Below are 144179 nucleotides of genomic sequence, written 5' to 3'. Positions count from 1 at the left end.
AAATACAAGTCTTACACGGAAAGTTGATTTTAAAAGGTATGAAACGTAAACACATACATGGATGTGCCTGTAATATCTGCTATTCAGCACTAGCGAGTTAGGAGCCCAAGGCCAGCTCATGAAAGTCAATACCTGCTCTCCAAATTTCCCAGCACATGTCTTGGGGAGAATCATTCAAAGATTTTAACCCCCCACTCCTCCATCACTACAAGACCGTCATTTTCACTTAACAACTTCCCAGTTCATCTGGGGATTGACTTAATAATCCCCAGACTTTGAAAAAGCATCTGCATTGGATTAGAAAACCTGATATGGAGTCCAATGAAGTCAGCTGAGTCTTCCTGCAGATGATGAGAAATCATAGTTATTGTAAACAACAGTTAACCTCACAATGTACATGGTAGCCTGTAATCTAAAGTGCATATGAGTATCATGGATTATCTAGGGTTTTTTTATTAATACGTAGACATATATAATATGCATTTGGCTAATGTTATTCATACTGCTGAAAATCAGTGCCAGATATTGTGTCACCTCTACAGTTTTGTACACAGTGATAATAGCAAGTTTACAAGGGATCTTGAAAGAAGCTAATATAAAGTCAGCTTGAAACGGAATCCTGTCTCATTTGGCAAAACCAAAGCAATTCAAGAGTAATTGTATTAGAACACAAACTCAGACAAAGCTTTCCAAGGAGATTAAACCATACCAACCAATGCAACAGGATTTAACAAACAGGCAAAGAGCATCAAAGACCTTGGAGAGAAGAAATCTCCTGTGCTGGAAAGGAAATTAAATGCTTCTAGTACATTTTCAAGTGTATATCCCATCTGTTTTAGCATTTGAAGTGACAAGACTCTACAACATCTGTTATAAGACAAATTGCAGCCTAATGGCCTTGCTGCCATAACGGTTTGGTCTTTTGGAATTGATACTCAAGTTCACCTTTTTTTAAAGGAAAAGCCATTATTTATCATAAAGATCATCTATTTCCAAAAGCAGGAGAACCTCTGTTGGTTTAAAATTTTTGAACAATGAATAAATGCTGAGCCAAGACAATCTTGTGCATTTGTTTAATAGGCTGTCTCTCTTTGCAAACTATTGAATCAGACCGTGAACATGTGAGATTTTTTTCCTGAAGTTTGGACAGTCTTTGGATATAAGCCCTCTAGGGAGAAGAAAAAAAAAAAAAAAAAAAGGCATCAGATTGTTGTAGAGGTAATTTGGTCAGAATGAATTTTTCTTCCTGAGTGAACATTGAGCCATTACCCAGGAAGGTGTCAGGATGAACATTATCTCATTATGTGCTGTCTTTCAGGCAATGGTCATTTAAGGAGGCAATGGTCATTTAAGGTAAACAATATCACCAAAAAAAATCTATAACTGTAATATAAATTGCATAAGGTGCTCCCAGCATGAACCACGAGGCTTGGCCAAATTCCGCTTCCGGCAATTACTCTGTGTCAGTCTAATAACTCTTCTGCTCCTCCTGCCCAGCCCCCGCAGCTTCAAAGAAAACACAGTTTTCCTCTTTGTGTCAGTTGGCATCGAACTGATCCTTACTACAGGTTTGCTACCTGAAACTGCAAAGGGATCCTGTGGCAAAAAGGGCAGCAGCTGCTGCCCTGGTCCAAGGGCGCCCACGGGGCTGTGGCCCCTCCAGGTGACAGGCAGACCTTGCTTACCACACAGGCAGGCTTACAGGGGAGGAAACACAACCCTCGAGCACCCAAATGAACTCATGCCTGGATACCGAGGGAAAAGGGAGTTGCAACATAAATGAAAATATCCCACAGTCACTGTTCTGCAGTACTTCCCAAGAAATAATTTGCATTATCTGCTTGCACAAATGACTTTTTTTCCTTTAAAGAGTGTAAAGGCAGCTGTACTCACCAGACAAGGTAATGCACATGCTTCATGTCTAAAGTGCAAAAGAGGTCAAAGCATTGCTCACCACCCCATGAATAAGAACACAAAAGGGCATTGTAAATTCCAAGGCAGAGAACAAAAAAGGGAGGCAGGCAGGTGAAACCGTAGAAATATTACACGTATTAAGTTTAATACCCAGATGAGAATTAAGTTACTACAGTGCCTTTCACAAACTGCTACTTTTTATGTTGCAAATAACTTCTCCATGATAGATGCAAATAAATTAATGCTGTCATTAATCTTTCCATTTATATCTTTCTCACTCCTTATGTCTGCTTTCATCATTGCACTTACCATACTTAAGTATATGTTAAAGAGACTGTCATTTTCCCTTCTGTAACTACTATTTCTTCAAACAAGCACTACTGGATTCTAAAGCAGAAAACGTTGATTTCTGAAGATTATCTTTTGTTCCTCATCAAAGTTGGGGAATATTCTAGGTGAAGACATCCCACTGAAATTCCTATCTAAGTTAAGAACATTGAATAAATATGTGATTAGGGCCCCCTTAAATATGCTTTTATTTTAGATTATTAGGCAAAAGGGTACGAGCAGTCTATGTAAAATACATCTCAGTATAATTTTTTTTTCATTAAATCTTTCATAATGAAATTGTAGAACTCCAATTAGTTACACTGACAAATTTTAGAGTATGCCTGTGACTAAGGACAACTCGTATGTTGTCTGCAAAGGTTACATGTCTGAGACATGATCCTATTGAGAAAGGCTGCACTGAAGAGATAAGTGGTATCATTTTAAGGAATAACTCAATCATCCAAAATTGTGAAGGCACAAAAGCACAAGGCAGGGGATATCCCAGATGCTCTGCAGCCCTCAGCATAGTGCGAACTGTGATGAACAGGAATTCTCACTTCACCCTTCATGCTTTCCTGCATTCAATGCCACTGGACACCACAGCTCTGCACTACCATCAAGTCAGTAGTGCACAAACAGGCTACAGCTCAGCATGCTGCAAAAACCCCACACCAAACCCACTAAAAAAATAGAAAAAAAGGAATAAAAGGGGGAAAGAAAAGAAGAAAAAAAAGGCAGGGTTGCATCTCAAATGCAGAGTCACTGTTCAACTGTGGAATTGCCCAGCCTCCTATACCACGCTTCTGGTATCATTACTTATCTTGCACAAACAATCTAAGCAGTAAAAGAAGTAGAATTAGGATTGTTTCCAGAATTATTATTTAATCACTGTTCAACCCTATTTTAACCACTTTGGGAAAAGCTTTCCTAAAGCTACTGAAGAAGAAGTGTTCTTCCAACACATGCCTGTGACATTACTGGTCGCCATCATCCAAAACTCCCACAAGTCTTGTTAGATGCCAAAGGAAATTAAATGCCCTCAGACTCAGATCAGCAAGTACCTCCTTAATTTCCTTCCAAAGTCCCCAGTTTCTAGTAAAATGATGAGTACCCAACATTTTCCATTGGAGGAGAGAATTATAATGATAACTAATAATGATGGGGGAGTATTCACCTCTTTGTGCCTTTCACTCCCAGCGCCTACAGCTCCTGTGCAGCACTTCAGCACTGAAGTTGCATAAATGTCTCTACCTACCTAGAACAACTTGTGACTTACAACTGCATTTCCCAGGGTAAAACCTACACTGTTTCCAAAACCCCAACCCTGAAGAAACATCCTATGCCACATGAAAAGATAGAGAAGCAATTTATGTAAAACAGTATCTCTCAGAAGAGCCCTTACATGCAAAGTGCTTGGGATCCCCTCGACTCCAGGCTCTACTCAGGATTATGCTACCTTTCAGTTTACTCATTTCAGAAGCACTGGAGTGAGTTTTAGAATCCTCAAATTGATTTACATTATTTTTGTACCCAGAAGATTTGCAAAGGCTCTTGATTTTTAACAAGTTTGCAACTACCTAAACTTTAGAAATTACGGCAAGTTTATTTAACAAACTTTTTACCAGAGCCAAATTTAACTGGATTCCTACTCTCGGACAATAAGGGAAGAGCATTATAATGAATGGAGCACACAGAAGGCAAATGCTCATGACAATCTTCTATGCACAGCATCAGGAAAAGAATCCTGTAAGACCCTTTTGATTAACAGTTGTAGGGAACCTGCAGCACCACTGTTGCTTCACAGTTTGTGGTAGTACACGAAGTGAAGTTACTCATGCTGCATACGTCAGATACCCAAACTGCTCTGCAAGACTGATTTACTGTTCCTTCTCTGAATTGTATTTATTTGCACTGTTTACAGAGGCAGAAAGGTATTTTTCTTCCCCGCCTCCACTGCACTGATTTCTTGCCCTGCCACCCCTCATGAACAAAATAAATTTCAGCTCTTCTCAAAACAATCTTTTGGTATACAAACTGAGGTGGCACAAACACAGGAAGGAAGGAAGGAAGGATTAGTTGCATAAAAAGCAAGACAAAAAGTTAATTGCCCTTTCATGTCAATACCCATATTGGCAAAACAAAGTCTCATTTTATATTTGAGCACCACGTGCAAGCAAGTCTTCTGACACATACAGTAGCAAGCTCCCTAATGCAAAGGATAAAGATAAGGCTTATGCAGACAAGTTTACCAGCTCTGGGGAAAGGAACTAAAACTTTCAGTGTATGGTCATTAAAATTTTTGAAATCTAGGTCCATATTTTCAGCTGCAGCCTGTGGTTGTATGCTGACAGAGGGAAAAAACAACACATTCATATGCACAAATGCAAATTCGGCACGAACACAGCTGGGCCCATGAATAAAATTTACATGCACAAATTTAGAAACGGGTTTGAGTCCAGATGAATGATTTGATCGTAAGAGCTTTAAATAAGCGTTTATGTAAGCAAAGATTGGAGCCGGCAGCTATTAGAGAAGTGTATTAGCTGAAATAAATTACCAGAGAAAACAGAGCTCTCTTGGATAGCACCGGCAGCTCTTCTTCCCTTCTCCTTTCCCTGCCAGTTTTTGCGAACACATTTGAAGGGATGGTAGGGGGTTTGCAAGGATCTCTTGCACAAAGCCAAGCCCGAGTGCTGCGGTGGTCCCGGGGAAGAGGCAGCAGGGCGCTCAGAGCACCGCTGTTGCTCGGGTTTGGTAAACTTTCCAACATCTCAGCCCGGACAGAGGGACGGGTGCTCGCTCCTGCTCTACACTTTGCCAAAGCAAACAGCTCAACTCTCTGCGATGACATTTTTTCACAAGAACAAATTTGCATCCCAGCAGTGTGCGGCGGGGTGAGAAGCGGGCTTGCTCCGCACCCATAGGTACGCGCCTCACAACGCAAAGCTGCAGCAAAGCGCCTCACTGGCATCACACAGGCACCATAAGGGCTCACAGCATTTGCATTCAAGCATATTTCAGCCATCAACCTGGAACACTGGGGGCAACTCAAACCTGTAGAAGCAACGAATGAAAGGCTGGCTCCCTTGCCTGCTCCTTAGACGGCATATTGGGGATTCCTAGGGTTAGGTTAAATGCTCAGTTTCTTTAAAAACATGTCACAAGGAAAGCATGGAGTTTGTGAGGCTGTGGAGGGACACTGACTTTGTTCTGCAGTATCTCAAGTGGCAGGATAAAACACTACTTTCTGTAATTGCTTTTTCTTTTGACTAATAAAGAGATGTATCACTAAATTTCCCTACACACCCCAAAGTTAATGAAAAAATATTTGGCTACAACATCAGTGTCAAGCAGGGTCACTATCACTGACCAAGGAGGATGCCAAATCCCTGGAAACCCTGGGGAAAGATCCCAGTACAAGAAGCAACCTGGAACATCCTAGATAAGAGAGGTTCCCCTGCACAAAACCCACTCAACCTCACAGTCTTAGGCACGTCATACGTACCACTTGCAGCAGGCTGAAGCGCTTTAAGGCAGCTTCCTATAGTGCCTTTTCTGCATGTACAGCCTGTCTAGGGCAAGAATAACTGGGAATCCCAGCACACAGGCTCTGCTCAGGTGGTGGCTGTGGCCTCTGTGACTGCAAAGGTTGACCGTAACATCTCTGCCAGAGCTGTGCATCAGCTATAAAAGGATCAATAGTCCTGAGAAGGAACGTATCCCACCACCTGGTAGCCACATCGAGACTGTGCATCCCACTTGGCGGGTCGGATGCGCTCTTCACCAGCCATCGCCTCTCCTCCCAGCACCTCCACTCAGTTACACCCAGACACTCGTCCTGCTCCAGCGTGAATATTTCTCTTCTCCCCTAGGAGCAAAGCTCCTTCAACATGTGCCGTCTGCTGTGCCAGCGAGACCTGGCATAGCAGCAGGGTACAAAAGAACATCCCTGACACTCTATGCATATTCATGATTTATGAATATTCATTAAATTAGCATCTTTATGACTGGGCCACCAGATTCACAACTGGCGTCTCTGGAAAGGGGTTATTGTATTTTAATTAAATACCAGACAATTACTAAACAGTTATATTCGCTGGGATTTAACTGATATGAAAGGGATAGGTACCGAGCTACAAACGTTAAGAGCGACTCTTCCTCCACACACATTTAATGCTAATGAAAGTCATGTGTAAGCATTGAAAAGGAAAAAAAAAAATCCTCTATATGAGAAACCAAAATAGCTTCAGATTATCTTTTTAATAGATTCATACTGTGTGGGAACCTTCAGCATTTCCCTGGTGCCTAAGCAGACCAGAATAGCAAAGTAGTTATTATATCTGTCTTCAGTGAAGAGACCACATGTTCACAGATATTTGTACAGCACCTAGCGCAACAGGGCTCTGATCCCTGCATCTGGTATTGCTGTAGTATTTAAATAGCAATAATAATGATATAAAGAAATCTTTGTTGATATCATGAGAGAACAATCTAATCTAGTTATCAGATTATAGCTCATTAAATGCCACACAGAAAAGGCTATCAACACTTCTACACATTTACTGGCCTAAAAAGAATTTTAAGCCATTAATTGCTTCCATAACGTGGGGTGAATTTTCAGCATGGTGCCTGGAAAATTAGGCACGCAGGCTGTGTAATTGTTAATGGGAATTGTGACCCAATTTTCACGCCTGGCACTGAAAGTTTGCCCCTTGCAAAATATTTACATAATTTGCTAGTAGATTTGCCATATCTTTTGCATGTTAATTTTACTTCAGTGACAATTCCTTGAAAAAGTACCACCACCAGTGTATAGTACCACCACCAGTATATTAAGAGTAGCTTGACATTTATATAGAACTTCCTCTGAGTTATCTCAGGCTACAACTTGCAAATCATTACATGCTGAATCTTCAAGGATACGTCTTTAACCAGAATATTCATTGCAGGGCACAGCCCTTGCCTGTCAGGGAAGGGAATTGATGACCACTTGGTCAGGCTCTATTCCATTTGAGCTCTCATTCTGCAGCACAGTGGATGCTTTGTAGCCCTCACACCTGACCCCAGAGCTTTTAACATCACCAGATTCACTTGCAATTGCCACATTTGATGTTTCAGTGCAAAATCTACCATATTTTCTTCCCTATAACAGACATAAGAGTCAGGATTTTACATCTCTAGACCCTCAGCACTTCTCCAAGCTGCCACGAACTGTCTGTGGCAGGGAGGTGGGATCACGTTAAAGGTTCACAATTTCACACAGCTGCGTCTTTGCCTGGGAGCGTGATGATATTTTGCAGGCAGCTTAAGATTTTGAGTACCAGCATCGGTCCTCTTAGCAGCACTCGCTGGTTGTTTGGGTGGCCAGGAGAGTACCCATGCTGTGGGGAAGATAGGGACATTTTGTGTCATCCTCCCTTTCCAGACAGACATCCTTTCTTTTGCTCCAGAGGGAAAGTAGCAGCATGCAGAAGCACATCAAGCCATTTTCAGCTGCTCTGTAGCACTGACACCAGAGCGACTATGAAACAGCAATGAGCTGGAAAAGCATTCTGGGTATAGAGATGCAAATGAGCACACTAAGCCCTTTCCCAAAGGACATTACACAGGGACCTTTCATAACATAAGGTTTCACTCAAACACTTCAGGGCCCAGTTTCAAAAGGCTTGCTCAGGTAGAGCTCCCATATGTCCAGATGCAAGAGATGCACAGGTGTCCCAAATTTCACCTGCAGATCCTGTGGCCCCTTCTCTGGACACAAGCAGCAAGGCATGCTATGTCTTTTCCTAATTGAACGTATCTGATTCCCACTTCAAAACTACAGATTTATGAGTGAAGTTGCAACTAAATAGTATTTCTGATTCAGCTAAGTAAAGGCAGGAATGAATGCATGCAGGGCTGCAGATAAGACTGTGCTTTCCCTAACTTTGGCTAAAACTAACAGTGGTCCTCATGGAAACACAGGCCAGAGTCTTCCCTTTGCTAAACCCCTTCTACTGCAGCTTCTTCTCCTCCTGCATTACTGCACTTTGTCCCAAGGAAAAGTAAACCCTGCAGTAAGTTGAGGCAGAGCATCGTCATCTGAGAGTGAATCATTTAGCCAATCTTTCTGCTCAAACAGGTAGAAGCTTTCTCCAAACAACTTATCCTGCATACTGCTTGCAGCTCCTGAGAATGCTTATCCATACAGTGGTTTTAAGTGAATTTATTTGCATATTGGATGTATTGCCGAACAGCAGGTGAATCAGAGCATATTTTTCAAAATAGCTAGAAGCATATATTTATTAAATATTACCAAGACTCCACCTGAATGAAATGGGAGTGTGCATCATGCAACAGAAATGCAGTTCATGCACAGGCTTGGGTGTGCACATGATCAAATTGGAAAGCAATATATATCCTTGGGAAAAGATTCTGCTTCCCTAAACAGAGTATCTACCGTTAACAATTATTTTTTCCTAGTGTTACCCACACAAGAGAAAGATGGTGCCAACTAGAACCTGATTTCCAAACTGATGGGTAGAGGAGGAAAAAAAAGGAAGTGCTACTATGTGCTAAGACAAGCCTGGGTATCATGGCTCCTAAGAGAAAGTAGTAAAGCAGGACACTTGATAGAGCTGATTGTCAAGCTGGGAATTAATTGGGATTTTTTTTTTTTTTTTTTTTAGCCAGTTGTAGCGGATCAGATCTGCTTGACTTCAGCAGAGCACAATCCAGCCCAGCTATATCTATGATATAAAGTCTTTATAATTTCTTATCAAATACTCTTTTCAGATATTCTTTTCCAGTGTCTTTAGGAGTCTAAAGTTCCTTCTTAAACTTGATCTAGCCTTTTAGGAATAGCATTGCCTTCCAATGACACAACTCCTAGGTGTGCCTAAATCACTTAAAAATGAGAGTACAGCACCTCTGTAAATACTGCCCTCTGTTCAGAGATGAATTAGTGGTTCAGCCCAGGCCTGGGAAAGAGAATTTTTTTTTTTTTTTTTTTTTTAAATTATGATGTTCCTTCTATGGCCTTGGGAAAGTCATTAGTCTGTCTCCCTGCCTCGGTTTCTTCATCAGTGAAACAATTATGTATGAATTCCACAAGCTGTTCTCAGGATTTGACAGTATTCATTAGACTGAATAAAAATGAATGCCCTCAAGTGTCAACCAGTTTTATTTAGTCAACAGATAAAACCAAGAGACCGCACTAGGCCCGCTACTCTGCTGCATCCCATCCCCTCAGAGCACCTCTACTCCTTCAGCCATTGCCTTGTCCTCCCACAAGGTCTCCCTGCCCTTGACCTACAACATAAAAAAATCCATTCTTTTTCTCCTCCCACTTTAAAAATCCCTCCAAGTAGGGTTTTTCCCCCTGGATATTTTCCCTGTTCAAGACTCCTACTCGCGTACGGTTGTTCTGGGTCTTGTCTTACTTCACTCGCAAGCTGCTCAGGGCAGGAAATGGGCCTTACCTACAGTCTGTATCACACATGATATTCCCTTTGGAGTCAGCATAAAGCTAAACATACGCGATATAAGCCTTTGTTGGACCAGGGCCTACGCTTATAAACTGCTGCGTAAGCCTGTGTTGCCACAGCATAGAACTGTTGAGCAAATAAAATATTACAAAATATTTTTTGTTTTAAAAATGGACCTGCCGCTCCATTCACACTGCTCCTCCGAGTTTCAGGCAAGAGCAATATTAGATACAAAGCTTCCAGATAGAAGGACTGCAATGGGAAAAACGCTAGCAATTATTCAAAGCAAATGTAATTTTCACACTGCCGCTATTTAAAACACTTAGAGGAGAAAACAGTTCATCACACTTGGAAAAAAAAAGAAAAAAAGCGCAATATCTTTTTTCCGCCTCCTCCCCCGCACCTCACACCCCCCCTTTTAACTTTTACTTGAAGTGTTTGAGGATCAAGAGATCTTCCCTGTTCATCGTGAAATAAATCTGACATCACACTCAGAGCTTTTCAGCACTTATCCTGATTAGCCAGATAGTAAGATGTTCTGCAATGGGATCTGGCTGGATTAGCTGTTTTCCTGTTCTCCCTGTGTGCTACATGCTGCCCTGTGGTGCCTTTTGTTGGTCAGGGACGTCAAGAGCCCTGTTCTCCAGTCCCCGAAGTGAAGCTTTACCAGGTGAAGTTATCACGGTTGCTTTCCATGACAGAGAATGGAGGAATCCATTCACCAGCTATTAAAATTTTCATTTCCATAACAAAACCTGAACACTCAACACGCTAAAGTTGGATGCAAAATATGCTTTAGTAGTAGCAAGTGATTTTCTGGGGACATTAGTGAACCACTATATGATAAACCAGTCTAGCTGGTGGGGACATATAAGGTGTGAAAAATATCTGGATTGTTTAATCAGATTCAGCCAGATTGCTTAGTGGGAGCCAGCTCTGCCATGTGGCACTGACTCTAAATGTAGATATGGCCCACAGACCTACAATGCATGCTGACTTTAAACGGCCCTGTAGTCCAATGACATACACCCACACAACTCAAAGCATTCTGAAGTAAAAAACAAGGTAAAAAAAGTAAAAGAAAAGGAAAAAAAAAAAAAACCCTACTTGCACAACTAATTTCACTCATCCCTGGAGCATAAGATCACATGCATTTTACCTTATTTGAAAGTTTTCAGGGTCTTACATATTTGTTCAAGCCAGGTCCCAAAGGAAGCACAAACAGAAGAAAAGCACCATTCCAAGGCTCTGTCTGTACATAATGCTCCTGTCAAATCTACCCCAGAACCTGGAATTTACCTTTCCTATCACACACACCTACACCTGGCATACCTCAATCTCAGGAAAACGGTTTTAAATCACATCCTTTTTTACATCAAGCACAATTATTCTTAATTCATCTTCCTTTAAATAACAAATAAAACACAGTACCCACAAACAGATTAAATGTGTGCTTTAGGAAGTCACGTTGTCTTCCTTCCAGAGAAAAAAAAAAGTAAAATTGCACAATCTAACAGTTGCACTTCCCAGTGAGTGTCTGTAAGTGCTCTGGATGCTGCACTGACAAGGGGAAATGAGGGTTGAACCTAAAGACAAAGAGGAGAAAAGGGACTGAAACATCTGAAACAGCTTTCAGACACATATTTATAACAAATGCCCAGTGGTTGGGAAGAATCTGCGCATACAGAAAAACTCACGTTTCCTTGTCAGTGCATTGTTTCCCCACACCAGCTCTGCCAGGGGCAGAGGACCTTTCCCTGGCTCAGTTTTCAGCAATGCCAAGCTCGCTCCTTCCTTGTGCAAGACTTTAAACAACAGATATTGTCCCAAAATATCAGTGTAAAACACATCTCTTTGCTTTCAATAGCAGGATCAGGTTTAAGCATTTTTCCAAAACTGACATTCTAATTCATCCAATTATTAAACTAGGTGCCATCCCACAGACCTTGCATTCAAGAGTCAGATCACACTGCAAGAGTGACCTTTTGCAGCCTCAAAAATCTGTGAACATTAAACCTTAGGCTGCCACCTATTCATGGCAACCTTAGAGCCACAGACAATGGGAAAAGAATTTTAGGATTGTAGTAAGATACCTCAGCTGAGACACCTACAGTAACCACCTTCCTTTGAGGCATCCTAGAAATCTCACATTTTGAATTCAGCAACTTCTAGATTAAGTAGAAGCAGCTGCAGCTATTCTGCTCACAGACATTAGGGCTTTTTACACACATGTAAAAATAGACACCTAGCATCATATTCACATGTGTGATCAAACTATCGAGTTAGTTGGTTGATTTATTCCTGCTCAGTTGCTATTCCTACAGCCTTCAAAAATGGGCTCAAATGCATTTTTTTTTCTTGCTGAAAGACGTGTGGGGGACTGTGGGATGCAGTAGATAAGACAATGGAGTACAAAGCCAAAGGATGAAAGACCCAGTTTTTTGGAAGGTTTAGAAACAAGTGCAGGACTGCACACAATTCTTCATGAAGGCACAAAATTACTAAATTAAGATGCATAAATTGCTAAAAAAAAGAATATGTAAGGTTAAAATTAATCAGAAATTGAAGAAAATCTAAAGAGCAACAAAACTGTGCTACTGTTGCCCCTGTTTTGAGACAGCATTTTTAAAAAGAAGTTTATTCAATCTCTCCACTGACTTGTCTCCAGAGTTTAGGAGTTTGCTAGGTCGATGCTTGGTCAGGCTATAACGCTTCATGGTTCTTGACACAGCTCTGAAATAGAAGCTTTTACTCTGGAGACAGCAAACAGCATGGAACAGAAGTGGCAGGAATTCGTATTTCTGTACCATAGGCATTCATTTCTCTATAGTGCTCTGTTTTGCAAATAGTTCAAGATTTTGAAGCTTCAATAAGCCAGTGCCTGGGGTAAGGAAAGAGATGCACATAGGTGGATTTTAATTCTGAGGCTAATTTGATCTCTAATATTTTAATCTCCTCATATTTGCACCAACCTGAAGTTCTGTTTCCAGATTCTGTATTAAAATACAAGCTTAACCTGAAACCAAAATGCATTACTTCCCAAAACCTTCCCCTTCTTGCATACACCCTACAGTTGAATATCCCAGGAAAGTTTCAGAAAAATATTGTTGGGCCTTTTTGAGTCATACAAGATGACAAGCACTCTTTTTGGTGCATTTACTCTTTCGGTATTTTTGTGTTTCTGTTTTGTTTGTAAAACAGTGTGGTGCAACCACAACAGGCAACATTGCAGGAAGAAGGGACTGAGCCTCACATGCCTTGTGTTGGCAGGCAGGGAAAGGGACAGAGAGAGACCACTGGTGTCCATGAAAGCATCAGAAATAGAAGAAAAGGTAGGATGGAAATGTAGGTTTTGGAAATTCTTCCAATTCTTTGAGCAAGAGACATCAAAAAATAACCCTGAACCATTACCCATGCCAGGAGATCAAGGAAAGATCTGGGAAACGCATGAGAGAGATGGACCTGACTGCCAAATGCTACAGAAGGTTCCTGCAGCCTCCATCTCCATCACCTGAGTGACAGACTAGCAGGGATAGCCAGGACTATTTTTAGCTAACAAGAAACGGGAAGCTGATAATGTGTTAATCACAGCACAAATCACGGATGCATACACCAGTTCCAAGGTGTCATGCATATGACGAATGCAAGCACAGGGGGAAGTGGAAGGAATCCGTACCCTGCTGTGAGGAGCCTCAATAATAAATGAGAGGAATTGGAAGTGCCTGTGGATGCCAGTTTGGAAATATCAGAGTATAAGTGCTATGTAAGTACCTTGCATAATTACAGTAGTACTTGTCACGTGTACTTCTGGGGTGCAAACTGGGGGGACCCATCTCTTCCACCGGTGCTGCTGCGCATCACACATCAGCCAACAGTTCACTTGTAGGGCAGCCAGAAATATTGAACACACACCTGCTTTACTGTGCAAATATTGGGGCCTTTTCCGGCTACCATCACAGGCTTTCTGTGAATGGCAGCAGGTGAGCCACTAATTTAATTGAGATCAGGTGTACACATCACAGACTAAAGAAATATCTTCCATTCCAACATGCTTTTAACAGACTTACCCAGAGACAGGGGTGAGGGAAAGCGCCAGATGCGTTATTCTGTGCAACAGATAAAAGACTGAGCCTTAAGACATGGACTTATTAAAAACTGCACCCTTCACCTAGGAATCCAATAGGATTGATTGTAAAATCACAATGACTGTCCAGTTACAGTGGAATTATCCATATATAATACCGTAGGGAAAAACATATCTTTCACACTTCCTGTCTCCAGTGTCCCAGCTTTAATATACCACTGAAATTTGTCAGCGCTCCCCTTCAGCATATTGCATCCCCTGTGACGGAGTGTTCATTTTGGATTTTCCTAAGGTCTTTGTTCTCCAGAAGGTAAGATACATTTTAGATGAGCATCACTTTATTTAATAAGTATTAAATAAATTTTGGAAAGATGTCTCCATGCAAAAAAAAGAACTTTTTCCTAACTTGTAGAATACTCACCTTTTTCCACTCTGGGATGGAGTAGCTGAAAGAGAATTCTCTCTCTGGACACAGAAATGTTGCCTCTTTCCCAGTTCCATTTTCTCAGTTGTTGAGTGATTATCAATTATGTAACAGTGACATTTTGTAAAGTGTCATCTGTGGGTGGTAGTGAATTGGAAGTAAGATAATGTCTTCCACAGAAATGAACTTGTCAAGACTGGTCATTAGTTGGGTTTTGGGACCATGAGAAATGCAGAAGTAGGGATAACAATACTTCCTTTTTTTGCCCACCTCTAGAAAATAAAACAAAGATGATTATTTAAAAGCCTCTGAACCCATTAGCAAAATATTCTAGAGCATGGTATAAAAAAAGTCTTGTTGCTAATATATCAGCAATTAATTTTATATGTTATTCTCCAATAGACAGTGAACAGTTCAGTTCTGTACTGGAGTGTCCCAAGCTGCCAGCAAGTTTCAAATCCCTATTTTAACTCTTACCCAGCAAAGAACTGCACCAGAGTATCTTAAACGCCGAGTTTATGGCTTAGTTACTGAGCTGTCCAGTCTTCACTGACAAAAGGGAAAAGAAATAAAGATGTGATCTCTGTCTTTGTTTCGTTCCTTCCTCAACTCTTTCTTCCATAAATTCCTGAAAATTATTATTTTCAACTTTCCATTGGCATGAAGAGCTATTTCGAAAAACTCCACATCTCACAAATGTTTGACACTCAGCCCTGTAAGTGTCAGACAACTTCAGTCTAGAAAAGCAGTGCCACTTTTAAACCATTGGAACGACTTACAACTGCAACGGTTGATATTTCCTTGAAAGATGTGCTCCAACGTCATCACGACTCCTCAACTGGTACCGGTAGCATACTAGACTAATGCAGAATATAATTATTACAGTGACACCCAACAGCTTGTGCCACACAGAAATTCAGATTAGCTGATCACCCTTTCCCAAAAAAGATTTTGCATATGTGCTATTCATGACTGAATGAGCAGAATTCTTTCCTGTTGTATGAAGCAATTATATAGATTTAGCTGAACACTTAACCATATGATGGTGGCATACGCAAAACATCTACTGTATGAACCTGCTGTTGGAGGAGATAAAGCACCTTTGGATAATAATCTCATAGGACAACACAAAAGGTATTCTAATAATAAGCTGTTATGTTTCAGTTCTGCATCTATTCAAATTACTTGACCATAAGCTCTAAGCAAGGCCAAAATTTATTTCTTCAGTTAAAACTTCCTTTCCTTTACAAGACTTGGAACATTCAAAAAGAAGATTTAAAAAAAAAAAAAAAAGTAACAACCAACATCACCCCCCACCCCCAGTTCACACTGTAATGCCAAATTGAGCTTAGGAGTCACACAAAAAAAAAAAAAAAAAAAAAAAAAAAAAAAAAAATCGTGTCTGTTTTGTCTTTAAGTAACGAGCTGCTGTCTCTCTATTGTAGCCAAGATTGACACTTTACCATTTCCCACAACAGTCTCTCTATTCTCATTATTTTATCTGTTGTAATTGCTCACCCATTTCTGCTTTATATCATCCTGACTTTACACAATATTCCAGCTACCTACAACTCATTATTCTCAAGAAATCTTCCCCTATGAAGAGTTTGCATAAGAAATTCCTACGTGGCATTTCATGCACCTTGATAAAGCCTATTCACATTTCTGACACCAGAGATTGCTCTTCAGTTAAAATCTATTATTGTCACATTACAAGCCTCTCCCATCTGAGAGCTCAGAATACTCTAAAACAAATCCCCCAGCTACATAAGGAAGTATTATGATTTTTTCTTCCATCTGTGCAAAGAGGGTATCTTCACCATCACCCTACTCCTGCAATGAGCTCCATTTGAATAGGAGCCTCTGTTAGAGTCAGAAAGGCACAGAAGCAGTGTTTGTTCAGAGGATTACCCATAAAGCACCTATTCCAGGATCAAGGCCAGTGTCTTTTTCAAAAACTTTCCCATGGTGATATATCAAATCAGAGGCAGGATAAGAAACAGAACTAGCATCTCCTGACCCCTGCTGCTGGGCTCTAAATGCAGGAGGCTACCTTTCCTCTTTTGAAGCAATTCATCACTTCTGCAATGCAATGCCTGTGTAAGGCTGTGTTATATAACAAACTTGCATCATAAAGTTAAATTGTCATTGGGCAAAATTTACAGAAGATTTTCATTTTGAGTTCATGCTTAAAAATAATATAAATTATCTTGCCTCAAACTCTCTACATTTTCTGATAAATAAATTTGGCAATCATGATAGAATTGCGGAACAGAAATAAAGAATTCATTCCTTAAGCTGATTACTTTTCTGGGAAAGCATGTGTGCCAGACAGTTTAAGAACTTCAGTGTTTAGTTTATAAAACATTATTGGCTCATCTCTATCATCTTTGTCAAAGACATCTACAATTTATAGCTTACCACAGGTTACCCAGCTGGTCCAAGTTGTTTTGTCTTTTATTAAAAATAAATAAAATAAATAAAAAAAAAAAACACCACCTCTGAACTTTTACACTCCTGTGTGTTTTAGCTGTGAGTCCTAAATGGAGTCTCCCATGAATAATTCAAGTTCCTCAGTTTCTTATTTTAGCATCAAAACTGTAGCAATACGTGACTAAAGGAAGTCTCGCCAAGATACTATGGAGCTCTAAATCAATGCAAAAATGAGATTAAAGATAGATATTTCTATTACAACAATGAATAAAAATATTGTTATGTAGCTTGTTGAAACAGCCTTTTAAACAGTAGTGCTTTATTTAAAAGCAGTAGGAAAAGAAAAAAAAAGCCAGTTTAACCTATAATTAAGTAGGTAAACTATGAAGAAGGCTACAGCCAATTTTGGAATGCTACTTATTTGGAAGAGTTCCAGTATCAGCAATGGTGAAAGGATATAAAAGGTGATGACTATATTTGTATTACGTAGCAATGATTTTTTTTAAGAATGGTATCAAGAGACAAACAACAGGTTTTTTCCTCATTACATCATTCTCCAGATTGTACCAGTTTAGCAAGTTTAGTCTGAGGAGGAAATGATTCAGATTTCATCACTGCAGCCTAATTCAGCTTTTGTTACTTGTTTGAAAGAAGAAGAAAAAGCATACATGCAATTTCTAACCACATCAATTGAGTTAAAAGGTGACTAATAAAAGGTCCTGAACCTGTTGCTCTTATGGTTAAAGGAAATTTTGCCTCACCTTCATTGGTGCAAGACTAAGTCCCTATATGATGTAGATTTCATATAAATTTTTAACCTATTTGGGACCTCCTGTTACAGTAGAATATTAAAATATTTTAAGCAATATTTTCCAGCCTAAGAAAATTAATGGGATTCTAGACAATAAATATAACCTGTCCAGCAGCAACGCAAATCAGTATAAGCCTTGCACCAGTAGGCATTGTGCTTCACCATTGTAGGAGAAAACCCAGTGTTGTTCTGCAGAAGCTCCTGTGTAAGATCTAGGTGCAAAGCAGAAATACTGCAGAGATCCATGTGTAAACATTGCTGCCCACCTTCCCCACCTCACTACTTTAAAGAAAGCACTCACCACATTTGCGTCAGCTGGGAACTGCTGCTACCTCCCTCTTTCCCCACACATTCTGCAGACCACTAGCATGTTAAGTAACACAGGAGCTAAATCAAACTTGATACTTTCTTCTGATGAAATGAACCCTCAAATCCAATTCTTTGCTTTCCCTCACCTAACTGACCTTGGAGCTGAGAAAACAATACGTGTCTTTTGAAACACGTTTTGAAGCATTTTTCATGGTACTTAAAAAGATTTTATTCCCTTTATTTTAAGGCAGAGTTTTCTCAACTACTACATTTAACTGATAACGTTTTTGCATCACTCTGTCACTCTACTTTGCCTTTATGCACTCAAGGTAATTTAGAAGAGTTCTGATACTTGTTCGGGTATCATCACTCTGTGACTAAAATGCTACATGCCTCATAACACTGAGTGAACCACTTAAATTCATTAAAATGTGCTGCTTTGAAAAACATATATACAATATCAAGAAATTGCTTCCATAAACTAGATCTTCTTGCAGCTTTGATTACTCTGTATGGGAGCAGATAAAATATCCTTTTGTTTATCTGTCTTGGACCAACTTTTTGTACCCCTCTTTTACCTAGTAGTGCCCAGTACATAAGAAAGCAGGTTTATATGCAAAGACTCAGGTTATGATTATGTCCGTATACAGTGCAGTGTTTTATGTTCCTTCTAAACCTTTCCTCTTATTAAGATTTGTAGAAGACCATCAAGCACAATTTTGCTTTCCAACTTCTCCAGTCATGCCTCGTTTTCACTTACTTTAACTTAACCTCACATGCCACTGACTTCACATAATATATTGCCACATCCCTTTTCCCCCTTAATTCCATTAAACTTTGTATCCCACCCTCTATTGTAATTCTTTGCTTCATCCACATCTTTGGCAGATGTCTCCGATTTGCAAGTTCTTCATTTCCCATCAGTTTCTCGAGATTAATTATTATCCTGATTTTTTTTTCTGTATGCCCTGAAGTAGGTTCTATTTTGATTGATGCTTTACCCAGCTGTCCTGCACTCTCTTCTCTTCCTCAAGACATCTACAAACACCTAACCAAGTTTATCTTCTCTCTGCTCTGCCACACCTGCTTAGCTACACTTTGGAGCATCTCTGATTACCTTGCCCTCCCTGCACAACATAACACTGGGAAACATCCAGAGAAAACTATCATAAAGAGACCTTCTGTTGAAGCACTCAGAAGTTAACTCAAAAACTCTCTCCTACACCAATTTCAACACACATCATGACCAAAGGTTTTTTCTCACCTATTATCAATTACTTTGTACCCAACCAAAAGTCACCAAGCTGTTTTGAGGTCACCACATATCCAGCTGTAACTACCTAGCTGATGATCAAATCTCTCATTCCTTTGTAATTACAGTGTCTGTGATGACCTTAATACCACATGATCATTCTTCTAACCAGACAAGTCCCTTCATTCCACCTTACAGACACCCAGGATCAAGATGATAAGCAGTGAAGTGTTCCCTTTTACCATGTCTCAGTCTCAGATTACTGGAAAAGCTTTTAAAAGGCTGTGCAGAACTCTCAAACAGTGTGCTATGGCAAGCCTACCAAAACATTGGCTAGAAAGGTTATGACTGCTCTTTATAGAGGGATCAGAGATAAGCATCATGGAGGAAGAAGAGTTATTTAGTCAAATGAAAAACTGGGACATGAGAACTGGGTATGAACTTGTCATGAGTTAATGTTGAAGCTGTGAATTGAAGGTAACTACCCACCAGTGGTAGCCCATCACTACAAGGCACAAGGTAAGACTAATTTTTTTTTCTTTGCGTTTGTTAAATAGATATGGTTATCTCTAAAACAGGAAACCAAATTCAGAGATGCAATAGATATCTCTTCTAGTCCTTCAGTCATATTCTTTGTAAGACAAAAGAAGGGACTTTCAGTATATTACAGAATATCCCTTGCTGTATGTACACACAACCCTTCACTGATTACCCAGCATTATATACTGAATATACTTTCTCCTCATTAGTCTTTCTAGAATGCTTACTCCCTCTGGCATAGCTACTGCCCCTTTCTTTGCACATGAGAGCATTAAGTGGCTAAGAGTTTAATTTAGCCACATCCAAATTTATTTTATTTGATCCCTCTAGCAAGCATAGTTCAGATGGCTTCGTTCAAGTAACATCCTCTGAAGTCAATCAAGGAACTCCAATGCAAGAAGCAATTTTGAGGTCAATGTTTCCCAACAGGCAAGAAAGAAATATCTAGACTGTGAAGTCAGTAAGACAATGGAAACACTTAAGTAAGGCCTTTACTTAAATACTTCTCATTTTTGAAGCTGTAACTACTGAAACCCACATAGAAATTTCTGCTTTGTTTGGTTGTGCATTTTAAAAAGAAACAAAGCTTTTCTTCCTTTAAGAGGTCGGGCCAGGATCAAGCTTAATAGGGCACAGACCATATATCAAAGAGTTCAGTATATTTTTGAAGTGGAATTAAATCATATTTCTTAGGTTAAATGTAGCTCATCATAAGAGCTGAAGTCATCTCAGACATCAGAGATCTGCAGGCTATTGAGCTTCTGTTATTAAATATTTTTTTCCATTTCAGCTGACTAGTGCCTAAAGGCTGATTGCACAGAATAGTTATAACTTGTTGGGGAAAGAAGGGGTAAACTTTGTCTTCTCCCCAGTTGGATTAATGAACTCACTATATATTACATATTTATGGGCATTATCTACGGACAGACAACATGAATCTAAAAAATGGCCAGTAAAAAATTCTAGAAGATTTGAAGGAAGCTTACATGAGTCAAAACACAGAAATTTGATCATTATTTTAGACTTTGAATATATACTGCCTACATACAGAAAGTACTATCAGCTTTTCCTTTATATAAATCTATTTTTAATAGGTACTGCTCCCTGCCCCAAATTTAGTAAGACAGGACATCACATGTAAAAAAAATCAGCCTTCCTTCAATAAAAAATAATTACAGTTGTAGTATTTGGCTTTCTAATGTAATTAAAAGCTAATTTAATTTAAAGGATACTTTGATTTCCCTTGTTGCATTTTTATACTGCAACCTGAATGTCACATAATTAATTTAAAAGGGACAATTAAAGTCTAACTAGCTTGCAATATTTTTTCTTTTATAGACTCCAAGTGCAAATCTAGCAATTAAACTGATAACTGTGGATAGCAACTGATCACTTGAACTATGCAGTATTCAGCAAGGGTAATTTTATGCATCTAGGTGAAGAGCTGCCCAACAGTCAAACACAAAAAAAGGTAAAAACCCACAAAATTGTATTTAAAAAGGATTGAATAGTTACTTCTCTTTTAGATCGGCAAGATGCAGAGTAAAACAAAGTGACTGTGTTTTCATTCAGTCTTTAAATGATGCCCCACTAGAAGCATTACATAACCAGTCACAAAGTTTTTGCCTTTAGATCACACACTTAAAGTGTCTCATCAAAATTGCATCTTGAAGGAAAGAAAATCACGACTTATTAAATATAAATATATGATGTTAAAAACTGCTTTTAGTGTGGTTATGTAATATTTATTGTTCTGTGGCTAAGGTCATATAAAGATCACATGTGACAGGTGATGTATTTTTATTGCTCTCTTTATGTTAAATGCCTTTCTACTAAGCTAATTTAAATGTTCTTGTCTCCTTGTTCTGGAAAGTATTTAAATCATGAAGTTCATAGGCACTGTTATACTCCAAATAATTCAGAAGCCAAACCTGAACTATTTCAGAAGTTATCTTTTAGCGATACCATAGTTTGGGTTCAGGTAGCAGAACTATGTTCTTGTTTCATGTACCAGACTACTATGAAACTGTCACGTTTACTCAGTTCTAGCAGGTCCTGACAGGATTTCACATTTGCACTGAGACCCACCAAAACTGCTATTTCCAAGGCTGTATTTACCCATATTGGAAAGCCACTACCCAATGTGATGTGATACCCAAATTATTGTTCAAGAGAGAGTAGGGCAGTGCAGTAGGTCAGTACAAGGTACAACTCCTTGCCTGCTCCTGGTTCTACTACCTGGCCACGCATGACCCTCTCTTTCAACGCCATGACCATTCATCAGCGAGTTTAATTACCCCAGCTGACACTCGAGGAGAGCTCTGCTCGTTCACAGAGCAGGTAAGACAGAAACATGCTGTGAAAGCACAACAAACTCCCCAACCCTGCACCACTAATGAGCTTCAACCCTGACCTAAAAGCAGCAGCAAATATTGAACTCCAGGTCTGTACAGCCACGGCCTCTGGGGCTGCAAGGAACAACCGTTTGTGACAGGGATTTGTAATTACCATTTCTGACCATTGTAGTAGAGGACTTCATAGGATAACAAAAGCTACTTGCTTTATTCTTTGCCAGGAATATTTTCTTGCATCACTAGAGAACAAGTACCAGCTTTTATAAAAGAGAGGATACCTTTGTTCATATCCAACCAAGTGATTTCTATTTTCAGGGCAGACAAGCCACTCCTTTGATAACACCTTCGCGTGGCCAGTACAAATGACTGTGCACCTATATTTGCAAAGTGCTGCCTCTGTTTTGATAAATTAAACATAGTCCAGAGTACTTTTATGTATTCTAAATGAAGAGAGGAACAGATCTTCCTTCCTTTGAAGTTGTGGCTAGCTTCCAAGTTACTTCAAAAGGGGAAAAGTTTGGGTACTTGTTCAGAGTTAACAAAGGTGTAACAGTGGAATTTAGCTTAAGGTGTAGGAAAACATTCCCATTAATTAGCAAGATAAGAATATGCCATGTTCAAACCCAAGCCACTCCACTGCTTTTGAAAGAAGACAAAATTAGGCTAGCCCCACTGATGCATTTGCTGCAGAAGAGTTTTGTGGTCCTACATCAGAGTTTGGGACTGTAATTCAGTGAGGTCAAAGCTGTTTTCATCATGATAGACCAGTATGACTTGAAATACTCTTTCATAAGTGTCCAAGGTACCAGTTACTTATACGCATCAGTAATTATTGTATTGTACAGTATCACACACTGAAAACTCAGTCAAAAAATGTAAATGGGCTGTAAGTGTCAATGCAAATTCTCCCGTTCTGAGAATGTGCAATATGCAAGCATGGGTTATTTATTAATTTTTGTCACCACTGATTGATATCTTGATTAATTGCCAGAAGGCATTGGACCAGGTGTTAACTATGTGCAGATTGGATGCAGTGTTCTGTGAACTTCACGCTGTATTAAAGGCACAGACATGCCCAGTTGGAGCAATAAGCCTTTGTTTGCTTTGGCAGGGCTTGCAGCTCCCCGGGGCCAATGCCATAAAGAGGTTTCTGTTAGAAGCCGCAGTGCTCATTGTAGAAAAATTGCCCCTCAAAAAATTAGCATGGTACAATGAAGGATGCATAATGTTACGCAAATGACAGCTGCTTAGCTGAAACAATAGCTAGGAGATGGCATTTGCCAGGGTGCACATCTCATGTAAATTAACTTACTAACTGTTTCAGGAAAAATAAAAGAAGTGAAGCCTGAACCTGTACGACCACTTCATGGATCCATCCTGAGGGCACAGAAGAACTGCAAACTCCCACTAATATCAAAGAAAGTTGGACGGGGCCCTCAGCCTCTGCCCCTCAGATGCTGCCAGGAGCCAAGCAGGCACGGGCTGCCAGAAGCAAAGTTTGCCTTGTCAGGGCAGAACAAAGCCCTGGAATCTGCTTTACAGGTGGAAACCCCGAGTCATTTCCCCCAAAGCAGCAAATCCGCAGCTGCTGAGCCAGCACCGAAGGGAGACCACCAGAGCCCCTGTCCGCAGCAAAGAGCAGAGCCCAGGCTGGAGGTGCACGTGGGCTTCTCTGCTTCGCTCACCTTGGGCAACCAGAGCCCCCCTACGGCTGCAGCTCTAATCTCTAACCCCAGGGATGGGTGGAATTTCCCCTGATTTACAGCAACGGGGGAAAAGGCCCAGTGGAGCCAAAATGCTTCAAGGGGGAGCAGAATCAGTGCCTGGGCCTTTGTGTCCTCTGCGCAGCAGAAGGGACATTGTCCTTGTTCAACCGATTAGAAATACTAATCATTGACATCAAAATCTAGCCTTGGAGTGCAGGCTAAACCAGGAAAGGCTACGCAGCACAAAAACAGAAACAGCATTAGGGGAAAGGAAAAAAAAAAAAAAAAAAAGAAGGAAAAAAAAGAAAAAAATCGTAGTTGCAATCTGCTCTGGGTTGAGTTGCATTAGTTTTTGCATCTTTAAATCAAGGAAAGGCCTTGGTTTATTCTGAGCATGTTGGTGGGAAATAAATTCACATGAATGTATGGCATAATATGAGGGAATAGAAACAGAACAGAATAGAAAGATGCATGATTTAACCCCAGAATTCTGGGCCGTAAAGAAAATATGTTGAAAGCCAAGAGTAAAGTAACCAATCATTTGTCATTTCTAAGGGAAGAGAACAATCACTTAATATATGGGAGCTGGAAGGGGGAAGGAGGAGAGCACTGAGCACTGGTTTGATTTACATAGGAGTTTCCCTTCATAGTGCAAGGATTAACACAGACCCTACTCAAAAGGCGGGAGGGCTCTAAAAGCAAACAAGGTGGTGTTTGGGATTTTTTTTTCCCTTTTTTTTTTTTTCTTTTTTTCTCCTTCAGAGAGGGCCCCGTGATACTGCAACTGTTGCTCATCACATTAGCAGTGTGGGAACAGGAAAAAACCCATACCAAGGAAGGGGGAGAGGGGAGGAGGGCTCCGGGCATGGGGGAGGGGGACATCAGTTGACAGCAAAGCGAAGCAATTAAAACCTAAAATAAGAGGTGGTTGTGAAATGGTCTTTGCATTAGGACTCAGCCAACAAAAATGTTTACTTTGTAACAGAACTACTATGGTCTGAATGATAAATCAAGTCCAAGTAATTACTCATCACCTATTTGGGGATGGAAAAAAGCGATGACGCCAGGGAGGCAGGGCTCAGCCCAGCCGAGCCCCAACAGCCACGCTGGGAATTAATGCCGCTGCTACTGCTGGAACTGGGGAATTGCACTTGCATTATGGAGATCCTCAGGTCTCACCCCAACCCTCCAAACCACATCCAGTTGGGAACAACAGGAAGCCAGCATGGCTGGATCAGGGTAATAAAGCCTATTCCAAAGGCCATGTCTGGCATTATGATCTCCAAATGTTAAGGTGAGTCTTCCAAACAATACTGATATTGAAGGACAACACATTTTCTGTGGAACTGCTCTTAAACAGCCCATAGACCACGCTTCGTGCAATATAAAAACAAAATTCAACTTGTTAAACTAACACACAAGCTGTGACATAGAAGCTATGATTAAGCACAACAGCAGATTCTTTAAGTTCTTAATAATAAGATGCCATTGTAAAAATGTTACACTTAGGGGACTAAAAGATTTTAAAACCAAACAGAATAACCACAAACCCCTCAAATTTGTTGACACAGTGAAAATTAGCAGTAAGCATATACAGATCTGGAGACAAAGAGATACGTGCTACGAAAACTCCTTTGGACAATTTCAGCCATAGGTTGCCATACCAACAAGCTTAAAACAAGGGATCTGATCTAACTCCATTGTGGATTTAAGTCTGCTAATATGTACCAGCCTATAACCTGGTCCTGTATTACCAAAAAAGCCAACTAATTTTATGTAATTTATACTATTATTCTTGTCAACAGGCTAGATTATTTTTATAGTAATAAAACATTGGTAAAGGATATGTTTCTACATTCATAGGTGCAACAAACAAATCCTTTAGAGTGTCCTAGGACTAACATATAAGAGCAGACCAGCCTCATGGTACAGCCATAACATGAGGATTGGGCATAGGAATACCAGAATCGTCCAACACAACCCTTCACAACGGGACAGCCATGACATTTAATCTCACTCATAGTCTTTTTTTACAGCATCTTAAAAGTTGGGTTGGTTGTCCTTTTAGAAAGGTTTTCCAGAACTTCACAGTTTCGTCTATGAATAGAAATCTTTCATTTAATCTTAACCATATTCATGACCAACCTAATGTTTTGCTTTGCTACCAACACTGTTCCTTGGATTAACTTTTCCCCTCCTCCCCTTTATTATTTACCCATGTGACTTGCTTATACACAGCAATTATTTCCCTTCTATGCTTTCGTTTTGCTGAAAGAGACAAACATTTTTCAGCTTCACCCATAAAATAGACTCCATTTTCCCAGTCCTCTATGCTAACCTTTCTTTGAAGCTGCTCCAGTAAACCACTCTCTGTTGAATATGGGTGACTAAAAGTTACATCTTATTTTGTGTATACAAAGCCTTATTTACAAGCATTAAGAGCTCATACCTCCACTATAAATAGTTGCCTGCACTCTGTTTGCCTTTTTCATGGCTGGATCACAAGGTAGCTCACAATGATCCTCTGTACAACTGCTATGCCCTGCAGTAGTTGTTGTACACCCTGAATGTGTAAATATTACTACTTCTATACTCAGTTTCTGGCTGATAAACTTACATTTTACAACAAGAACTAATGCTGGTGTTCTCAAAGTCATGACAACCATACAACATGAAATTCCTGATGATTTAAAACCCAGCCTGCCCCAGATATCACAGTACTTTGTGCAGCTTTGCTCCCAACATTGTTGACAGCAATGTATTTTTTCTCTCTTTTTTGCCCTACAATCCTTTAAATTGAATATTATTCATCACCCTGGAACCAATAATAAGGTTTTCTTCCCATCACAACTTTTACAATACCTGCCTCACAATACCAAATCCTACTTTCTCCTCAACTAATAGTTTCCTATGGAACACTTCACTCACTAAATGCTTCATTGAAAAACAAATAAATGCGATCTAGCACAGTTGGCTTGCCTATAAGATCAGCAATCACATCAAAGGATACTATAGGATTAGTCTGGCAAGATTGTCTTTTGTTAAAAGTACATTACATTTTTTATCACATTCTCCACTATCTTGTTTGATAATACTTCCTCTCAGAATTTGTTCCAAAAAGTTGCATACTGCTCAGGCCAGACTAACAAGTTTGTAGTTGCCTGGATAATTTTTCCACATTTCCTTAATGTCTATGGATAATACATTTGGTATTCCACAGTCACATCATCATCTTGACAAATGCTTTAAAAATCCTCACTGGTGGAATTCCACTGCACACTGCCAGATTTTTTAAATATTTTTTTTTAGACTATCTCCTGCCTGCATCTTGAGTGCCTTAAGTTCTTCAGTCATAATTTCACCTCAATCTGCCAGTTTTCACTATACATACTCATTCTCATTGGAAGTCTTGATTTTACCTTCACACTTCAAAGTATGATATTTATTTAATAACTAGAGGCAAAGAGTCATCTTACTTATTGGGAGACTACTAAATTTTTGATTGCATCATTGCTGAGCAACATCACTTCCTCCTTCCTTGTTCTCTTTCATTTGTACAACTAAAGAAAGTTCTACTATTTAACTTCCTTTGCAAGGATACAGGTCAACTTGACCTCTGGCACCTCTGAAAGTAGTACAGAGGCTCCAAAAAGCTTTTAGCAATCTGTTTTATTCATCTATGTGTTGACTGAGCTGCAGAACTTTCAGGTTTGGCAGGACATGTGGAAGAAAAAAGGATTTATAATACACTGCAAAATCAGAAAGATACTAGCACTCTCAAATTGCACATCTATTCTGTAAAATAAAGATGACAATTTTTGCATCTAAAATGACATTAAAAAATCTAATGAAAATTGAGTATAAAAGGATTCAGTACTGAAATAATCTGAGTAGAGCCAAGACCTAAATTATCATTATAACCTTATTTTCTCTCTTGAAATCATGCTTTGACAGCATGCACATATGCTCCCAAGCACTGTAAGCTTGCAGGAAGGAAAGTAATCTGTGAGGGAGGTAGCTTAAGGTCAGCTCCCTTAATGTACAACACTCATGATTATACTGTTGCTCAGGGAATACAAGGTAAATTTATACTCAGGACTGCAGGTCATTTTTGCTTGTAAAACTTAAGAGGGAAAGGGTGATAGGAGTTACTCCATCCCACCTACTTCTTCTCTCATTTTCAGTAAAATTAATTTGAAACAATCAAATTTCAGCTTTATTGTATCACTGAATAAATACCTTGAATGATAGTTGAAGTGATTTTGGAGAATTTGGAGCTGACTATTAAAACTAACTGCACTAATTCCTCACCTTATACAACTCACTGTCAAGTTCCTGATATACTGCAGCATCTGATGTCTTCTGGTAAAGTGCTGGATGGGTAATTTATCCTGCCCTAGCTTAACCAGAGTCAAGTCTTAGAGAAAAGACGCTTCATAAAGATTTGACTTTGGATTTGGACATGGATTTCTGAAAGACATTTTATCCGTGTGCTCTTTATTAGCAAATTTGTTCCATGCTATCTGAACAGGGTACAAGCAAATGCAGGACTATAAAACAATGCTACAATCTGGCAGCAGGTTCAACACAAGGCCCAGTTGATATGACTGACACATCTAATGTGTGATGACAGAAGAAGCATGCTTTCCCATTTCAGGGAAACAGGAGTGCTTGATTCCAGTATTGTTAACAACAGCAAGCATGTGGGTTGTGTGTCTTTCTGAAAACAGCCATAATTGCTGAGAGTATGTAGACTTCAGCAGAGGAGAAGGGAAGAGGAAAGCAGCTGTTCCCCCTACCTTCCCATTACCCAAGCGGAAAAGTGAATTGCTGTACTCCAGCCTCAAGGATCATAATTATGAATCAAGGACTTTGATGGTGATATTCCAAAATAAGAACCAGCCATTTTCAGTCTCAACATTTATCAGCAGCTTGGACACAGTCCAGTTCTTCTAACTGAAGAAGGCAACATCTGTGGTCACAACATCCGGGTCATTCCTTGCATGGTCATCAGCACAGATGCATTAACACATGTACCAGACTGCCCCTCACATTTCTTACTCTCAGCTTCTCTCTCACCTTGAGTGAAGTCCTCAGGCTGAGAGCCCTCACTGAGACATCCTTCCTGCAGAACTTGGGATTGTGCCACAGTGCTGCCAAATTACTAAATAAAATGTAAGGGCAGTCCTGCAAGGACTCTGTTTCAACTGAATGACACCATGGTCATTTCAGTGAATATGTAACTTCTGGAGGCTTTCCTCACCCTCCAGCATCCTGGCTGCATATCTCAACCTGGCATGCCAAATCTGTACATGTTCGTCTGAACACGTTAAGGGATATGTGACAGCCTCAGTCGAATCACAACATTACTGGAGAATGAGGTACACCAACATGAAAATACTACAAGGGTGAGATCACATTCTCCTCAGTCAGTTCAGCATGGGTCCTGCCAAAATCTATGTCAGGCAGCTGCAAAAAAACCCAGAAGCTTTGTGTAAAAAGTGGCTACTGAACATGCCTACATATTGCCAGTATTTTAGGTGTTGCTTACCTCCAATTACAATAGCATCAGATCATGCTAGCTACTGAAGGTCTATGCCCAGGTATCCAGCTAGAGAATCAATGTCCCGTTTCATCTGTGTTGCGTTGCTTGTACAGACATGTCCCAAGTTCCCTATAACCACCACTAGTAACCAAACGGAAGTCATGAGAAAAAAACAACACTAGCTGCTTTTGCCTTGATGTGATCATGCACAAAGTTAGATTCCCACCATACCGGAAAAGTTAAACCAAGATGCCAGGTAAGTGTGTAAATGTCTCACTGCACCCAAGTGCCTCTAACATAGAGCCAGTTACACTTTACACAACACTAACTGAAAGCCTCAGCTGGATAGATCTTATTATATTTAAAATATTTTGTGCCACTTCTCTCTAACAAAGTCCTTCAGAGCAGACATCAACATTTCTATATCAGCACATGAGGATTTTTAGCTCAGGTGATGGCTCTGCAGTATGGTCAGATATGGCAATCCTATTTTCTTACTTCATACATAAACACTGAAGCTGCTTTCTTGGTTTTATCCCAAAGATAAATTGGTCTGCAAAGTCTGCAGAAGATCTGTTTAACTGTTTTGAGATTATGGGAGAACAAGGAAAATATTTTCAACGAAAAAAAAGTTTTAAAAGAGCAGAATAGAGGGGTGAAGACTCCAAATTCAGTACATGCCTCAACTGCTGTAGAGAAAAATCACAGGGTGGGGGAGAAGCAAGGAAAGAAAGACTGTAAGCAGTTGTGGTGGAAAAGACACTTGAACAAAGACACTGAGAAAATCATATCACAAGTACCACAGGTATTGAGAGAGATGCATCTCCTTCCTTTACCGGCTTAAGAGCAATGTTGAGGGAATATGTGTGAAAAAGGCTGCAATAGCTTTGAAATACGCAGAGTTTAAACCTCCTAACTGCAGAATCAGAAGCATTTTGTCCTAATATCAGCAACACAAAAGTACTGCTAAAGTTCTAAAAAAAAAAAAAAAAAAAAAAAAAAAAAAAAAAAAAAAAAAAAAAAGTAGATTCCATCATTGGTGGTTCTGTGCATTTGTTTTGTATCTGTACACTGCAATTGTCCAATAGTTCACAACACCTCAAGAGCACAAGTGTTGTCATTGATACTGTACAGGTACTGTACTGTACAGTAAGACCAGGAGTTAAGAGAAGAAAAGATATGTATGCATTAAGAAAAGAAAAAAAAAATTATACATGCTATGCTAAAAGGGCTGTTCACTAAGCATTAGACAGACACTTCATTCACTGTCAAAGAATTTGAAATAGAAAGAATTGATGTATATGAAATGTAAAACAGCAGAGGGGAGGAGGGAGAGAGAGGGATTTATCCACATATCTCTCCAAGTAGGAATTGTATCTTAGCCTCAAATTTTTAAGCTCAGGGTTTATGAACAGAGGGCGTTAGAGGGCTTTAAGTTAGCCCCACTGCTCCCTTCAAAGTGTGAAAATTAAAATGAGCTATATTACAAATAACCAACCCTTTTCAATAATTACTACCATGCTACTGCATCTGGAGATATCTGAATGACATATCTCTCCATTACCAAAAGGTAACTGCATTTTCACTTTGACTAATATAATTTTAAAAACCATCATACCAGGTGCCTTATATTTGGAAAATCTTGAAAGCTTTTAGATGTACAAACACCCTTCCCACCGCTCTTGGCTTATCTTTTATTTACCCTACTGGGTATACAACAATTGATGCTTCTTCAAAGCAAGGACTTCCCAGCTGATTAGCTGTGCTGAGCTGGCTAAGTTTATTAAAGGTGATTAATGCATTCAAGTATTTTTTCCCTTGCTTGTTAGTTCAATTCCTTGCTCATTATGCTACTGGTCTTTTTATATTAAAACAGACCACCTGGATAGCAAAGAACTTCATAATCTTGGTCCAACAAGATCAACACCTGTTGTACATGTAATTAATCATAAGGCAGTGCATGGCTGTATTCAGTTAAAAAGCTAAGATTATCTAACAACAGAAGCAATATACCATGTTGGCAATCAGCATTTGAATCCTTAAAATGCAGTTTAAAAAAAAAAATAGAGAAGTGAGTCAGTACAAAGGGGCTCATAATTATTCTCTCTCCATATTTAGGAGTCCATATGGGATTTGTGACGTATAAAAGTCAGCATACAATTTTCTGATGAAAAAATTCAGTTCTAAAAAAATTCATATTCTTATCAAGGCTGAGAAAAATCAAACGGTCTTTCTGTCAATGACATTTTCACTCTAAACAAAGAAATCAAAGAGGGTCTGGGTACTGAATTACAGAAAGAACCCAGAGGTTCAATATAGTTTACTAGTCTGAACATGGATTGAGAACCACAAAGTCCAATCACATCTCTGTCTGTAATTCACTGTGTGGTTTGGCAAGTAGCTTAACTACTTTGACTGCGTTTCTTCATCTGTACAATGTGGGAAAAAATACTTACTAAGTTGATTAGAATTTTACAGGATTTAATGTATGTAGCATGCTTCCAAATGCTAAAGCCTCATATGAGTATTATTAACTTAGCTATGGTGCATTAAAGTGGAAAATACATGTCCTTTTTTACAGTGAAAAATCCACAAGGAGGAGATTCACTGTAAAAAATAAGACCATAAAAATTACAATTGTTTGGGTTTTTCTAAAGAATTACAACAGCACAATGCATACAGGAAAAATATAAGCCATATAAATACCAGCAAATTAATAAAGCACCTTGTACAACTACGCAGATAGAAAAAAGTGTGCATCTTAATCCTAAAGCTCAGGCCATCAGCCTAATACATTTTATATGCATTTGACTGAATTTTCATACTGGAAGATTCAAAACACTGTTAAGGCGGAGTGAATGAACAAGAACAAAAGGTAAATTAGATCTTATTAGCACTGTAAAGGTGGTTAAGACTCACCAAAACCAATTGTACTATGTACAACCTACAGTTAGGGGTGGGAACTGAATGGTGAATTAAGCTGAATACAGAGAAAATGCACACATTAACAGTAGCAGTAATGCCTTTTTCCTTCAGGTTCATCAGGGATCAGGAGCATTGTGGGGTTTATCACATTATGACTTTCAGTTGAGCAGGTGCTGAGGGATTCATACCAAGGCTGCTGGCTCCTTTCTAGCTAACAGCACACAGGTCTACCACCTGCATGAGTTAAATTCATAAATCTCTACTATTAAATGTGCAGCCCACACAGCCAAGTTTAACAACTCAACAGAAAATTCATTCAAACTTAGTCAGACATTACAATATTTAGTGCAAATCAGAAAAGTCCCAAGAAAAAAAGGCTCTTCATCTTCTTGTTTGCTTGTTCTCATCCATCCCCCATCCTGCCAATTTTCTGATCTCTAAATTCTTCACTCTTTCTAATTGCTTCCCTCAAGATTTTATTTGCCTCCAGTAGATAAGAAGAAATGGATACAAATTATCTTAAATTTTAAAAAAGCATAATATATGTATGGATCTGCTGTGAACTTTTTTCTCCCTTCTCTTTTACCTTGTGTGTTTTCTGTTTAAGAAAGCTAAAGATCCAAAAATACGTACTTGTCTAAAAGCAAGTAGCTGATTTCAAACGGTTTGATTTCTCTCTTCCAGATTGAGAGAAAGCCTTTAGGTCATATAATAGTATAGGACATATATCATACAAGCTGAGGCAGGCAGAAGGTCCCACCCATTCTTCCTAAACAATCTTCATTGTTATCACCTGCTCGGCACAGAGCTGCAACCGGCTCATTACCACCTCTGCCAAGAGCTAAGGAAGCAAAGGAACCACTGAACACAGGTCCAATGAGAAGACAATTAGAGATACAAGTATACAAGTATCAACCAAGCTTCAGTGATACTGCAACCCACATCATTTTCATAACCTTCCATCTTGGATCCAGGGAAGGGACTAAGGAACTTACAATCAGTCTTCGGGATTTACACACAGCAAGAATAAACTCCATCCTTTCCACATTGTCCTGTTAAAACTGAAAAAAAAAAACCTCCTAATGACTGACATCAGCAGAGACCCTAGTGCAGATGTAATGAAGACAGCTTCTGATGATCATGTTGTGCCAGACACTCATAGCAAAGATCACATGTGCAGACAGACACACTCCCAAAATTTGACTGATGCAAAAAGTGTCTGGGAATCTAGACAATTCACATCAGTTTCTGCAGATGTCTCACTTGTTATCTTAAACAAAACCATATCAAAAACCTTGGTGTGTTTAATTTGCAGTTGCCAATTTCAGCTTTTTCACTCTCAGCAAGTTATGGCTACGCTGCCAGTGCTGTCTGCTTAATTCAATCCACTACCCGTTCAGTACAAACTCACCCTTCTGTGTTTGTGAGAAATAAGCAACGTACATAACATGACAGTGGCTTGACAGTGCCTGCACTTCCTTATTCCTCTGGTCTTCTGATGGAACAAAAATAACATAGCCTTTCAACTCCCCCATTTCAAGATTTTTATTATTTTTTAAAATGCACACTGTCACTCAGTGGTTACTTTTCTGCCCTTCCTGGATATTGTCTCGCTCACCTACGCAGTATTTCTATCTCAAAGGGACTTGGGCCCTCCAGCCACCTTTGACTGTAAGCATTGCCAAGCATGCCAGGAAGCGTGGGTGGACCATGCGCAGATAACACTCAGTTCTGGAAAGGGACACACGAGCAACTCGCACACAGCAATGAATCAGTTGCACACCAAACTCCTCCTGGTAAAACCAAACAAGGCATTTGTGATACATTACATTAATATACTATATTTTTAAAATACTCCCATAACATTACATATCATAAGTGTGACAATATAAGAGAGGGACACGCCAGTTGAAGTTTTTCAAAGAGATATTGTTTCCTTTTACAGATGGAAGAGTTGTTTAGATTTTTCTCTGCATCTTTTCCCAGACAGATTTTTCACTGTTACTGATAAACAAGGGGACACACAAGGGGAAAAGATGAAAGATTTTTAAGTGTTTGTTCTTATATTTTCTGCAGAAGTTTAATTTAGAAAATTTCCAGCAGACAGACTATGGCATTAACATAGGTCTAATAAATAATAATAAAAAACCCCTTTGCTTTTAAAGAGGAACTTCTGGAATAATAACTGTTTAATTCTACTGTGCAAGCCAGCCACCTTGTATTTACACTCTGCCTCTGGATAGCTCATTCCCACCTTTGATTTCAAATTTGATACGGTATTTCCCTTTATTTCCTAAACTGCTCTAAACCAGAAAATAAAATCCACACAAATTTTCCTGCCCTGTTAAGTAGCCTGAAGACTCTCTCCCAATTACCATCTCATCTAACCTTCCCACTGAACAACTCCCACCTGCCGCTCACAAAACACACCAGCTCCTACTTTCATGCACCTGAAGCTACAAGAATCTTCTACCAAGCTGCAGGTTGAATGCCAGACAAAATGATGTGGTTGTAATGATGCAATTGCCTGTACGGATGGATGTCAGAGGGGAATGATGAAGCGGTAGAACACCTTACAGCTGGGAAGCACAGCTCCAAACAGACCAGCCTTGCAGTGCCTGTAATTCTGCCATCCATGGGATGATTGCTCGGGGTGGGTCAGAGGAGCATGCAGAGCTGCCAGCGCAGCCGACTCGGGCATGGCTCTGCAAGTCACCAGCCGCCACAGTTGCCATTATGGCCTGGGGATTCAGCAGAGGAATCAAGGACTGAGCTACTCCTTCATTTTACAGATGGTTCATTAACTGGGTGGAAGCACATGAGAGCACTTGGAGAGCAATAGGAAGAGGCAAGGGGCAGGAGAATTAGACAAAAGTTGTTTGGCAGCAGCTTCCAGATGAACTAAAAATCACACACAGCAAAAATAGCAAGGGTGTATTTGCCAGCTGAGAATGGCCACATGCCAAGTTTGAGGTCTTAAAAATTAACTGCTTTTGAACTATACAAGAACAACAACAACAAAGATCTCTTATTTAAGCTCAAAAGATTTTTCATGCCTATCTAAGCTACTAATGAGGAAAAAGGAGGAAAGAAAGAGACAATATCTTCAGGCTGAGGCTGAGAATCAGAAGAGTCAACCCCCTAAGCAATATGTTTGATTATATATTAATATTAGGGTCTTAATTAAACTAAACAAAAATGAAGCATCCATTTCAACTTCCCTGATAAATAATTCACACATATACATACAGAAACCTAAGGAGTTCTCACATATCCCTACTCAAACTACTCCTCAAAACCAGTTTTCAGGCAGATCCTCTCATGTCCAAGAATACCAAGGATCAATGAGAGCATTCCCCAACAATTTAGTGTCTGAAAACCTACTTGGAAATCAGCCCTCATGAAACTTAACATTTGCCAGTTTTGTTTTTTTTTTTTTCTTCTGTTTATTACACACTTCTACTTAAGTGCAAAAAAGTACCTGTACAACATTCAGCGCCTTATTTCCAAAGACTAAGGGCGGTGTCAAAAGCTGATACCTTTCCAAGGTAAGAACTTGTGCAGAGTCACACAGGATTTCCAAAAACAGCTTAGGAATCAGGAGCTGGGCTTTCTTTTTTCTGCTCCTTCTCCCCACCTTTTTTTTTATTCTTTTATAGCTACAAATTACTTATGTATATTTTTATATTTCTGTCATAGAATTATGACATTATTTTTATACATGTGCCCTTCAGAAGCCTGAGCTTCAGATAATGAATACCAAAAATGCTCGAATGGAGGCAGAAGTACAGTCTGAAATATAGAAAGCTACTGAAAATTTTCATTGTGAATTTTTTTCCCCTTATAAGCAAACATAGAATTCTTCTATTATACATAATTAAAAGAAATTTAACATCTTAAATTGCTGACCCAATATGAGAATTCCTAGCAGCTTCTCTTATAAAGGATGTTACAGAGTCCTTTCCATTTTTACTTTCAGTAAATTTTTCAAGCATTCAAGACAACATTTTGGATGCTCAGCTGTGATTACTTTGCTAAAATGTAATGCTACATACATTAACGAGTTTAATTCTTGGAATGCAAAAATGGTTTCTCTTTCTTTTTGGCCATAATTTGACAGTGAAAATTGTGAATTTACCTCTCTGCCAAAATAAGTTTACCTTCCAACCAAACAGGGCGTTTCTTCCACAGAAAACCATGAATGACTAAACTATGAAAAATGAAAGTTGGCAGGTAGCCTTTCTGAACTTATGTGCTTCCTGACCCTGCCAAAGAGAGTTAAGCTAGGTCAATATGCAAGTGGGAAAAGAAGGAAAGGATGGGGTGGTTCCAGAAGTGCAGTCTCCTTTCTCCACAGCCAGCGGCAAAGCAGTGCTCCTACAACACATTTTTGAAGATCACTGTGTTGGAGCTGTTTGCGATAGTCAAATATTTCGTTTTTCACTTTCATGAGCCCAGAGATGCAAGCACGGGTGCCCAAGCCAGCTTCTACTCTGCCTGGATTTCTCTAGCATATAGTTGATATTCTGCTCAAAAATGATGTGCATGTTGCAACTGCACGACCTACCCCAGCACTGGATGCATTTCAAAACTAAGCAACAGGAGACATCTCAAAATCCCAGTAATGCAAAGCTTCAGCAGCCCTTGACAGCTTCTGTTTTTGGACAGCTACCAAATGCAAGGTTCCTGGTCATACCCTGGAAAAGAGAGTGGATGAACTCTGGAAGTAAAATTCTTCCCTTTCTATAACCTTCTCCCCTTGTTACAGCATATAGAGGGTGCCTCCTTTCTTCCTATCTAAATTGAGATTTCTATCCCTTAAATATCTACTTCACAAACACACATGACTTTTCAGCACATCCCTGCCTCCTCCAGCTCTGACACCCACTTCATCGCAAGCATGACACAGACGTTTAAGGCAAGAGTATACGGGTGCAGTGGGGACAAGAGGCACGCCCTAAATCTCACAAGCAGGATGGAGACCTGCTCCTGAGATCCTTTTTCCCCTAACCATGAAGGACTACATCCCAGAAAGCTTTCAGAGACTTCCAGAAATGGCATAGGCCTGCCCACCACTCAGAAGTCAAAGGAATGTTTTGATTTCCTGCATAATTGACTTGACCCATGTTGCCCACAATCACAGACTTTGTCAGCTGATTCGGTTGTCGCTTTTAATGACGTATTTGCTTTGGAGAAGGAAAACAAGACTTTGTTCTCATACATCTCTGGTCCTATCATATCAGAGCACTTATCTCTTACCCTGTGCTTACCTAGGCTGCAAGCTAAATATTCAGAAGAATGTTTTCTTCAGGGCTAGACCTCCTCAAGAGCTCAATATCTCCTAGCAGCGTATACTTCTAATGAAAGTAATGAGATGGTTTGGAAGTTGCCTGTGAGAAAACTAGATTCTCATCAATTAAAACTTGCTGAACTGAGACTGTGGTGAGTTATGACCAATGTGAAAACTGCCACTACTTGCAATGCAACCTTCTTTCATTAATGTAAATGCATACATTTGAACCATAGGTTTTATTACCAGGAACAATTGCATAAGCAGAACATTTCACTCTTATTCACTGCCTCAACTGAAACTATCTAAAGAAGAAATTTCTTACAGCAGGTCAGCATCTCAAGAAGCTCCATACCTTCATATGCAACTTAATAAATGTTAGGAAAGAAGAAATAAGTAACATGAAGATATAATTTTTGGAAGAAGATTTTCATCTTCTCTCTTCACTATTCTCTCAAAGAGTGTTTCCATATATCTAGGAGCCATGGACCTCAAAATACTGTAGCAACTTGCATGTCAACAACTCCAAGGCTTGGCCACCTCAGTCAGAAGTTGAACCTTCTAAAAAGCACCACTGCACTGGTTTTGTGTTTAGCAAGTACCCGGAAAGCCATCCTTGTTATAACATGGAATAGCTATGGCTAAATATGGTTTTGAGATTAATTGAGCATGTTTCCCAGTATTTTGCCCAAAAACCACTCCTGAGTAGTGTGAAAGAGAGGTATATATATTGTCTTCAACTTGGTTGTACCAATATGGTGACTCTTTCCTCATCTACAGCTCCTAGAATAATTTTGAAATATAAGAAATTTGGGGGTTTCCCTTTCCCCCCCCCACACAAATACTCTGAGAAGACTTACCATTAGGACAAAGGATCAGCCACCCCAAAGTGACACATGGCAAGTAGCATTGCCCGGATGAGGGAAGAACAAGAAGACTAAGGCACAGCTTCAAGGATACCTTGGATGACAGCAGGGGGAATCCCCCAGACTGATATTATTTTAAACAGCAGCAACCTCTGAAAACATCTCAGCAGCTACCTGGTAATGAAATGTTCACGTGGTAAGAATGTAGCTGTTCTCTGCCACCACTTAAATGCACTTGTCCAAGTATTAACCCAATGACCAATTCCCCTTCTTGTAAGGAAAAGAAACTAATGAACACACTTGCCAGGTATGGAAGGAGTTCTCTGGTATATCCTCAAGATTTTCTAGCTTCTTTTTTGCAGGTTTCTCTCTCTTATCTTAATCATGTAGCACCCATTAGTTGGAGACTGTTTTCCTGCTGGACTGAAACACATAATTTACTGAGGAAATTTCAGTCCATTGGAAGTTGTCCACAGTCACGTTTGTGGTTTTCTCAGCAAATTTTTTACATGAAAAATAATAGCACCCGTAGGCAGCTTGTGCGCAGATTGTTCAGCAACTGATACTTAAGTCTTGTTGGTCAGTTTGAGCAGACCGATTTTTGCCTTTTTTTTTTTGGAAAGGAAATGTTTCTTAAAAAAACAGATTAAAGGGGAATCATGCATATTCACAAGTTCACAGTTTGTTCATAATGAATATTTTATACCAAAAAATTCCGCTCCAACCATTCATCTAAACTTAATGATAAAATGAGCCCTTTCTTTGAACAAACAGACAAGGGCATTCTCCAAGAGCAGGTGAGGATTGAAGCAGCAGGTCAATTACATGGCAAAGGTAAATTTATTCTCCAAATTACAAGAAGCCAAACTTCCAGGGGAACTTCAGTTTCCTCTGAAAAACCTCATTTTATTTGCTATCAGCTTGCAGCTACAAGGTTAGGCCAAAGAGATGCACTCAGATTTTGAGATCACTTTGAAAGTTTGTTTTATTTTCCTAGCCCCACTTTTCATCTCAGTTCCAACCTCAAATATGTGAGTGTTTTCCCATATGCTCTGCATTCCACTTCTATAAAGCAGGTATTTCAGTTGTGGATTAAATGCTAATACTACATGATCATTCATGTAGAGTATGCACATATAAAAAAAAATGTTGTTGTTCATTTATCAGCAGTCAGTTAAGTCTGTAAAATATGAGGCAATCCCTTACGGCTCCAGGAAAGTTCTGCTGTGCTCTGATATGGCAACATAATGTTTTTGTTGTATCCTGGTAGACAGGGAAGATGTTTCATTGACAGCAAAAGGCTGGTAGTGGTTACACCTTTCAGCCGAAGGCTGATCAGAACGGAGTATCTGCTCTTATCTGGAATCATCAGTTGTAAAGATTTCAAGCATACATGTAATTTTTATGCAATTTGAGCCTTAGCTGGTAGCTATTTCAGCATTAAAAAATATGCTTTTAAGTGGATTATTTGCAAGGTGGCATCTGATCAGAAAGCTATATGCATCCCACCAAAAAAAAAAAACCCAACCAAAAAACAAAAAAACCCAAACCAAACAAAAAACAGGGACAAATAGTTCCCAGCAAAGGTCAGCTTCCTGACCACATGAATGAGATACCCCACCACAGAGCAATTCCTATTGCATAAGTCAGTTTTAAGAAGATTGCCTTGCTGTTGTCAGGGGATGTGCGACAGATTCACGATTTTCTGCGCTTGACAGCCAGAGTACTTGTCACTTAGTTCCATCTGGTAGAGAGATAACATTTCATTAATGTTCATGCTTAACCTTATAGCTCAGAGCTTTGACTCTGCAAAGTCCTGAGCATCACTGAAAAGGTGCTGAACACTCAGAACCCAAACAATTTGGCATGTTTCAGCTGCCTGCAGGATCAAACCCTGACTTTGCTTGGGAAAGATGTGGTATTTCCTTCCCCTGCCTCACTCCTGGATTTTTTCCATTTTAAAACTCTCTCACAGAAGAGAGTTAAAATCCATTGTAATTGGCCAGGTTGCCATTTTCAATACAGATGGTGTAAAATAACTTTACAAAAATATGACTTGCTGAGCCAACTGGACAGGAGATGTCAGTGAATATTAAATAAATGCTTACAGGTCTCTTGGGCAGCAGGTTATATATTTTTGTGGCTTCAGCAAATCAAACCCTTCAGTCCTGTCACCGCATTTAGTATGGATTATCCTAGGCCTGGACATTTGGAAACAAATTAGGAAAACAGAGCCAGGATTCCCTGGTTCCCTCCCCATTCTGCCATGGGCTTTGGCTCTGCCTCCATGCACAGACCCCAGGTTGTCACAGAAACCCAGTGCAGGACTAGATGATCCACCCGCATACAAACTATCCCCCAAACAGGCTTTCCTCACAGGAATATGGTCTGATCCTGACCTTGGTCAAGTCACTTAACCTCTGCTAATCCACCTGTGAAATGGAACTAATGAAATACAGGGGTATTGTCAGGCTTAATTATTTAATACTCTTTCAGGTACCTAGAGATCCTTGTGGGAGAGACAGTGTACAGCTGCACAGCATTATTATTTTATTAAATGAAGTACCTATCAGTATTTCACCCTCAGCAGAATGACTGCTGAGACTGAATTGCCTCTTCACATTAGTTGTACGCCTTGATGAACAAAAATGCATTAAGAAGTGGTGCCGAGGGAAATGAACTTATGCTTCACCCAGCACTTCTGCAAAATGATGTCACCAAATCTTTGAAATGAAGCTTATTTGAGTTTCTAGGGAAGGGGCTGCAGTTATCCCCAAATTTAGGGGACAGTTTGGGTAGGAGAGGCTCACTGTTTCCTGTAAGCAAAGAGCAGATGAGCAGGCAAGAGCTTCTGGTAGTGTCTTGGCTGTGCTCAGGTTTTCCAGTCTGATAGTGGTCCAAATAAACTCTTGATCCATTAAAAGGAAGAATACACACAGTCTAAAACTTAAACGTCACTAATGCACAGCATCTGAGAAAACAAAGACTTCTTGGACAATAAGTTACCCAAATTACAGCCACACATGCTGCAGGGGGAAGGACAGATGGTACAAGAACTGGAGATACAAGAAACAGATTTGTGACCACAAGGAAAAAGAATCAGGAGACATTTTTACCCAGCTAGAAATATCCAATATTTAGCAAAGCAAATACCAAGGAATGCTTCTTGAGGGGAACAAAAAAGAAAGACTGAGGGGTCAAAAAGAAAAAAAAAATTATGATAGGAATTAAGCAGCTATGAAAGGAGGCCTTTCGGCTTTCCTAAAAGGGATAGTAATCCTCAAGGACTCCACAGTAGGAAATAAGGAAAGAAAATTCAGTGACATGCACAAGGACAACAGGCTGGTATGCTCCCTCCCCGAAACACAACCATGAGACAGAGGCAAAACTGAGTGGGAGGATGAAGTCACCTGGCAAATCTCCATTGGTGATGATACCTTTGGAATAAGTGACACAGCATCCCGTTGTATTACATGGCTTATATAAGGCTTCAGGGAAATGTAAAGCCCAGATGGGGAAATCTTAGTCCATGTTGTTTTAGACCACCAAAACACATCAGGGAGTAGGATGATTTAATCCTTGAACACTTGTTAAACGTTCAGAACTAAAAACTGCATTACATGACTCCAGTTTGCTGGAAGCCCTCACAGATTGTAATGAGACATTTTGGAAAATCACAGGTAATATTTAACACAACATTCATACATGAAAACCTTTACACATGGACTTTCTATTTTGTATTTACTGTTTATAAGGGTTCAAAATAAACTAGTTGCCAAACCACATATCATCAGTCCCCAAAAGGACTATTTGAATCTAAACTCATTCAGCATCAGTACAGCAGCCCACAGCCAGCAGTACTAATAAAGTTTTGTTTAAAAAGACAGGGATAATGCTTAGTAGATGCAAGAGATACAAGGGAAAGTCCAATTTTTTTAATGAGGAGCTAATCAGGAGGCCATAAAGCCAATGCTGCTTCCTCAAATAAGTCAAAACTATTTCTGTTGTTTCTGCAATGTTACTGACAATTTAACCTCTTCCCTGTAGCAACCAGCCTCCAATGTTCTTACAGCTTATTCTTATATATGTGAACTACAAAGATCGAGTACTTCCCATTAGAAATGAAGAATTCCAATTTTTTCTATTGATGGAGAAGAATATTCATTATTAAAAGCTGTTAAACAATGTTTGTTAGTGAATAGGTCCAGATAATTCGTAGCTAAGAATAGCAAAGATTATCAGCTGAAAAATGTCTTGCTGATGTTCTTATTATTTTTTAGAGTGGAACATCAAACCAGTTCCAGAAGTTCCCAAAGATTAGGGTAAGTACGTACACAAAGTGATAAATATTCAAGTAGAGTAGTCAAAAAACCTGTACATTTTTCAGAGTAATGTGTCCAAGTGAAAACAAACAAAAAGCCCAATAAACCTGCTAATAAAAAAAATCAGGTTGTTTTAATCAACACTTGTCAATATTATTTTAGTGAAAACAATTATATATAACACACAAATATAAAATTTTACATATATATACACATGTATATATAAAGTACATAAAATTCTTTGCAGAAGCGACAAGATCAATATAGCTACTTGCAGAAAAGTATAGGGATTGCCGTATTTGGTCCAGTGTGACATTTTGACATTAGCATGTTGCAACAGTATGAGCAGCACACATTTCCCAACTAATGTATAATTAGCTACGGTACAGAAAGCAATCACAGAGAGGAGTTCTGAGCAGCTCTCCACATCTGAATGCACATCCAGCTTTGAAACTTTCACTGACATAAAATTATCATGTACAAGACAAACCGTCATAAAATGCATGAAGTACCCCCCTAGGATTGACAGATAGTAAATAACAGTAAATGTAGGGCTGCTGTATAAAATAATTCACATCAGTTGCTAACTTGGACTCACTCAATCAGTGCACTTCAGTACAGATACATAAAACTTCAGGAACAAGGAAAATCAGATAGAATAGAGAATCAGGTACTTCTGCAATTCTGAAAGCTGATGTTAGAGAAGTCATCCATGAGTAAATCATGCTGCTCTTGAGTTTGCGGGGGACTAGTTTTGCATCTGTAATATTATGATATGTCAAGTCAAAAAACACAGACAAAAATGGAAGTGAGATAGGATCGGATTTTCAGATGGTGTCAGCATAGCACTGCTATACCAGCTGAAGACAGCCCTTGAAGTCTGTAAAGGCCTTTGAGTCACTTGGACAGACAATACCATACAAATGCAAAGTGAGGTACCCCTGCACACTGGTGATGAATCACTCCTTTGTTCTTCCTAAGAACAAAGATAAACAAAGTGAGGGACCTAAGTCAATACAAAAGCAAGGAAAAATACATGCAGATACAGTAATGTCCCATTGAAATATACTTAAATGATCATTTTCCTCTTCTCTTGCTTCTGAACAAAGTTTCTCCCCCACCCCAAAAGTCTGCAATACTGATGTTGATCTCTCTTGCAGTGGTAGGGAAGTCACGCACTTAGACATATTTTTGCACAAGGCGGCAAAAATCAGTCATCAGTTATTTGCTGGGTTGCTCCTTTCAGCAAATCAACAGTGCCATAAATGCAGAAACATTTTCAAGCTTTATCAAGTATAATCTGACAACCCCCTCTGGTAAAACCACAGATATAAATAAGCATATTCTTCACACGCATTAGTCTGCTCCTCATGACAGGACAGAGGTGACCTACAGGCTAAGAGATCCTATATATCCTTTCTCCTTGGGCTATCTCAAGGTTTTCATTGCTGCAGAAGTTGCACTTTCCTTCCCTTTTATATCCATAGCTAACCTCTATTTTCACTATAACACTGACTATCCTGAAGGCTTCCCTTAGCGTATATAGAATGTTTTCTGGTTCTAATTGCTTTTGTCCATTAAAAAATAAAAAAGCCTATTATTAAACCAACTGCCACATAATATTTTCCCAACCCCTAGTAATACTTCTCCAGGATAGGAGAGAATCAATTCCTTAGCTGTATGTCAAGGATAAGTCACGTAGGTCATGACACCTACAGTGTTAAAGGAGGCCAGGGACCAAGCTCAAGCATAAAAATCCCAGTTGTCCACTGTAGTCTGCTGTTAGTTCAATCTGCTTCAGGCCACCTCCACTCCTTCCAAGACAAGCTTGTAAAGAGAGGACACCTCTACAGCTGGAGGGCATCAGCCAGTGCTGCTTGAGCAGTACAGGCAGTAAGGCAGTGACCAACCCACATCTGTGTAGGAACCCAGAGGAAAGGTCAGCCACCACACTTAGACACATTGCACTCCACTGAGAACAAGAACCAGGAGTGGAAATATTTTTTTCATCAAGCTGAATGATTCAAAGAACTTGGGAAGGGGGAAGGGAAAGTCAATGAAATCTGCCTGCTGCCACTACCAGTCCAGTCATACTTTTTTCCTTTTTTTTTTGATTGCCTGGGTTACTGCCTATGAAGGCAGTCCCAAATTCAAAGATTTCATGACTTTAATATAAATCATCAAATTACGCAGCTTAAGTGTGTGTGGCTCCATTATTCCTCTGCTCAAAAAGTTTAAGCCATTTACTCAGAAAGAATGAGAGTGCAGCCAGTCAAGCACATCATGAACAAATACCAGCTAGTTACAGAGCAGAGCCCTCATGAGCAACTCATCAGCTGAAAAATTTTCAGAAGCAATTTGGCAGACACTAAGAAGTTGAAAATAGAAGAGAGGACTGGATTATGAAGGGTTTAAAAATGGAAAAACACAAAGATAGGTTTTGCCATTAGTTATTTGATCATCTTCAGCAATATGTGAAAAGATTTATCCATTTTGATGTCTGTTTATTCTTCTATTGTTCCAGAAAAGACATCTACGTGTTGCTACATGGTATTCAGTAATAGCATTACTCCTGTCTTAATGCATGTTTTTCAGCCAAACTGTACCTTAATTAAGTTATGTTATCTAATCCCAACAGCTGATGAATTATCTGACATATTTTATACCCTCTGGTATTGAATCTGACAGGACAGGATCTATTACCCTACAAACTCCTGAACTCACATTTAAACTTTCCATTGTCCTGAAAACAAGCTCCCTGCATTTATTGCTTGAAACTCCATGAAAAATGGTAACAGAGCAGTGTTCATTTCAGGTCAGGAACTACCAGGAAAGGATAACATACAGCTCAGCATGCACTAATCCATACATACCCCAGCAGTAGTAAAGCAGTCAGTAGAAGAAACAGCTTTCTTCATGGATGCAAGAATTTGAAATTATTTCTACCCCCATGGCTTCATGGGCAACACAATATATATCCCTGGTCAAATGTTAGTTGGGTTTTGATCTATATGGGTCCAGGGCTGCTGTATGTGACATTCTTCCAGTGAGTACTAAACTTGCATTACTTGGAGAACTCCTTCTTCTGTGGAGCAGAGTTATTCACAATATCTGGAGTGTCCAGGTGCTATGATGAGCAGAGAGCTGGGGGAGGGAGGCACAATCTACATGGCTGCCACTACAAATGGATCTTGAAGTGTACAGATAGCATATCTTCCCTTTTCCCAAAGGGCTGTAAGACACTCCACTGCTCATGATAACACATTTTCACAGGCTACTTTAACCCCTCAAGGAGCTACTTAATGAAGTAGAATAATACAATAACTGGTCTTCTGCTGGGATTTTGGCCTCCAGATGCTGATAGAAATCCTTGTTTCTCATAGCCCCTTGACTTTGGCAGGATTTCCAAAACCATCAAAAAGAACGAACGGCACAAACCCAAATGCACACCCAGATCCAGGCTTAGCTGTGTTTACTCTGGACATCTCTGTTATCAACTGTGAGTTACCACAGGAGCCAAGGATATTGCATTACCATCCCCACTTTACAGCAGTAAAGCTTAAGCCCAGAGCAGTTAATGGATTTGCCCACGGTCCCGCATGTGACCCGACCCACCCCCCAGCGAGTCCTGCAGCACTGACCTTGCATTCCCCTTCATTCCCTCATCACAGAGGCATTTCTGCACCATCTCCCACACCTTCTCTCATGCTTGGAACAGCTTTCTAAGCTCTAGTCAGCACACATCAGCCCCTCACCTCATTCAAACTGCTCCTGAGAAATCCCTTTGCCTACAAACATCAAAGAGCAGGCCCTGCACTGAGCTCGTCGCTCACACAGCATGAGAATCTGGCCTCCTGTGTTGGTATAAACAGAAGACCCAATAAAATATAGGTGCATCTAAACTCAAATGACAAATCTGCAAGCTGCAGTATGCTGCTCCCTCCTTTTCTGATGCCTGTTATATTGTCATTTGCCGCATCTGTCATTTAGACCAGCAAGTAATTCATGACAGGGACCTCAGTCTCTGGCTATTTCCTAAATTATACCTAGAGCCAACATGGAGATTATACAGCAAGACAGAGAGTCTTGAGTCACATGCTGTAACAGCACACTTACAGTTTCAGACACCTTGACCAAAATGGCATGAAGGCATGAAAGAAATGGAAACTTTCTTTTGAAAATGTGATGTCTAGGCACTTTCCCCTGGTCAAACTTCTTTTTCTAAGGCATACATGTTGAGAGAGAAGCTAAGCCTGCTGAACTTTCTCCAAGATTGAAGAAAGCAGATCAGTCCAGACATGAGCTGTCCCAGTGAGCAATTTTTCCTCACTCTGTCCCCAGGCTTTCTGACTTCTTCCCTCAACCAGTGGAGCCATCCTGGGCTGAAGCTGTTCCAGCACCCTGGTCTGTAGACGTCAGAGGTACTACACAATCAAAGCTGCTATTGCCAACACCTCCCCAGAATTACAGCATACTGAGAAAGCAGGGCAAGCTTCCTGGTACTCTCAGAGGTACTACACATGCAAAGAATAAGGAAAAGTGTCTTCATTCATTACTCTTGGGATATACAGCATGCAGGAATACTTTATTTCCAGCTCCTGTGGATGGCCTCAGAGCTTCTGCTTACTTTTCACAAAGATGAGTGAAGCCAACAGCACAGGTTAATCCCAGGAGTAATTCACTGGAATAACTAACAGGTTAAGGAACTTGTTTGTTCATCAATGGGAAGGGAGAAAAAGGAAGCAGCAGCACTTTATTTGCTGCAGCACCAGTGCAAAGGGCATTAGTTACTGACACACAAATCACCCAATTTGCAACTCTCTAAAGCGTAGCTGTAAAAATACTTTAGAGAATTATCACAGGGCGAAAGGAATAATTTTGGCAGTGCTGATGAAAAATGTGATCTCTTTACCTAGAGGCACCTTTGCTGCCAGGCCATCTCAGCCCAACCCTTAGACCTGCAGGGCTAAGTTTCTCACATGAGATGAGAGCAGAAGTTGGTATCTGCAGCCTTAATCTCTTCTGAGTCGTACAGCTCACAACAGTGAGTTTTGTTTGCAGTGTTGAAGCCACAGCACAGGTTCCTGCAGTGAGCAGTCACCAGGCACACACTGATTTAATTTACTTTCTTACAGCTGCTGTAAATTGGGCTGGATTCACAAATTTAAAGAAAAGGAAAAAAAAAAACAAAAAAAAACAAACAAACAAAAAAAAAAAACCACCACACCAAAAAAAACCCCACCACCACAAAGCCACAAAGGCAGCTTAACCCCACCCCACTGCCAGATATCCAGGCCAAAACATCATTAGATTTGGGAGAGAGATTTGTCTTTGGAACGATATGCCACTATCAGGAAAACTCCAGTATTTTTGAGCTCACTTGAGTTTGCAATGCTACACTTGCTGCACTCCCGTGTCTCTTCAGCCAGCATCTCCACCTCTCTCCACTTTCAGAGGTGGATCTAATTAAGTATTGCAATTAATCAGGCATCTCAACTCCACCCAACCTCAAATGTCACCTTGCAGCACATGCTTCACTCTAAAATGATCTTCATAATAGCAATTATTCCAGGACCTTACAGGACTTTTGGCACACATGCCCCCAAGTGGACCATCCCACAGAAAATACCAAACCATCACATCCACAGAATAAGTCTCCCTCACTGCAGCTCATGAAAGGCATGTATCTCCAGGTGCATCAACCAACACTGGCAAACCACAGAAACCCACTGCACTACTACTGAATGCCAAGTAATCCCTCAGTTGGCTTCTTCTTGGATCTTGGCACAGAGAATAATCTGCTATCCAAGGAGTACAGCCAGATATGATAAAGCTCCATTGCTATCACCTTCAGAGATCACATTTAGAGGGTCTCTCAAATACTGGACGCACTGTCCATAGCAAAACAGTTGTCACTGCCTGTGTGTCAACAAGAATATATTAAACATTTTCCTGTGGTTAAGTCACTGCAGACATTTTGCTTTCTGAAAATAATTTTCATCATCGGGAAAAGTGATGAAAATATAGGTTTACCATATCAGATACTTGGATCCCCAGATCCAGCCCCAGCCAGTGCTCCCTTCCCAATTTGATATCTGCTATGATTATATGCAGAAGGATTAGTCTGAAAAGTCTTGAAGTGCACAGAAAGGTTATGAACAGTCAGTAAGGGAGCAGAGATTAGATCCCATGGGTTGTTAGGCACTAGTAGAGTGCATTTGCCTAAGGCTATTCTGTGTAGGAAAGGCTGTGTTGTGCATGACATTTTGCTAGTTGGGCAGGAACACAACAGGATATCTGACAGGAATATGACAGCAGGGTCTTTATATGGCTCAGCAATCTTCACACGGATCAATGAAGAAGCACTGGGCCAACTCAGACCAAAAAAAAAGCAAAAAAAAAAAATTAATTGCAAAGGTGAGGGGGAGCATTCCCCTTTTTCTTTCTAAGATTATTAAAATCCACAAAGAGCTACATACTCTATTTTCAAACTATTCCATGGCCCTTGAGGCTTATATTGCAGACAGGCTAAAAGCTGTCCCTATTGTTTTGCTTCCTACCTGGTAGGAAGGATAAGAACAGCCTGAACCTGTGGCCAAACAGTTCAGGGATTCTCAGAAAACAATGGTCTGGTGGGTGAACAAGATGGACAGAGAGAAGCCCTCAGCTGACTGCCCCACAGACCAGCTCTGCTGCAGCCAACTGTGAGCAGCTTCCTTCAGCATCCACAGCAGAGTACAGACATAACTAGCCTGTAGCACCAGCTCCCCTCTGAGCTCTCTGCAGCAGAACAGACTATGCTGGAAAAATATTCTTCATTCTGTGGGCAAATGTGCCAGTAGGGCTCCAAAGACAATCACACTTGTTTAATCAAGGTCAGAGTTCCAGAAACAATTCATATTACATATTCAGCCAATGCTTTTCTGTCCAAACTAGTCAAACACTGCCACTGGTATTTCCTTTTGCACTGTTTAACTTTTCACCTGAAACCATAAGGCATAGCTTGCTTGGTCTGATCAGAAGATGGCATACCTTATGCCATGCAGCAAGTCTTGAATGTAAAACAGAGAGAGATCTAGAACTTTCTGCCACTCTCTCAAGTATTTATTTAACTATAGGCAGTAGGACCCAAAGACTCCAAAACTGAAAGCACAGCTTGTGGGTTTTTGCTCTGGCTGAAAAACCAGAGCATTCCTCCAACTTGGTCCCCTTGGGAATACTATGAATGTGCAAGTGGCACAACCATGACCAGTCCCTGCTCTAAAGGAAGATTATCTACCCACCACCGGCTCCAAGCACTAAGGTTCAGCTGGTAAGGTCACCTGCAATAGCTTAGAAGTCAAATGCTGCCAATTCAATAAAATTCCGGTGGCCCACTTAACCTCTCATTAGGAAAAGCAAAGCATCCTTGAAAATTTTGCTTAAGTTAATTAAAATTAATTGCAGAATTTTTATTATTCAAACACAGGAAAATATATTGTTACATAAGTCAGAGATCTTGCAACTCCTGTCTTTTGGACTAAGCTTACAAAAGATGATGATGTTGGCTTTCAATATGTCAGTCCTCATTTTGGGGACTTAAACCTGTTACAATATGAAAAATCCTAAAAATAAGAACCAAATGCAGCTGGCACACAGAAGTCTACACGAGAAAGGCTTGGCAACATTCTTGACAACTATTTTATTTATCAATTTATTTAAAATCAACAGGGTTTGATATTGCAACTCAAACTTGGATCTGTCTATTGAAAGCAACTTCTAGAAAGTCAAAATGCTTCCCTCAGGCTTTTAAATGAGTTCTGGGTTTGGGGGGGAAGAGTTAAAATACAAAATGGGATTTAATTTGATTTTTTTTTTCCATAAAACTTAATGAAGATTCAGATAACAAGAAATTAAAGACACTGGTTTGGCCAGCAGCAACTTTTGCTTGTGATGAATTTTCACTCATAAGAATTAAGTCCATTTCAATTGACCCAAAGCAAACTTTTACAAGGAGACATTAAATGGAGGAGTCATGGGACCTTTGCTGCATTTAAATTGTCAGCATTTCTATCTATTTCATTTCTCATATTAAAAATGGAAAAAGCAAGAAAAGTTATTAAAACAATGAAGCGACAGAGCAAAACTGGACAGTCCCCAGGAACACCAGCAGAGGCTGGTTGGATAAAGCCTGAGGCCAGTCCCCGCTACACGATGTGGAGAGCCCTGGATCCCACAGCAACCAAAGCCTGTCCTCACTCTCTGTTCCTGCACCATCCTGGACACCCACGGCTGTACCAAGCCACTACTGCAGGCAAAGGTTGGACCCCATCACCCACCTGTCCCTCTGCTTTTTCCCTGCCCACGAGAACATCAGTGTCATGAGAAACCAGCCAGCTTCAGAGAACCTGTGGGGTGAGCACAGCCACGTCCCACAACTTCTCCTCAGGAAGGCATGAGAGCAGGGCACGCAGCCCTTTACTTATTTAAAGACCATACACTTTGCGCAACAGAAACCACCTCTCTCCATTGCTGCTCCCTGGCATGGAGGCTGATTTCCGCATCTGCAGCTACACCCCTGATCTTGCCCAAGAGCAGCTGCTCCATTTCTCCGTTACAGAGAGTGGTGGTTTATTTTGGCATGTGGTTCTTATTTTGTAAGAAGTATTTTGTATTTGTATAACCATGCAATTTTGTAGCTGGAACTTTCCCTTCCTTACTTAGCAGGTGATGCCGTACAAGGGCAAATGGCAGTCATCAGTTTGACATGTTGAGGCTCATCATTTCCTTGCTGGAGAACAGTCTGTTTCCAAGGTCTAGACCAGAGAAAGACCCTCACGGCAATGTTAACTCAAGCCTCGCTAAACAACAATGCAGAGAAAAACCCCAGTATTCTGTGGGTTAAAACTGAATCGCAGGTACCTGCTTAGCCTCTGGGCTCTTTTGGGCTCAGAAGCATGGAGCTAAGTTTCTGGTTCCCTCTGCTCTAAATAAATTTGTTTTTAAAAAAAGCAAATTCACAGAGAGCCTTCAGCACACAGTGATGTCAAGGCTACTTCAGCTGATAAAAAGTTTTTAAGTCCATGCACACAGAGGCAGGCAACAAGGTGGCAGATATCTGTGGAGAAAATATGAAGACAAGGAAACCAAACATGCCCAGTTTTGAGAGCTGTAGCCATGTCAAAACTCAATCCAGGAACAAACCTAAAGTGTCCTGCAGTCCCAGTGGGAACAACCACCAGCAAGAGATGTCTGTTCAGATAAATCAGGAGAAAATGTTCTCTTCACAGAGAACTGAACCAGGACATGGTTCAGGCTCTTCTTAGGAGGGGCCATAGTTACAGGTTTCTGATTTTGCAGGCAATAGAAAGGCACATGAACTTGGGGCTGTGACTCAGCCCATGCCAGAAAGAGCCCTGAGTCATGCCACTCTCACCCACACCTGACCTTCCCCAGGAGTCAACAGTTCCAGAGCCAGTTATGGCACCACGGGCTCACCCTACTTCCAGTTTCTTCAAGTAAGAGGACAGTCTTGATAAAATCAAATAAGCCTGCACCTGACACTAGTTTCTTTCATCATAGCTTTCAAACAATGCTCAGTTCAAAACAGTCTCATTTGTACTTGTTGCATAAAGCCATATATTTTACCTACATGTCACTGTGCTATGGTGCAGATAAAGTTGCACCCAAGACACATCAAGGAATCTCAGTTTCTGTCCAGCGCACAGATGTTGGAGACTAAGCAGATATTATCGCTGCAAAAACACATTAGATCAGTTGACAAAGGAATGACTAAAATCACTCAAAGACCAAGGAGGAGAGTGACAGTCTTTCTAAATTTACATTTTTTACTCTTTAGCAGGAAACGAAACAAAATCTACATTAAGGACGCGATTGAGATTTACAAAGTGTAAGCACTTGGAGTTACAAACTGCCAGAATTTCAGATGTCAGTGTAATCTCAGTTCAACACTCTTGTGAATGCGCACTACGAGACAGGTTTTACTTATTCGTATCACCCACCAATGAATGCAGGCACCTCATGAGTGGAAAGCCGAGCCACATTACCATAACACATTGACAGAAGTTTAGGAAGGGGAGAGAGGAGAAGGAAAAAAAAAAAAAAACAAAACCAAAAACCCACAACCCACTGAAAATAAACTGGGTAAGATAATACTGGGAAGAAACAAAATGAAAATGCATGAGGAGTTACTAGCACAATAGCCCATACCAGACAGACACAATCAGAAGTCACACTTCCACAGTCCACTAAGAGTGATCTTTAGTAGTCAAAAGTAGAGTGGACCTTGGATATTTTTACTGAGGCTTTTTTGTGTGCCTAATATAAAAACAAACCCCAAAAAACCCAACCAATAATATTTTCAGCATCACTGCCCCCTAAATCTCAAGGAGCATTTCTGTTGGAGCATATACTTCAAAGTAAATTACCTCACAGATAATGAACCATATTCAAAGCTGAGTAAAATGTAAGTAGCCCACAAGTATCTCCTCTACAACTGCTAATCTTCATTTTGATCATCTGGGTTGATGCAGATATTTGGAAGTAAAAAAGGGACACGTTGTGTATTTCTGAAGCTCCATACAAAATGGCATTCTATTACTTAATACATTATCCACCTAGTATAGCATTGCTTTTTACCTCTAGGACTGAGAAACAGAACTTTTTCCCTAATTAGAACTGCAGCTTGGTTTAATTTTTAGGGCCACTCCCAGGACATCCTTCCAAAACATATTCAAGAAAATTGCTGGTCTCAGAGACAATCCACTACAGGCACGGCTGAAGGAAAATTCCTGAAATGACAAAAAAAATAGAGTGCATCTCTAAGGAGTAACTGTGTATTCTTGGAACAGATAAATTAAACACAAATGCAAAAATGCCATTTCAGGCTTCTTTATTACATATTTTCTCTGTAACTGAAAAGTAAAACCCTACAAGATGCAGAGGTAAAATAGATTCTGTGGAGTTGCCCAGAAATGCACCCTCATTAAATGTCATTTTAAGTAGTGCTAGCTCTGCCAGCTCAAAGCATTTAAGCACCATCATGACTTTTCAAGCCCTGAGAATCTTGTTATTTGCCTTATGGCTTTTTCACACATTAAATGCAATCAGATCACAATTTAAGCCTGACTTCATAACCATCTCAGTAATATTGAGACTCAATAACATTTCAGCAGAAACTTAAGAGTCAAAAATACAGAAAAGCAAAGGATTTTAATGTAACCATGATTTGATGGACCGGGGGTGTGAACACAAAATACTGTAGGATAATAATTAAAAATCACTGGAGCTGAAAATGGTTAGGCAACCTTGTGAAATTCATTGCATTTTCTAGAATGGATTGAATCAAGCTCACATACCTTCAAGAGCAAGGGTACCAAAATTTTCATCAAGGTGTTGCTGTCACTTTATCATCAAGATTTTGGTTTAGGCCTATTTCTTCCCCACAATGCTAGGTCACACATCTTTTTGTTCACTTCCCTCCTCCAGCATTGCAGCCATACAGATATGAAAAGAGGGGCTTCCTAACTCGCACTCCCTCTGCTGACTCTCCAGTGGTGCAGTGTATTTTTCTTTTTTTTGAATTTTATTTTTAATGGTCTCTATACAATGCTCTTCACCCTAAAAGCATCCTGGCACACTCACACATATTTTTCAAACTCAAAATGAGAATACAACACATTGATCTTTAAGTGTTTCCAGTCAGGTAGGTCTGTGGATTCTTTTGGTGATTTGATGCAACTGGAAGTGTCACTGATTTGTCTCAGTGTTTAATTATGTGTTCTGAGCAAACCAGAGACCATTCACAGTTCCTGTAGTATCAGCATAATGTATAAAAGCAGACAGCTGGTTGTTCTTCCCAGAGACCTTGATATCATCAGTAGCTCTGGATTGCACACACCACAGCCTTGTAATGGTGTTGCATACTGCTTGACCTAATATTATACCGATGAGCTCACTCTGTACCTAAAGGATGCTGTAGAGAAGGAGAGGATGAAAGAATTTGTGCCTAACATGCTTGCAGGGTTCTGGGCTTTGTGGACCTCAAATGCAGTCATGAAGATGACCAGGAGGTCTCTTGCTCCATCTTTCTTCACATGGTATGTGTGCATATATACAGCTAGGTAGTAGGCATAAATGCATGCATATAGATAGCTAACCTTCAGCAAGATCCTTTGTCTTCCCCACATTACCATCTTAGATGGTTGTAGTGAGGTCATAAAAGAAATGCAGCACCTGGAGGTTTTTTTCCTTGTCTGATATATATCCCACCTCTCCACCATTTTATGGTTCAACATCTCTCCTTGCTACACCCCTCTTATACCACGCTGGTCACAACCTCTCCATTTGGTCATCGGGCTTGTGCCACACTTGTTTACTTGTGGCCACATTCTAACCTCTCCTGATAACTTCCATCCATTCTGAATTTAACCTTTTCCAACTACTAAACCTTTCTGTTTTCAACCTCTTCCTCCTCCCTCGTTCCCCCAAGTTAATTTACAATTAAAATAATGATTTGACATTGCACCATAAATTCAGCTATTCGGTGAACAAAGGAATCACCTAGTACTTTACAAAACATGCACAGGCTCATTCCTTAGTACAACACAATTCTGATTCAGTAAGTGCTATCAAGAGGATTTTACAAGAAGCTGAGCCAGTATCAGGGAAAGAAAAGAGATTTTTTTTTCCTAGTAACATACCATGAACATTTGTTAAAATTGAAAGGCAAATTTCTGATTAACCAGATTTATGACCTCTTTAACGTTCAAGCATTTGCAAAAAGTGAGTGCAAAGTTCTGCACTCATGAATATTCTCCTACATCACATGAGCAAACTGTCGCCCAAGGTAAATTCCAAATTGTTTGTGTTTATAAAATTGGGAATGCTAATTAGTTATATAAGTCATAATGTATTGTTTCTGTTCCTTAACTTGATGACAAAACTACTTAACACGTCTTAAATTGCTAAGTGTGAAAATTACCGATATACAATTTATCACTCATTTTGGATTGGTTAATTACACAAGTTCCCACACAGATTGCCTATGGCATATTTGTCTAATGATCTAATTATTCCCTGAAGAAATTAGTGAATAACTTTACATGACAAACCTGACAATTTCACAATCTGCTCCTGGACAATTTGTAAATAGATAAGTTTGATGATATTTTGATTTTTATCTATTGGTGAACTAGTCAATCAGAATTGCGGGTCATCATCACCTCCAGAAAAATCAGACTGTTTTTATTTTAAATAACTATTTCTCCCACAGGCGAACTGGGTCTGCCCCAAGCATTACACATTTGTCTGTTTGTTAAATGGGTTGAGAATATGATTAAAGTAAATGGAAAATAACCTACATCGAGTGTGCTTTATTGAGCCAATGTCTATGGTTTCTCTCTGGAGAAAGCTAAACAGTGTGTGCAAAAATACTGTATCTAGAGATCCACAAGGACTGCTCAGAGGTCAGCTGAAGTCTCTCTGCCTCAGTCCCCTACAACTTCTACAAGTGGGATATTTAGGTCCCAGACCAGCAAAGAATTGAACATCAGTGTAATTTGCAAACTGCAAAAGACCCCAATACCTGTGTTCTCAGAGCCCAGCTGTACCACAGTCCATGTCTGGTATCAGGGGCCATATTCAGCACTGGTGCTCACAAGGTCGCTGTGGGCGGAGCACTATGACGTTCACTGCGGCTCTGCAATGCAAGATGTTCTACAGAGGGGTCCTTTAAAATCTTCCAAAAACTGATCCCTTCCCCCTTGGATGGACTCGGCTGAGATAGTCAGTGTTACTGATCAACACCAGATCAACTTGGAGCTACCAGCACAGGACAGCCTTGCTATTACAGTCAGCTAACCAAGAAGCTACCTAGACGTTTAAAGACACTGAGGCTGCATTTCTTACAGTGTCACAAATGAACATCTTAAGAGGGACTTACGAAAGCCAGTCACAATTCAAAAATCTTCAGGCAAGGACAAGAGCTATTTTATGCAAGTCACAAAAACCCCTCCAAAAACCAAAACGACCCCTGTGAGAGAACCACTGAGGCTTCTCTGTAGCACAAACGAACCATAGACCACATCAACTGCAAAAGGACATGAAAAACTGGCCTTCAGGAGCAAAATGAGCCTGGCTTGCTTACTATAGCTAGAAAGAGAATAGTTTTCACTGAGTTAGCACTGGGGCACTGACTTCGCATATAAAACCTATTTTTACTGAATATCATACACTTTACATAACAAAGTCTGACAACAGTCCACTTCAGTGGCTAGGGGCATAAACAGCTGGCAATGGAATACAGATCTAGACACGTAATCGCTAGTCTACATTATCTTCACCCTGCTAAATATATGAAAAATGGTGTCAGAATACTAAAAGTCACCCTGAAACAAATCAGGGAAAGCATATTCTACCCATATGTAGCCCTGCTCAGTCACGGAACAGATCCTGGCAGTGATCACCACTGCATGGAAGTTGTGCATCTTGGGAGCGGAAGAGAAGGATCACATCTGTGTCCCAAGGGGCTGTGACCCCTTACCTATTGCTTCCTGGGACCTTGGGAGAAGGGCATCATTAAACTATAAGGAAAAGAAACAGGTGACAATCTTACTAGAGAAAGATCTCAGAAAAGCCATAGTGACAACAGGGTGACCTCATGGCACTCTTGGATGCAAAGAGAAGAGAAGTAGCCGTGCTGCTTTCTCATTGCCATAATGCTGCTAACCATGAAATAGCAGAAAGTAACTCACAGGCTAATTCCATCTTGGCAGTAAGGTTAAATATTTTGCTGTGTGTAAGTGCTTGTCAATTTTTTAACTAAATTTTGGATTAGAAAGAAAAACATGCTATCAGAACCTGCATCTTTAAGGACTGAAACCCCGGGGGAGGAGAAGGCTGGAAAGCCTTGTTGTTACGCACTGCCAGTTGGAACCAGACCCAGATTAAAGCAGATTTCTCACAAGAATGTGAAGCATTGAGTGATGGCTGAATACCACATGTATCGCACCTTCACCACCAGATCCTTGCTTCTGTCAGTACCTCCACGGGCTACCACGCTGCAGTCCCCACTGCAACCAGCGCCATTAGAAACTGAAAAACCACTCAAACACACCAGACAAGTCACTCATCTGCACTTACCACGTGGTTATGCAAAGGCCCTCTCTCCCTTCCAATTTCAACACTTCATCTTTCATACAGAAAACAGAGTCCAAGCCCTAACGTTCCTGTATGTACAACACCTACTTTTTTCCGCGCTATCAAACCCGCCTGGCAGATCAATCACAAAAGACGTATTCTATTCTTCAGCTCAGCACTCCCCTCTGATCACACGAACAGGTAGCACTCAGGCAGCAGCAGATTTCTCAAAGCACATCCAGCTAGCTGTGCATGACATAGCTCTGCTTTTGTAAGGGGGATCAGATAAAAGAAGAGAAAAAAAGATGCACGGAATATTCGTAGTTGGAAGGGGCCCACAAGGATCATCGAGTCCAGCTCTTAAGTAAATAACCCATACAGAGATTGAACCCACAACCTCAGTCATAGTAGCACCATGCTGTAACCAACTGAGCTAATCTCAGGGTCATGATGAAAAACACATAAGCAAACTAGCAAAGGGGTGTGCTCACTCATATCAGCAAAAGCTGAGGATAAGGTGCTAACAGAACCTAAGAGGAAACACTTTGGATGGCATGAAGTCCATTTCCAATGCACAGGAGGACAAGACAGCCTCTGCTACCACTCCTTCATCTGATACAGTTATCCACAGTGAGGAGCCAGGGGCTTAAGGGAGAAGTTACAATTTTTTCAAAGACCAGATTCTTAATATCTAGATCTGTAGCTTTGCTCTAATGAAAAGCTTCATGGCTGTGGTAGGCAGAGCATGCTGCTTGCACCATGCACAGGTGTACTGTGAAAAATGGAGTCACCTTCACCCGCAAAGTACTGCACCCCAGGAGATCAAGCAGACAGCTGCTTCCAATATTGCTATATCGGTCTTGGAAAGATGGCAAATTATATGAAGCTAGGGCACATACCCATCCTAAGGGAGTTTGTTGACTTTGATTGACTTAAGTGAGATGAATCAAACTGTATTTGAGAATTATGAATTAACTACCTGCATTCAAAATTGTAGATAATAAAAAAATAGCTAGAATGCTCCCAGATGCAAAAAAACCCCCCAAGCTGTAACTTTACCTTCTCACGTAAAATAGCATGTGAAGAACATCTGCAAGCCAGAAAACAGGAAAATAGTTAATGCTTTCTGCATTAATACACCACACAGTTAACCAGTGGAAGTCTCTGCCACAGGACATTATCTTTCAATTGCTAGGCTGTCATTGGATGAAAGATTTTTAGCAGAAACTAATTGTTGGGGCTACAACTGGTTTGTGTCTTTTGTCCCCTCAAAGCCCTTTTTTAACTGGGTCTTGCTGCAAATGGGAAGCTGCAACAAGTGAACCTCTAGTTTTAGTCATCACAGCAGTTGCATTTATGAGTGTGTGCTACTCTACAGTGAAATAGTATCTTTGGAAAAAAACCCAAAGTGCATTTAAAAAAAAGATATCTTGGCATAAGATCTCAATGCAAACATCTTAGCCTCTTTCTAGCTAATTCAACTGTTACCTATAGCATATACGAGTACTTCTAACCACATGGTTATTTTCATAATTGCAAAGGTTGGAAGTTTAATTAGACAATCAGAAGGAAGCCCTCAAGCCAGCCCATTTTCTTAAACAGCTTTACCTAGGCAATGGGAGCAGCATTGTGTAATGCGGCGATTTACTCTGAATAACATAATGCTTCCTTATCTTTTTTGCCCGATTAATTTCCTGACTGAAGTAGCACATAAAACCAAGCTGGTTAGACAACATGTGTCAGGAGCCACGTGTCCTGTTCAAATTGAAACAGGGAGACGGAACGGAGAGAGCCCAGGTCTCTTCCTCTTTCCTTGCACGTCTGTCCCGGGCACACTGCTGACACCACCAAGACCATCACCAGACCAGAGCTCTGGCAACCACTAACTACATGTGATTTTTTTTTTTTCTTTGAGGGGAATGGGGCGTTAAAAGTTTATGGCCCTTAGGGACATGGACTGTGGCTCAAAAATAGAAATTAGATGGAGCTGAGGTTTGTGATGCAACTCCACAAAGCCTTGATGGCCTCGCAAGAACCACTGATGCAAGAGACCATCGTGGCAGACCCTGGGCTGCCTCCCTTCACCACTTGCTTCTCAGCTTTAGTTGCCTCCCTCCCTAAACACACCTGCATGCAGGTACATGCTCACCCCTTTTCAGGAATTTCACTATTGTTTTCAAGATGGAAAAGAGGAAAAAAAGCCATGCTGAGCTCTGCCAGGGCCTCCCGAGCCAGAGCAAGGAGGGATGAGGGCCGCACGGCTGAGGAGGAGCGGCGAGTCCCGCACGACGCAACGCCCGTGGCCCAGCGCCTCGGCCCGCGGACAACGGGCGGGCCCGGCCCGAAGGCTCCGGCCCGCCCCCGGTGCCCGCCGGCCTCCCCACGGACAGCAGCCCACGGCTGAGTCCCGGCAAGCCGCAGCCGCGCCGTGTGCGCCTCCCCGCCGCGGAGCACAAACAGAAGCAGCTGGGCCGCGCTCGGCTCCGTCCCACATGTCGCCTCGCCACGGGCACCCACGCGCCGCGCGGGCCCGGCGCTGCTCGCGCACGTGACCGCGGTGCCAACGCCGGCCGAGCGCCGCCACAGCCCCCGGCCGCCACACGGGGCCTCTCCCGCCACACGGGGCCTCGCCCGCCACACGGGGCCTCGCCCGCCACACGGGGCCTCGCCCGCCACACGGGGCCTCGCCCCCCGCCCGCCACACGGGGCCTCGCCCGCCACACGGGGCCTCGCCCCCCGCCCGCCACACGGGGCCTCGCCCGCCACACGGGGCCTCGCCCGCCACACGGGGCCTCGCCCCCCGCCCGGCACCGCGGCCGCCCCTGCACGGGGCTCGTTTCCTCCTGAGCAGCGGGCGACCGTCCCCCCCTCCCCTCTCACACCAGCTCGGGGGCAAACCTCACTTTCCGCCCTCGTTACCTGTTTTGCTCCCTCTGGAGTCCCCCCCCCCCCCCACACTTCGTTTCCCAGGGAATTTCCAGCAACCAGTGTTTAACCTCAACGTGTAAAATCCCTGGTGGCAGAGCCTGACATTCAGCGCACAGAAGTCTGCCCCACCGCAGGCCTGTGCGCCGGGCTGCCCAGCATCCCTGACTCTTGTACCCGTGAGGGTCTCTGCCCCAGACCGTCCCGGCAAAAGCAGCTTCAGGGCTGAATTCAGTTGGGTTTCACATCTTTTTCTTTTGCGGAGGTGATACTACATTGCCAGCTACGCTTTTTTACCATATGCAACACCAACACACTGGCAGTTAACAAGCTACAACACAGAACCACTTGGCAACACAGAGAAAATGGGCAGAAAATCCCCAAGCAAGAGGGAAGGGGAGGAAAAAATGCAATGAATTGGCGGCATTAAGCATGCAAGAGAGAACTGTAAAGGAGAGGCTGCCAGGGAGCAAAGGTGCCCTCCCAGGCTTGTGCATAGCACCAAGTGGGGAACCTCAGCAGGGGAAGCAGCCACTGCTTAACCATCAGAGAGATGAAGCACCTGAATAGTTTCTGGAGAGCAAGAGAGGTGAGAAACCAAACCGATCTTGGTGTCAGTACCCCTCTTGAGCTCAACTGATGTGGTTGCCTGCCATAGCTGGGGATCCAGGAACGCACGAGGTGCCACCCAGTCCCACAGGATTTCACTGTCCCATATGCTAGAGTACAAGCAGTACTTATTTGCAAAAATTGTGGTGTGACTCTACCAAAAGCCTCTGTGCTGGGCAGCAAGGCCCTGGAAGGCAGGGCTCAGGCAGCCTGGCTCCACGTTGGAGAGCACGTTGGGCCAAGAAGATGAGCTCAGGCAACGGTGGATTCAAGGTGGGGGAATGGAGTTTTGTTCCTGCTGCAGGAATGAAGCTTGGAGCTGTCTTCACTTGTAACACCACATAATTCTAGGTGGCTGCAGATTTATGACTGTATTTTCCCAAATTTGGAAGGCTTCCACTTTTGACCACATAAAAGAAAGAAACATTTTCCTTTTCTCAGTATGACCTCCATTTTCTATTCTGAGACAAAATCCATTATAGCAATGCCTGGAAAAGCTACACATCTAATAATTTTCCCTGAGAATTCCTCAGAATTTTGAGATGGGTTTAGCTTGGCCAGAGCTTTTCCACCCCCCAGCAAGAGAAACTGCTTGTGAGATTCTCAATTTTTTAAGAGATTATGATGGCTGTGTTCACTGCAGGATTTTTCCTGTTACCGGTTTGATTTGCAATCACAGCTGAAGGCCTATGCCATGAATTATTTGCCAATTAAGCAGTGCTTGCGTGGAGGCTGTGTATTTTACACCTTGACAGCTATTGCAGACAGAAGGTAACTGGAGCTTTGACTTAAATGCAAATTATCAAACACCGAACAGTCTGAAGCAGAGACCCAAGCTGACTTGGACAGAAGACACAACAGAGATAAATTTGCTGCTGACGTTTTATCTTGGGTGGGAGTAACAATGGTAAAGACAAAATCAAAATGTCCATATCTTCCTTGCTCTTTAACAGCAGACTTTTTAATCCTTCCTGAAGACACCCAGAAAATTTACTTGTGTCGTGGAACAAGTATTGGAAAAGATAGCTGCCCTCTGTTACAACTAATATGATTAATATCCTTGCATAATCTTTATTTCTTAGGGAGAAGAGAGAGTCATCTTCCTACTCCAATCACATTGCATTATTATGTACCTTGGAAACAGAAAAGCAGGTATTAAAAGAAAAGTGAAAATGAGATTTTATTATTTATTACAGATATGTGCCTCAAATTCAGTTCAGGATCCCCTGAGTATCTCATGGGTACTGTCCATAAGCACATTTAGGACCCAAGAGGTTCTTCTCCACCCCAGCAGAGACAGAGCAGTTGGACAATTTGTTGTGTTGCAGTTGAACCCTTTAACAAGCATGATGTCACTCACCCAGCCAGGCACTGGGAAATGTTTCATTTTTCTCTTGTTTTCAAAAGTAAAATAGAAAAGGTCTTTAAGCCATTTACTAGATTCCCTTTGCTGATTTCATTTACTTCAGATATAATATATGCAGATTTAGTTATTTCATCAGCAACATAAAGCTTATTATCTATTGGATTTCAAGTCTGAGGTAACTGCCTGCAACCAAATACATGATTTAATAATAATTCTGTCATCAAGTGAAATCTTCCCCTGAGATAGATACTGAAAGCAGCCTGCCCACATAGCAAGATATTTCTTTTTTCTCAGGGGCTTTTCAGCAGGGTCAGACCTGAAAATGGTTAATCATGTTCCTTTTATTTCACCTAAAGTTTTGAGCGAGACTGATTATAGCAGAGGACTCTGTCCAGCTTTCTATTTTGTCTGTGCTCGTGCCTGTGCAGGATCGTGGAACAGTGTTAATGTAATCTCCACCTAGAGAACAACACGAAAATATCAGCTTTTCCCAAAATGAGTAGCAGGAGTTGTTGACCAGATGATAAAGATTTTAATATTCATAAAACCAGAATGTCAAAGAAGAACATCTTGTATGAGAATTAATGTTTCCAAGTCATAATCGTCATTCTCCAAATGCATGCAATGCTGCTAGGAAAAGTCTTGCTCTCTCTCCTTCTGACATGTGGAAGTTTAGGCACCCACCAAAGACCAGGAATTACCTGCTAGAATTGTTCACCTGTTCCTTTTTTTATTCTTGTCTATGTTGGCCAGCAAGCCAAACCAGTTTTGATTTCCATATCTTTTATTTGTACATTGTTCAATGAGGCACGGGCCAATTCCACATTAAAAATAAATACACTTTGTCACCATCATAAACTGCACTGGCCAAAACCATAACATGCTGCTGATTAAGGCTGTGCAAATAGAGTATCCCCTAAAGCAAGAAAAATGGGCAAAGGTGCTCATGGGAGCACAGGTAGCAGCCAAAGTCTGACAACTCAGCAGCTCTGATGACCCTACAGAGGATTATCTGCTCTTCACTTTGCAGTGGAAAGATCTGAGCCTCCACAGCCTGCAAGGGAGGGGGAAAAAAAAAATTTCACAGGTCGAGGTGATGTTTCTAGCCACATCACCTTTCCTTTCCTCTCCCCACAGTGTGGTTTTCCACACTGTGAGGAGAGGAAAGGAAAGAAGGCAGGGAAACATATCAATATGTAGACTAACAGTATATAAGGGGAGGTGACGGAGGATGGATCCAAGCTCTTCCTGGTGCAAAGAAATAGGGCAAGGGGCAATGGCTGGAAACTGGTGCACAGGAAGTTCCACCTGAATAAAAGGAACTTTTTTACTGTGCAGTGACCAAGCACTGCAACAGGTTGCCCAGAGAGGCTTTGGAATTCGCTTCACTGGAGATATTCCAGAACTGTCTGGACCCAGTCCTGTGCCATGTGCTCTGGGATGGCCCTGGTGACCCACCGAGCTCCCTTCCAATCTCTCCCATTCTTTGAAACCGCAGTCCCCCAATACAGTATAAATACTTCACCTTCTGCTCTCCAAGGGCTAGAGAGAGCCCTCTCTTGGCTTCTCTCATCTGCAGTTCTTACCATAGGATGTTGCATGACAAACACCAAAATATTACCATCCTTATGCTGCTGTGCTCTGCATCTGCCCCTCTTGCTCTGATTTCCATTCCATAAGCAGTGGGCTTGTGGTCTATGTGCTCAATTAGAAAAGCAGAAATCAGAGTTCAGTTTCCACTCTAACATACATCTTATGTTTATAACTAAAAGCTGCACTAATTTCAGTTGAAATTATTTTTAAACTCTGGCAAGAGGTTTTGCACAGATTCGTATTTCTATTTAGGCTAAGCTTTTTCAGGTGCAGTTCAAGCTTGGGATAAAAACTTGAAATAAATCCTGTTTACACTGCAGTAGATTGCATTTGCAGATTTCACATCTGAATCCATTTGATTCATATTGAATCTATTTAATCTACATTTTTAGTATGCATTCCCTTCTTTCTATGCCTCTAAGTGTTAAGCTCTATTCTATTCATACAAAGAATTCCACATATTCATGCTGAAACAAGAAATGCAGGTTGAGGATTTACAATTCTTCCCATAATTCTGCCATAAAACAAATAGTTAAAATCATCACCAAATACATTGATATTGAAATTACTACTTTTTCCAACAATGCCTTTCAAAATACTTTTTTTGTCCTTACAAAATCTGTGTGTGAAATCTGGGGGAGAAAAAAAAAAAGCAAGATACAAAATATTTGTTTTAATTTAGTCACAAGCTGTGCTTTCTACTTTAACTCAATTTCTTTGGTCTGGTTATACCTCCATTGCATTCCTTTCCTTAGTTGATGGCTACCTGTGCCACATGTTCCCCAAAGGCCTCCTGTTGATGTCATTGTTACTGGGATTTTAGTTTTTGTCCCTGTACTTGCTTTCTTGCTTTGCCATTTTTTCTAGGAGCTTTGCTCCTCCAAGGCAAAGGAATCTTACTTCCCACACTTTCATCGCTTTTCTATTAATTTTTGATACTACTTCAACCTTGCCTCCATGCATTTCTTTCCATGCCATTGCATTTTTTTCCCTTCAAAAAAATCAAGAAAGATGCAGTATGGTTTCATCATCTTCCAACACTCTCCTACACTCTGCTCGTCTAAAAGGTAGAAGTTTGAGGCTTGGAGCACCTTTCCCTGGGGAAAACACGAGTTTCAGTCTTCCCATCCTCAGCCTTAAGCAGTCATCAACACCTGCACACCAGCAGATCTCTGTTGTCTTCTGAAAGCCTTGTCCTCCCACAGTCCCCATGACACTAGGCCTCTTTAACAACCTCCAGTTCATTATCTCCTCCTTTCCACCCTGCCTGTCCACAGTACCAGTATCTAAGAAGCATTGCCTGGGCCTTTGATGCCTCTCCTTGTGTGCCACAGGATGATGGCACACCAGGTACACCCAGGCCTACCAAGGGAGCTTCTGCAGCAGCCTCTGCCAGGCTCAGCAGAGAAGTCTCAGCCTCTGGCTGGCTTGCCTTTGTGTGTAAAGAACCTTAGCATGGGTAGAAATACCCTTTTAGCCTTCTCTGAAGTGATTCTTGCAAACTCTCACATTTTCGGTCATCCCTTCTGTCTGTTCCACTGGCCTTTAGCTAGGCCTTAACTTCATCGTTCTAAGTCCTCCTATTCAAACAAATGGGAGGTTCTTGCAGGTTCTTCCCAAGGAATCTGGCATACAGCCCTCCCTGAGCCTCTGCACAAGCATAGCATATCAGTCAGATAAACATGTGCCATTGTGTGTGTCTCTGCTTTATGCAGCTTTAATCCACTGGTGTTCTACAGGATTCTGCTGCAAAGATCAATGGATCATTTACCACGTTTTGTTCATGAGCTCTTTGGGGAGGCACCATATTTTGTTGTCTGCCTGTGTAATGCCTGGAGCATTAAGGTCCCTTCACACCACAGCAATGTCGATAATATATACTCCCAACTGTGCTAGGTGATATACATAAATAGTGACACCTCATAGATTGGCACTACCGTTTTTTTCTTTGTTGTCTGCTAGTCTAGGTAACAGATGATCACAAGACAGAATAATAAGTGACCCTGCATTACATAGTTTCATGGCCCAAATACAGTTAAAATTGAGGAGAAAGGACAAGACACTACTGAAGGAGGTAATCTGAATCACAGTAGAAAGTACAGTCATGACATCATCATATTAATATCTAGAGTAATTTGAAATGTTTCCCAATAAAACAGAGAATTAGTTAACCTGTAGACTCTAGGCATCAAGATATGGTAGGACACCCAAGATACAGAGTGCTTTTCATTAGGGCATATGACAGCAACAGCAGCAGTCATACAATATGAAAAAATTTGACTTTCAGTTTAGCATCACTGGGAGAGCAATCATCAAGGCTGGAGTATCTGCTCCTACCTAGTTTCTCTTTTTGAGCCTCTCCACAATGGACTATGAAAATAATGCAGATACATCTCTTTGCCTTATTACAGAACAATGATTCGGGTGCTTTGGAATAAACATTAATGAACTGTGCAACCATAGGTGCCATCTGAGCAGCACACATGGGTACCCACAAATTAATGCTACCTTCTTAGTGATAGCATACTGTTTAGGGGTCAAACACAATCCAGCCTCAGCCCTCTTACAGGTTCCTATAACATAGCCCATGCAGATCAGTCTGCAGAGAGGCTCAGAGCTGTTCTCACTGCTGCACACACAGCCTGAGACCAGGAGCACTCCCAGTGTGCCCAGCATCACCTGCTGGAGGGACTGGCCAGCCGTGCCTGAAGCACAGCCAAGTGACATGTACTAGCTGTTCCCAAGCTCCTCCCAAGCATGAGATCAACTTTTTAGTCTTACCCAATGAATAGATGTTTGCCAGAGGTTAAACAAACATTTGCTGTGGTTTCTGTTAGCATCAGATCAGGAGAAATGTCAGAGGCTACTGGCAAGTGTGGAAGCCCCTCTGTAGGGCTACCTTTCTTCTCATCTAATCCTCATTTCAGGGTATTCTTCTTGGAGTCCTTCATATTTTTGTGCTTCTGCTATTCTTCCATGGTGCCTCTCACCCAAAAGCATTAGACTTCAGATACCAAAACCCCTCAAAAATCACAGTTCCTGTACTTCAGGGTAGAGGTTAAAAGCAAACTCTCCTGGTACCAGTCTTTCTTAGCTGGCTGCATGACACCTCCCAAGCTGTGCCGCTGACACAGACCTGGGATTAACTGTGTCACCAGAGCTACCACAGGTTTATTACGCCAGCTCCCCCAATCTGGGAAGCAGGTACATAACAGGTGTCACACACTAGCAAATCCAGCTCCCCATCTCTATCAGCCTGAGGCAGAGGGTGTGACAGCACACCTCTGCCAGTGTCAGGTCTTAAGGGGCATCCCCATGAGAAAGGCACCTGAGAAAATGCGATTCTCTATTTGTTGTCCTGATCACAGAAACAAAGCTTTCTCTCTTCTTCACACTACACTGGCCTTTCACTGTATGATGGGGTTGGGGAATCTTATCCGAGCTGAAGCAAATGCCAATTCCAGTATGCTGCTTTCCTCAAACTACCCTTGTAACACACCTCTTTTAGGCAGGCAAAGATGTTTCACAAACATACAGAGGTCCTCTTCTAAACATATTACATCGTTAAAGAGGAATTACTCCAGCAGAGGGAAAACCAGTATAAAACAAGCGCAAGTGGGATAAGAATCACACCCTTCATTTTATTCTGCATAGCTTTCCTCCCCCCCCACCCCACCCCCACCCCTTACATAAGCTTCAACACTCCAAGTTCAAGGCAAATGCTTGCAATATTTCTACATTATCCTCAGTAATGTGACAAGAGCAATTACAGAGTCCAGGGAGGCTAAATAACACTGCTAAAACAGTGGGTGGTCTAAAGGCTTGAATAGCTCCTGTGCACTAACACTGCAGTGGAGTCCCCCAGACCCCCACTTTGTACCCAAGGCAATTCAACCATGCTTTGCAACACTGGCCTTTTTGTCCGGGACATTCTGGCACCAGCATAGCTGACTTGAGACATACCCAAGTTCTTTCAGGTGGTCTGCAAAGTTAACTCACCCTTAAAAAGTTTGTCCTTGGTACCCACCACATCTCCTTCATTCTCCAGTTCTGTTGAAAGCTCTAGGCAGAGGCATGCTGAACATTTTGCAAGGAAAATCTGCTCAGAGACAGCTATTCCAGGTGCACAGGCCTTTGCTGAGTACAGCATTATTTGGGGTATTCTCTCAAAAAATTAAAATCTACTTTTACAGTAAAAGAGCCATTTGCCATGTGCAATGTGCTAAAATACTTTGCCACAGCAAAGTCTGGTCTAAACATGTTGTTGGCCAATAAAAGGGGGGAAACATGCTGCCAGTAAACATTTGCGTGGTATGTCTTTGAAGGCTTCAAGGCAGACTAAGTGGAATAATTGTGAAGATGTATTATTTATAATACAACAAATCTTCCCCACAAGATATAGGTCTCCATTAACCTAGTACCCAACTGCTTTTAAGTGCATTTTTTTAATGTGTTTACCCTGCTAAGGGAGTTATGTTTTATTATCTCCATTTTGCATTTGGGGAATTGAGGTACTGGGAGATTAATAGATTTGCTCGAGGTTACATAGCAAATCTCCAGCAAAGCACAAATGCAGACCAAGTGTCCCAGATTGTTCTTCTCCACTGGATGTATCCATCGATATGCCAGGACACATTAAAACATCAAAGGTCTCTTGTGAGGTGACTTTTTCCTTTGTAATAAAAAAGACCGATGTCATGCAAGCAAGCAACATTGTATTGGAGTCAACAGAAGTTCATCTATTTACAGAAAAACTGAAGCAAGGTCTGGAGCTGCTGTTGGAATATTCTCATTTTTCTAGCTATCCACTGCATTCAACTTAAATTCACAAATACCTTTTCACTGATGAAACCTGCTGCATCTGAAAAAACTACCTATTCATTTATCAAGATTCACTGATGGCCTTTACATTTTACATACTACCATTTAAAGTCAGATGCTGCTTCATGTGTCCCTCAAGCCACGTGGAGCTGCAAAGGGGTCCAGCTTTTTCAAATCTACTCACACAGTGAAGATGCTGAATGTGGATATGGGACCCTTGCTGTGGTACAATGGTGTTATGGATTGTTTGGTTTGATTTTCATCTTGACTTATGGGAAGAAGTAGTGGAAGATAATCTTGATATTTTACAGTACCTTATACCAGCAAACCTTTGGGGGAATGGTTTTATGGGATTCAGTAGAAGGCCACCTTTCTCCCTACACTCTCTTCAGTTCTCCACTAAGTTAAAGTCCCTGAAGATGAAACCTGTGCTCCTCTCCGGCCATGGTAGAGTTTGTGGTACTGGGAATCTCACAGAATCTAACTGTTCCGAGTTGGATCCTGCAACTCCTTCTCTCCTACTCCCCAAACACCAGCTTAGTACCCTCCCCCAATTCTCCTTGGGAGGAAAAGACCCCAATGAATGCAACTACAGTGTTGTATCTTTCAAGAGGATGATATTTCCATAAATTTCCAAGCTCCTGTTTAAATATAAGTCTAAACAGAATTTGAATGAATAATAAGACTGATAACAATGCGAGCAGAATACTTTGTGCCACATGTGCCCTTGTCAGCATGCAGATGTCAAAGCATCCTGGTCCCACCATAAAAATGTAAAAGAACCAAGGGCTTTGCCTAAAATATCCTGGTTAGAGAAGGCAGTTATAGGAGCTTAATCACTTCTACGACTGAAAAAAATCCCTTTGGTGCAGCAAAGTGAGTTGTACAAAAGGAGTTCTACAGAGAACATGTGAGACTGGTGACATGTTTCTCTTCAGCATGGAGAGTGGGCCTGCTTTAGCTCACAAAATACTAGCAGCAGAGCCCAGTAAGTTTACTCCATGAGACATCACATCTAAGTCAGCCTCATGACTGGAGCAAATGAGATTTAGTCCTCACTGCCAGCAAAAAGCTGCCAGCAAAAAGCCTGCAAGCCAGTTTCATTTAGCAAATGGGCAGTACCTTCTCACAGCAGGGACAGATTTTATTTTCGATTTCGGATCAGGGACACATACAGGTAAACAGCAGTAATGCACCTCTAGGCTGCTCTATGCCTCAGCTCACTTTAAATGAAGCTACCCCAGGGAAGGGAGGTGATTTTGAGGTGAAATACAAAATTGAGGAACTGGGATATCTTTATCCTTCTTCATGAAGGTAATCACAGCATGCAGAACATGATACTCCGCCTCCAACATAGTCTGGACTGCTCAAGACATGTTTGACATCCCCCAACAAAGATTTAAAGATTATTCAGTATCAAATGTTCACCAGTGTTTTGAACAGCTAAACAATGAATTTTCCCACTGCCTCTCCTGCTAATGATGAGCGAATAAAGAATCCCCTAGGGAATTTCCCTTCATCTGCTCACGAGTGCCACTTCGCTAGTCACATTTATCTGACAAATCTTACAGATGGCTTGGCACGAGCTTGCAACAAGCACACCATCTTTGGAGCTGGGATTGGCCGCCCGAGCCACGCGACGCTTTCTGTGGCAAACTGGGCAAGCCCACAGCAGAGCCCCATACCAGCTACTGGAGAAATATCCCGAGGAAATTCACAGCTTCACCCGGCGCTCTTTCAGAGGAAGACACTGATGATGACATTTCCGACACTGCAACCACCCCGTGAGGAGTGGAGTCACTTGGCACAGAAGAATTTGTTCTCTGACCCAGACAGAAAGATATCCTGGAAAATGACTCCCATTGAGCCCTTTTCCTGCTGTTTTTGTGCTGAATGCCTTTCTGTTAAAGATGAATTTTCCCCGTGAAAATAATGGGGAAGAGAATATAAAGACCCATCTGCAGACCACATTTTCAGAGTGGTTTTTGTTTGTTTTCCAACATTGTCTGTGAAACATTGGTTGAGTCTTTCGAGCTCTTTCCAGATGTGTACTCTCCTCGTGCTATGTACCCAACTCTAATTCTAGTTGGAAAGCTGTTTGACTCAGGCAAATGAATAGCAGGATTTTAAAACAGATACAAATAGTAAAACTAGGGCTTTGTACAATCCCATAGGTACTATAGATGGGACCGTCCAAACACAGATCCTTCTAATCCACCAAGAAAATGCCCTTAAGACCTGTTCAGAGTCAGACTTAAACCCATAAAATCCAGGAAATTCAGAGATAAGCCTGGATATCTGGACTGATATTCTGTCCTCAGTTCACCTTACTGGGTAAATGTTAATGAATGCATTTGTTTATTCCCTACAGTTCTATGCAGGGAATATCAACAATCTGATATTATGGGAGGAGGTGAAATTTTTTCTTCCGTATGTGTGTGTAGGAGTTGCTCAATATAATTTATTCTCTATCACAATAAAACTATATAGCTCCTCAATCCTTTCAGAACTACACAGGGTCTGTCTTGTAAAGTTTTGGAGAAGATGCCTCAAAGGAAAATCAGTTATTACAGGAAACATGACTGATTTTCAGTACTCCACAATCTTGTATTTCCATGCACACTAAGCAGGTACTCCAACATGAAACATCATCCAGATGCATTTCACAGAGGATCTGAACCCGGACCTTCACAGGCAACACGGGACCAAATTTACCAATCACAAATGGAGCAGAACTGGAGCACACAACACCTCTAAGAGCACTGACCCACATGTACTTGCTGCAACAACCTGCAGGGCAGAGCTGTCACATCAAGTACAAACAGAAGAATGGCCATACCAGTCCATCTAGCCCAGCATCAAGTCTCCTATAGCTGACTCCTGGAGCAAGCCAGAAAGCAGCAGAAGCAAGGGAACCACTTATGCTATTTCCCTCACATTTCTGCTAGCCTCCAGCTATTTTCAGATCAAGGTATTTCCTAAGCCAGATGTGGTTTCTGGCTACTTAGTAATCCTCCATGCATTTCTTTACACAAACTTGTCCAGTCATCCTTTGAACTCTAATAAGCTTTTAGCCTCCACAACCACCTTTGGCAGTAAATTCCTTGTGTCCACTACCAGTTGCATGAAGAACATCTCTTTTTGTTTGCTTTGAGCCTGGCTGCTTCTAGTTTCATTTAATGACTTTAATTGATACACTGCCACAGAACAAACAATCCCTGCCCACCTTCTGACTTGAAGGATTCACTCCTACCCCACCAACATCTCATCTTCAGGCTGACTAGTTTCAGCCTAATCAAATTTTCCTCACAGGGAAGGTTGTGGCAAATACAACTGAAGTATAAGCCAAGTATTTTTATTTCCTTCTGAGCTCCCAATACACACTTTTACTTCGCACTCAAAAAACTCTCTTCCCCATGTTAGAGGGAAGTAAGTGACAGGTTTGGCATTACTTTTATAGGTAATCTGCAAAGTGGTAGAGAAGTAGACCAAAATCTTATGGGCCTTACATAAACATTGAGCCTTAGCCCCAGTGACTTCACCAGGTATTGGACAAAGTTCACTTACAATTTTTTTTTAAATTGTATGTAGTTGTCACTTCATCAGTGATGGGTACCATGACCAATACATAATTCAGGTCCTGCTACAGTCACAGGATCATGTGTTTGAGTTCTAGGGGTGCTCTGAGCAACACGAGCCCCAAAGTCCTGATATTCTTAATCCAGAAACTACAACTGTGAGTTCAGCTTCCAGCAGAAACATTGAATGAAACCCATGGTCACATTACCCACCAAAAGAGCATTGTACATCTTCACTAACATCAGCTGTTCTTTTCCTCCAAGTCCCCAGAAGACATAAAATATGAGAGACTTTAGCCCAAGAAAAGATTTCTGCAAGATAAGAAGACAGATGTGGCAGAGACTTTGTGAAGTCTACTAAAGGTTTTGCTATTGCCAGCTAATTTGATGTAAAAGATATGCAGATACTATTGTGATGGGCAGCCCTACAAGCCCCTAAGATAAAACTCCCATTTGTGACAAAATTCATCCCTGGTAAAAATGGCATTATTCCATTGAAATCACTAAGGTTGCACCTGTGAATGCCAGCTGTGAATTGAGTCCGTGGTTCTCAAATGATGTAAAGTGCTTCAGGAGGAAAGATGCTATATTTAGGTGCCATATTATTGCTATGTAGACATTTTCATAACCCCTAATTATGGGGCTTTTTTTGCAAGCTCTGTAGTATTAACTGGATTGGATAAATATATAATTAGAGAGTGTTTCAACATGCACACTCTTGATGCTAGAAGCTTTATCAGCTCTTTCTTTTCTTCATGATCTGTTTTGCTTTTCTTTTAAAGCTGTTTCTATCAATTATGGCAAGATTTACTCAGAGCCCCAATAAAGGGTCACTGCAGACATCCCAGCAGAATAAAAGAGAGCTACATTTATGTTCCAGAACTTTTCTGTTTTCCAGAAAGACAACTCTGAGTTGTCATTGTATGACAACATCGCCAGAGGCTAAGCCAATCAGAAAAAAAACCAAAAAAAAAATCAACAAAACAAAAACAGAACAACAGCAACAAAGAACTTTTCAGAAGTTCCCTGACCCCAAACTGTTTATAGGCTAAGCATTTCTACTCCAGCAGCTTCAACAGAAGATCTGCTGCCCAAATATTTGCTGGATCCCTCTCCACTCTTTTGCCAATAGACAGAAAGGAAGGTCCCAAGGAGGTTCTTCACATTCTGCACAGTGCCAGGGATGCACAAACAGCTTCAAAGATCCATTGATAGGATGTAGATACAGCCCTGTCTAAAACAGCTACAACCCTAACAAATTAGTAATTTGCCTGACTGGAAAAAGGCAAGCTATCTTTTTTACAGCACCTGCTTTATTAAATTAAAAGATACCATTAACAATTAAAATCTAACTAGTCCCACAGAAGTAAAAAAATAAAAATAACAAAAAAGTAGCACCTGCATTTTCCTTTCTAGATGCTGAAGAAACCTGCATTACCATTTATTGCAAACCAAAAAAAGTCCTAATCAAAGATGCTTCTTGTTTTTCTGATCAGGTAGGGCCAATAAAGTATCAGATTCTTTTATATGTGTTTATGAATGTTTTCCTCTTGCATCAGCTTACATCCAGTGAGAATTTGAAAAGCTAAATTACACGTATAAACACTTCAAAACAGATGTTAATAATAGAAAGAATTAAGAACATTGCTAGAGTGACACAACACGGATGCTGCATTATTAAACAAATGCCTTGCAATGGTGTTATGACATGAGTCATAATGCCTGATGTCCTGAACAAACTGCAGAAAAGAACAATAGCTATCACCAGCTACAGAAATACACAGAGCACCAGGAGCCTGACTGCTGACTGATCTAAAACAAGGGGTTTGTCTACCAGCCAACAGGATAAACTCACACCTGGTGCAAACGGGTGCAACTGAACAGAAGCTCACGGAGTAATAGCACCTTCAGCTAAGGCTCTGATATTGCACCAAAAGTACTACACGCTTTGCTCTGTACAGTTTTGCAGTTTGCTTTTGACTGTAATTGATAGAGGAATTCCAGTTCAATGAGATTTTGAACCTGCTTTCCACAGGTGTGAATAACTGAATCTGGCCCTCCATTAACATCAACGGATTTTTAAACCCAGCAAATCACAGAGCACATCTGAATTGTTTTAACTTTCAATATCACCTCAAGAAAGTCTACCAGAGGCAGCAAACTGGTGACCATCAGCACAAGGACTGGTTTTCCACTCCTTCTGTACAATTATCTGCTAACTAGGGATGGTAACTGGTGATGCTGAAGAAAAAGATTACTCTAAGAGCTGGCACATCCACAAGCTTAACTGAGAAAGGATGGAATCAAATCCTGGAGTGCACTTACAGCATGTGCTCCCCATAATTAAAAGTCTATTTGCGGCATGCAAAGTAGAAAAAGCTTTCATTTAGGGTAGAACTTAAACACAGCATTACTTTCCCTGCTTGATGCAGTAACCCCATTCAAGGGGATACGGTCTGGAAGCAATGTTCTCCAAGATGCACATGTCTAAATTGTCAAAAGGAGGGGAGGAGAAAATGAGAACAAAGTAAGTGGAACCCACCCATAAAATGAAATGTAGGGCTTGATTCATTGCCACGCACTGTTAATGTAGCGATTCAACCACTGTGGTGCACAGCTAACAGAAACAGAGCTGGTTTAAGTCCTGCATCTCTGTGCCTATCACGTACTTAATAAGAAACACTCAGCACAGGGAATTATATGGGTTCCACTCCACCCAAGTGCCACCCAAAATGGGAAGCACGGCCAAATACAGGGCATGTGGTCGGGACACTCTGGTATTCCAGCCCTTTCTCAGCTTTTACACCGGGGACCCCTGGCAGCTGTCCTAAAGGCAGCCTCAAGGTTGCTCCAAACTGTGCTAAAGACCAAACCAGTTTCTGAACAATTTCAAAACACGAGTTGAGCAAAAGTGGTTTGCTGCACTCTCTTGGATGTGGAGCAGGCTGGAGCAGAGCCACATCTGAGAACAGGCTGCCTCTCTCCAGCCATCACAAGGGCACCTACTTACTGCATGCTGAATGCAAGACAACTTATTTACCAAGGGTGAGATACATAAGAGACAAGAAATCTACTCAAAATAGTCAGTAGTTACACCTCTAATCTCTCATCAGGATCCCCCAAAATAAATTTTATTACAGGGCATTAACATGGCAGAGGACAATTTGCTTAGATAAATCCTTGTGTTTCTTGTCTGTGTGTTTACAGGTGAAATGGTGCTCACCCATGCAAACATGCCACCCTGATCAAGCCAAACATACACAATGCATATAAGACATAAATAAATACTTATGAGTCACTGATAACCACCTCATAAATTATATGGTCTTATGAAGTATCACTGCTAAAGATAATACATACAATTGGATACAAAATACACATACACAACTCTCATTAAGACAGATAACATTGTTTGTTTTCTTTCACAAGAGCCCAAGGCCTTAATTTATAAGATCCTGAATTATTTTTGATAACCGTGGAGTCCTAACAGCTGAGGATCAGTTCCAAAACCTGACCCAAAACCAGGCCATATGAGACCAAATGAGATTACAGAGGATATGATGAATAGGATATGGCACATAGGGGTCCAAAAGTCCAAGAGCCCAGTCTGCTTCAGCTTACAGGAGCCAGATGCAGTATTATTTATAACCCTTTATCCTCAAATGGACACCACCTTCAGCATCTCTCCTACCTCGCTCGTGCCGCTCTGCCCGGGACCGGCTCCCCCATCACTGGGTGCAGAGCTCAGGAAAGCTGCAGGAGAGCTGCTGCAGCTCTTCCACAGCTACTCACAAACTCCTCTGTGGAAACGGGCACAAGCCACCCCAGCCAACAAAGTGAAGAGGGGTGAGGTCAGTCCAGCAGCCTCCACTTGGGTAAAACCTAAGTGCCACTTTGGTGCCACTTGACGGACACAGCCCAAACACACTGTGTTTGTTTTGCTGACACATAGCTTTAAGTTTGCTCCCCAGCCACATCTTCTTTCCCCTTGGATACAATAGTCATCTTCATAGCACACTTATTATAACATATTGCAGCAATAATGTGTAATTATCCTCAAAAACAAAGCAAAAGCTCAAGATAAAAATAACAGGCACTGAGCACACTTACCAGCTGGAGGAAGGCAGCGAGGCAGCACGAGCTGCAGCCCTAAAATGGCTGTGCTGTAGCCTGATTTCAAAGGCCAGACTGCAGGAGAGCACATAGAGAGGTGAGCCCTCTCCAAAAGCAGGTTCAAAATGAGAGAGAGCAGAGCAGGAGATGTCCTTAGGTAGAGCAGTGTCCCCCTGGGGTCTGGGCACTGGCAGCTGCATTAAATTAATGCTTTTGGGCCAGGGCAGAACTCCAAATGCACAGCATCTGGGAGGGCTGATCTTTTCTGAGGAGAGGTCCATCAGGTGGTTATCAATCATAGCTCTCACCCTGGGTCTTCCTTGGTCTGACCTAGGGAAATCAAATCAGTTTCTTTCTTACCTTTTTTTCCTGTTTTGTTGGACATGCTTACTTTGGCTTTCATAGACTCATAGAATGCTTTGGTTTGGGCCTAACAGGTAATTTAGTTCTAAACAGATAACAGATAGTTCTAAACCCCCTGAAATATGTAGGGACATCTTCCCCTAGACCAGGTTGCTCAAAGTCCCATCAATCTGGCCTTGAACACTTCCAGGGATGCGGCATCCACAGCATTACTGGGCAACCCATTCCAGGGCCTCACCACCCTCACAATAAAGAATTTGTGCCTTCCAGCTAATCTCAGCCTATCCTAGATCAGTTTAAAGCCATCACTCCTTGGCTATCACTACACGCCCTTGTAAAAAGTCTCCTTCCAGCTCTCTTGTAGGCCCTTTTAGGCGCTGTAAACCTTCTCTTCTGCAGCCTGAACAGCCCCAACACTCTCAGTCTGTCTTCACAGGACAGGTGCTCCAGCCCTCTGATCATTTTTGTGACCCTCCTCAGGAATCTTCAGCAAGTCCGCATCCTTCCTTCTTATGCTGGGGGCCCCAGAGCTGCATGCAGACTCCAGGTAGGGTCTCACCAGAGTGGAGTACAGGGGCAAAATAACCTCCCTCTGCCCACAACAGATACAGCAGAACGCTATACTTCCAAGCTTTCACAACAATGTAGCCTGAAAGCAAATTATGGGGGGAAAAGCGGAGGGGGAACAAAACAGTTTCAATGACCAAAAAGTGAGTGTCTATGCATTCAATCAAATAATGTTTTAAAATTCTCAGTGGCAGATCACAAAGACAGTAAATCTGATCAAGTATAAAAAAGCTGTGCACATATCTCAGGGCTCTGATGGCTTCGAGATCTCTCAGGTCAAATGGTGTGTGTGTGTGTGTAAAAGCTTGACGTCTTCTGCTTTGTACAAGGAAGGCTGGTTAGAGCTGCACACATTCCAGGAGGGCCTCTGTTGAATAGAATTGGCCAAATCAGATTAAAAATGCAATATCTATGGTGAAGGCTGCAAGCTGCCTGCTCAGAGATTCCACTGATGTGAACCAGAAGTTCCTTGCATGTGGTCAGGCCCTAAATTTGATACTGGAATTTAAAAACAAATTAAGATTCCCATGTAATATTGACTGCTTTTTTTTTGCTTTTTTTTTTTTTGCCTTTTTTTTTTTTTCAGAGTAAAAGATTTTACAGCATGAAATGCTATATGCAGTGGTTACATGAGTCCAAGTAATTGTACCAATTATATAATTTGATATAATTGCACTAATTACATAAACACATAATAATGAAATATAAGTTATTCCAAGAGCTAAACTGGAAGAACATTAAAGAACCTAAATCTGCTCCCACTTATTCTAGTACAAATCAGAAACAATTCCCTTGAAATCAATGAAGTTACCCAAATAAAATTGGCCCCTACTGTTACAAGCAGGCATGTAAATCCAGCTTTTAGTTCAAGGTTACTGACCAGGCAAGCAAGTGAAAGCTACTGGGGCATTTTGTACTGCTGCAGATTGCTAATTCCTGGCCAAATTCCAGTGTATGTAGGGAGATTCATGACAAACTTAGATGTCTTCTGCTCTTGTTCTGATCTGTCACCCAGCATATGTGGTTTTTGCTAAAACTTTTAGCTGCTAATTCTATAGGAAAATTTACTTTTCTAAGAAATACTGAGAACTGAGAACGTGCTAGACCCAATCAGGAATTCCAGAAAACTGGATTCAGGTATGTCTTTACTCATATGGGTGCTAGCCTGAAATACATCTGCAGACTTTAGGGCAGTTACTGTAGACTGACATCAGCATTAGCTGAAACAGATTCTCCTCTTAGACAGAAATTTGTATTTATGATCCATTTTGCAAAATGTTCTCCCACCCTTTCCAGTAGAAACCCCTCCATACAAAAATTAATCCTTACGAAGGATGTGTTTGGTGAGGGGTTTCCCTCTTCTCCAGTGGCAGGGCAAATGCAGCAATTAATTTTCAGCTGCTGAGTTCATCTCTCACAAGCGACAAAGCAAAGGTGAGAGCTGGCAATTTTGGAGCAGGTGTCTATTATGTGTGAAAATACATGATGTATGCAGAGTTAATCCGACAAGTGCTCTGTTGCATCAAGTTGTGACAGTCACCCTGTTCACACCATCCCCATTAACAGCAGTGGGAGGTCCGGGATGGGGTTTTGCCTGTGTTAGAATATTTTAAAGAGTGAAGATTCTCAAGCTCCAGAGGTTGATTCTGTCACATGATAGAAGACACTGGTTTAGCATTTACAGAATTGAGTTCAAAGCCTATCAAAAACAAGTGAGTCACCAAGTCACCGTTGGGTGGGTGGGTATGGATGTGACCCAGCTGTTTTTTGAGGTAGAGTACGTAACCTGGCATAAAGCAATTAAACTGGATGCTCAGTTTTGTAAGGATGGGAATGACAGATGGGAAAACCCCAAATCTTTTGAAAAGCAGCCATCACACTAGGGCATCTCAGTTTTCATTTTGTCTGATCTAAAAAATGCAGGAGATGGAAGCTGCACAAAGTGGAATTCCTGCACTCCCCTGTAAAAAGCTGGCAAGAGCAGGAGCTTTGTCACGTCTCTGAAAAATCATGCTCAAACTGTCTCAGATTCGTCCTACAAAATTAAAGATGATTTTATTTCATTCTAGCCTTAGAAATCTGTGTGACAGGGTTGCTGTCAGCACCAGGATACAAGAACACCTCACTATCTGTAGAATGCCCAGAGCCGCAAGTGACTCCATGCTGCAGAAAGCTCCAAGCATGTCAGTTCACATTGATTTCTAGAGTCTCTTTCACAAAATAGAAGGACCTGGGAGCCTGTGCTATGATCCAGCGCTTTCCACTCTCAGATGATGCCCCGCACACTGTCCTGATATTCATGCTCTTCCTTACATTTCTGTTTCTGTCCCATAAACACCATGAGATCGGGGAGCAGAGAAGGCAGGGACAGGAGAAGAAAGCTGGGAAAGACTTTTACCAAGAAAAGGGGTGCTTTTTGATAGCCACTGTCAAAGAGATCAGGATCCTGAGCTTGCTTGTGGGTTTGCAGTGGGATGCAGAGCATTGCCTGTTCCTACCCCTCGCTCCTGGCCAGCCCAAGCTCAAAGCATCCTGGCTGCCAGTTCCCCAGGGCTGCAGGTCCAATTCCCTCACCGAGACATCCTGGTCTCTGCCTGAGCACAGGAGTCCCAATGTCCAGTGCAGGGTTTGGCTTTGACCCCAGGAACCAAACACTTGCAATTAAGAATGAAACCTAACTGGAGCCAGCCTCCAGGGCATTGCATTTCAATGGGCAAGATTTCTTAATATATCCCATATTTTAAAGGGCTGCCCAGGCTTATTTATAATTATGGTGTCATATTAGGGCAAACATGCCTTCAGAGTGAAGGGATGGGTATTGGCCGCTGATTTCAAGGGGAATTTATTGAACTCATCAGTAGAACAGTTGACACACAGAATGAAAATCAGAGAGATGGCTGCTGAGAGGTGGAGCAGCACCAGTGAGTGGTTAGTGGCTTTGACAATCAATGTGCAGCTCGAGGTGGTGAGAAAGCTGTGAGATATTAAAAAAATTTGATCTGAAGGACAAAGTTCTGAGAAGCAGACTGTTGACACAGTCACAGCAAATTACTCTTACAGGTCTCCCGTGTAACCCCAGTGCCTGGCTGTGAGGAGAGCTGGGCAGAGCTACCCCTGAATGTGAATTGTAACTAGAACCCATCATTAGTTGTATGATCCTGCTTCTTGAACACTTTTCAGGTTTCAGGGTCAGATCTAACATTTACTAAGTCAACAGAGGTCCTTCTGTCAGCTTCAGCTGGCATTTGCACAGATCTCCAGGAGGAAGAATTTATCTGTGAAGATCAATTAAATCAATACCTGGATATATGTGCAGCTGAGTACTTGAGTATTTCTCAACATTTTTCAGAGCTTGTTAGTAAAAGAGAGAGATTTTTCTATAAAGAAGGAAAAAAAAAAAAAAAAACCAAACAAAATACCCTTTTCTTAGTGTCAGCTAGTTTTGGGGAAAAACAATTTAATCAAACTTACTTTTGGTCTTTTATTCCTGGAAGTACTTTTCACATATTTTTTTTTTACTTTTTCTAGGCAGTCAGGGAGTGACCCAGAGAAGAAGTTACATTCTTACACAGCAGGTGAACCAGGAACTTGCTGTAAATGACCTGCAGGTATGCGGAACAGCGCTGTTCCTGCACCCAGAGCCCCTGCACTGCTGCAGAGAGAAAGCAGCAGATGCTTACATGTATAGACAGCAATAAAACTGGAGTGTAACATTTTTAGGATCGCAGCTGAGCTCTCAGACAAGGCTTTCTGCAATGACTAATATGACTACGGTCTAATGCGACAGTTCACCGTCTGCAGCCTATTCAGTCCTGAAAGTAAGCGAGTTCCTCCAGATGTTACACACTGAAAAAAAAAAAAAAAAAAAAAAAGAAAAAGTGCACATCCAGTTTTCAATCTTTTTTATTTATTTAAACTGTACACAAATGTAAAATACTTCAACAGCAAATCTAAGTGAAAATTGTTTGGTTTTAAATTATTATGGAACAGAACCTAAAAGGAACTTTATTAAATAAACATAAAAATTGGATTTAAAGGATGCACATATTGTAATGTATTCTACAATAGTCACTTTTTTTTTCACTCTACATTCCATGTGCGTATGGTATAGAAAAGACACTGAATAGAACAAACAGAATCCATTTTGTACCCTGAAACAATTGGTAGGCCTCGTGAGGGATTGCTCAGTATGACTACATGATATATGATGGCTTTGCCATCTCATAAAAATTATAACTAATATGTTGGCCTCTTTGGTTCCAAAATTTATGTATAATACATTTAACTGTATTCATTTTTTGCTGCTATAAAAATAACATTTTTTTTCAAATGGCAGTTTTTGACTAATCATGCAACTAAATCAGTGCAAACATTAAAAGCAATCATTCGCTTTAAAAAAGAAGCAAAAGATTTAATTTCAAGTATAAAAAAATATAAAAAAGTCATATCATAAGTCCAGTTTTGTCTAGTATGGGTCAACACTTTAAATTGCATAGCTCATGCGGCACCTGTTTACCTAGATAGTGAGCAAAGATAAGTGCACTATCAAGTACCACTTTTCAAGGCATTGAAATTTGCAAGTGCTATTATACGTGCATTCAAGCAGTTTGCAAGTGCTATGCTGTATCATTATTTTCTGATCTTTATGGCCATCCTTGACACCTCCTGGTAAGGAAATTGAAAGCACTCTCCTCTCTCCTCCTTTCCAAGACTTGTAAAAATGTTCCTCGCCTGTTATTAAACGCACTGCATTTCCCAGAACGTCTCCACTCTGTCGCTGTCACTCCTCTCTAGGGTTCATTGGTTTAGCCGTGGTGGCCATTGCTTGTTTGCTCGTCCCCCACGTGACGCAGCCTTGCTGAGTCCCCCATTGAAGAACACAGATTGCAACTTTTGACTTTTTGTTCCGTCGAACAGTGAGAGATGCCAACAGTCAACACAGTCCAGATATGGTATCGATTCCCTTTTCCAAGACACGCCGGGTGTTGCCAACCATGGGTTGCTAGTGGGCAGTGAAAGCATCGGATCACGCCAGCCCAGCTTGTGACTCCGCAACGGCCAGGTGTTAGAAATACAGCAGTTTCTTACATGTCTGTCCCCTTTTCTCTCTCTCTCTCTCCCCCCGATGGAACCACATGATTCCTTGCTGGAAGTGCTGTAGGAAGAAGCGGGTATCTGTGATGTTTATGTTCAGATAAATTAAAATTAAGAGGAAGTGATCGCCTCCCAAGGCAGGTGTCCTGCAGCTTCCTGTTAGACCTAAGAGGTGACAGTCAACTTTTTTTTTTTCTTTTTTTTTTTTTTTTTTAAATTTTCTAAGTTTGGTCATTTTGACACCTGCGTGCAAGAATACGTTGTGTTCTCAGTCTGTGCTTTTGCCTGAGCAAAGGGAGCTCATTTCGGTCTGGCTTCGCCGGCAGGCGGGGAAACAGCTGCTCAGCCGTTCACTCGTACTGGCAGGCATTTAGGTCCGTCGTCACTGGTCACTGACTTTCTGTGCTCATGTCCCTTTTCCGAGCTGCCTCGTGTGTGTGTGTGTGTGTCTGTGTCTGTGTGTATGAGCGCGTGTTTGTGTGCGTGCCCACATTTTGTGTGTGTGTGACTGTGTGTGTGTGTGTCTTTAAGATATTTCATAGCATTAACTTATAAGTGATAGAATATATAAGTGTCCATGATCCACAAACTGCCACTGTCCTGACACCAAAGTGAAATGATTATTTTTTTTCTTTTTTTTTTCTTTTTTTTTTTTTTTTTTTGTCAAACTTTTCCACAGTGACTTTCCAACACTGATGCCTGGATACACAGTGAAACTTCCTCCAACACCATCTTGTACGGGAATGTTTCTCTCTCTCTCCCTCTCTCTCTCTCCCCCCCCAAAACACACCTTAAATCAAGCACAACCACATTCTTCCACAATCATATTGGGAACGTCCCTTTTCACAATGTTGTATTCATCATCAAAGTACAGCATTGACATTGTGCTAAGTTTGGTTGGAATGCAACAGGAGTTCACGGTGCCCGGGTTCAGCCCCCGCATTCGGTACTGATTCACGACAGCGGTGTGAAAGGAGGAAGCCGACCCCGGGACACCGGCCAAGTAGGCCGGGCAGCTCCCTTCACAGTAATTCCCATAGTAACCTGATGGTGCTATGATCCAGTCATTCCACCCAATGAGTCTAAAGTCAATGTAAAACTGTTGCCTGCAACATAGATTGGTCCTGCCATCGCACTCCAGGCCTCTTTTCCGGATCCTGTGTTTGTTATCGGCGAGGCGGGCTTGCACCACTAAAAAAGGCCGGTGGGATTCCTCCCCGGGGTCCACATAAATTGGCAGCACTGAATACTCTTCACAGCCCTCACATTGAACATCCAAGTTCAGTCTCCTTTCTCCTCTCTCAAACAGAGCCTGGATCGCCTCTGTCATGGGAAAAGTGTGCCAACCACTTCTTTTGAGATCAACTTTCTTTTCAACCACATTCCACTTGTTGCTAGTGTCCGGGTCTTGGAAATAGACTTTGACTCTTACTTTTCGCCTGCTGCCTTTCTCTAAGACATATGGAAGCAGCTTCAAGTAAAGCCACAGGCTGGCTTGAACGACAAACAAGTTCTGGTTCCCTTCATTCGAGATGAAGAAATAGAGGCGGACTCTAGATGAGGCCAGATCGTCTGCAAGATAAGGAGAGATCAGCAAGATTAAGTCAAAAAGGAAATGTTAGCTTGTGTGCCTTTCTGGATTCAGGGACAACGCTAGAGCACGGCAGATCAAGCAAACGGCAACGGGGCTGTGCCAGTCAGAAGGCATGCACTTTATCAGATATCCCCAATTTGCAATTGGAATTAATTGAAAAGGGGACTTCCCACAGCAACCTTCAACATGGGGCTGCAGTCGGATGTGTCAGATCCGCAGACAGCAGCAAGAGCTTTCCAGAATTTATTTTTTTTCCAGAAGGCCGGATTTAAAGATGCTACAGCAGCTCGTTGAAAAAGACCGGCACTAGGACTAGGACTCTGCTATCTCATCAGTTTAAGAATAGTTTTAACTTTCAGCTACCTGCCGATTCTCATGGGGAGAGCTCTCTCAATAACCACTAGAATGCCAATGCCAAACCAGGGATTTTGTTTCGATTTGCACATATTCCCGTTGCGGTTTAAAGGAGAGGATTCACGAGACAGAACGGAAAATATTTCAGTAATGTGCCTGCTTGTCCAACAGATCAAGCTAACCCCCACTTAGTCTGGTAGAATATCTGCTATTATTAATCATTTTGATCTCTGCCTTTTCTCCCCGAAACGATGAACCCATACGAGGCAAGGCAATGAAGCGGTTGTTCCCACTGTAACGCCGTTATTGGCTGTTCTCAATACGCTTTTCAGCAACACCAGAATTAAAGGAGAGAAATTGTCACAGAAAACCAAATGTCACCAAATGTCTGACATAACCCCTTATTTGTAAACAGAAGAGCCTGCTGCATGAAATATTTCAGAAATATCAGCGGCCTTCCTGCAATTTTGTACTGTAAGTCCTAACTACATTTGGCGTAGGTGATAAATGTGCCGGCCTTTATGGCGGAGACCGTAATTCTGGTCCCTGAATCAAAGCATCCCAATCGCTATTTAAAATTATTGCTGGAAAGGCATTTTATCATCTGCCCTTATCGGTTTTGCTTCCGTCTGTACAGAGCTAAATGTAGATCTTTTCTGCTTTTTCCTTCCCTAAGAATCTTTAGCATTTTTGTCAATCTCTGAATGGGATTTTTTTGCGTAGTCGGTGTCTTCATTTGTTACCCTAGATGCCTTTCAAATGTGCCTCCAGAGCCCATTCAGTACCTTGTAATAGTTCAGTGACAAAAATTTTCACTGTTTGTCTACGTTTTACATAAAGTCAATTTTGGAAGTGTTACAAAAGACAGCGATTGACTGAATACCAAATGGAAGTACAAGCCCACCCCCGATCTCCCAACAACATCCTATTAAAAAATAATAACCCCCAAAATGTACACTAAGAAAGCCTTTCGCATGTTAGTAAATACACAACTTTTTCGTAAACTGTGGTGACAGTGACAGAAAAAGAACAGTACGGTGCTGCTGCACCGATCCACATCACTTGTGTTGTGTGAGATTGTGTGCGCTCATAAATTTTGTATGTGAATATAACAAGCATATGTATAATGCAACAGATCCCATAGATACTGTAAATGTATATGCCTTCGGTAAGTGGGAGGGTAGATAAAGAAGATGAGTGGGCAGCATACAGGATAGAAAGAGATTTATTTGGTGGACAAATGATATATAGATGCCACAAGAAGATAGAGAGAGAAAAATGAACCAAGCGATAGAGCGATGAAGGAAAGGAGAGATGGGCAGATAGACAGGAGAGAGGTAATTTGCAGAGTGATGGTGTTCCAGCCAGATGTGCAAAGTTCACAGGGACGGTGGTTAAACTACTGGAAAGCTGTGCTGAAGGGATTCGGTGACACATAACTGCAATGGCTGGACAGGACTGAGATGGCTGGTACCGTGGGGATGGAGGGCAGTTAGTAAACGGACTGACGGACAGAGAGGAGGCAGACACACTTGGTAGGACATGCAGTGGACAAACAGACAAGGCCAATACTGCAAATGAAAGCTAAATAAATGGGAAACAAACGGAAAGAGAGGATGGGCAAATGCAAGCCTCAACAGACAGATGCAGGCAGTGAACCAGACGAATGTGCAGGGCAGATAGACAAGGCAAGGGATGCAAGAGATGGAGCGGGACAGGCAGAGGAGGGACAGTGGGACACGCAGGGACCGAGACAAGCCCCGGCGCAGCTGGAAGAACCGCCGGAGGGCAGCTAGGGCCACAGAGGCTGCGGAGGGATGGAGGGACAAGAGAGGGGAGTCGCAGGGCACAACCCGGGGAGAATCCCGGGCAGAGAGACACAAGCAGGGAGGACGGGAAGGCGCGGGCAGGGCCAGGGCGAGCCGGTGCGGGGCAGAGGGGAGAGCGAATGAGGCGGAAGGCAAGCAGGTGAGCTGGGCGGCCAGGTGCCTGTACCAAGGCAGAAGGACAGGCGGGGTGCGCAGGGGCCAGGCAAGGGCAGCCGGGGAACTGCCGGGGATCGGGCAGGAGGAAAGAGAAGGTGGGCAGGAGGACAGGCAAGGCGAGAGGAAAGACTGACGGAGGTCAAGCAGGGGGACTGACAGGGGTCGAGCAGGGGTAATGACAGACGGGGCGAGGCAGGACAGGCGGGGAGCGCGGCAGGGCAGGGGCCGCGGGGGGTCGGGCAGGGGGCGCGGGCGGCGGGGGAGCGCGGCCGGGCGGCGCCCACCTGTCTCGGCGAAGCTGATGATCTCGGAGACCGGGTCGTGGGCCGGGGGCCCGGCGCTCGCCTGCCCGTCCAGGCTGGGGATCTCCACGCGGCCGTCCTCCCGCACCTTGCCGGCGTGCAGCTTGCGCAGCGCCGTGACCATGGCCGCCTTGGGCACGGCGTGCGTGATGTTGGGCCGGTCCCGCATCTGCAGCCGGCTCAGGATGTGCCTCTTCACCGCCTCCAGGAAATCCCCGTCCACCTTGCCCGGCTCCTCGGGCCGCCGGAAGCCGCAGGAGGTGCATGTGTCCTGCGGGGAGCCGCCGGCGGGGGCCGGCGGGGTCGGGGTGGCCGCGGCGCCCAGCAGGAGCAGCCCGCAGGCCAGCAGCGCGGCCAGCACCCCCCGGCGAGCCGCCCCGTCCATGGCGGAGGAGCGGGGGGCCGAGCTGGGGGCCGCCCCGGAGCGCCGCAGGGAGCCCGTCTGCAGGCAGCGCCGCTCCGAGCGCTCCGCGGCGCGGAGGGGGCGGTGGCAGCCAAGCTGGGGGGCCGCAACCGCTCCGCGCAGGGGGGGAGCCGCGGCGGAGGGAGGGGGCGCCCGGGGAAGCGGCGTGTGCCGCCGGGGAGGCGGAGGGGGGAGGCTGCACGCGCAGGCACCGAGGGCGAAGTTGGCGGCGGGGGGGGGAACAGGCTTGGCGTGCACGGAGAGAGCCCGGCTCCACGGGGGAGGGGGACGGCAGCAGGTGAGGGGGTGGCTGCGGAGCCCGGGGAGGAGGGAGGGGGAGCGGGGAGCGAGCCGGAGGTGCGAGGGGATCCGGGGAGCAGGGGAGAGGCGGCGCCGCTCTGCCCCGGTGCCCCGCGTCGCTTCAGAGGGGCATCCCCGGGCGCAGTCGCTCGTGGTCCATCGCTCGCTTCGGCAGGTCCGTGCTGGCCGCGGAGAGGAGCTCTCTAGTCCAGCGTCATTGAGGGGGGCCAGGGAGATAAACGAAGCAGATTTATATACAATCCAATTTATAGCCTGGAAGGAGGGGGGGGGGGGAGAAATGCCACTTGTACCCCCCCGCCCACTCCGCCCCCGCAAGACAATCCGTGGGTGCAGGTCTCTGAGCAGGTCGGCTCCGCGCCGCTCGGTTGTCCCCCTTCAGCGCCCGCTGCTTCTCAGCGTGCCATCAGAGTTGACCCGGAGCATAGCTGGGGAGGGAGCCGGGGGCGGCGGGCAGGGGGTGCGCGGCTGGCAGCTCCACTGTTGCGAGTCTTCTCCCCTCACCGTCCCGCTTATTATTAGCGAGATGCTTTTCTTTTCGAAGCAGCGCGGAGGGTCCGGAATCCGGCGCGGATGCGGTGGCGGCGGCCGGGGACCCCCGCCGCGGGCAGGGCACCGCACGCTGCGCGGCGCGGAGCGGGGAAGCGGCGAGATCCCGGCGATCCCAGGAGAAGCTGCACGGATCCACTCGGTCAGACCAGCTCTTCGGCTCGCTCCCTCGCTTGCTCTTTTAAACAATATCTCCCTTGTTGGTGGTTTGGGTTTTATTATTATTATTGTTATTATTATTTTAAGTGTGATTTTTGTTGTTGCTGCTGCTGCCGCTGCTCCAGTTAATCTGTCTCCCTCTCTGCGTCTTTTTGATCTTTCGCTCGCCTTGTGCTGGCTTGAACGCTGTGTTTTGTTTTGTTTGGGGTTTTTTGTTTTGTTTGGCTTTTTGGTTTTTGTTTTTGTTTTTTTTGTTTTTCTTTTTTTACGCGTCTGATGTTCCCTCTCGGATCCGCAGTGAAAGGTCTCGGGGAAGCTGCTTGCTCCTCGCTTATCTTCTCTGATCTTCTGCTAAATTTTCCCCCCTGCAAAATCACGACATTGTGGCACTTTCTACTGAAACTTTTATACAGGAGTTAAAACCACGTGGGAACTCCAACCTATAACAGAGACGCCATGGGTTCCTCACTATTTAGGAGATTAACTTAAGTCTTTTGCCCCCTGGGCTATTACAGTAACTTCCTGATGTGGAAATATTAACTATGCTGTTTCTTTAACTCCCCTCGTCCCCTCCCTCCCTCCCGGTTCCTGCAAACACACCCACCGCACACCGGCTCGCGTCCCTGTCCCGTAGTCCGGCAGGACGGACAGACGGACGGACGGAGTCCGAGCGCCTGCAGCTCTGGCCCCTCTCCCGCCCCGGCCGGGAGATGGATGCCCCCTTCTTCCCCCTCCCCCGGTGCTCCTTGCCTTTTAAGCACTTGAAAGAAGAAGTCATTAGAAACTTCACCGTCGGTTGGCTTTGCGACGGGGCGGGTTTCTGTTTGTTTGTTTGAATGGGCCGGGTAGCCGGGGCGGGTGCCGGGGACCGTGTGTGTTTTCCGTGGGGCAGGAGGGACGCGGAGCCTGTCGGAGGCAGCGGGGGGAGGGGGACTGGGGCGGCGGCCGAGCGGAGCCGGGAGGGGAAATAACGGGACCGCCGCGCTCCCGCAGCCGTGGCGGGGAACCGGCAGCAGCGCCGGCCCTGCCCGCGCCCGGGGAACGGCTTTTCCTGCGCGCCTTGGCGGGGCAGCGCCGGCTTTGGCGGGGCTGCGGGGGAACCGGGCAGCGAGGCAAAGGGGATGGCTGTGACACCCCTCGCAGGAGTCAGGAGGGATTCGCGCCCGGCTCCCGCCAGAAGCCCTGCCCCGGGGGCGAGCGGCCAGGGACGGGGGGCGAGGAGGCGGGGGGAAGAAGCCCGGCGCACATCGGCGGCCGGGGCAGCTCCGAGGCGTCCCCGCCGAGGCGTCCCCGCGGCCGCTCCGCGCCCCCGCCCCGCGCCGGCCGGGCCCCCGCGGGGCCGCGCTCACCTGCGCGCCGCCGCCGCCGGGGAAGGCTGGGCCGAGGGCGCCCCCTCTGGGCCGCGCGGGGGAACGGCGGCGGGGCCGGGCGGGGTCACCGGGGCAGCGGGACCGGGACAGCGGGACCCGGACAGCGGGACCCGGACAGCGGCATCCCGCGCGAACCCTCCGGCGCACGGGAGGGCCCGGCCGCGGGGGGCGCTGGGGAGGTCTCCGCGGGCCAGGCCGGGCTGTCAGGTCCCGCAGGGGCGAGGGGCTGGGGCTGGGCGGTGCGCGCTGCAGCCGGAGCTCTGCGCTGGGCGAAGGAGCGCCTTGGGCTGAGGGCACCGGGGAGCTGCCGGCCCTTTTAATCGCATCTATTTCAATTTTTTTTCCTTTTTCCTTTTTTTCTTTTTCTTTTTTTTTTTTTTTTTTTTTTTTTTTTTTAATAACAGAGAAAAATCTACCTTCAGGAATGAAGACAGCTCTCAAGACCTTCATCTTTTCCACCGAGCCAGATGGTGCTTTTCAAGGGGCAGATGCAGGACACACAAATTTCAACCATGACAGCAAAGAAGTCCCTTCTGCTCGTTTCATTTTGTAGAAAAAGAAAAGAATAAAACTTCTCATAGATCGCTGGACTGCACTCGTGTGAGCGCTGTTAGCTGTCACCAATACAAGCAACTCAGGAGTGTGACGGCAGTCAAGTGGAGGATCAGCTCATTACTGTGACTTAAGAATGGAGGGGATGAATGCTATTCTCATCACAAATATTTTCCTTCTTGTTCTATACTGCAAAAGGAAAGACATTTAATGCTGTGCTTCAAAGTCACATTGCAAACCCAATCTAATTTTTCATGTTGGGTTTAAGGTAAACAAAGTCTAGTTGCATATACAGCTTTGTAAATCCTCAGCATCACTGGAGCGACCCTGATGAGAGATCAGAATTAGGTACAGTATTTCCTCCCTGCCAGTAACAGGTTTTGAATGGAAAGCTTGGAATGTAAAAAAAGAAATAATGCTAAAAATCCAATCACTCTGACATCCTGTGAGCTAATAAGAGCACGTGAATGCAACAAGCTTAGTACTTCACAGTAATTAATTTGACAGCAAAGAGCTAACAAGAAAACAACAGGCAGAGCACTGATGACTGGTTCATAGAGGTCACTGTCAAACAAGAAATAGGTGCAAACACAGTCCGTCTCCCTCTGGAAAAAAACATTTCATTGCCCCAGTGAAAAGAAAATGCCAAAGAAGGAAAATATCATGGACTTGATGGGGATAACAAATCTGGGAAGGTATTTCTAGTAGTAAAACAAGGTAGAGGTTTTCTTTTTTTACATATGGGGTTTTTTGATCATCCCTGTTACTCACTGTAGTGGCATGTTTTGGCTTTTGCTCCCTCTCCCCCTTTCTCAGTTAGCCAAAGCAATTTTGCATATTCAAATATTGGGAAGACTTATCTTCTCTCACAATTACTAACAAACTAATACTCTAATAACCTCTATTGTTATTTAAAGTGTGTCCAACACAGCATTCTGGAGGCAGTTCTCACACAATAGACTTTCTGGCTTCCTCCTAGAGAAAAACTTAATCAAACCTCAGATGCTTTCAAGCAGAAGAGCCTTCAGGGAGAGCAAACAGGGTTAACAGAAAGAAATGTGCCATCTGATTTCTAATCTTGCTCAGGGAGCATGGCCTATTGATTGAGCCATAAAGCTCTGTTAATTTTAAAATTTCCTCAGCTTTCAGTTCTTTCCCTTGGGCATAAACTTGTTGCTTACACACAGTGGCTGAACCATCAGGGAAAGGGTAGCTTCACATTCCCCCCACTCGGCTCTCCTCCCCTCCTCCCCTCTATTCTATTTGTTCTGAGCTCATCTGCGTGAGGATACATTTTCACACACACCTTCTCAAACCGGCTGCTATTCATCTGATTCAGGGTCATGCTTTTCCATACATTAAATGCAGGGGAAAACTGGGAAGGAAATGGCTGGGATTTGTGCTTGACGGGCAAGCACACGATTAGCCAGGGAGCCCTGCTGTGAGAAAGTACAGCGTCGGAGGGTATTTTCTGTGGAATCATCAAGTCTCATGACTGGAATCTGATGCCTATAAAAAGCTAGTAGTATAATGAAAACAGTATAAACTGAGATCCTCAGGCAGTGTAAATCGACATGTTCCTGAGACATCAAATTTCTACAGAATCATGGAACAGGTCAGGTTGGAAGGGACCAGATGACCGTGGGATCATCTGATCCAACCTCCCTGCTCAAACGGGGTCTTCCTTGATACAACTCTTTCTTCCTTTATAACCCAGATATTTGCTTATGCACATTTTTCTCAGGGGTAAGGATACAGAAGTCACTCTTGGAGAGGCCTGTCAGTGCAGCCCTGAGCTACAAACTGAGCAGGCAGCAATGGCACAAGGGAGCTCTCAGTGCTCTGTGTTTCCACCATGCCTCAGTGGGACCATGAACAGTTTACATTAGCAAAGGATCTAGCCCTTCACCTTTAGCTAAAGCACCTTTTATGCTCTTAAACCATTAATAATATCTATTAGATAACCTTACCAATCCCTTTGAGGTAGGGTTTTCTCTGCTGTACTGTTGGCTTAACTGAATAAAAGCTTCACATATGAGAGGCCTGGTTTGCACTAGAAATGCTTCTTCTTTGATAACCAGCAAATACAAGTTTTACTAGCACAAGCATTTTTTTCTGCAAGCGTTTCCCAAATAAAATAGGCTATACTGGCAAAAGCACTTTTTTTTTTGCTCATATAGCTGCATCTATATGGGGGATTTTTGCACGTAGTGAAATGCAATCTGTTTTAAATGGCACTTCAGAAGAGCATTGCTATCCCACAGAAGTTTCAAGGCTAGACCTTGAAGTATATACTTCTGCCTCATATCTGAAAGAGCTTTCTACAAGGTAGCCATTGTCATCTTGCAGGAAATACAGAGAAACTGAGACAGATGGATACAGGAACAGCCTGGAAGTGCTGTGCCCTATCTGGAATTTTTATTCATTACATTCTTTAGCTTCAGATGAAATTATGTATCCGCAATCAGACTCATTCCTCACTACACAAAATTACTTCTTGAGCAGCTGGGACAAAGACAGTGGATGTTTCAAAAGCAGCATAATTCTGTATAAAAGAAAAGTCCTATTGAAAATCAGGTAGGTAAATGCCATTCTGAATGATCTAGATATTTTCTGAACTGTCAGAGGTAGACCTAACTCATGAAAAAAAATAAAAACACAAAAAGGTTAATCTGGGTTCTTTGCTCCTGCCCATGCTTCTTTAATTGAAAACTGTTTGTTAGCAGAGATTTGCTCTCTAAAAGAAAGGGTCCTACTCAGAACAGCACTTGGAAAAAGAGGGGCTTAGCACACAGAAACGAAAGAGTTGACCAAACTGGGAACTCTTCATCTAAAGCAGGTACAATGAGAATCTGAAAGATGAGTCACAGAGAAGTATAGTGAAGCCCTCAACAGGTTTTGAAGAGCACCTATTGAATGCCAGCTTTCAGCACAAGTGTCAGGCAAGATGGGGGACATGATGGAGACAGCAGGACAGGGTGACAGGGACATACTCACAGCCTCAGCCTCCTGCTCCCACTGCACCTGCTTCAGCGTGGCTGGAGTCCTGCTTTCCTCACCTCAGCTGCCTTGCTGTGCTTCATGGGCAATGTGTTGACTGATTGATCCTCTTCAGTGACCCCTCCATGCTCTGGGAATGTTTGCAGCCGAGCCCCAGGTTCAGTGTGGGGAATGAAGTGTGGCTGAATCTTGTGCCCGTGGTGCAGTGCAGTCAGGTCCCTGCCTCAGGCAGGTCTCTGCACACAGCAGTGTCCCCTTGCCAAAAGGGCTGACTTCAGGGATCTGCTCCAGTCTCCAGAGTAAAGGGACCAAACACCATTGGGTGGATATCCCATGTGATATTCAAGAGCTATCTGCTGCTTGTTGACGGCCCAGAGTGTTCTTGTTTTCCTCGCACAGTCTGTCCTCTGTAGTCCAAAGCCGTAGCCTCATAACCAGGCAGTGACTTCCTCTGAAGTTGCTTATATTGACCTAAATAGGTTGGGGCGGGTGAGGACACACAGAGAACATGAAAAAGCTGTGCTGGTTGCCCAACAAAGAAGTGTCTGCTTTGTGGTGAGCACTTTTAACATATAAGCACTTTTAACATACTGTAAAGAACATGATTTTCATGTTTGTTTAAGTTCACACCAAAAGGCTTGCAAAGTAGCAAAGTGAGTAAAAATAAAATCTGCATTTAAGTGGTAAACAAAATAGTTAAAACTTGACTTTTTGTAATTTGAACGCTACTTACTGAGGCAGTGCATTTAAAAGTCCACGGGTGCTTTTCTTCTGTACATCCATCATGACTGATGTATCTGAGAGATTTAGAAAATGAACTTTAGGGTAGAGCAATGTTAAAATCAGCTGTCCTGAGAAAAGCAGTGATTATCAGGGAGTGGTGACAAGATGGAAACGTTTCCCTCCAATTTTAAATGAAGCTCAGAAGCAAAAAATGGCTAGTAGCTTTGCAATGTTTTAAGAGAAATAGAGTGCTCGAGTCATGTCAAAATGGACAATCAGTAGGACTCCATTAGTACCTGAACATAAGCTACTTTTTTTTTTTCTTTTCTTTTTTTTTTTTCCCCCCACAAGCAAGTAGCACAATGTAGAGCAAATGTCTATACCTGCTTCCTGTGGACAGGCTGCAGTCAGAAGTCCTGGGCTTAGCCCTGAATTTCTCTCTCTTTACACCACTTTTACTAGCTGTAAGTTAGGATGACAGCATTCAGTCCTCTGTAAGTTGCTTTGAAATGAAGAAAAGAGGCATACAATAATTCATCTTTTCCATGGAGCTTGACACAAACAGCATGGCCTTGGTGCTGTTTGTCAAAAGTAATTTTCAATCTGTTCATAGTTAAATTGCACAGTTTTGTTTCCATGAATCTTATTATATTAAACCAAAACTGTTGTGCAGTTCAGCTGTTTGCAAAAGAATGTCAGAGTGAGATTTGAAAGATGATTGTGGTATGATTGACTCTGCTAGAGCCAGGATCAAGGCACTCCTGTAAAAGCACCAAAGTGCCCCAGTGAAGCAGAGGCTTTTCCATTGGGGCAGAGCAGTAGCACTGTCACAGTTAGTGGAGCTCTGCAGATTTATCCCAGCTGAGAGCTGCCCCACAGGACTCACGCTCATCTGCCCAGTGCTATTTAGCCACTGCAGGCCTCTAACCAGAATGTTCAGACTACCTCACCCACTACATGTGCTGCATGGACACTGGCTCCAAGCAAGGTCCTGTGCCACCACGCAGAATCACAGAAGGTTATTAACAGAAATCTCTGAATCACCCTCTGCCCTGCTCAGTATCTGTCAGTCATAAGTCAGTGCCTGAGTGTGCTGTGGGATTGAAACAAAATGGGTTGCAAACAATGTACAACTTGGGTGCTAACCTCTGCCATTTCTTCCAAAACACGTGAAAAAGCACTTACACTGTGACAGCTTTTTCACTCTCCAGGCTACAAGCAGGTCTTCTTGTTCTGTTATTTCCCTGCCATGATCTTCTTAGAAGTGGGGGAGCTTATTAACAAAGAATAACCCTAAAACTTCTCCACAGCTGTTTGCCTTTTCTGAGTAATAGTCTTGCCCCCTCAGTGTTTACAGCTGTGGTTGAGATACTTACCAAGAACATGATTAAGAATAAATTATAATATGTGGAAATATTACTGTGAAATATACTGATACTATTATACCAGGATAAGAAAACAAACCACCACTTCAGAGATGGCAAGAGCAGAAGCACATGGGTCATGTTAAGCAGACATTGGGTCTAATAAACCCGCACAGGTACTGAAGTGTTAGCAGGGTGCAGAGCTGCAAGAGGAAAGTGTGTTGTTCTAGGGTTTTTTGCTTAAAAGATGAGAGAGAGGGCCTAGGGGAGGTGAATGCATGAAAAAGAAAAGGATGAACTTTTTTTTTTTTGGCTACTCCACATGGGGTTTTCCTCTGTTTAAATGCTGAAGGACAGAAAGATTTTAAATTAAAATCTTAATAAATATAGCCCTGAGGCTAATAACATTATTACATCCAAGATGATTACAGCAACCAAGCCACAAAATACATATATATATATATATATTTATTTGAAGCATAATAAGCCTCAGTATTTAGTTAGAAGAAGGCTAGGCACCTAACTGACTACCAAACTACTGAATTTTCCATTCCACTCTACTAAAAGTATAAACTAACATGGCATCTGGTTTGCGGAGTTTTTTTCCTTTCTGTACAAGATAACATTATTACTACTTATATTTTAGATATACGTATATATTTTCCAGATCATATTCATGAGAGTTGGGATGAAGAAACCCAAGTTTGCTATAGGAGATAAGGATAATTATTCAGCTTCATTGTGAAAGAGGGATCTAGGTCCCCCAGATTGCCTGAGTGAGGCATGTTTTCCTTGAGACATTTGCCTTTTTCAGTCGATCCTAGTCTCAATATAAGATTCTGCACTCTATGTGTTTATGTAGAGCATTGGGGGTTTTTTAATTATGGAAATTTTTTAATAAAGGATACAGGGAAAATATGGGATACAAAGAAAAGGATACAAGCTGATAAAGATGATTAAATCATAGAGCGACTGCGGAGTGGGTCATGAAGTGTTATAATCCCCAACTCCCCTCTGCTTTCTGCCTCAATGTGTTAATGCATCACACTTTAGTACAGTGACACTTTCAGCCCTAGGTGGAAATTCACACATGATGAAGAGGTGGAGGAGGATTTCCAGATGGTCAGACCTCAGGGAGTGCGAAAAGGTGGGGGGAGGAAGGGAGAAACTGCTGAAAGGAATCGGACTTTGGTCACATCAGTAATTTCCAGCTGAAAATGGAATATTAAAAAAACCACCCAAACCCCAAAAAACAATCACCAAGGATCCCATACCGGGGCCAGGTGCATTCAGGTTTGGACATTATGTGTGATAAATCCTCACCAATACTGGTTGTGAAAGATCCCTAGGAAATATTGGTTTATTTGTGTGCAGCAGAAAGGTGTGAGCTTCATTTCTTTGGCCAAATTTTATTGTTGGTACTAAAGCACCCTGACACAGACCCAATTAGTTGCTTTATTCTCCACAATTCCACTTTTCTAGAGGTTATTGTAAACTGATACTTGCTCTGAATTGTGCACAAATTTTCACTCCATCAGATGCTGCATCCTTTGGAACCCTCTTCTGCAGGGCCACCTCTACAAGAACAGTGAAGGGCACTGAAAGAAAATGCAAGGCTGCATCCAGTTGGTCCCATCACACCCCAAAACAGGCCCCACTTTCCCTTTAGGGGAGCATAAGGCAGCAGCTGCTATCACACAGCTGGACTTCTCTAAGACGACCTCATTTACTGCGGTCTTTCGGGGAGAACGGGAAGGTAGTCACAGGCCAGAGTTCAAGGGGTCTGGTCCTTCAGGGTGAGAGGTGCTAGAACTGTATAAAGAATTAGCAATAGATGGTATTTTGTAGAGCCACAGCTTTTTTCCAGATGTCAGGGTTAGAGAAAATTCAAGATAACCAGTTATTTAGGCATCACAGTACCCCTGTATTTTGTGTATGTGTGTTAAAGGTAGTCTCTATAAATGACATAAAAACTGAGCATTAGGAATGATGGCTTGGACTGCATTTCTAAGGGCTCTTGCTTCATTCAGCTTCAGGTGTTCCTCGGGTCATAGGCATTTCCCCTACCACAAAATGTGCACTCGAGGTGCCAATGGTGTGCAGTCACACTGGAAAGGTGCTTTTATTTAATATCATCAGTAGGATTGCATGCTATTTACCTATATTTCCTGGACAGCAACTAAGTAAATTGACCACAGCCTGGTGAACTGCTGGAACAAGTATCACGAGAAATAAGGCTGTTGCACGGATTTCACTCTGGGGAAACGTTTGTTGGATGTCCAGTCCCTGTCACTCCCAGTACAAACCATGTGTGTGCAGGTCAGGACAAAGTTCAAGGAGACAGAAGACACTTATTCAACTTCTGCTAGAGCAACTTCAAATTTGTGAAATGTGTGGTTTTAACTGATGCTGAATTCCTACCCCCATTAATTGACTTTCTATGTTAAAATCACTTGTGTCATAGCAAAATACAAAGAAACCTTGAGCATCTGATGTGGTAGTGGCTTCCATGATGATGTATTTAAGACACTCAGGTGCCTGTCGCTGGCTTTAGTGGCAAACCAAAGGCCTCCAAGCCTTGTAAAGCCTGCAGCATCCATCTCGGACTACAGTCCCTTACAATGACTGGATGAACATCTCTGACTTTCCTCCCTAAGGACTCAATGCAGCAGGTGTTTTCAGTCTGCCCACCTTCCAGATCAGGTGTCCAAAAATGCAGCAATAAATGTAATTTTTTTTTCTTCCCTGTTTCTAAAAGAGCTCAAGGTGGGTGGAGGATATGGGCGTAGGCTATTTTTATTCATACCTTAATTTAGTCAGTAGTCCAATGGTTCATGAAGAAAGGCTGGGCTCAGTCTTCTTTTCTGCCTGACAGGAGTCCCAGGGAGCATGAGAGGCAGCTCAGGTCTTCTCAGAAGGAGCAGGCCACGGGGCGTTGAAGGGACAGGAGCACTCCCCAAGCCTCCAGGTGAGTCAGTGCATGACCAAAGGGAGCAGGAACCCACAACTCCGTAAATAGACAGTTCAGAGAGCCACAAGCCCGGGCCTCCCTTCTTCTCACCCTGCTAGCCAAAACATTTGGAATTAGCTAATTCACATGAGACCAGCCTTAAGAGGATGGAGACAGCCCCCTCCCTGGCACCAAGCATACCCTGGTAAGAGCACTCTGCTGGGAGAGGAGACATACACATTCCCCGGGGCAGAAGGGAATTGAGCCATGTGAAATTCCCCATGTTCGGCACTAGCCTTTTGAGCGCCGAGCACAGTGTATACAAAACACTGCTGCGCTGCCAACCACCCTGCCTTTCCCTTGCATGAACGGACCCACGCTGTGTTCCTGGAAAAAAGCCAAGAGAGAGCCTAAATTGTGAAGCCCAAGGGATTCTCAGCCCCCAAGCGAGGTAGATTGAAGAGGCTTTGTTGCCCATGGCTTGCTCAGGCAGAGGAGCAGCCTCTTGGTTTTGGTGGCTGCCATTTTGAGGTAAAGCATGGAAACATCACTTCAAAAGGCAAAGATCTGTGGTGGCTGCCAAGAACTAGGATTGCAACCCTCCCCAGTGATGCCCAAGACCTTTCCCAAGCCTGCTTTCCCCAAACTAAAACATCACTGTTGTTGCCATGCTATCACTCAACAAAGCAAGAGCAGAGGCAGCTCCCCCAGAGTCTGAACCACGGCACAATAGATTCTGTACAGACCCAGGTCTGCCCACCAAACAGGCACTACAGGAGAGCAGAGAGATTGTGAGGTGAATGTGCCAAGTGACTCTCTTCCCTCTCAAAGTGACAAGGCACAAACTTGCAGGATTAAGCCTGTAGCAAAATTAGTCCTGCTGGAACTTATTTTCTGTCTAGGTAGCAAGGCTGAGCTTTGTTAACAGTGATGGTTAAAGGACAATAAAAGAATACAGGGGTAAATAAGGGTGGATTTAGACAAGGCAAACCATTAACTAACTGTATTAAGAACTGAAAGTAACCAAGTGGTTGGTAGCTCTCAAGGAAGACAGTACTTAGAGCAGAAGTAGAAGAGCTGAATGAATGGAACAATAAATTGATAGAGTATTTGCCCATAACCTGGGACTCCTGCTGGGAACAATTACAGGCATGCAACAAGGCAGGAGTAAACAGCTCCCCAGCCCCACGATTGGGATGTTTTGTTATTTAGCAGAGACCACCTGGTGCACATCAGAAAAAACTTTGTCTTCTCACTATGGACTTCCAGCCTTTAGAGGTTATATTCTGCTTTTGGGCTTCTGACACAAATACATGCAAAAGGCCTTCCCAGCAGGAAGTGCCCAACTCTTTTAACTGGGAAGTCAAATTTAACAGTCTCGCTAAGACACCTTTCCTACCCTCACCCCTTGGTTATTTCCCAAAACAAGAGGAACCGCAAAGGAGCCTGTGATGACTGAAAGGAAGACTCTGCCAGCAGCAGAGTTTCCTCTGTGCATGCGTCACTTGCTGCAGCCTGTCTGGGGTGATGGTGCTGTCAGCAGGAAGGGGTTACCAGGAGAGGTGGGGCTGCAGAGCTTCTCACCTTTCACTTCCCTAGCTTTTCTGCAGCCAGGAACAGGCTACAAGTCCATTCCAACTGCTACATTTAGGATATGTGTTCATCCATTTTTTAAATTGAAAGTCCTGGGAAAGGATTTTAGGAAAAAATAAAGAAAACAAAGTAAAGCACACATTTGTCATAGACCTGCATTTCAAAAACTCCAAACCTATTTAATACTTTTGACTTTACTCAATTTGTGTCTCATAGGGAAGACTATTTCCCTGGAATCTATATCCCCATTTCTTTCCAAAAAAGAAGAACAAAAGATAAGTTTTAACTTGGTGTTGATGCAATATTCACCCCACCCAGAACCAACTTTGAAAGCTCATGTAAAAAACATGAAGAGTAATTTTTACTTAGCTCTTGTTATGAACAATTCAGAGATAAGAAACAAGGCAAGACACGTCTCAGCTGCAAGTGTGAACATGATCTCAACACTGCAACATTTTCCTTGCCTGGCTAGAGATGGGTTGGCAGCATGAGGTATATGAAGGTAGGTTACAGGTGACAAGAATGTAAAAAGCCTGTTATTAAACTAGGTGTAAGCAGTCTTGGAACTTCATTAGGGCCAGGGAATTCAGCCCTGGACATTGCACCTGCTTGATTATTCACTATTAAACAAATGCTGTAAACTTAGTTTCAAGTTGGAGAGGATTCAGACACAGCTCTTGCCCTCTGACTGGGCAGCGGATGGAAAGCAGTTTGTGTCATGGACAAACTCCACGTGCTCACCTCTTTCAGGAGAGAAGAAGTCTTCATCACAAGTTTTCACCAGGTGCAGAGTACAAGTCATTTGCTGTCCTCCAACTGCAACTATAGAAGGGGAGTGAACTGCAGTGTGTTAAAGGTACATTTGGGCACTGACCTATTTTTGTTCATCTGCCATGGGAGAGACATGTGGAAACATTGTGGTTTGATGGATTTGATTAAAAATATGCTAATGAATAAAGAAAATTAAGTGCATCCCTTGGGCTCCTGGCAAGCTGCCAAGACAGATACTGGGACCACCAACAGGGGATCCTTATGTTCTGGCTTTTGCAATCCTTCAGATTCCTACTGCAAAGGATGGATACTGACCCAGCAGAAATGGGGCATAAAGTTGAGTGGTTTGCATGTCCTGCCTCCTCTTCTCTCCAAACGCCACAATATTTTAAAATTTATGCCCTAGGTCCTGGAATCAGCAAGCATAAGAACATCTTAGCTTTCATTGAAAAAAGTACTTCTGCCATCATTGTTGAAGCAAGAAAGCTTGCAAACATGAAGCAAGGGTACTCAAAATGCTTGGAAACTAAAAGACTGTGAAAGAGAACTCCAAGTTCATTTTCTAAAGCATCTCATTATTTCTAAACCAAATGCAGTTTTGGAGGCCTGACTTATGGTTTTTCAAGCTCCTGAGGCAAAGCTGCAAATGTGGCCTTTATTCCCACGCAGAAGAAGCTCTGCCTGCCCTCCTCCCTCTGTACTGTTCAGGGAGGGAAAGGGGGGAAAAAAGAAAAATCAAAACAACTCAAGCAAGACATAGTGTTACCTTCTGCTCTACAAGTGTTTAGTGCACTATTGTCATCATTCAAGCAGATTTACTCAAGGTACCATATTAGAAAGCTCTAACCTGCCTGCAGAAGTAGATGAATCATATTCTGCTGCTGTTCTTCAGGTAGGAAGCAGCTTTCATTAGCAAAGTCTGAAGCGTCCAGCTCTCCTAGTGCTCATAATCCTTCGGTGAGTAGTTGTTCTTCTCGTAGCATGATTCATTCTGTTGTCCTGCAGTCTTCAGAGCTGGAATGAGGCAGCCAACCTTAGCTGAGGATCCAAGTACCTGTCACACAATGGCACTGCTCAGCACCTAATTGAGGAGCAGTCACCAGGAGTGAAAGGAAAAGAAGGGCTCATGTTTTATTAAGCTGCCTGAACCCAAGCAGACCTAGGAACTCCTAGAATGCTCACTGAACTCTTCAAGCAGTCTATTGAGAAATGAAAACAGAGACCCCTGAGTGAAAGAAGTTCTTCCACACCCATGACCAGGGCACAGACTAGAAAATTAAAACCAAACACCTAGTCCATCCTGTAGGCATTTTTTCAGCAACATAATAGGTTTGGGTTTTCATAGCACCAGCTCCCAAGCAAGAAACAGTTTTAGATCCTGATTTCTGAAGCCTGTCATTCTGAGAAAGGACACTTCTGTCAGGGAGGTCTGTGTCTGACCAGGACCATCTCTCTGGTTCTCAGCAGCCTTTTTAAAACTGAACAGCCAAATTTCTAGGGGTAAAACTATAGGGTATCTTGGGCAATGTTGGTTTTCTTTTAGAAGCAAGGAAGAATTTGGCTATTTTTTCAGATAATTACTCCTTCCCACAGTCCACAGTTGTTTTCCTTGTTTACAGGTATAGAATTGTAATGCCATCGTTTTGTGGGGAGAGTAATCATGTTACAGAGCACTCTTACAGACCACAGGTTGAAACACTCATCCAAACAGCAGGTTCAGTTTGTTGTATGTGTTTTCCTTTTTAAAATAAAAACAGAGCACTATTAAACAGTAGGGAGTAACTTTCCTTGTCTTTCAATGCTACATGTGTGCACAAGTTTGTCCTTGAATTCTGTATTTGGTATTTGGCCTACGAAACCAACATGCATAAAGCCTCCAATACCCCAAACTCTAAGCTTTAAAAACAAACTCTATAAACTCTGATTATATCAAAAACATGATTCTGCCTCAAAGCCAAGTAACAAAGCTCATTGAAGGGAACTTACTGTAAACTCTGGAGATTAATCAGCTCTATCAGGAAGGCAAGTGCAGAGCATGTGATCCCAGTCTCACCTTTTTAGTTCCAACCCCCTTTGGAGTTACAATTCTTAAGGGGCCATTTGCTGCTATATCCCTAATGGATCCTATTCCCATAACAGACACTGAGTCGTTTGGGGGAGGAAAGACCAAGGGCCAGGGAAAAAAAAAAATTAGGATATTCTCTGCCCCACCCCCAAATTAAGGCTTTATATTTCAAAGAAAGCCCAGCATCTTTAGTTACCCTTAGAAACAAAACGTTTAGTGAAGTAGTGCACACTCTCAGGGAACAATAAGTATTCTTTCAGGCATGCAAATCAGTGCTCAGCAAGCAGAACAAACTTACACTTGCAAGGCAAACTGGTTTAATGCCAGAGAAAACGTAAATCCACCATCCCCATGAGAAATTGGGTGTTCTGCTGCACAGAAGAATGTTTAGGCAAGATTTCACATTAGCATTTGCATGCAAAAGGAAAATTTAATTTTAGAACAAAGTCTCATACCGCATGAGAGAATAATACAGCCAAGCAACAAAACCAGAAGAATCTAGCTAGTGTGGATTTCTACATGTAATTCAGGTGGCAGATAAATAGCAGCAACTTGTCTGCTCGTCTGAGCATGCTGAACAGCCCCTCTCCAAGGCAGAGCTTCTAACTCCTAAATCCACAAGATGGAGCCAGCAGTTCTCAGGAAGAGGTGCCTGTACATCCCAGGAATTGTCAGCACTCAGTTCACAAAAACACACTAAAATGTTCTGATTGGGGGAGAATACAGGCAAACACAAAGGCAGAAGCCAAGCTATGTAGGAGTCACCATCCTCCCGTTTCATCCTGCTGCAACCGAAGGCAAGCCTGTTCCTCACAAGCACCTGCAGACTATCTGAAGCAAAAGGTGCCATTCTGGGCTTTGGGTACAGCTGTGTGACACAACTGTGCTCAGAACCCTTTCCTGCCTCCTACACGACACCTTCCATGGTATCTTTTCTCTGCCACAGAATATTTTAAAAGTTACTTCACTGGGAAGGAGAGCAACATAAACCACTGTGGCAATCAGAAACACAGGGCAAACACCAGGCAAGCACAATGTAAACAAGATTATGTAAATTGCTGTAGTCCTTGGCCAGAAGTCATCAGCTAGAGAATGCTCCACTTCCAACTTACACAGCAGCGGTGGCAGAAACTGCTTGAAAGTTTACTGTGAATCCCATTGCTCTGCCACTCCAAATTAAGTGGCATTAGAGACCAGTGAGTCTGTCCTGAGCCATCCTGCCTCAGAAGCATCTCAGCTTCTCTCCTGCAGTCCATTCATCACAAACCCACAGAGAGAATGGAGTCTGGCACACTCAAAAGAACTAAGAACTAGTTTTTCCAGAGTGTTGCTTATTCTGTTATTCAAAGGCACAAGACTGTCTGAAGAAAAGACAAACTCTGTACAACTCTGTCATTTATGTAGTTGATACAAGCTGTCTGATCCAATTAAGGTCTGGAAAATTAACTGTGAATGAACCAAACTACTATGTCAATTCAGTCCTGAAAAACATGCACACCATTTCCAGAAAGCCAATGACAAGTGTCTCAGTCTCCTCTTCCTCCCCCTCCCATAGTGTGCAATATAATCTTGTTACATATTTGATAGAAAGGTTAGTTACAGGCACTTAAAATCAGTGGCTGGCTCATTCAAGAATTTGGGGGTTAGGCATGCTTTTAGAATGCTGTAAAAATCAATAACAAACAAATATGAAGCTCATTTTTTCTTTTTATTATCAATAGTAATACAAATCAGTTGTATTAGCATGATAATGAAAAGTGACCATTTTACAGACATTAAAAATGTTTGTGCAAGTTAGAGACAAAGCTCTGAAGCTATGTAAGGAAAAAATAAGAATTTACATTATATAGTATAGCATACATAGTTTAGAGGCAGTTTCATTAAGTCTTGCAATCACAATCACTTCCTCTACACTAAACCTCTCACTTGGTGTTAGAGATAACACCTTCCCCTCCCAAGAGGAACACCTGCCATTTCCATGAAGTGTGGAGATTATGGTGAAAATCATAGCTTTTTTTTTTTTTTGTTCCTCTTCCCTCCTTCTCCAAACTATAAAGTCAACAGGAGGTGAACACTGCAACATATGCTTACAGCAATTAAGGAAAGCTTCTGTCTACATAAGCTCTGAGCTGAACTGATAAGAGTATTCTCTTTTTGAACAAGAATTGATAGACCTGTCAGGCCCAAGAACTAGGTTAATGCTTTGGAAAGCTTTAAAAAAAGATCTGGGTGAGCATTTAGCTAGATGCATTTCCCCCCTACATACCTCTTACTACATTCCAGATTGTAGTTTTGTACCTTAGACCTGAAGTACTCTTGAGCATTATACTTAAGCCAGACAGGACTCAACGTGCCTGAATTTCAGATGGTTAACATCTTACTGAAGTTTAATGCCCAGTAAATGTATGCATACATCTTTCTCCTCATCAAGCCAAGAACTTGCAGTAGAGGTGTATCAGTCTGTGTAAGAACACATATGGCACAAGTCATTGAAAACACACTTCATGCTGCATCTGTACTCCCACCTGGAGAGATGCTCCTCTACTAGAGTCAAGTCTGCCTTTGCAGTCCTGGAGTTTAACCTGCTTTTCTTCATAGAATGACTTAGCCCTTGTTATAACAGGGGCTTGTTTGCTCTGCTCAGACCAGAAGGAAAACTGGAGCACTTGAAGCTAAGCCACATATGGAAGATTGCACGTAGCAGTAAACAGTTCCCTGACTTCATGTTAAGCCATTGCGCAAGAATAATACTTGAATGTTTAAGTGCAAGTGCATAGTCAAGTCTTGCATGACCTCCAGCTGCAAATATCCAGTTACCTGCCTACAGCCATGCTCCAGAATGATTTAAGAGCACATTATACCAACAAAGAAAAGTCTTGGTTTTTAATTACCCAACATGCAAAGGCTGATAGAATACGTCAGCTTCAATTCAGCCTTCAGTTTCCTCAGCTACACAGCAGGGCCAGCAGGCAGCCACACACCCCCTGCTGCCAAAGTCATCCCTTATTTGATGTACCTGATCCCCAGTTACTCAAAGCTCCATTCACACTGCTCACAGGATGCTGTGCCGTGTTATATTAACTCCACTTAACCCACCTGATGCTGATGCCCACTGATATCCAGTGAAGTACACCTGGAAGCCATTCAAGAATCCCCAGATCATACTGCCCCTATTCAGAAGGGCATACATTCAGGCATGTCCACCGTGAGGTGGAGGCAACAGGATTCCATTCCAGGAGACCAGTTTTATTGCCTTCCTGGTACAAGTCTTGCTGCCCACTGTTCCAAAGTAGGCAAGGTAGCTGCTTTGTTTATTGTGTTTTCAGCTGTAACTGGCAAGTTAGACTGAGTTTGTCACAAGTACAGGAGAGGAACACTGAAAAGCTGCTTTATTTAGTCTCCAGGCCTAGTCTTTCTGGAGCAGGTGACAAGAACAGAACACTGAAGAGATGCAGCATCAAGCCATGAAGCAGCAAGCACCTTCCAAGGAGGTCCACCTCAGTGGCATAGCTTTATCAGCTGGAGAAAAAAAAATAACCTGAGTGAAAACAGCACATGGACTGTAAGAACACCAGTGAGAGACTTGCTGTTCTGAGAAGGAATTCATCTGTCCTATCAAATACTGTCAGGTATTTTAAGACTAGAGATCAAGGGTCAAGGCATGCAGGGCTCTTGAGCCAATACAGCTGAGCTGCTCATTGTGAGCTTTGCTGAATTCATTATTCATACAGCAAGGACAGTTTTGTTAGACACATTTTACAACCCACCTTGGAGGGGCTTGACCTAGATAAGCTTGTAATGTGAACTCAACTGTTGTTTATCCTTTAGATTAATTAAGGACTTAACCTTTAAGTCTCACCTAAAACCAAACCTAACTGAGTTGCCTTCCTCCAGAAGAAGACATTCATTTGCTGTATGCACAATATACAGTCAGAAATGGACTTTATCCATGGAAGTTCAAGAGGAAACTTTGTTAGATGTATTAGAGCTTCCAGTGACCTATTAGGTGCTTAAGCTTTAGACACAGATGACACAGCTCAAGTGACAAGTTCTGTTAGCCAGCAGGCTTCCAGCTTCTGCTTCAAAACACTATTGGGTATTACAAAGCCAACTTCACAATTAATTACACTGTTCACAGAGAAGCAGTTCCAGAGCTGGTTAACTATTCTTTCTGCCCATACAAGATAATAGTAACAAAGAAGGAATTTAATTTGACAAGAATGAAGATTACAGCACCTTTTATTTAGTACAGTTTCCCCAATCCAATGAGTTGCCTGACAAGATGAACTAGTTATGGAAGACAGTGAGTTTGAGATAAGTCCCTGTGAAACCTCAGGTCAACAGAGGTTCTGATACAGATCACATCTTACTTTTTTCAATGTTCAGAGATGGAATGCACAAAAGCAATCTAGTACATGTGAAAAAAAAATTTCAACCTCAAATTACAACACTAAGTACTGAACAGTATTCACTACTCCATCTCAGGAAGAAACACCATTAGTTAATTTAGTGCTGCAGTGAGCTTCATTGAACAACCATTTAGATTATGTTTACCAAGCAACTGTGTTTTTTAAGCATCCAGTTACCAGCAAGATACAGTTACTCTTCAAGTTTCTCTACTCCTTGGAGGCAGAAGATAGCCATAACTCATTGACAAACTCCACAACCAGAAGAAAGTTCTTTTCCACAGTGACAGAAGTGATTTTTGGCAACTGCACTTAATTTAAACTGCATCAGAAAGTCCATTTCATTTAGCTGACAACAGAACCTGCAGTTTTTGTTGAACAGATAACACCACAAATGCATAACTGACAGCAAAACTCAACATGTGCTAGGTTGCTGTGCATCAGAAATGGTACATATAAAAATGAAGAGTGAGTAAGAGATGTGGCAACTGCTTAACTTAATTTGCTTTTTGACACCGTACAGCTCACTAGCCAGCTAATCATTGAGAGGTAGCATATATGCCTCACCAATTCAGGTCATGATTGTGTGATGGGACCCACCCTTATTGAACATTTTCATCTTCAGCAAGACAGGAGACAGATGCAGATGTTCTCACTTTCCAACATTATCATCACAAGTGTTCCAATATAAACATAACTGATTAAATCAACACCTATTTCCACTATTCCAGTACAAGGGAAGAGAAGGATGATAGATGTAGAGTGTAACTGAGTCGAGACACAATACATGGAAGAAACCCAGGACAGCATTTCAGGGAGATGGTGATAATACTATTCCTTTTGAAGAAAGGCTTACAGTCATTTTCTCACCCCATACCACTAATTTAAGGATGAGAAGACAGACCCCAGCAGGGAATGCATCTAGCCTGTATTTAAATATCAATTTTTGCATTTCCTAAATAATTGAGTCCATAGGCTTGATTCATGAATGCTGTATTGACTAATCAGAACACAGAATTTGTTTTGACTTGGCTCTCAACTGTCAGTTGCAATTTCTTACATGGAGTGCAGGGAGGAAGTCAGCAGATTTCAGTGTAAGAAATATCAGTGACAACTAAGAGAAAATGGAGACTCAAACCCTTCACTAGGTGTCATCTAGCCTTTCTGCAGTTTGCACCATCAAGGAGGGCAGCAACAGCAGGAAAAACTGTTTGAACCTGAACAGCTGTGCTTGTTAAGGCCAATAGAGGTTCAAGAGAAACACAGAGAAACATTAGAAGGAAGTTAATACAAAAGTACATTGTGTAACCAAGTAGAAGGATTGTAGTTCTGAAATTATTTCTAGTTTTGCAAGTTGGAAGATGGAGCCCATTTCAGTTTAAGGAGGCAAAGGTTTTGTTTGATACCGGAAATGGTTGCAAAGTTGTTTTCACATTTTGAAGGTGTGATATGCAAAGCAAAAGATAAAGGAGTCAATACAGACTTCCTTTCATGAATCCAGCCCTATATCCTTAGTGGTATTTTATCCATGCCACCTGTAGATAGATATTTACAGTTCCAAAGCATCACAGTAAGCAACATCTTTCTTTAAAGCTTTTCTTGTTCTTGCCGCTTTTCTTGCCATTCTTGTCTTTGTTTTCAGACATCTTCTTTGCTCTTATTTCTCTCATTAAATCAAAGAATACCTAGGAGGGAAAAATAAAGTAAGATTAAACAAGATCAGCCACCAGAAAGCAGATAAAACCTACTGTATGCAGCAGCAAATAAAGACAGAACCACACTGTACTCAACACAGCAGAAGTTAAGTCTAGATAAAGATTCCTGTGACAAACTCAAGATCAGAATTATGTTAGTGTCAAGCAGTGACAAAAACTTGCACAGTCTTACCTATCAAAAAAAAATTCAACAGCCCTGTTTTAAGAGCTTTTTATTGAATACCATAAGTAGCACAAAAGTAGCATTCAGAGCTCATGAGAACATTTGCATATAGCAAACACTTCCACTGCTGTTAACAATGGAAAGAAGTTAGTCCAGTCCTTTCCATGTGGTTACTACTCTACTTGGTTTATAATTACAAAAGTGCAGCATTCAAGTGACAGGGCACAAAAAATTCCCAAAACTATGTTACAAGAAAAATTCAGAGAAAGTCATGCTTCCTTTCATGTCTCTCTATTTTTTTCATCCAAAATTTAGGCAATTTGACCCCTGTATTTCTGATATCTAGGTACATACCATTTCAGATGCAAAACCTGTTTTGCTGTACAGTTATTGGGTATTTATTTTTAGGATTATTTCAAAATAATTTTATTTTATTACTTAAAATTATTCTTAGGTTTACACAACAAGAGTTTAGTATCACTCTGAAGAACTACACTGTGATTTTTTCTAAATGGGGAACTCCCAAGCTTTTGATACTTGGAAACAAGACCATGGTACTGATCAAAAGTAGATTACTTTATAATTCAAAACCCTCTTTTTTTTTTTATTCTGCCACAGTATTAACACACAATCACCACAAAGAAAAATATCTTGTACAATGCACCAAACAGTGCTTATAGAGAGGATAAGCAGTATGCCACACAAGCTAGCCAGTGAAGACCTGTAACAGCAAATTGAGATCACCATACTAGTACACTTGACACACAGCTCCACTGCTGTTAATCCCAACTGATCAGAAAACTAGTCCAAATATAGAATAGGCTAGCCATTCATTAGCAATATGAGATGCTTACAAATTAAAGTAAGTCTAAATATTCATGTTTCCCTCCTTCACCCAGTTTATGCAGCTGAGGGTGACTTTCTGGTGACATTCTGCATGTCAGAATGGTTCTTTACCAAACTGAAATTATGCCACATCGTTTAAACCAAAAGGGCTCAGTTCAGGAGTTCCATATACTGCAGTTTTAATGAGAGAAGGAGTTTCTGCCAGTAACTTGTGCACCAACAGCATTTCCACTAGTGAACTAATACAGAAAAATAGGAAGCTGTCTAGAAGAACTTAAAGAGTACAGCTAGCTGCAAGTGCTTTTTATCCAAAGACAAAGCTGCTTAAAATTTGTAATCTTTAAACAGATGTATATTCATAAGACACATTTTGAGGCCTTTGGGTGCAAGTAGTAATTTAAGATCATCATCTGTGTACTGCTGAAGTAAAAAGGCACCCTGTTCTTCAAGAAGTCCCCACTACAAACAAAACAAAGGGGATGATTGAAATTGATTTTTCTTTTATATAGGACGAACACTCCAAAGTCATAATTCATTTCTCTTCTAGAATATCCCACCACTACTGTTTATGCAAGAAAGCAGCAGTAGGATAATATGAGAATAACTGTCCTATACCACCAAGGACAAGTCAAAACAGGACAGGAACACAACAAAAAGTTATTCTCACAATTCAAACTAGTCTTGGCAGAAAACAACAATAAAATTTTTAAGATTAACCACACTATGTAGTTTTATAGGAAAGGGGGAACAATTTCTAAGTGTCCATAGCTTGTTATTTATTAGTGTTTTAAGGACACACCCTACAAACAAATTAACATATTAGGGAATCCTTAGAACCATTTACCCAAAGTACTACTGAAAAACTATTGGTTCAAGTACAAACGGTTAAGCAAGACAATAGCCTTAACTTGTTCCAGATCTCAGGTTCCCCTAAGCTAGGTATGTGCTAAAGTGTACATGTTCCAGTAAGTTCATTAGTTTTTGGGGTTTTTTTAATAAAAACCCTGGACTTGCTTTTGTCCCAGCAAGAGTCAGCTACTAAACAAGTAGCGATGATCTAATTGAGCAGGTATCATTTATCTTACCTTATCTACATTTGCTCTAGTTTTGGCAGAGGTTTCTACATACTGCACCCCCCATTCTTCTGCCTTATTTCGAGCCTCTTCTACAGGCACTTGTCTGCGCTCCTCCAGGTCAGATTTGTTTCCCACTACCAGTAAAGGGATTTTATCCTCTTCAGCCTTCACACGCAGGATCTGTTCCCTAATGCATTAAGTATTCAAAATAAAAATATCTGTGTTAGTAGTAGCAACAAAACTCCCACACTTATGTGGAGTGGATCAAGTGGTCTGCACATTATTAGTGTTTACAGCTGGGTATTTCCCAACAGTTGGACACACACTTTAAAATTATTGAAAGATTAGCACAATAATGCTAAGGCTTTACACTACTGAAAGCCTCACACTTCCAGGAAGGCACTTCTACCATTTAGTTAGTGAGTAATCAGGCTCTAGGAAAGAAGAGTAAGGCAGAAAAGTAACTGGCAGCAGCAGTTCACATTTGAATGAGGAAAACAGTACAAGTACCATGTTTGCCAAGTTCCACCTTGGCATTCAGTCACCATCTTTAATTCACAGTCTGCATCACATCTCAATACAGGTCTGGGCAATATCAAGTCTTTGCCAAGGCAGTAGGTTGCAAACAGCCTGATTAGCTGGCAGAGATCATTCCTCGTGGCTACCTAAACTTTACCCAAAGGAGAGTTACTACACAGTTCTTAACTAAAATGCCAGCAACCTTCCTCCTTCAAAAACTCCAGGAAGATATTCCAACTGTCAGCATTAACCTGTCATGCTAAGAGGACATACTGGCCTCCAGGAAAGGAGATGGAGTGATGTTGCATGTTCTCAGTCTCTGCTGTTAGTGGGGTAAAACACAAGTTTAAACCAAACTGAGACATGCTGCTGTCCATCTAGGATGCTGGAAGAACTCTACCACTCTAAACTATTTTCAGATTGCTTCATTTTGTTATGAAGAAGAGCTAAACGAGGCATGGGCACAGTGCTACACCCTCTCATCTCACTGAATTACCACACTACTTCAGATGCCTGCATTTTCCATCTACAAAACAACAATGTATGGAGAGTACATGAGACTCTAAAATAGCATTAGCACTGAAGCAGACAATCTGCTGTTGCATTTAATTGCACCTTCACACATTTTCAGATTATAGAGGCACTGAAAGCAAACACTGAATGCATAGCATCAGCAGGAAAGCTAGGGTTTAAAGACAAGCCTATAGTTTGTTCAGTATTCAACTTTTTCATAGCATTAGAATTCTGGCACCTAAGGGATCAATAATACCAATCTGCAGTTTGGCCTGAGATGCCCGTGATTCATACTGCCCATTCCACACTCCTCCCTGGACCAAGGAGCTGGTTCTTGCACATCAGTCTAAATATTCCATTTAACTAATTTCACTATTTGTTTTACTTCTGAACCACTGAAAAGTAGGAGATTCTGCATCACAAAGCTCTTAGGCCTTTCTTGCCCATCTTCAGGGCTAGCATTGCTTTTTCATTGTTTCACTGTGCTGGAATCTTGAACCAACACACCATTAACCTAGTTACAGAAGTCTGACAAAAAAACTGAACTGCCAAGATAAATACTCCTACTCTTTTTCATTCAGAGCCTTGGATTTAACATTATATTTCACTTAGGCACATAAGCCAAACCCACGTGCTTCCACTAGTCATTTTCTTTGTGTTGAGTGTTACCTGACCTTTTCCTCCATCTTACATTAAGAAGAATCCTAGTACTCAGTTTTGTAGTCCTGTAACAGTTGAACTGTTGGCTCCCTTCAGAGCTCCAGTTAGAGCAGACTGAGGTCTGGTTCTGTGTCCCATGACTGTCAGCCTTCTGAAGCAGAACACAGTCACATAAGAAGGAACAGTATTTTTATCATAAAAGATTTTATGGTCTTCCACTACTGTTGAAACAGTATGCTATGTTAAGAACCTGGACCAAAGTTCTGGAGTGCAAGCTTTAAGAAAAACCTAGAAATAAGTGTCCCCAGCTACAGCACTTCCCATTACCAGTTAGTATCTGTTAACCTTGTACCACTGAAGCAAAGGGAACAAAAGGCAGACTGATAAAGAGCTTTTATTCTGACAAGCATAAGGAACTCCTAAACTTCCCATATGCTTTGGGAAGTTTTCATTCAAGTTATACTGCTGTTCCAGGCAATCTCCAGTTTACCTTCTACTGAGGCAACAGGTATTATCAAATAGAGTTAAAACACTTGCCCTGAAGAATGTGGCTACATAGATCCTAAAACCAGAGCAGTGGTTTAAATCCTTTTCTATTTACCCCCCCTCACATTACACAAGCAGTTTCTGTGGTCAATCTGGTGCCAATTTTTACATCAGAACTGCTAATCCCAAAAAGAAAAATGGAAGTGCTTACTACTGCTGTGTGTCTTTCTAGGAATACAATAGCAATGCTTGGCTGCCAACCCTTGTTTGGCACCAATCCATACCTGAGAGTGGAGGCTAATCCTTCCCTTCCTTAGAGCACCTGCTTCTAGCAGTAAGCAATACTGTGTCTGAAATCTGGCCAAAAGTCAGACTTAATTCCAGAAGTACTGTTTTAAGATAATTAAACTTCACATCCATTAAGACTGAAAATTGGCTGGAAAATGCCTGTTTTAAGAGTCCAAGAATCTGTTACTTGCCTGAAGTTGCTATTGGCATAATGTACTCATAAGTTGCAGGTATGAAGACAACTAAAGCCAGAGGCTGAATACTGTAGTTTAGATTATCATTTACTGAGAGCAAAATGGTCAGGTGTCACTTTCATTGATCAAATGGTAATAGACAAAGAATAAAAGAGCTGCAGTTTTTAGGCAGAGTTGTTAGAGCAACATAGGAACTGGATAATTTCCCCTGCCTAGGAGAGAAACTACTCACCGAAACTCTGCTGTTGCTGTGAAGGATTCATGCTCTGTTATGGAAAAGACCAGAAGAAACCCTTCCCCACTGCGGAAATAGTTATCTCGGATAGCTGCATAATCCTCCTGTCCTGCTGTGTCCAGAATGTCTATCTGAACTTCTTCACCATCCAGAACTACTTTCTTTCTGTAGCTGTCAGCCTTGGTAGGTTCATAGTCTTCTACAAACTGACAAGAAAGGGATTAGTGTTTAGAATTACTGTCAAATAGTCTCAGTATTTGTCCGTCTTCCTTCTTTCACTTCGGTGACATTTAAATTCCCCAAAATCTTCTCATAATTCAGTCAGCCACTAAGTTACACCACTTCTTTTTTTTTTTTTTTTTTTTTTTTTTTAGTTTTACTATTAAAAGCAAATTATTTAGGCCCTTAATACATCAAAGAGCCAATTTGCCTAGTCAAGTTTTGCTACACGAAACACTGTTCAGCAACTTCAGTACAAAATTTAAGAACACAGTTGCAGTATAAGTTACCAGCAATCTGCTGGCATTATCTAGATCTCTCTCTTTAAGAAAATGCATTTAAATATACTTCAGGTACAGGTATCTGAACTTTTAACAGGTGTAGATGAGAGCATCCAGCTGCTGAACATGAAAGCCTGCTCCATAATTACACACGCACATACTTCAGTTCATTCAGTATTGATCAGATCCACAGAGCCACTGCCAGTTCAGCTGAGTTCAACAGTACACACCCAGAGAGAAGTGGAGGTAAACAGCCTCTCAGCCTCAGAACACAACAATTAAGGCCAGTTAAGCTGGCTGGCTTTCATTAATGACTACATCACCTGTTCAGATACTTACACTTCTATAGTATGTGTGGACAACCTATAGATAAATGCTAACTTTTGAACTACAGGATCATGTATTCTTTCACATACTAGCATGGGCTGCCTAATCTAGCTTCCTGTATACCACTATGGAAGAATTCATGCTATGAACATGCCCACTCCATCACCTGGCTCTAAATGAGCTAGAATGTTTACTTCTGACTTCAGCCTTAACTGACCTAAATTACAAAATTAAAGTTCAACTCCAAGTAGTAACAGCTTCTGTACACAAGCACATGTACATCATGAATGACTTCTGAAGACCATCCTTTCCCAAATAAGCATTAATTTTGTCACTTTTAGCCAGAGATGTTCCCAGAGGGCACATCTCCCAGTTTTCTACATCCTGCTCTAGGCAGTTGGGTCATCAGGTCTTTTGCTCTCACATTTAGTTCCCATCCTACAAAAAAAATGCTTAGCAAGCCATATGAATTTGTGCTTTAAGAGAAGCTGAACCAAATTTACTTACCTCATCATACATAAACTGAAGTGTGAGTGCAGATTTGCCCACACCTCCACTGCCAACCATAATTACTTTATGGAGGGCCAAGGAACTCTGGTTCTTGCTTTTGCTGGCAGCCATTGTCCTGCTTGGCACAGACCAAGTGCCAGGCAACCAATCAGATCTGCAGAGAGAAGCAGCACAGTCACTCATCCATGACATTCACAACATCAGGGTAGCATGCAGGTAAAGTGTCTCACAAGTGCCAAAGGACCAGATAAATACCCTGCCCCACAAGCCCAAAGAATGGGCCACTCCAATGCACTGGCATGCAAACCATGCCTGAAGAATGAATAGGACAAGGTATTAAAACAAATCCCTTCTATTTGTGACAACAGTATGATTAATAAAAGTGCCAAAGGTTTCTAACGAGCTACTCTTATTTGCAAACCCAGCCTACAAGACTACTGTCTAGAGCAGTTTCTAAAGAAAAATGCACTCTTTCTCAAATGACATGAAATTAAGTGGCTTTTATTGTTCTTGTTATAAAGCATTGCACCTTTCTAAAATATTTCTTTAATGTTGATACTAAGCTATACCTTAGATCTGCTCATAGGCAGAAATCTGGCTTTTGATCTTCTCCCCATGAGGGCTAAGAAAACAGCAGAGATACACAGTAAATTGGCAGGAACAAGTTGCAAAAGCTTCTAGCAGAAAGTCTTATGACATGGCATTAGCATTTATTTTACACTCTTCCTGCCTTTTGATGCTGCAAATCTAATTTGCTTAGGAAAAAAAAATCCTGCTTTACTGCAAAAAAAAATCTCAGTTCCTATTCTTCTCCTGATGTTGCTAAGCTATAAAGGAGTAAGCTTCAATAAACAAGCCCTAGCTAACAAGCCTCTGTTTGTGTGTTATGCAAGCCTAGTAATTAAATGCTGGAGGCTTCTTAAAAATAATACTGCTTCTTTTTTTGGTTGGTTGAGATTTTTTAAGAGTAGCTGGACACAGTAGTTGTACCAAAAGCACAAGCAGCAGCTGCCACACTGATTAGCACAGAGTAGCATCTCTAAGGACAGCACACTGAAGATAAAAGCAGAAATAAGTCAAACAAAGATGTGACACCAGTCAGGATTCCCACACAGAAAAAACCCCAAACATTAATATTTCAGATACATGACATGTATATAGGAGATAGCAGGATAGAGACTCTTGCGTCCTCAGAGCACCAGAAAGGACCCCAGCTGCTCATATCCTGGCATGGAGCTGTAAGGAGACCAGCAGACCATTCAGAAAACACAGCTACAGGAAGTGGCTGTACCAGCCTTGATTTATAGCAGCACACTTTATTCCAGAAGCACAGGAGCAATGGACCTTCCAGGAGTCTCAAATTTACCTGGAAACAATTACTCTAGAAAAACACTGCAGCTGCCACATCATCAAGTGCTACTGTATGGAAACACAAGGCCAACAGTAGAAGTTACTGAGTAGTATATTAAAAAAACCTTCAGGACAACCAGCTGCCCTAAACAAAATTAACAAGAGACTCAGGGATCATCAGCCTACAAACACACCACAGGATTATTTATTGGAAAGAGAACTTTGGATACTGTCCAGTCCAAACCTTCCCCTGAAAGCAGTTTGTTCCAAGCAATGCAGTTTATGTGCCCTGAGACTGACAATTCCATGACCAGTCTGGACAACTGCCCTTGGAGTACACTGATTGTGACTATTTTTTTCCCCTTGTCATGACTTAATGTTCTGAAAAGCAACAAATCAAACTAAGTACTCATTGACTCATGCATACAAGAACAAACATGCCAACAATCAAGAAGTGCCCTCAGGACAGCATTTTCAAACATCTGAGCAGCAGTATTTTTCCATGCAGAGTTTTTTACTCACACCTGTTTGCTACATATATATTTAGCACAACAATGCAAATTAATCATCTTTAAATGCTCATTCTGGGATAAACATTGGTAAGTGAAGACAGATATTTTCCTCTGGTAATCTTCTCTATTATGTTATATATCAGCTCCCTCATCCTGGACACTCCTTAGTATAGAAATGGGGCGTGACAATTCCAGCTTCTCCATAGGTTCTCCCTGTACAAGACAAACACACATTTGTTGGGGACAGTAAATTCAGCCATTGCCACAGACATTGATTTTTAACTCTTAGTCACCAGAGCAACAAGAGAGGAAGAGAATATTTCCCTGCCAAGGGAATGTGAAAAAAACACAACAGGTACCATCTGACCTCCAGAAGTGGTTGCTTTGCCTATTGTCCACATGGCTACAGATGGTAAACTGGAATTCAGCTTGCTTGAACATAAACACCCAAGAAACAAGAGCTACAGATTGGCCACACAATGAGATAGTTCAGGAACTTTTAAGTATTCTAGAAATAACACAGCTTGCTCTTAAATTGTAGCGAATGCTGTTTTGTCTTAGTTCAAGAGTAGTCTGGCTTTCACAGTAGTAGATAAGCTGCTTTCTGGATTGTGACCCATAGCTACTCTTCAGTATAATTGTGACTGGTTTTAACCTGTGAGTATTCTTTGATCAGATATCCTACACAAAGTTTTCAAATTAGACATTTTTCTGGCATCACGAACTTAGGAATATGTAATAGGCAGCAGCACTAAGTCCTATGTGCTGTGCTATGAACAGCAATAAAGGCATAATTTACTAATAGCCAAGAGAAAAGACTTCTCTGTCCTGTCAATACAAATACCACATCTTTACATAGTCATGGTAAATGAATTGCTGTCTGTTAGGAAAAATACCAAGAAGCTTGATTCAGTTCATCATAGAGGTAAGGGGAGAGAGCATTTAAGTCCTTCCTTCTCTATTCCACCCCAACAACAGCCTGTAGAAACTGCAAGGTCAGCCTTACAGTATTACCCGATTGATAATCAAAGTATAATATTAAAAAAACCCCACCCAATAGCATAAAAATTTACAGTTTGATTGCATCTAAAGCTCTTCATGGCCAAGGTACTTGATCTTCTCTGCAGAACTGCTCCAAGTGCCACTTGAATATTTCAGAGGATCAGGACTACATGAACCTTGTGAATGCAGCAGTATGCTCACAATACAGACCCTGTGCAGTGTGCACTCATGAGGTCCCAGAAGCTTCACACAAAGCAGCTCTTCTTTGGTGGCACCAGAGGGAGCGTGGCCCTCTCCAGCCCAGAATAGCCAAGCAGTGCAGAGGCAAGAACAGAGGACAAGGCAAGGCTGAAGCAGTGTGACACAGGATTAACACTGTCAGTTTCAGTGCAGAAGTACCAGTACTTACAGAACAACAGGCTAACAGCACATCACTGGGTCAGAAAGGGGCACAGTGAGATTATAATACGAATATTCTAGTAAAACAACAAGAGAAGGCATTGGAGCCAACTGTTTATTTTTATCTCCACCTCTGCAGCCCAAGAAACAGTTTACACAACATGGTTCAAAGCTCACATCTAACAGTTCCTTGAGGTTAAAAAAGTTTAAAAAAAAAGTTTAAAAAAATCTCTATTAACACAAGTGGAAGCTCTCTCCTCTGTTATCTCTGAGTAGGCAAAGATTAATCTTCTTCCTATTCTGTACATTAAGCATCTTTGCGGCAGTCAAGACACTGACATTAACGCATCTGTTCACAGAAAAACATGTCTTGGGAAATCCAACCACTTCTCCAAAAAAGAGCAGTGTCTAGAAGAACCTGTGACAACTGCAGTTGCTGTAAAACATTACTCAAGTCCTTTCAGTTTAAGGGGCATAGATGCAACCAGAAGGTCTTACTGCATCTGCTGAAGATGAGTAATTGTTCAGACAAGACACCTAATGCTGTGTAAGATGCCTCGTCTCCCCTATTGCTCTTTACTTCTTGTTTGGGCATAGTTTACTTTCCAGCAAAATTCACCCTCCTCTGACAGGACAAGAAGCAATCCATTAGGCAGTCAGTCAATCCCTTTAATTTCCATCTGTCATTTTACCCTCGGGTTTAATGACACCATGTTGAACTTCATATGCTAAGTGTCATAAGCTGTAAAAAACCAACCAACCAAAAAACCCCAACAACAAACAAAAATCACACCCCAAACCTTCTGAAAGTTTATTTTGGGGAGTGAGGTAGGAGAGGTTGTTTCTTCCGGTTACCATTCATCCTGCTTTGAAATAAACTGCTAGATAGACCCCATGTCAGAATAAACCTTTTCTAGCAGTCTTTCTTCTTTAAGAAAATAGAAGTAATTACCTGTTTCATCCACTTTAAAAGATAAGGACTAAGGCACTGACTGATAATGCTGCATTTATCCTAAAATAGGTAACACACAGCCTATGCACAATAGGAGCTTTGTGATGCTGGTGAAAGATGTACTTCAGATCAAGAAAGGAAGGTTACACCAGCCACAGGCTGCTCACATGAAGCACAGAATCTACAGTTCAAACTATAGGAGTTACTAATCAGCTGTTTTGATTTAGACTTCTGAAGATCTCTTCTTGGCCACAGGACTACTCAAACCATGTCACCCTTAATGTAAGATATCTAACCCTAAACTCACCAGCTATTTCAGCCTTCCCTTGACTTATCTGTATAGATTACAATTTCTGCAGTTTAATAAAGCCCCCTGAACAACGCTGGGTCATTCTTGGCTGGTCCCTCAAAACTGAGCACTTCAAGGCAATTGTTTATAAACAGCTTAGTAAACTGCTTTTTCTCCACCCTCTTCTCAACCAAAACAGTAAAACTGCTCAGAAGGCAGTTTACAAACAGGACTGGTCTACTTAATACCAAGATTCAAAGACTGTGACTGAATAACTACACGGATTTCAAACCAGACCACACTTCAACATCGCTGGGTTTTTTACATGCATTAACACACCACAGCTGCGAACACTTAAAGGAAAAAGCTCTTGTCACTTCACAAGAAAGAAACTTTGCTACAGTCCACCCAAGTACATAAGGAAAAACAAAAAACAAACAAACAAAAAAACCCCCAGAAGCTTCACTAAGTCTACCTGTTTTCCAATAAATATTCTGCTGTTGTAATAAAAGAATCTGAGACCCTCCAAAGGCTTTAACTGGACTGGCTGCTAGTTCTTTCATTCAGTCTGAGATTTAAAACTGAAATAAAGCTCTAAGCTCAAAATTGCTGAGATCAGCCCTTGTTCTCTTGCTGTGCAGCTGATATCTTTGGACATTTCTTTTCACTGCTATCCTGCCACTGAAAGCAGCCATTCTTCGAATTTTAAAACAGGATTCTAGAAACCCTTAGCCCAATAGCTTGACAGAGGAGCTTTGTTAGACCTTTCAGATATCTACTTTTAAAGGAAAATCTGGGTATTCAACCTATTATAAAGACCTAAATATGATGTCATCAAAAGCAAGCACAGAAAGAACAAGGTTTTGCAACAGTATTTTAGTGATCCTCATTTATCAGAATATGAATTAGAGGCTTTGAAGTGTTTGGTTCTGTGATATGCCCACAAGAATGCAGTAACAGAAATTCCCTGGATCACAAAACTAATTAACAATCTCACTGAGCTATGAACTGTAAGAGCTCCTCAGCCATTCTGAGGTTACTCAGAAAATATTTAAGTACTGAAATTCCATTAGCTTCAAATGGACTGTAAATGCTCCAACTGGTAATTCAACTAAAAAAACCCACTGGAGATTAAGTGGCATATTTAATGCCTCTGAAAATTTTAGGATATGTAGGCTGAAAAATTACAAATGCTACTCTGTCCTTTTTTGTTGTGCTAATATCTTACCTCTTGGCATATATCCAGTTAACGGTTTCCAAGCTAAACAGAGATCATGATGGATTTGGTAGAAATTCCTGCTTGGGATATCCTCATATCCTTTCCCATGTAATGCTGGACATTTCTACCTTCTCAGTAGTGCTTATAGATTTTTCTGGGCCATGTTTAATTGGATCAAGGAATTCATTCAGCTTGAGGTGTCTCGCAGAGCACACTGGGGCAGCTTCACAGTCCCCATTTATATCACCCAATGCTGCCATCACCATCCCCTGTCCCCCAGTCCCCTCTCCTTGTCCCTGCCTGTTCCAGCCCATCTCCTCCTGCAGCAGAGCCACTCAGCACAGCCCACCAGGCCTGCCAGTCACATCTGCAAGGCCACACACCTCAGAGCTGATGTGAAGGGTGAAAAACAGTTTGTACAACTAAGGCCAAAGAAGGTGGAACTACAGCAGCCAAACAGTCATTTATATTGCTGCAGAAACAGGGCAGTTTCCTGACACTGTTCACAATTCACTCCTGGATGCAGTGGCCAGGCTGAACACTGGAGTGAAACCCAAGCCTCAGATTTGCTTTTGGTAATCAGGGATTTTCTCTCCCTAAGATCTAGCAGACTTGCAGTTGCCACGATAAGGGCACTGGACAGGAAACTCAAAATAGATTTTGAGAACTTAAGACTTTATAATATCAGGATGAAAAGTAAAAATTTAAGGCAAGGAACTACTTTACTCTGTACACACAAAGTGATCTAACCTCTTTATATAGGCTAGACTCTTGTTCAAAGTGGCACCAACCATATCTCCAAATGTTGCAGGAAAAAACGACAGAATAAATACATTTACTTGATACACTGAAAGTTACATTACACCTGTTTCAGTCAATTATTATGAGTTACTAATCCTGCCTAACCCCCCCAGAATTGTGTGTACACTTACAGACATTGGCTGTCACAAATATGCTCTGGCAGGAGCCACATATACGCTGCTAACTAACAGACACATGAAGCAAGGCCAGGACTAGCAAGTTCACTGTGTTACAGCAGGTTAAACCAAAGGTTAAGCCAGAACCTGAAGCCAGGTCATTATTCTTCTCCTACAAGGCTGGGAAAATGATAGGCACAGATTGAAGAACCATTTCAATTCAGAATTGTTTTTCATCAAATGAATCAGACTGGAGTATTAACCTCCATAATAAGAAAGATTGCAGACTGTGAGATGAAATTGTACTGCAGGAGAGTCACTAAGACTTGTTCATGTGGAAAATATCACAGGGAGTATAAAACCAGTATTTTTAATACAGTTGTGATCAGGAGTCCTCTCTGCATGCATGAAGAGGGCATAGATATCACACCACAATATTCTAACAGTATCAATAGTATCAGACTGCCAATCACTGGATACTAGCCAATTGGGATTAAGAATCACTACTAGTGACCCTGGTCTCCATACCATATCTTACTTTTCACTATTCCACACATTTACATGCAAAGACATCTCCAGCTCTTAAGACTAAAAAAGTTTAATAACTTCAAGTGATTTTGAGAAGAGTGGACTTAGTATACAAAATATTTTTGGCACCTACAGTTATGTACAACAGAAAGAACAAGAGCCTCCCAAGTGCACTGTTCCTTTAACCGATCATTGTCCAACAAAGCACGCTGCTCTTTCCAACAAGTTACAGCTAGACTTGGATAATTCCATCTTTTAAGGCTCTGTTCAGATCTGGACTACCACAACAATGATCTGTTTTAAGTACAAAATACTTGTACATACTCACATTCTCCACAATCCCCTCCATCCTTGCCAGGCACAGCCCCACTCTTCTTACATGTTTCCAGAGATGCATCAGTGCAGCTTGGAAAGCAAATCTGATGATATTTAATTTACATTTACTTACAAGATGAAACTCTTAAATATATGCCCTCTCACATCATTCAGTACAGGACCATTCTAGATTAGTCATTACAAATAGACATTACCTTACACGTCACCAGTAATCTCAAGCCAATAACCCTGCTAAGAATTATCTTGATGTCTAAGGAAAACTGGAACTAAATCCTTCTCCAAGTCTATAGCAAGGTTGTAACCTTCAAAGATTTAGTCACAGGGAAGAATCAGTCTGATCAGTTGCTCTGAAGTGCAACACTTTAAAACAACCCTTTAAAACTCAGATTTTATGCTGAAGTGAAATATAAGCAAATATATATCCCTGTTCCTAAGGAACTTTACTATCTGAATTTGTTTGGGATTTTTTTCTGGGATTTTTGTTTTTGCTGTTGTTCGCTTGGTCTTCGTTGGTTGTTTATTTTTAGAATTCCATCAGAGTAAAAGAAAACTAGCCAAGTAACTTGTTTCTGAGCAGTAGCTCAGAGACAAAAAAGGACTTCCCTCAAACAGTGCTTTTAAGGCACTGGAGCACACTCTCCCCCTGCCCCCCTGACAAAAAACACATACATCTATATTTAAGTAAATAAGGTTTCAATGTCATGCTATAAAGCTAATGCTCCTAATAGCCAGGTATCAACAGTATCAAGAGACTGCCATTGCATGTAGGCAGTACAGTCATAAAACTGCCTCACTGTTGCACAGATAGCACTGCAAGCATCATAGTAACATAGAGTTTTATGGGGGGAAAAGAAACCACTCTCCACATTATTTTCCGTATTACTCAGTACAGAACAACTAGTAGAGCCTATATAGCACCAGATAGAACATGCTCTTTATTTCAGCAAGATAATGTTACCTAGAGTGAATGTTAGAAGACAGTAGTGCCATTACAGCTAAAACCACTTCTTCTGTAGGGAGTTATCTAGCCAGACCTCTCCAAGTACTTTCAGAAAGCCTCCAAGCCTCATATTAAGACACAGAAGACATATTGCAGACAGACAACAGCAGAGAGGGATCTACCACGTTGCTCCCACCTTGCAAGACCTTGCTGGAAAACCTGACAGAAATCTTCTACAAACACAAAGACTGAGTTAATACCATTAACCATTAATCTTGTGGTGATAACAGTCTACTTGTCTAATTACTTCAGGTGAATTATGACACCACCGTTCACACTAGTTAATTTGGTGCATACCAGAAAAGTGTCACTCAGGCAACAGACTTGTTCAACAGCCTCACTCCCACTGACTCGCAGTGTATTTCAACTATACTTCCTTTGAAAGCTCACCCATGCAGAAACATGTCCATCTTTGATACACAGCATACATGAGGTCCATCAAACCACTAAGAGACAGTGGTGACATGCTTCAGATAGTTAATCTCATACCAGTTTTTAACTGGATCTCCAGGAGCCTAACAAATACAACAGCCATGTCAAACATCTCAGATCACACAATCAGTGCCTTAAGTGGCACATTGGAGCTCAAATTTACCAAAATTTTACCTCAGTACGAGGTTATAACATGGTTTCAGTGAAAAAGCTGCAAATACATAATCCATAAGAAAGCTATCAGTAGCACTGATTTTACAAACTCTAACAAATGCCAATTCAACCAAGAAGTGTGCTGCAGAGTTGCAGGAGCTCCACTACTATTACCCTGTCCTGGGGCTGTCAGACTGAACCCATTGGTCTCAAACATTGCACCAGACACTGCAGACAGACCACAAGCTGCTACTGCTGCTCCCCCTAAGGATGTATCTCACTAGATCATGCTTCCCTAGTGAACTGGATGTCTGGGATAAACCACAAGTTGAAACATTATTTAGGTAATACCAGCAGAAGCAACTGTCTCTGCCCATACAATTACATTTCTTGCTTGCAAACTGAACTTCAGGTCTCATGCTCACTGTCCTAGGTTACAATGTAAGATGTGCCCAAAGCATGTATTCTATGACCATCTTCATGAGCTGTTGAAACCAGGTGGGGCAGTGTTTCCCTTGCCCCCTCCCTCTGGACTACGTTCTGTTACTGGCCCCATCAATGCCTTGCCCCATGACTCATGGGTAACTCCCTCCCAGAGCTCTCTCTGTTCAATGGGCCATCAAGAACCCACTGCAGGACTCATAGAATGATATCAGCCCACTGTGAGATGTTCCACCCAGGGAGAGGAGCCAAGTGTTCCCACCTGGGTATAATCTGGGATTTGGGACAGCACAGGGAGCCCTTACCACTGGATTCCCAAGGACAAGAGCTACCAGAACTTTCTATGGGATCTCTGCTTCAACAAGACCACTTCATCTGGACTGCTTCCACCATCCTAACTAACAGGGTGTCAGGTTGTATTCTGACTCTGTCAAGGTCTTTCGTACTATTACTTTTTATTTATTTTATTTTACTTTTTTTCCTCCTTCCTATTAAATTGTTATTTCTGACTTGGAGTCTCTCGCTGGTTTTGCTTTCAAAACAGTACACTCACATTTCCATTTGGGGAAATATGAGCCCTGTTGGGACCATATTTGATGCAGGTAGGCAAGTAATGATCCCCAATCCTGAGCTCACTCTTAACCATAGAATCCCAGCTCCCTAGGAGCACTCAGGGATCATCTTCCTGTAGCCCATGAAAGTACTTCCACTATATTAAGCACTTCACTGAAGGGTTCACAGATGTGTACTGTGAGCCACTAACCTCTCTCAATCAGGCAACATCACACAAGTGCCAAGCACTGAACCTTTCCCTCCATCTTTTAATCAATGCATTTACATCAGACAAAGCAACAATAGTCACATTTAGTACTCATAATTCAGGTGTTGTGTTAAATCACCTTTAAATAGATTTCTTTACTACAGTTTCCCCAGTCAGGTAGAGTGAATCCCATACCACGATATTCTGCACATGCAAGAAGCTGCCTTTCTACTGGACAAGGAACAGATGTTTTCAATAACAGACAGTTTTTCAGACTACTGTATTAATATACCTTATACCAAAGTCAAAAGCAGTATTTCTATCTTCAAATAGGAACTGGACTGTTACTCTAGTACAGGGGTATTACACAATTTCAGTATTCCTATAGGTAAGAAGACTGAAGGCTGTGGAGAGCTTTACTTACGGGAGAAGTGCCATCCTTGGTCTCCCCCATGGAGTGCTGTGCCTACCACCATAAAAGCATTTACGGCCAAATGTGTGCTCTCCAACACAGCCTCCAGGGTGCCGTAGGAGCAAGAGTGGCACAATGTAACATGCTTGGTAACTCTGAGTTTGGATGGCAGACTATTAACTCAGAACCACTTGACTTCAACACAGAGAACTAGGACACATTTAGTTCAGGACACTTCCCTTTATGACCTAGCAAATGACAGATCACATGAACATACAGAACTAGTGCAGAATGTAAACTGGGCATTTATTCCTGTGTGCTCCTGGAGACATTTCCTATCTCTGCAGAGCACTTTACCAGAATAAAAAAAACTACTATTTTGACACACAGCCAGCTCAACTCACAGCTTGTGCCTTTCCTGGGAAATGAGCACAACAGGGTGCTTCCATACACTAATGAATGCAGTACAGGGAATGAGCTGGAGACATCGGGGGTCTGTGTAGCTGCAGGGATTAGAACCTCACTGGGATCACAGAGATGAGCTGGAACAGCTCTCATGGTTACAGTGCTGCTGTGTGGATGGCCACAGGCTCCTTAGGACAGACTGGCAAGGCAGGAGAGTTGTCTTTCCCGTGAGAAAAGCTAGAGTGCACAAAGCTCTGCCTGTAGATGATAATGAAGCAGTTTATGGGTCAGCAGGAGGACTGGACTAGGCGGTCTCCACAAATGTCTTCCATCCTCAGCAACTTTAAGTCTGTGCCCAGCAATGCAGTTACTACAAATCTTATTTGTGGGAAGGCCCATTTTTCAACTTGCACAAGTAGTACAGCAGAGCTAGAAAACTTAAAGCCAATCCTCATGACTAACACTTAATTAGAAACCTTATCTAATAGTTATTTACAAGAGTATAACAAGTTCATGCTTTGTTATGGCCCCTGTTATATTATTATATTAGAGGATATTAAAAGATGGTTTTGAATACTTAAGGAAAGGAGTTGGACAAGAACACTGCTTGACTTTTAAAATCAAGCACTACTTGATTTTACAAGCTAAATGAAGATAAAGATGCACAGTATCACCACCAATTGGTCTGCCCAATAATTTTTCATTAGTTTCCTTATATTAAAACTGCAGAAAAGATTCAATCAATAAAGCCTACTTTGAATTTAGTTTGCCTTATAAGACAAACTTAAAAGTAAATTTCCAACGCCTGCAGAATTGTTAAAAAAAATTAAATTGATTCTGAAACTGTGTTTTGAAACATGATAAAGTGCAAAGAGAGATAGGAATGTGTGCTTGAAACTGGTGCTGTCTTTTGAAACACCATTTCCTTAAATTTCTTGGCTAGTCTATTTTATGACATGGCAGGTAAAAGCAGAAAGCTGCCATAATAGTCAGTCAGTGAGACCTTTTGGTGAATACACTAATGACAATTCCTTGCCTACCCAGAATGAGATCTCACAGTAAGCCAAGAATACTAAATAGCAAAAGAGTAACATCATGGAGAGGAGTTTCTTACTGCAGCAGCTGTTTAGTGGAAAGGCTGTATCACAGATCATGACATACTTTACAATTAATTCCTTTTCATCAGGGAACAGCTTCCCCAATTAGCAAAACCACCTCTTTTCTGGAAAGCTGAGGCAAGTAGCATGCAACTTGATCTAAAACTGCTTCAGTTGTTAAATGTCTGCTTTAGACTGGTGCTCAAGACAGCGTCCTCTGGAGCAGGGTAGCACAAACCTTATAAACACCTACTTTAAAAAAAAAGCCACTTAGTGTGTGTTCTGCAGGATGAAGTCCAGGGTTCAGGTAGTTCCTATAAATAATCTTTTAAAGTGCTTTGTCATGTTAAGTATAATCCTGTAATGCAGTACTCTATTAAAATCCTGCCTATAAAGTGGGATTCTTTTCTCTGTTAAACCTGTGATTCAAACCACCAGCTTGGAAAAAAAATGAAAAGTCATCAATATTAAATCCAAGTTGAAAGCATTATTTAATGTGCCCCACCCAAAACAGGGGCCAAGTCTAGGTCTTCAGCACTCTTCTGAAAAATAATGTTTCACTACAGGTAAAAAAATATACAGAAAGAGCTAGAAACCAGAGAAATCACAGCATCTGCTTAACTCAGCATGTTCTCAGCTCTCCAGTTCTATGCTTTGACTTCAGATTAGTTTTGACACATTCCAAATTTAAGAAGAACATATTAAAAACTCCAGCTTCACCGCATTATTAGTGGCCTAAAACATTTCACACTAATCACTTCAACTGACAGCATCACTAATTCACAAAGTAACAGCTGACAGGATTAAGACTCTAACAAATGCTTATAATCCCTGAACCGATTTTTTCGGTCTTTGACTTGTGATCCAGCAAAGATTCCTAGTCAGGACTGCATTTCCTTTAAGTCTCATATTCATGTAATCAACCATTATTGCTTTGTCAACAGCTTCAGCAAGGAAGGCCACGGGCTCAAGGCTCCACAGAAAAGAGCTGAAGTTCTAAGCAAGCACTTTGTTACCATAAAGAATCAAGTAGCTACTTACACATCAGCCTAAATAACATTCTCACATTACGCGACTCCATGACTTTCATTTTGACAAGTCTTGAAAAACATATTTGCACACCTCAAGCACAAGAGACGAAACAGATCCTCTAACATTAGTATTAAAGCAGTATTTGGAAGAACATGAAGAGATAAAGCATGAGTTATGCAGACTTATCTCGCTTAAATGACAAGACAACTTGATATTTCTGGGGCAGGCAAGGAGGAAAGTTGGTTAGTTCTGTTTAATGGGCTAAAAGAGCTAACCAACAAAATTATTGCTCCTTAGCAGCTATTAAGGACTTTTAAAATACATGTGCTTTAGCCTCTTACCAAGCATCAACTGCATCATATAACAAAAGCCACAAAGTTGACTATTATCACTAGGAAAGTGAAACAGCCAAGAGTGCTGACCTTGCTGCTCCAAGCAATAGCAGGTAACAAGCAATGGAACCTTATCATCACTCCTTGACAGTGATGCAGAATAGTTACAGAGATATGGGGCTCAAAGGTGGATGAAGAGAGAAAATCTAGTACCTGCAGGTTTTTATCAGCAGGATAATACTTCCAGCTCAAGACAGAATGCGTCTGAGAATATAAATTGCTATATAACCTGGATCATCTCCTCTCCAAGTCAAGTCACGCAAAGTTACTTGAAATCAGGCACAGAGGAAGTGAAAAGCAACAAGCACCCCTATCTATCTACTTCTGTGTCCCCCCAGCCACTGCCCTTCACTCAAACCCTCAGACACCACTGCTGCCCTCCTGAGTTGCTTGCTGCAGCAGCAGGCACAAGACACCAACTGACCTCAGGCACTGCTGGTCTGGATACCACTGTGCACTTGCACTCCATGGGTGCCTAGCGCCTGCACAGCTGTCATGAGAAACAGGCTCCCACAGTACTCCTCCTAAGAGAGGCTATTAATTCACAAGAATTGGTTGTGTAATAGAAAGCAATTCATTTAATCAGTCACATGGAGCTTGAATCTAGTTAGAAAGAAATGATTGAGTTAACATGCTATTATCCACTGCATGGAAAGTGAACAGGTTTACAAGACAAGAACAAACTATGAACCAGATTCCCAAATCATGATGCCAGAGCTTGTTCTGCTGTTTCATGCAGCCACTTCTGCTCTGTTCACAGGACAGTTTTGTTCCATGTGAAGCTTGGACCCCAACACTTCCTAGAGAAGCAAGTCATTTTATCCAGCATTTGGACAAATAACAGTAGGTGCAAAATCAATTAAGCAGCTGAAAAAACTTAAAGCCCAAATGAGGCATTAGATCACAGAAACTATAAACTATCCAGGTTTTCAGTGTACGCATCCAAGTTGTTCAGGCAGTGTCCCATCACTACTGACTTGATTTGATCAAAATGCCTCAACTGCTCTTCTACCCAGATTTCCAGTACCACTGCACTGACAATTAGAGACAAGTTTGAGAGTTTTAAAGGATGGCCAAGAAAGGATATTGTCTGGTCAAATTAAGCTTTCAGTTAAGAGCTTTTGTAAAGCATTCCAGCTAAATCTTTAGACTAGAAATGCTTCTGCAGTATATACATAACACTAGCAAAAATAGGTCAGCTTCACTTTCTTCCAGGCATGCAAAACAGAATCAAGTTGGCTTACTCCAAAAGAAGTGAAAATAAACAATTTACTACTAAAAGTCTAACACAGGAAACTTGTTTACAGGACTAGTCTGAAGGCTATTCTACTCCTAAATTTAAGTATTTAATAGAGAAATAAATGCAAAATATTCCACCATATTAAGTTGGTATTATCTGATCATAACCAAAAATCCGTAGTTAAAATTATTCTAGCAAGTCTGCTACACGTGAATAAGTACAAAGATGCACGTCGACTAAGATTGAGCTGTTGCTATTAAATTCTCTGTAATAAATTAATTTTCAGCCTTCAAGCAAATCGTTTCCAAGAACCACAAGTCTGGTTCCCAGTTGATAGTTCCTACTCTCACTCTGACAACTTCAATGGGGGGAAGAAGGGGAGGGGGGCAGGCAGGGAGTGTTTAAGACATTAAAAAAAAAAAAGACAGCTTTTCCTGAAAATCATGCACCTCTGAGGATGAGGACAAACACCTGCTTGTCCCTCAGAAGAGGGACAAGGATCTTGGAACCAGAGAAGTAATGTCAAAACAGTTAAAAAAAAAAAAAAAAAAAAAGGCAAAACCCCAAACTACTCAGACTACACACTTCAGCTTTGAAAATGACAAGACTACTCCTTGTGCAGGTGCAGCCTCCTTGTTCCCTTCCACCACGAAAATACCCAGGCACAGTCAAGGCTAAGTCTCCTGTTCTCAGAACAGAAGCGATTCAACAGGGCTCCAGCAGAATGACCAAGTTAGGCCTGCACCAGCTGTTCAGGAAACATGACTGGGCTGCCTTGTCTCACCTCACTCCCTGCCCTTCTCCAGGTAAGGTCACGCTCAGCACCACCCTTCTCCTCCTACAAGATCTACACCGGCAAGGCTGGAGGGAGGATAAAGTCGGGCACAGAGAGAATATACCCAGATAAAACAAGATCCCCCAGGAACTTCTGGCTCAGCTGAGACTGACAGCATCCCAAACCCTCTGTTTATCACCCACAGACGAATCGTTATCACTTATCCGAGGGCGCCAAGGGAAGGCAGGGCAGCCTGCACTAACGCTCAAGGCCAGCTCCTCCTCGCCCTTTCCCTCCCCCACGTCCCACTCGGATACAGGAGCCACAGCGGTCCCCGGCTCCACCTCAGCCCAGCGCCACCGGGAGCCGCGGGAGCGGCCGAACCCACGAGCGGGGCCTCTCGCCTCCCGCTGCGGCTCCCGCGCAGGCCCGGCGGCCACCGGCTGCGCCCGCTCCCCTTCGCCCACGCCCGGTGCTCCCCCACGGCCGAGGAGCCCCCAGGCAGAAGCTGTGGGGCTCTCCTCGCCCCACGCACCCGGGAGAGAGGGGCGGCCCCGCACCGCCGGTGGCCATCGGGCACCCCCCGCCTTCCTTCCGTCCTTCTCCGCAGGGCGCAGAGACAGGGGGCTCAGCCACATCCCCAGGCTACGGCCAGCACCCGGCGACTCCCGCCCGCCTTCACCGAGGGCGCGGGGCCCGGAAGGCTGAGGCCCCACAAGCCCGGGGTTGGGGTGTGGGGATCTCGCGGTCGCTGCTCGCTCTCACCTGGGGGCTAAGGCCCGGCTCTGCGCGGCGGCTCCAGCTCGGCTCCCAGCTCGGCTGCGCCCCGGCCCCGCCGCTCCCGCTGCCGCCGCGCCCCGGCTCTCATTGAGGAGGCAGCGCCGCCGCCCGCGCGCCCCCGCCGCGCACTTCCGCCCTCGCCGGCGCCGCTCCCGCCGGGCCCGGCTCCCCGCGAGCGCGCGCCCGCCCGCCGCCGGTCACGAGGCGCACACGAACCAATCAGCTTTGGGGGCGGGCGGGGGGGCGTGAGGGGCGGGGCCCGCGCGTGAGGGGCCGGGCCCGCCGAGGATGGCCGAGGATGGCCGCAGGGGGGTCCGGGTAGCGGGGCTGTCTTCATTTGTGCCCCTGAGCTTTGTGTAGAGCCCCGCCGGGAGGCTGAGCCCTTAAGCTCCGCAGGCTCGGTTTGACCCAAAAGAATCACAGAATCATTTAGGTTGGAAAAAACCTCTGGGATTATCGAGTCCAGTCTATGACTAAACACCACCATGTCAATTAGACCGCGGCACTGAGTGCCACGTTCAGCCTTTCCTTAAACACCTCCAGAGACGGTGAGTTCACCACCTCCCTGGGCAGCCCATTCCAATCTCTAATCACCCTTTCTCTGTAGAAATTCTTCGTGATATTCAACCTAAAGCTCCCCTGGCGCAGCTTGAGGCTGTGTCCTCTCATCCTGTCCCTGATTGCCTGGGAGAAGAGCCCGAGCCCCTCCTGGCTACAGCCTCCTGTCAGGGACTTGTAGAGAGCAAGGTTCCTCTGAGCCTCCTTTTCTCCGGGCTAAACATCCCCAGCTCCCTCAGCCGCTCCTCATGCTACCTGTGCTCCAGACCCTTCACCAGCTTCGTTGCCCTTCTCTGGATTCACTCCAGCACCTCAGTGTCCTCCCTGAACTGAGGGACACAACGGGACACGGGATTTGAGGTGTCGCCTCACCAGTGCTGAGTGCGGGGAGAAGTTCGGAAGGGCTCTGTCTTAAATACATCGCCTATTTTAGTGCAAATTCTACCAATGGATGCAGAAATTAAATCTGAAGTCAGAATGGAAAGGGATGGAAATGTCCCTCATTTGACTCATAAGGGTTGGGAGTGCTGAGTGCTTTATTAAATCATTGAGCTGCAATACCGTCACGTGTGTGCAGCACGGAGCAGTTTTCACTGCTCAGGAAAAGAAAATAACGGCTGCTGCTGTATTTACTGTGATTATTTCTTCAAGGCTTTATCCGTTTCCAAACCCAATTCTCTCAGGCTATCTGTAATGTTACTAATCACACGGTCAGGCACAGATATCTTGCCAGTTAGAAAACGTACCTTTTCTCTTCTTTAATTGGCTTATTTTTTCTAGGCTTGAATGTTGACCTATTTGAATGCCAGTCACTAAATTTAAGAGTGAATATCTTTGGTAAAATTATTCCTTCTGGAAAAACATGCTTTGCATGATAACACCCACTTTGGGAAATGATGGAAATTACGATTACCAGTGTTCTCCAAGGGTTCAGCTCCTCTGGGACAGAAGTAATATGTTAAGAAACTGTGTTAACTCCTGGTTTCACACTGGGCTTCTATGTAGCCTCCTGCAGAAGAGAAAGAATTTATTATATTCCAGCTCTATCCACTGATGGCTGGTTGAAATTGCATTTTCAAGTTGGAGAGTATACTAAAGGCTTGTCACTTAAAAGAAATGCAAAAAGAATTTCATCCTTAAAAAAGTGATAGGTGAAACAATGGCCTATTGCCAAAGCTAAATAACATGGAGGAGGAATTTGAAAGAGATTTACTAAAATCTGTAATTTCAGGGTTGGGAAAAAATGCCAGGAATTGGAAAAAAGAAGTTGCAGAGGCAGGGAAAAAAAGTAGCTGTGTGGCTCTGAGAAACAGCTGAGTACTTCAGGACTGGATAAAAAGGGAGTACCTTCTGAATTTTTCCTCTTTTCAAGGAAACACCATTTTCTGTGTTGTTTTTAAGTAAACAGGATTTACATCATCCTTACATCATCATCAGTTTCTCTTCCTAACTCAAACTGCAAACCACCAGATTTTCGTTAACTATTTGTGAGGAAAAGTAAAACTATGAAATTAAGGTATTATGAAAGGTCCTGATTAAAGCAACTCTTTCCCTCTGCCTTATTGATTTTATCAGAACTGCATCAATATTCATCCTGCACTAGGAGCTGGCAGACTCAGAGCTATTTGCTATTTGATGCCATCCACTCAAAGAAAGAATAAGCAGAGAAAAAAATATTGCCAAATGTGAAGGAATCCTGTTTTACAGCTAATACTTAAATTAGCCAATCCGTGCTATTTCTAGGATTAAACAGAGATGGTTTTTAATATAGATTTTTGTACACTTTTATGTGGTCCTAAAAACAAATGAACAAGAAGACGCAAGCAGAAATTAATTAGCACTGTTTACTATTTATCCTGTAACTGTCTCCATGGCCATCTTTCATGCCATGTGGGCATTGTGGTGGATTTCAGCAAATTGTATCTATGATTAAAAACTGCCAAGAACCTGGGAAGCTGAGTCTTTTCAAACTGAATGCGATACAACTCTCCTGCACATACCACAGTGATGACACTTCCCCTTCCCTCTTACAAAAGGGGGGGTCAAGAAATGAACCACATCTACCCTGCTTCTGAAAATTGTTTCGGGGAAACCTACTTCTTTGTAGTAATCCACTCATGACAAAGAACATTTGTGTGATGGCACATTTTGAATTATTATGCATGTTGCCTGGTATAATCTCCATGGTTACAGATATATTTTTTGCTTCAGTACTTTAGGAAGAAAAATTCTATAGAACATTTTAGGGGAGAAAATTCCTTTTCATTGTCATTTATATTTCATTTATTTTCTTCTCTGTGCTTTCACTTTCTAAACAAGTAATGTTTCAGTAGAGATGGAAAAATTTGTCTCTGGCTGTTGTTTTATCCTGCCATAACATCTTTTCAACTGCAAATTCCTGGAGATGGGGACAGTATTTTTTTTTTTTTTTTGCATATATTTAGTTTCTAACCCACTAAGAATGTAACAGGGCACTGTGTGTCCTTGCCAGAGTCATAAACAACAGTAAGTTGGTGGGATGACTGAATGGTAAATATTTTTTCTTTGCAAAGATTAGGATTCATGCTTCCCTTCTGAGCAGTTCTAAATAGAAATTAGCTGAAGTTAGTCCCAGAAACTAACTGGTGATGGGAAAAATGTAAATCCCAGATATTTAGCTCTTTTCCTACACAATTTGCACACCTGGCTATTCTTTGATAGTATTCATAGGGGAAACAGAGGAATGCCTGGGGAACAGAAACATCCCCACCCCTATTGTATTATTCTAGAATGCTGTGATGTCCCATTTGTTCCCAAAATACACAGTTTTTTGTAGCAGAGTTGAGCTGCCAGAGGCAGTCTAGGCTCAGATAACTTGTAAGAAGAGGTACATGTACATAGTGTACCCTCAAACAGAGTTTGTTCTAAATTAAAAATAATGTAGTCAAAAATGATTTTCTATTTGGGCATGCATAGCCTTACAAGAAGTACATTTTACAGATTATTTGTATACTTAAGAGAATGCAGCTGACCTCACTGTGATTTATGAACTTCAGCTTTCAAAAACCATAGAGCAATAAACTAAAATATATCTGAAACAAGCAATAGTAAATGAAATATTACTCTGGTTTTGGTCTTGTAGGAGATTATTGTGTTTTGACTGTACCATTCACTTTATTTTTGTTACAAACAGCCAGAAGTCACCACACTAAAATAAAGTTCACTATCAAATAACCTTTCCATTTCAGATACAGCTGGGATTTGTCAGGATCATATCACAAGGTCATTTTTAAGGAGATTCTCACTGACATTTTGTGAGGTAAGGGATTTCACATTCCAGTTTTACAAGTGTTACACTTCTGATCGTCATGATTATCAACACCATGACAGATTTAGGGCCTGATCTTGGAACTTTTACAGAAGGAGCTAAGTTTATTTTAAATAACTTGATAGCCAAGAATCAAAAGAAAATAAAGGGTCTGCAAAGAGTTAGAAGAGGTCATTCCATGGCCCAAAGCCAAGATCAGTTACACATATATAATTTTTGGCATGCAATTTTTTAAAATGCAGATAAGATTATGGTATTATCATAGCAGTTTGTTTAAAGTACAGGACTACTTTATCATAAGAAAAAAAACCCAACAACATTTACCATAACTGTCACTTTCTGCAGATTAAGCATATTAATTTGTTGCACACTGGACATAGCCATGAGATATTTTTTCCCCTTTTTTTGCAGGCGTATGATAAAAAATCACTACTTTTTTTTTTAATTCTTTATAGTTCTTTTCCTTTTGCAAATAATACCTGATTTTGCAGTTGTTTTTTGTAGGTCATGTTTCCTAATTGCCAGTCACTCTCCTTCCCCTCTGGACTCTCTCCAGCTGCCCCATGTTTCCTGAAGTGTATTGCTGAAGGAGATACACTAAGTAAAGCTTTACCTGTGAAATGTAGAGTAGAAAGTGGGCCTTAGTGCCTTACAGATCACACTGAAGCCAGTTTGGTAAAAACATGTATAATTACAAAAATAGATGAGGCAGGAGATTTTTTTTTTTCAGATTAATAAGCAGTAACACAGTTGAGGCTTTACTTCCCTGAGTTTAACAGTGCTACCTTGTTGAGCAGTTGCTGATGGAAGGTGATGTGAGCATACTTCAAAAAAATTTGTGCTAACAGATTTTGTCCCCCTTGTTTTTAAATAAAAATTTCCAGATTAAATTATTGACAAATATATTACATTAATAATGAAAATTACTGACTTTTATAGCAGCTAGCATTCTAGGAGTCTGGGAGCAATACTTCAGGGAGAAAAAGATTTTCAATTAAAATTATATTATTTTTAAGTATTTACTTCTATCTACAATCTCTAATTAAGTTGATGTAACTTAGAATGAGGTTAAAATGTCCTTCTGAAAATTAAACCAAATAATTTTTTATGTAAACATATTCTGACCATGAAAGCCCTTAAATTTTACTCTACTATCTTCATTACTATAAGTGCAGTTTTCCCTTTTCCATATTTAATCACAACATCTTTTGCAAATGTTTGGAAGCTTTGATGCCCCTTCACCATTTAAGTGGCAATAGATTTTTTTTTTCTCAAAGCACCTCACAACTTAGCAGAAAGATCTTGGCAACTGAATTTTGTAACAGTTTTTGTTATGACAGTATTTTACCTATTCAAGAATAGCACTCCTTCTAGAATAAACTCTGACACAACTTGGGTAAAAATATCAGACTTTTCTTGCACCTACAACATAACTTTGCACTATTGTGCTGGGAAATGTCTAATTAAAGAAAATCTAAATGGGAACTTGAATGGAAAATCTCTTCTGGAAGTTTTGTATGAAATGGTTTGGATGGTGAAACAAGTGGCTACAAATTTTGTTTACAAAAATTCCTCTTCAGCTGCACTTTGCTACAGATACTACTCCTTAAATTTACACTATATAACACTTCACTGCTTGTTAGTCCATGTATTTAAATACAGAGTTGAAAATCTTAAAAAGGTGGGTAAACTGGATAGTAAACCTGTAGGAAGTTATTCCACCAGTGACGTTTCTGAGGAAGTACGTGTGCCTATGAATACATTAATGTAAGTATCATATTGTTCTGGCATTAAATTGCTTTCAACTAGAGAACTTGTTAAGCACATAATAAAGGCATATGATAATATTGCTGCATTTGAGAAATTTTCACTGCTGAGCTGAGTGTTCATGTGTTAGTTTATGCAGCATTCTTTTCTAGAAAAGACACCTTACTTGTGGTTGATAAGTCTACAGTCTACAAAGTCTACTAATACAGTCTACAAAGAGCCCCTCCTTTTTTTCAGTGTTCATTTAATAAGGGTACAATATATGCTTTACATTAGAGGATTAGGGAAAGCAATTTCAAAATAACGTATCCTGTAACATTTGGGGTTTTTAGTTGTTTTTTATAGTTTCAGTGAACAGTAACACACTTAGGATCTGTCAGAAGAGTCAGAGATTAACTTTTTTTAAAAACTATTTGCCAGAAGCTAATTATGTCACTAATAGCAAATTGTGATTCAATATATTAATAGGTTTAATCAATATTAATAGGTTTAATCAATATTCAATCTGCTAACTCATTTAAAAAACATCGTAATTTAAAAAAATGTAATTAAAAAAAAAAAAAAAACCACTCCATTCTGTCTTCTGATGCCACTTACAGTAAATCTCCTAGTCTTTGGGAAAAGCTTGGGTGGAGCTGTGCTGGTTTGTGGGGTCCTCAGTCTACAAAAGTCATGTACAGGACCCTCTCAGTTCACATCTACAGCATAAGCTTCTCTTCAACCCTCAAGTTTTGTTATTTCATTATGATATTTCTAATTTAAAAGTTGAAACTGTAGTGATTTTGCACAACTAAAATAGTGTTTAAGGGTCAGATATACTGCTTGTGCCCAAAATTCATTGAAGCTACACTGGATTTGTAGCACAAGAGAACCACATTATGTAGTCACAAGCAAATCCATCCACTCTTCTACCTAGGCTAATCTCCTCAAAATAAATAACTGAAATCCCAAATTCATCTCATATTTGCAGCCCAAAAGAAGCTGTTTACTGGGAAAGAGTGAGTATTTCCTTTAATTCAGTCTGGCTTTTTCCTTCCATTGCAGGACCATGTTTTAAGATCTTGCAAGTTGTATTGGAGATTTGCCTAGAGCAGAATGGCCAAAGATCGGCTTCTTTGGACATTCTTTTGATAAACAACAGTTTATTGAATAGTATCATCTCTTGGCTTTCTCAAATCTTGTTTTCTTGTTTTGACATTTTAATAGATGAGAGCAGAATCTGTGTGTATCATTTACTGCAAATCTGCACCTGTACTACTGCTGAATCAGTTTGTCTGTAATGCAAATGCTGAACAAATTAATTGTAAGAAGTTCCATCTATTCAAAATGAAAACCTAAATTTACAGTAAAAAATCTATGCAAACATAGCAAAACCTATGTTTGCATCTTCTAAAAGTCCTTGAGAACTATGATTGCCTTTAATCATACAAGCCACCTTCGTGCAACTCTGAGGTTTAGTAAGAAGCTTTGCACAACCTTTCAGAGAACAATAAATCAAACTTTGACTTTTCAAAATTGCTTTGCTGCACTCAGGCATGAATTCCATCCTAAAGCTGGATTTCTTGAAGGGCAACAACAGACCTTTAGCCTATTTTTCCTGATCAGATTTTCAGTAGCAGAAAATGAATTGGTTTGATCTGGCTCACATAACTACAGCTATTCCCTTTATAACTCTTGCCATTTTTTTAGGCTTTCCATTTTCTGTGCAATAGTTCACTAACATTTTAAATGATAATTATAACCAGGTCATAAGACATAAAAGCCCTGATTTTCCTCTGCTTTTTTTCTGCTATACCAATTCCTGTCTGTGAAAACATCTGCAAAATGCTAAATGTCATTTGATACAGATTTAATCACTAGAGAAATGGTCACAATGTGGAGAGGTGGCCCATAATCGTATTTTTTCATTCTCTGGAAGCAGTCCACAATGCATCAAAATTAATGTGGAATCTTCCTTCAGTCCTTTCAAAAAAAAAGCAGTCCTTCATGCTCTTTGCAAAGCAAGAGTGATGTGGATTTGGCCATTGTGGCTGCAGATATCCATCATGTCAGATGCAAAATGCAAGTCATGTCACGTCCATGCTAGATTCAGCTTGATGTAGTTCTGCCTTTTCAGTTTCCTTTCACAGCGCCTAAGCAATGTGACCACCTGCTGAATCTCTCTCTTTAGCATGTAAAGAATCCTTTGTTTGGATCAGCTGGGCTTCTTTGACTTCTTAGCTCAGAAACAGTTTCCTTGTGGCTTTTCTTATACCTCTCCAAGGATTTTCTTGGGATAACTTGGGAAATTTTCGATTCAGGAAAAGATGGTAAAACTCAACTCCTTTTTCACTGAATCGGGTATTTTAGTGAATTATTTGGTCTGCTGCTCAGAAATGGGTATAAATCAAAAATAATCTTTCTCGTGAGTTCCCAAAAGCCATAAGTGTAAAAACAAGGTGTGATCGCCATGATTTGTCCTTGTTTGCTGCATCTACAGCATCAATTTCACCAGCAACTTTCACCTTCTCCCTTCTAAAAGCTTTTAATAAAAGGGCTGCCCTCTTTACCACATTGGTTGTTATAAATGCAGCTGCCATGAAGGAGGATACTGCCTGATTTTACAGATCTCAAGGTCACAAATCAACAATGAAAAAGGCTGTAAAATTTATTTCTCTAAAAAGATGGTTTCCATCTCCCTCAAGCTAAATATAAAATTCTTTTGGCTACAGAAGAAATAAGACTTTTTGTGCTTTTCCAGACAGCAAACAAAGGACCATGCTCACCTATCCCTGTAGAGACTTCTTTCAGTATATAGCCATAATTAACAGGAAGACCAGCCTTTAAACCTGACCAATAAAACATCTGTCATCTTTTTAATATGCACATTCCTTCTCTATCTAGCAAATTTGAAAAACGTGTCACAGGTTTGGGTCATGGAGAGACTCTAAAGTGGCTGTTAGAAGAGGTATGAAAACATGCTGGTCCAGATTAGAAAGTGCTGAACAGCAGACAGAGCTATGATACATTAGAAGGCACCACACTTGTGGCTACTCCTGATCTTATTTTAGATCCACACCACAGAGCTATTTCTTATTTGTATTTTGGTCCATGTGCACTTTTAGCTCTCTGAGAAGCATACTTTGTATTCCAGCAGATTTTGAGTCAGTTTTTATTCTTATGGACCCAGATTAATTCTAACTCTGTTTTTGTTATTTCCAAACTATTGACTATTCATTTTTCAGGAGAGTGTCAATGACTCCTTGCTCCAGGACATAACTCATTTGTATTCTCAACTCACTAAAGTAGACTTTTCCAGCCTGCCGGAGACACAGTTCTAGTTATTTAGGCAGCCAGAGCTCTCATTCAAACCCTAGGTTTTGAGCTGAACCTTTTTCTCATATGCTCCTGATGTTTTCCAAATCTACGAAACCAGTCTGCTGGCAGCCTTGTTTCAGTTATATAAAAAATGTTTTAGTTCCAGCTCTTACTCTGTTCCATGTACAACCATTTCATTCTAATTCTGCCAAAACTTTGCCACTCCTGTTCTAGTTCCTGTTAATAAAATGCAGTGTTTCCTGGTCTGCATCCTGTTAGTGCTGACACAGTCTCCTCATATCCAGTGTGGGTTCATCCCACCAAGGACAGGAAATGTGCTGCTTTGCTGATTCAAATCCTACCAGAAATTATGTGGACAAAGAAACTTTTAAGAGGGATAGTTTAGGGAAGAACACAACAGTTGAGAATGTAACAGTAAAAGTTACCAACTCAAAGGGACAAAATATGAGAACTGGCTTGAAAGTCCTTGGTAAATGGCAACAGTAATAGTAATAAAACAGTCTGAGAATTTAGCCTAATACCACCGTACCACCGTACTTCTTTGAGTGTTTTTCCTAAGGTTTTTGTTGTGGCTTTTTTTGGTTTGTTTTGGGTTTTATGTTAGGGGTTTTTTGTTTGTTTGAGGTTTTTGTTTGTTTGTTTGGTTGGTTTTTTGTTTGTTTGTTTTTTGTTTTTTTTTAATGTATACTTGTCTGTATAACTTGTTATTTACACTGGTTTTAGCACATACCAATTTAAACTTATATTATGTAACAAATGTTTTACAAGGATTTTTAGAATTTAATGTTCCTAATTTTAACTTTGTGTGGAATCACCTCGTGAGCTTTAAATCTGCCATTTAAGCTTCTGTTTGTGACCAATTGCCTAAAAAAACAACCAAATTCTCTTATAAACAGTTAAAGCTATAAACTGTATGATTAATTGTAGTGGGTTCTTGAAACATTGATATTACAAAAACTGCCTGTGAACTGGCAATTACTAGAAAAGAAGTGAAGGACTATTAGGGCACAAGAGGCTGAACTCTGAGGACTCGGCTTAGGGGATATGGAAGTTCTGTGTATAAGGACAAAACATTGTTAATCAAACTCTGCAACTTAGTCACACTAAATATATTTGAATTTCACAGATTACCAAATGATGTGCAGTAGTTGTGCTGCTGAAAGAATGGAAGTTTTCAGATAAGAATTTAAATGGGATGTGGCATAAATATCTAAGCCAAGACACAGCACAAAAAGGTGAAAACTGACCAAGTGTGCTTGATAAAGGGAGACAAAACAAAGGCAGGTAAGCCCTCAGACTCTTCATTTCATAGCTTCCTTGAGCAAATTAGAAAGTCACAATGTAGAGTAAAATTTAATGGGTACTTTGCATAGTCAAATCCAAAATTATGGCTTCTTTTTCCTAACCAAATCGGAGAATCTTTCTGCTTCAACAAGGATGGGTAAGGGATTTGCTGTGTTAGTGTGACCCTTTAGCTGATTTAGCATGACTAGGCAGGATGCTCTCCTTCCTCTGAGATTGCTAACGAGTGTCAGGAAGTATTGCCTTCCTTCCTGGCTCCAAGCTTGCTACCTCTACAACATCCTATGCCTCTTCTGGCAGGGCTTCCTTGCCAGAATACAGAGCAGATAGATATGCACAGTTAAAAAATAGAGGGTCCAGACTTTTCTGGTGGATGCACTAATCTTATGTCTTTCTTCTCCTCTGTTGTATAAATAACCATCATGTTTTATCTCGTAGTGAGTATTTTGGTTGTGAAGGACCAATCTGTAATTAACTTTGTTATGATAATTATTATAGCAACATAAAATTTTGGACATATAGATTAATTACAATTTTGGAAAGCAATAGTTTTGACGCCTTTGGATTTGAAATATACTATATCAACATATTTGGGTGTGTTCAATATACCTACGAAAATCTGGGTATGTTCAAAATGCCTACAGTTGTAGTTATTTTCTTTCAATTCTAACTGTCACAATTACATGTTTCACCTCTGTAATAATGGATTTTTTCCAGTGATGACTCAGAGGAAATAGTCTCTCCATGCAATTTTTCACAGAGTAAATCACAGAAATTTCCCAAAGTTTTCACTGAAAAACATGCTACTGTAGAGCAAATAAATACTAGCCTAAATATATGACCAAATATAACTTCCTGAAGTTGTGACCTCACTAGAATAGCGCCTGGTTTGGGAACCTTTTTCCAGTGTTACATAGCAGATGTACACTTCTGAGCTATATTAGCAGCCTATGACACAAGGCAGCACAGACTCGACTTTTTCTTGCAGACTAAGCCTTATTTAATGTTTGCATAGTCTAAGATACTGGGAATGAATTCTATTAGCTGCAGTATTACTGGCCTCTTCTCCCCTTCAGTCTTCTCTGTTTCAAGAGCTGTGATCGTATTCCATTCCAGTGGCTTTAGCACCAAATCTGGATATACATTGAGATGGTAGAGTAGAAATTGACAGCTATTCGAGATGGAGCTAATCTGTACTGTAAAATTACTTCTTGTTTCTTTCTTGATCTTCACTATTAGCTCAGCTGCTCAGAGTATGGTGCTAATAACAATGAGGTCATTGTTTGATTCCCCATATGGGTCATTCACTTAAAAGTTGGACTCAGTGATCCTTATGGGTTCCTTCTAACTCAGAATATTCTGTGATTTTGTGATTACAGAAAGTTACAGACATAAATGATACCTTAAAAGACATAAATGATGCTTAAAGACAAATGTCCCTTCCTTGTGGAGATTATAACCAACAATAAGTAATAAAACCACAATATAAAGAACTACTGCCAGAAGGCAATAGATTCTTTCCAGAGACTATGCTTTCCTTTGGGACATGCATGCACTTAGTCATTCTTAATCTACAATCAGTCCAGATAAAGTACTCTGTTTCTTTTAAAGATGTAAATAGCAACGCCTAGTGGATTAGCATAGAAACATCTTATGGAAGAAATGCATTTTAGGAAGGACTTGAATGAAGATAGTTTTGAATGTGAGTTCTTCCAGAAATCTTATCAGAAAAGATTTTATATTCAGAGAAGAATGGTTGCTGCATTTTCATCACAGTTATTTTCTGAAAAACAAGCACTGAAGAGAGATAAGAAAACTTTCTTGTAGACTATTCCTATTATCAAATAGCAAGTTCACTCCACCCTTCCCTTGTATTTGGCTTCTTACAGAGTGCCTGGAGCTGCCGTTTTGTTCCAAGATTACCTTCAGAAAAATCCCCTGCCGCTATCAGACATGCTAACAAAAGAAAGAAGTGTATACTACTTCCAAAGAGGAAAGATGTAATTAACTGCCATTGATCAAAATCTGGAGAGGTCGTCCTGTTCCCCCCACCCCCCATATCCCGTTAGCTTCACTGAGATGACAATCAATAGCAGTTTAGGACTGTGATTTCATACCTCCTGACATATTCACACTGTCATACTTGGGCAGAGAATCAGGCTTGAGAGGAAGGCTGGGTGGAGCCACAAGGCTGTAGGGGAAAATTACTATCCCTTGCTCCCTACTCTGTGTCCTATTCCTCCTCCCCAGCCCCTAACAAGTGGCAAATGAGAACA

General features: G+C 41.8%; 2 protein-coding genes and 1 long non-coding RNA gene across 3 annotated transcripts; all 3 read right to left on the bottom strand.

Moving 5' to 3' along the window:
• Nucleotides 1–82753: 82753 nt before the first annotated feature.
• INHBB (inhibin subunit beta B) lies at nt 82754–87358 on the bottom strand. Its single transcript, XM_066323056.1, has 2 exons — nt 86956–87358; nt 82754–84310 (listed from the first exon to the last, which is right to left on the bottom strand). The coding sequence occupies exons 1-2, from the start codon at nt 87356–87358 to the stop codon at nt 83535–83537; spliced, it is 1179 nt and encodes a 392-aa protein (XP_066179153.1). The 3' UTR covers nt 82754–83534.
• Nucleotides 87359–93713: 6355 nt separating this feature from the next.
• Nucleotides 93714–100769, bottom strand: LOC136363645 (uncharacterized). The gene is made up of 5 exons (XR_010744027.1): nt 100696–100769; nt 99946–100046; nt 98218–98473; nt 94058–94121; nt 93714–93795 (listed from the first exon to the last, which is right to left on the bottom strand). It is a non-coding gene; the product is annotated as an uncharacterized lncRNA (long non-coding RNA).
• Nucleotides 100770–104479: 3710 nt separating this feature from the next.
• On the bottom strand, nt 104480–131795 carry RALB (RAS like proto-oncogene B). The gene is made up of 5 exons (XM_066323054.1): nt 131637–131795; nt 115226–115382; nt 113889–114097; nt 111006–111183; nt 104480–108881 (listed from the first exon to the last, which is right to left on the bottom strand). Exons 2-5 carry the CDS (start codon nt 115337–115339, stop codon nt 108762–108764), a joined length of 621 nt encoding a protein of 206 aa, XP_066179151.1. The 5' UTR covers nt 115340–115382; nt 131637–131795; the 3' UTR covers nt 104480–108761.
• Nucleotides 131796–144179: the final 12384 nt, after the last annotated feature.

This window comes from Sylvia atricapilla, chromosome 7 (assembly GCF_009819655.1).
Source record: "Sylvia atricapilla isolate bSylAtr1 chromosome 7, bSylAtr1.pri, whole genome shotgun sequence".
Classification (NCBI taxonomy): domain Eukaryota; kingdom Metazoa; phylum Chordata; class Aves; order Passeriformes; family Sylviidae; genus Sylvia; species Sylvia atricapilla.
Note: the sequence above shows the minus strand (reverse complement) of the source record. Positions and strands in the feature narration are given on the sequence as shown.

Excerpts from the sequence above, each read along its gene's own strand:
- INHBB (XM_066323056.1), bottom strand. The coding sequence starts at position 87,358 with ATGGACGGGGCGGCTCGCCGGGGGGTGCTGGCCGCGCTGCTGGCCTGC. Across the intron at positions 84,311-86,955 it reads CATCAGCTTCGCCGAGACAG|ACGATCTGGCCTCATCTAGA; the intron begins GTGGGCGCCGCC and ends CTTATCTTGCAG.
- RALB (XM_066323054.1), bottom strand. The coding sequence starts at position 115,339 with ATGGCTGCCAGCAAAAGCAAGAACCAGAGTTCCTTGGCCCTCCATAAA. Across the intron at positions 114,098-115,225 it reads TTCAGTTTATGTATGATGAG|TTTGTAGAAGACTATGAACC; the intron begins GTAAGTAAATTT and ends CTTTCTTGTCAG. Across the intron at positions 108,882-111,005 it reads CTAGAGCAAATGTAGATAAG|GTATTCTTTGATTTAATGAG; the intron begins GTAAGATAAATG and ends TTTCCCTCCTAG.